The following is a 144,179-nucleotide window of genomic DNA, read 5'->3' as shown; positions in this document are numbered from 1 at the left end:
TGGCTTATGCACAGGGACACCTTGTGTGCCCCAGGCATGTCTCAATCTATTCAGCCCTGTCCTACCCAATACACAAAACCCTGTCTGGGGTGGTGCTCGCACCTCCCCAGGCAGGAAACCCTTTGTCCAGGCCCTCCTCGCTGGAAGGACTCCCAGCAGCAGGAGGTCAGACATGTGTCTGTGGTGGCAGCATCCATTTTGTGATGCTGAGGCTCTGTTTAACTTTAACCGGGGTTAAGGCTACACACATGTCGTGTCCCTCTAGAAGGGTGGAATGCTATCCCCGTCGCCAGAACTGGCGAGGGGATAGTATTCCAATTCGTATGACACCTTACTCGACATGTTTTGATAAAGCCAAACCAAAGATAGCATTTAACCGCGAGGATTATAATGCACTTAAGAGTATATGGTATGGCAATATCCCGGAACAGCTTAGGGAGTGGTTCCCGACAGCTGCAGACAGGCTCAGCTCATGCTAGAGCACCATCTCACATATTTCCAAGCACTCTGCCTCCAGGATTGATGAGGCCTTCCATAGGAGTGGCTGATAGGAACATATGTGTCCAGTTTAGGGTTAGGCACAGGCATACTGTACCTAAGTAAGAGGTGATTACACCAACTTACCCCAGCTGAGTGATCAGCCAGTTGTGTCAAATATGGAGGCCAGGCCAGGGGTGGCACAATACATGCTGCAGCCCCTGGTAGGCCTTGGCTACACCTATGCCCTGGGTACCTATGGTACACTGTTACAGGGGCCTATAAGGTGAACCAATTCCAATTGTGTTATGCACCTAAGGTACATGGAGTCCATTTTAAGGAGAGAGCAATCAGCCTGGGGCCCTGAATAGCAGGATCCCAGGCCAACTAAGTCAAAAACCAGCTAAACACCAGGCAAAAAGTTTGGGGGTAACCATAGTCAGATATCCACCTTCCTACATAACCCCCCCCCAAACGAAAGGAGATAAGGCTATCCTTGACCAGGTAAGCCTATATTGCCTAAGTGGCCATATAAGGAAGTACCAGCTCTGGCTTGGTAACCCCCTGTCTCATGGTCCACTAAGCAATCCCTCACCCTAAGGGTATCTGAGGGTCTCCACCATAGGGAATCTCTACCTGTGGTGTGTCTTTGCAAAGTCAAAGGCTGGTGTTGAGATGGAGTACTGAAGTGAGTTTCCTCTGTAGGGCTCAGCTTCCTCCAATCACTCTCCACCATGTGTGCCTTTCTTTCTCTGACTGAGTTGCACTGTGCTCTCAGGGTCAACCTCTGGCTACCTAAAGCTGGAGGCTGGGTCCCTCTGTTTGGCTTACTGGAGGGACAGTTCAGGTTTGGGCCCTTAGGGTCCCAGGTTTGGCTGTGCCCAACAATATCCATCTGGGGGAGGTCCCTAACTACTTTTAAGGGGGATCCCTCAGGAGTTTTTAAAGTTTGCACCTCACTAGGGCTACTAGTTTCGGTGCCCCTAATCTGTTGATGGGGGTGCTTTATTTGACAGGGGGCCCTTTGGGTCTCACTGTCCTTCTTGTCCTCTGCAGCCCTGGGCTGAGTAAGGCAAGGTAGAGAGGGGCAGGTTACCTGCTTCAGACTGGGTCCCACCTGAGAAGGGTCCACTGCCATCAGAGGCTCTGTTAGGCCAGGCCTAACAATCTCTGGGACAGTTCCTTCATCAGGGGTAAGATCAGTTCCCTGAGGAGGCTGATCCTTTCCTAAAGTCTGGTGGGAGGGAGATTTCTCTTCCTCCTCAATGCTCTCTGTTTGGGTGGAGTGATCCATCATTTCAGGCTTCACTACCCATGTATCAGTTTGAGTTTGGGCTGTGGCCATCACAGCCCCACCAACCTTTTCAGGAGGAGACTCAGTTTGGGTATGGGCTGTTACTAGTACAGCCCTGCTACTCTTTGCAGGAGGGAGGTTATCTAAAGATGGGGCTGAGGTTTGCTCAGCCCTCCCAACCTTTTCAGGAAGGACATCTTGGATTGGGGCTGTAGCCATCACAGCCCCACTAACCTTTCCATGGAGATTTACCATTCTAGAATGGGTTTGCTGTTCAACCTCAGCCCAGGCTGAGATTTCCAAATCATTACCCAGTAGGCAATCTACAGGCAAGTTTGCTGACACTGCCACTCTCTTTGGGCCAGTGACCCCTCCCCAGCTAAGATTGACTACTGCCATGGGATGATTGGATTCTATGCCATCAATGTTTGTCACCTGATATTTGGCATCAGGTAAAAGTTGCCTTGAGGGGACTAGACATTCAGCCACCATGGTGATGCTAGCCCCTGTGTCTCTGAAGGCCTCAACTTTCAAGCCATTGATGAGGGGCTCCTGTCTATACTTGCTCAAAGTGTTTGGGCAAGCTGTGAAATTGGCAAACCCCATGCCAGTCTCATAGACAAGAGTATCTGAGTTAGGGGACCTGGATAGGCCAGAGTCCACCTGTCCTCCAAAAGTAAACCCACCCAAATTCTTGGGGGTGCTCCCACCACCTGTGGGACCACTGCTAACAGTGACAGGAGGTGTTGGAGCCTTACCTGGAGGTATGTTCTCCTTATTGCCATTCTTGGGACAACAGCTATCTGTTTTGTAATGCCCCACCTGTTTACAGGTATGACAATACGGCTTTTTCTGGGATGTAGAAGTGTCTTGGGACCCACCCCCATTCTTGGAGTTTTGGGGCCCTGGGGAAGTCTTTTCCTTACTTTTATCCCCACCCTTCTCTTGAGGCTTGGTAGTCTCTTTCTTTTGGTCACCACCCTGGTTCTTAGGCCTGATCCTGGTTCTGACCCATTTGTCTGCCCTCCTACCCAATTCTTGTGGGGAGGTCAGATCAGAGTCAACCAGGTGCTGATGTAGAAGCTGATTTTGACAATTACTTAAGATTTGCTCTCTCATAATTAAATTATACAATCCTGTATAGTCAGTAACCTTACTTCCCAGCAACCAGCCCTCTAGAGCCTTAGTGGCACATTCAACAAATTCAGACCAGTCCTGAGTCTGTGTCTTCTGGGTATCTCTGAACATTAACCTGTACTGTTCAGTGGTTAAGCCTAACCCATCAATCAGAGCACTCTTCAGGACCATGTAGTTTCTAGAATCCCCATCACTAACTGTGAGGAGTCTGTCTCTGCCTCTACCTTCAAAGGAGAGCCACAGGATTGCTGCCCACTGCTCCTGAGGGATCTGCTGTACTCTGCAGGCTCTCTCCATTGCAGTAATCCATTTATGGATATCATCCCCAGCTTTGTAGGGGGGCACAATCTTACTCAGGTTTCTTGTATCAAAGGACCTGTCTTTATCCTTCTGGATATTGCTGCCACCAGTGGATCCTAATCCACTCTCTCTAGGCTGTCTTGCTCTAGCAAGTTTCTCCTTGGCCAGGGCAACCTCTAACTCTTGCCTCTGGATCCTAAGCTCAGCCTCTCTCATCTTGGCCTCATGTTCCCTTCTCTGAGGGCTAGTCATCTCCTTTCTGGAGTGACCATGAGAACCTCTAGAAGCATGGGAGTTGTCAGAGTCACCTGAGTGAGTCCTTCTCCTCCTAGGCTTCTGGTTAAGTCCACCTGGGGGTCTGAATGGGTTGTTACCTGATTCATTCCCAAGCAAGCTTAAGTTAGCCTGGTTCAGTCTACTGACCAGCACCTGACTATCTCTGTCATCATCTGACTCACTGCTTTCCACCTCCTCCTCCTCTTCTTCTTCCTCTACATCTACCTGAGGAGCTCCAGTGGTGGAGGCTTCCTCATCTACCAGGATGATAGGGGCAGGGGTGTCTACAGTGTCATCCTCTGAAGGATGGCCTCCTTCAGCATTCCCTGTGGGGTTTGCTTTAGAGGTCTTTAGAGCCTCAGACTGATCCAAGAGCTCTCTTAGGTGGTCTGTAGTAGGGGAAGGCCCTGTCTTCAGACCCCTTAAGACACAAAGCTGTCTTAGTTCCTTAAAAGGAAAAATAGCAAACTGGGATGGTGCCCTTGGAGGGTCACTCTCAACAGGAGTAAGTCCACTGGACCCCTCTGTTCCAGACATTGCTCTAGTGTGGGTGGATGTGTTGCAATCTACCTACACTGGTGTTTACCTACTAAACCTATCTAGTAGTTGTAGCTAGGGTGTGCTACTCCCTTTGCTCTACAACAACTAAGTTCAGTAGAACTTAAGTATACTAGTCTTGTTTTATATGTACCTAGCAGGTACCTGTGTGATCTTTCAGATGATAATCTCAAAGATTGTAATGGTAAAACAACAGCAAGCTCAGATCCCAATCCGCTGCTCACCAATGTGAGAAGTTGGCCTGGTATATAATGCTCACTAGTTCTAGTGATCACTTTGTACCATGCCAAGCAACCCTTATGATGATGGTTGTAATTCAACCTTGTAGACCAGTTATCCTAGTGGTAACGTGGACAAAGCAGTCTTAGGCTAAACTCTGAAAGGCATGTGAAGCCAGCTGTTATACCATACACAACCCCCTTGAATACCAAATGAAAGGGACACCACACAGATATATATTGAAAATATATATTGATTTATTAACTATTAAAATCCCCTGGACTCTTTATGAGCACAGAAGCACAAGCGTAAAATCACAAGACAGTTTAAAATACACAAAAGTTGCACAATATGGATGAGCCCTAGGGGCCACCTAAACCATATACTAAATAAGTGGTATAAGGGATACCAGGAGGAAAGTGAAGAGGCCTAGGGCCTGGGGAATCGCTGGAGCTATTCGAGACTGGAGTTAACTAAGTCGGGAAAGGCCCACGGGACTCGGGTGCGGTGTTCAAAGTGCACGCACTTCTCAATACAAAGTCTATGGTGCGTAAAAAGCACAAAGTTAGAAAGTTAGGAACCTTCCGAGTGACCTACGGAGCTGAAACTTAAAACACAGGCCCTTGGGATGTGTACCAGTGCAGGAGCACCGGCGGAGCTGAGTTACCTCACCCACAGGAAGCGGGTGCACAGGGTCGAAGATGTGTCGGGTTTCGTCACGCTGGTCGATGGTGCTTGGAGCAGGAGATGCTGCAGGCGGCTCGATGAGAAGAGTTCCGGTGGATCCAAGGGTGGATCTGTAGATGTGAAGACCTGAAAGCAGAGGGGACAGTGTTCAAAGTCACTAGCCAGTGACTGCCGTGGAACCAGAGTGGAACCAGGTGATGTCGGGTGCAAACAGGCGTTGTCGGGTAGCTTCTTTCTGCAGCCACGTGGATACCCGGGGTCGAGGACGTCCAGGAGTCGGACACGAGCTGTCCCACGTAGGCTTCTCGCTGTTGGCGGTGTCGGCGACCTGATCGGAGCAAACAGGCCTTGGCAAATGCAAGCCACGCAGAAGTTGAAAGATGCTGTTCACTCGGACCAGCAAGGTCAGAGCGGGTGCTCCTTTTCACAGGAGCTTGGGTAGGTCTGGAGCAACCAGACCTGCTGTTTAAATCTTCGGGTTCGTCGCCAAGATGGCCGCTGGCCGCGTGGCTAGTGGCCGGGATGGCGCGTCGAGTGGCACAATGCAAAAGGGCCCCACGCAGATCGTGGAGATGCTGGAGGGCTGATCTTCGGTGCAAGGGCTGCTCGATGGTGGGGGTTCTCAATCCCCAAAGCACAACGTCGAGGATGCCTCAGAAGCTGCGCAGTCAGCTTTTCGGGTGTCTTTCAAGAGGTCCGGTCCCACGTCACTCGGTGCCTCCACGGGTCCCTTCTTTGCAGGGACTGTGGATCGGGCTCTGAGAGGTCTGGGAATCTGGTTCTTGTCGGGCTCTGGGCTCGGGCTCCGGCGGGAGGCGGCGGCAAAGCAGACGTCGAGTTGCTGGTTGGTACCTGTGTTCACAGGGTGGTCACTCCTTGGCCACAAGGGAGATTCTTCTTCAGTCTTCTGTGCAGCAGAATGTCGAAGTCCAGTCTTCTTCTTAGTTTTAAGTTGATTTCGGGATGATCTCCTGTGCAATGGCACTGCTCCCCCTCTTATTCCCAATCTAGGGGGTGGATCACCTACTAGGTCCCTCCCCTATGGGTGGGACCAGGAAGGGGGGTGGTTACCCCCTCTCCTTTGTCCAGCTCCTTGCCAGGACTGGGGCTGGAAAGCCCCAGAACCGGTTTGGGCTGGCTTATGCACAGGGACACCTTGTGTGCCCCAGGCATGTCTCAATCTATTCAGCCCTGTCCTACCCAATACACAAAACCCTGTCTGGGGTGGTGCTCGCACCTCCCCAGGCAGGAAACCCTTTGTCCAGGCCCTCCTCGCTGGAAGGACTCCCAGCAGCAGGAGGTCAGACATGTGTCTGTGGTGGCAGCATCCATTTTGTGATGCTGAGGCTCTGTTTAACTTTAACCGGGGTTAAGGCTACACACATGTCGTGTCCCTCTAGAAGGGTGGAATGCTATCCCCGTCGCCAGAACTGGCGAGGGGATAGTATTCCAATTCGTATGACACCTTACTCGACATGTTTTGATAAAGCCAAACCAAAGATAGCATTTAACCGCGAGGATTATAATGCACTTAAGAGTATATGGTATGGCAATATCCCGGAACAGCTTAGGGAGTGGTTCCCGACAGCTGCAGACAGGCTCAGCTCATGCTAGAGCACCATCTCACATATTTCCAAGCACTCTGCCTCCAGGATTGATGAGGCCTTCCATAGGAGTGGCTGATAGGAACATATGTGTCCAGTTTAGGGTTAGGCACAGGCATACTGTACCTAAGTAAGAGGTGATTACACCAACTTACCCCAGCTGAGTGATCAGCCAGTTGTGTCAAATATGGAGGCCAGGCCAGGGGTGGCACAATACATGCTGCAGCCCCTGGTAGGCCTTGGCTACACCTATGCCCTGGGTACCTATGGTACACTGTTACAGGGGCCTATAAGGTGAACCAATTCCAATTGTGTTATGCACCTAAGGTACATGGAGTCCATTTTAAGGAGAGAGCAATCAGCCTGGGGCCCTGAATAGCAGGATCCCAGGCCAACTAAGTCAAAAACCAGCTAAACACCAGGCAAAAAGTTTGGGGGTAACCATAGTCAGATATCCACCTTCCTACATATATATATATATATATATATATATATATATATATATATATATATATATATATATATATATATATATATATATATATATATATATATATATATATATATATATATATATTACCTACTGGCGATAGCCAGTAGGTATATATAGTTAGGACCTAGTTACCATAGGAAATGCCGAACATTCTATTGGGAATAACTTTGGCGCCGATTGAGGGATCTGACCGTAATTTCCCTCAAACTTGCCTCGCTGCGCTCCGCTCCTTCCATGAAAGTTTTGGGGAGATTCGTCAAGCGGGGGCCGAGATAAAAGGGGGGTCCCAAAACGTGTTTTCCCCATGTTAATTTCCATAGGGCCATTCTGACAAGGCTACAGGTCGAACGGCTGAACGGAATTACACCAAACTTGGCAAAATGGTAGAGCCTGGTATGGAGTAGTGCCTTTTGTATGTTTGGTGTAAATCCGTCCAGTAATTTTTGAGAAAATTGAATGTGAAAATGAGTCCAATGCAATTTTGCATTGGACCTTTAGACACAGCTACAGCCCGAACGGCTGAATGGAATTACTGCAAACTTGGCAAAATTGTAAACACTGATATGCAATAATTTATTTTGTATATTTGGTAAAAATCCCTCCAGTAATTGTTGAGAAAATCGACTTTTTTCAAATTATATATCTATAGGCGGGACATGGTGCACGCTTGTGCGCGCTCCGTCTTTGCACGTGCGCGGACCTTAGTGTGCGCGTGCAGAATTCTGATTGGCTGTTGGACGTCTGTCAACATTCCAAAACAGAAATTGTTGGCAGCCATTTTGTACCTTGGTAGACTGAGGCACAGGAAAGCAGAAAAACAAACCTGTAGAACTCAAAAAGGGGGCAGGGTAGAAGTTTCCTGACCCCCTAGGCCTGCTCAGGGGGTCCCATAAGGCACCCCCAGGCCCCAAATGTTTTATTTTTTTTTTTCAAAAAATCGCGGGGTACGCGCACCGTGTGTGCACAGTAAGAGTACCGTACGAGTACCGTGCGCGCACCGTGCGAGCACCCCGTGATTTTTCGAAAAAGAAAAATTTGTTTTTGGGCCTGGGGGGGCCTTGTGGGACCCCCTGAGCAGGCCTAGGGGGTCAGGGTGCTTCTACCCTGCCCCCTTTGCGCGTTTTGCACCTTTGTTTCACTGCTTTCTTGTGCCTTGGTTCTACCGAGGCACAAGATGGCTGCCAACACTTCCTGGTTTGGAGTGTTGACAGACAGTGGCAGCCAATCAGCATGCATTTCACAGGAAAGCAGCATGCTCATTGGCTGTCAACACTTCTAACCAGGAAGTGTTGGCATTCATCTTGTGCTAGGTAGACCGAGGCACAAAAGAAGCAGAGCTCACAGCCCACACAGCTTTCACAGCCCACACAGCTCTCACAGCCCACACAGCTCTCACAGCTCTCACAGCTCAAACAGCCCACACAGCCCTCACAGCCCACACAGCCCACACAGCTCCCACAGCCAACACAGCTCTCACAGCCCACACAGCCCACACAGCTCTCACAGCCCACACAGCTCTCACAGCCCACACAGCTCTCACAGCCCACACAGCCCACACTCCCACAGCCCAAACAGCTCTCACAGCCCACACAGCTCCCACAGCCAACACAGCTCTCACAGCCCACACAGCCCACACAGCTCTCATAGCCCACACAGCCCACACAGCTCTCACAGCCCACACAGCTCTCACAGCCCACACAGCTCTCACGGGCCTCACAGCCCTCACAGCCCACACAGCCCTCACAGCCCTCACAGCCCACACAGCTATCACAGCCCACACAGCTCTCACAGCCCACACAGCCCACACAGCTCTCACAGCTCTCACAGCCCACACTCTCACAGCCCAGACAGCTCTCACAGCCCACACAGCCCACACAGCTCTCACAGCCCACACAGCTCTCACAGCCCACACAGCCCACACAGCTCTGGCAAAGATAATACCAGCAGCGAACAAGCACTGGCAAAGACAATAACGGCAGCAAAAAAACACTGACAAAGCCAATAACGGCAGAAAAAACACACTGGCAAAGACAATAACGGCAGCAAAGAAACACAGGCAAAGGCAATACCAGCAGCGAACAAACACTGGCAAAGATAATACAATCAGGGGGGCAGGGGCACGAAAAACGGCACAATCAGGGGAAAGAAGGCCCGACAAACGGCACAATCAGGGGGCAGAAGGCAAGAAAAAAGGGCACAATTAGTGGGCTGAAGGCAACAAATACGGCACAATCAGGGAGCAGAAGGCAAAATATACGGCACAATTAGGGTGCAGAAGGCAAGAAATATGGCACAATCAAGGTGCAGAAGGCAAGAAATACGGCACAATCAGGGGGGCAGAAGCCAAGAAATATGGCACAATCAGGGGGGCAGAAGCAAGAAATACGGCACAATCAGGGAGGCAGAAGGCAAGAAATACGGCACAATCAGAAAGCATCTTGCTCCGGTCCAAAAATCGGATCTCTAGGGCTGCTCAGGTTGTCCCACAAGGATATTAACATATTTAAACGTTATCCGCTAATAGAATTAGCATTTATGAAACCTTGCAAATTCACTGAAAAAAACATAGGTTTCAGGCCTTATTTAGTTAGGAATTAGCATTTAAAAAACCTTGCAAATTCACTGAAAAAAACATAGGTTTCAGGTCATATATAGTTAGGAATTAGCATTTAAAAAACCTTGCAAATTCACTTAAAAAACCATAGGTTTCAGGTCATATATAGTTAGGTATTAGTATTTAAAAAACGTGCAAATTCACTGAAGAAACCATAGGTTTCAGGCCTTATATAGTTAGGAATTAGCATTTAAAAAAACATTGAAATTGCTCCTATATTGTACTAACTATATGTTGCGCACCCGCAATCCACTGCTGATGATGTCACATATTACATCATTCATGACATGGTCTGTGACATCACTGATGACATCACTGATGACATCTCAAATGACATCCCTGATGACATCTCATTTGACATCACTGATCACATCACTGATGATATCATTCATGTGATAATACGATGCACGTCTTTACACTCTAATATAACCTTTGATACACCCAGTGTTAAATACAGACTACCATTCTTGAAACCATTGACACACCAATACCAGTTACTACATACGCACACACTGATTCCTAGGTCTATAGACACATCCACTCATTTACCCATAGAATCACTCATACATACAGTCACTCACCAATACAACACTATCATCTGCACTCAAACGCCTATACAGACACTCACAAACTGCCACTCATCCATGGAGTTACTCACACACCTAGTCAGTCATGCAAAGAATCAATCACACTTCCATTTCCTCAACTATACAGTTATACACACAACACCTTACTTATTCAAGCATATACTAACACTGATACAAGTACACAATGATCCATACAGCCACTCACACAATCAATGGCTCTCATGTATAGTCATTTATATATGGCAACTCTCACATGCACTGTGTTTTACATATGTATTTACTTGGACATGTAGCACTACGATATCCATTCACTCACCAACACACCCATGCACACAGTCAACCGCCCATACAGCTGTTTCCACATGCACTCTTGAACCCATACACCTAGTGAATCAACTGCTCACACATCTATGCACAGACTCACACACCTCCCAGCCACCCACACACACACTCACTCTCCCATACAAATACTTGGACAACCAATCAATAACCCATATAGCTACTCATATAGCTACTGATCAACACATGCATCAGCTTACACAACAACAGACATACTGATGCACACATTCAGACAGTTTAGTCACTAACCCATTCATTCAGTAAGACACATTTAATCACTCACTCATACAGTCAGTCACACACCTACTAAATCCTTCATCCAGACACTTATACATCCACTCATTCTTCATTATGTAAAACATATTTAAACTTTACAGAAACATATAGTCACTGGATGATGTCATCAGTGATCTCATCAGTGATGTCATTTGAGATGTCATCAGTGATGTCATCAGTGATGTCACTGACCATGTCATGAATTATGTAATATGTGACATCATTAGCAGTGGATTACGGGTGCGCGAAATATAGTTAGTACAACGATATATATATATATATATATCGTCTATGTTAATTGATTTTAGTGTTTCAATAGATCACCAATATGGTGCACTTCAGATTGAAAAAGGCAGTGTTACTGCTGAAACGCGTCTCTCTGGTGTTTCAGTGCCCGAGTTGGTCTGACTAAATACACAGGATGTAATCCTCTAACTTCGAGTGCTGGCTCCCTTTCTCGCAATAGAGTTTGGAGTTTGGGGAGAGTTTTTTAATATATTTCTAGCGCTGGTGGTGGTGCTGTTTTCTGTACACCACCAGCAATCTGGACAGTATGCCACAATATATATATATATATATATATATATATATATATATATATATATATATATATATATATATATATATATATAAAAAACTCTCCCCAAACTCTATTGTGAGAAAGGGAGCCAGCACTCGAAGTTAGAGGATTGCATCCTGTGTATTTAGTCAGACCAACTCGGCCACTGAAACACCAGAGAGACGCGTTTCAGCAGTAACGCTGCCTTTTTCAATCTGAAGTGCACCATATTGGTGATTAAAAACGGGACTTTTCACTCTGAGGCACACTGGAGGAATCTAAAATGAAGAAAAATTAAAATGATTTATTTGTCAGTGCACGACACCCACCAGCGGGGAGAAATTTGACTACAACTCCCAGCATGCATAAGGAATGGACAGATCAAGGAAACCCACTGAAGGGTATTTAAACAAAAAAGGGAAGAACGGGAAGTTGTGTGTGATTGTGACTGACAAACTTTTCCCTATGATTAAGGAGCAGCCAGCTCAAAAAACACGTCAAGGGATGTAATTAATAGGAATGAAAATGCCGGTTTTACATTAAAGATTCGGAAAAACATTCTGCCATGAAGTTCTGTCTTCAAAAGCAGTGGTGCCCATTGTGTATATATCTGGAAGCCTACTGTGTGCCTTTCCTGTGTCTGTGACTGCCCAGAGGAAAGGAGTTTCCGAAACGCGTCGGCAAGAAAAGTGGGGAAATGAATCGAGTGCTACCTCCCTGCTGAGGCTTCAACCCCCAGTGAATGCGACCCAACAAAGCGGCAACCTTCTTTTTCCAGATTTTTGTGGCCAAGTCCAGGTCACGGGCCGCATCACCGCGATACTTGAGCGGGACCGCCGCAAGTACACTGGTGAGACGCCTTTGGAACATTGTTGGTCCCATAAACTTTTTTACTTTTCACGGACATTGAGCAATGCACCACCCACTTGGGTTTGAATGTACTACCAGTCCCAGAATGCCAATTACTTACCTGTAAGGTACTGATATAAAAGAGGGAATAATCTGGCAGCCTAATGTGCCTTTCCTGTGTCTGTGGCTGCCCAGAGGAAGGGAGTTTCCCAAAACCCGTTGGCAGGAAAAGTGGGGAAATGAATCGAGTGCTGCCTCCCTGCTGTGGCTCAACCCCCAGTGAGTGCGACCCAACGAAGTGGCAACCTTCTTTTTCCAGATTTTCTTGGCCAACTCCAGGTCATGGGCCGCAACACAGCGATACTGAGCGGGACCGCCGCAAGTACACTAGTATAGCAGTTGCAGAACTGGGGGAGCCCTTGATCAGGTTGAGACGCCTTTGGAACATTGTTGGTCCCACAAACCTTTTTTATTTTTTACGGACATTGAGCAATGCACCACCCACTTGGGTTTGAATGTACTACCAGTCCCAGAATGCCAATTACTTACCTGTAGGGCACTGAAATAAAAGAGGGAATAATCTGGCAGCCTACCGTGCCTTTCCTGTGTCTGTGACTGCCCAGAGTAAGGGAGTTTCCCAAAACGTGTCGGCAGGAAAAGTGGGGAAATGAATCGAGTGCTGCCACCCTGCTGTGGCTTCAACCCCCAGTGAGTGAGACCCAACAAAGTGGCAACCTTCTTTTTCCAGATTTTCGTGGCCAAGTCCAGGTCATGGACCGCACAAACGCGATACCTGAGCAGGACTGACGCAAGTACACTGGTATAGCAGTTGTGGAACTGGGGGGACTTGATCAGGTTGAGACACCTTTGGAACATTGTTGGTCCCACAAACTGGAGATTTATACATTAAAAACTGGACTTTTTCACTCTGAGGCCCACTGGGGGGCTCTAAAATGAAGAAATATTAAAATGATTTGTTTTTCAGCGCACGACACCTACCAGCAGGGAGAAATTTGACTACAACTCCCAGCATTCATAAGGAATGGACAGATCGTGGAAACCCACCAGATGGTATTTAATCAAAGCATGTTAAAGGGAGGAATGGGGAGTAGTGTGTGATCGTGAATTACAAACTTTTCCCTATGATTAAGGAGCAGCCAGCTCTGAAACACGTAAGGGATGTAATTAATTGGAATGAAAGTGCCTGTTTTACATTAAATATTTGGATGAACCTTCTGCCGTGGAGTTGCATTTTCAAAAGCAGAGGCACCCTTTGTATATATATATATCCTGCACGGCAGGCCGGCCATGAAAGATTACTCCGCCTAAAAAGGATATGGGTCTGATGGTTTGTGAATCATCCTGAGCCGGAGCAGCATGGGAGATTTATTAATTAAAAACTGAACTTTTCACTCTGAGGCACACTGGAGGAATCTAAAATGAAGAAACATTCAAATGATTTCTTTGTCAGTGCACCACACCCACCAGCGGGGAGAAATTTGGCTACAACTTCCAGCATGCATAAGGAATGGACAGATCAAGGAAACCCACCGGAGGGTATTTAATCAAAAAAGGGAAGAACTGGGAGTTGTGTGTGATTGTGACTGACAAACTTTTCCCTATGATTAAGGAGCGGCCAGCTCAAAAAAGGCGAAAGGGATGTAATGAATTGGAACGAAAGTGCCGGTTTTACATTAAAGATTCGGAAAAACCTTCTGCCATGAAGTTGCATCTTCAAAAGCAGTGGCACCCATTGTGTATATATCTGGAAGCCTACTGTGTGCCTTTCCTGTGTCTGTGACTGCTCAGGGAAAGGGAATTTCCCGAAATGCGTCGGCAAGAAAAGTGGGGAAATGAATCGAGTGCTACCTCCCTGCTGTGGCTTCAACCCCCAGTGAGTGCGTCCCAACGAAGCAGCAACTTTCTTTTTCCAGATTTTCGAGGCCAAGTCCAGGTCACGGGCTGCACCACGGCGATACCTGAATGGGACCGCCGCAAGTACACTGGTATAGCAGTTGCTGAACAAGAGGAGCCCTTGATCAGGTTGAGACGCCTTTGGAACATTGTTGGTCCCACAAACCTTTTTACTTTTTCCGGGAATTAAGCAAGGCACTGCTCACTTGGGTTTGAATGCACTACCAGTCCCAGAATGCCAATTACTTACCTGTAAGGCACTGAAATAAAAGAGGGAATATTCTGGCAGCCTACTGTGTGCCTTTCATGTGTCTGTGACTGCCCAGAGGAAGGGAGATTCCCGAAACGCGTCGGCAGGAAAAGTGGGGAAATGAATTGAGTGCTGCCTCCCTGCTGTGGCTTCAACCCCCAGTGAGTGCGACCCAGCGAAGCGACAACCTTCTTTTTCCAGATTTTTGTGGCCAAGTCCAGGTCACGTGCCGCATCACCGTGATACCTGAGCGGGACCGCCGCAAGTACACTGGTGTAGCAGTTGCGGAACTGGAGGAGCCCTTGATCAGTTTGAGACCCCTTTGGAACATTGTTTGTCCCACAAACTTTTTAACTTTTCACGGACATTGAGCAAGGCACCACCCACTTGGGTTTGAATGTACTACCAGCCCCAGATGCCAATTACTTACCTGTAAGGCACTGAAATAAAAGAGGGAATAATCTGGCAGCCTAATGTGTGCCTTTCCTGTGTCTGTGACTGCCCAGGGGAAGGGAGTTTCCCAAAACGCGTCGGCAGGAAAAGTGGGAAAATGAATCGAGTGCTGCCTCCCTGCTGTGGCTTCAACCCCCAGTGAGTGCGACCCAACGAAGCGGCAACCTTCTTTTTCCAGATCTTCGTGGCCAAGTCCAGGTCACATGCTGCACAAACGCGATACTTGAGCGGGACTGATGCAAGTACACTGGTATAGCAGTTGCGGAACTGGGGGAGCCCTTGATCAGGTTGAGACGCCTTTGGAACAGTGCTGGTCCCAAAAACTTTTTTTACTTTTTACGGACATTGAGCAATGCACCACCCACTTGGGTTTGAATGTACTACCAGTCCCAGAATGCCAATTACTTACCTGTAAGGCACTGAAATAAAAGAGGGAATCATCTGGCAGCCTACTGTGCCTTTCCTGTGTCTGTGACTGCCCAGAGGAAAGGAGTTTCCCAAAACGTGTCAGCAGGAAAAGTGGGGAAATTAATCGAGTGATGCCTCCCTCCTGTGGCTCCAACCCCCAGTGAGTGCGACCCAACGAAGCGGCAACCTTCTTATTCCAGATTTTCGTGTCCAAGTCCAGGTCACGGGCCGCACCACCGCAAAACCTGAGCGGTACCGCCGCAATTGCACTGGTATAGCAGTTGCGGAACTGGGGGAGCCCTTGATCAGGTTGAGACTCCTTTGGAACATTGTTGGTCCCACAAAGTTTTTTACTTTTTACGGACATTGAGCAAGGCACCGCCCACTTGGATTTGAATGTACTACCAGACCCAGAATGCCAATTACTTACCTGTAAGGTGTACTGAAATAAAAGAGGGAATAATCTGGCAGCGTCCTGTGTGCCTTTCCTGTGTCTGTGACTGCCCAGAGGAAGGGAGTTTCCCGAAACGCGTTGGCAGGAAAAGTGGGGAAATGAATCGAGTGCTTCCGCCCTGCTGTGGCTTCAACCCCCAGTGAGTGCGACCCAACAAAGCGGCAATCTTCTTTATATATATATATATATATATATATATATATATACATATATATATATATATATATATATATATATCAGCGCTCCTGTTGTACCATGAATCACGGGTCACTCACGAGCGGGTGCTTCAGACGCGACGGTACACGTGTTTAAAAAATGTTTGGCTCATACTCCATTTCTTTCACTGTGAAACAAAGTTCAGCACTCCCGGGGTACAGGCAAATATTTCTTTATTTCGCCATTAGCCGTAGACAGACGCGTTTCGGACGTGAGTCCTTCATCAGTGTTTACTCAGAACGCCATCAAGCGGCTACTTAAATACATCATTGCGACATGCCTCTCAGCATTACAAAACCGGTATCGAAATCGCATGTGCGCCTATGCGAATGTGGCGGCCATCTTAGAAAGCATAAAATCATGCAATTCCACTGCAGTATATTACTACTGTAACCACTCTTGCCGTATATCGGCATGGTAGCCACTTAAGCTGGTGTAACCTCACTATAAAGCCGTGGATCGGCATATCACCAGCTCCATTCACTTGCGCCTTGCGATTTCGGCCCGAAATTTCAAATTAGTATGTTATATGTTTTTCTTAGGCATGTCCAAATAACATCAACAATATCCATAATCTTGCTTTGGCAACATCAATTCAAACAGAGTACAGAAGCCTCTGTCTCCATTAAATATCTCATGATGTTAAACAACGTGGCATACAGAAGAGAATCAAAATTGTGATTGTGAGCTAAGCTGAAGAGTTGTAGGTAGGTTCGTCAGCGCGGGGACGCACTGTTCTCTGTGCAACCAAGCGCTAAACAAATGTCATAAACTAAACTAAACTAAACTAAAAAGCAAAAAACAGTTAGAAATGATAAGAATTTAGAGTAATCATGATTCATTCATTTTCCTAAATGTACCAGCCCGAACTGCCAAGCCACACACAGGGTCAAGGCTGATTTGCATATGGCCATGTCTGAACTGGGGTGGTATGGAGTGCAAAAAAACGATGGATTTAGGCCCAGATCTCTGTACTGGGGTGAATGTATGACATTGTACTGCATTCTGTCCATCAACTGTTGTTTTTGCATTTGTCACCCCGAGTGGGATGGGTATGCTCAGACGTGAGTCCCATGCTCTCCACACCACTGGAGTCAAGCTATCCTGGCTGAAGACGGCTGATAGCCAGAAACCGGTCCTAGGATGCTTGATTCCGGTCCAGGAAAGACATGGCTTGGCAGTTCGGGCTGGACTGTTCCCATGAGGCACAGGATCAAGGCTGATTTGCATATGGCCATGTGTGAACTGGGGTGGTGTGGAGTGCAAAAAAACGATGGATTTAGGCCCAGATCTCTGTACTGGGGTGAATGTATGACATTATTCTGCATTCTGTCCATCAATTGTTGTTTTTGCATTTGACAACCTCACATAGGCACTGACATACCCACTCACAGAGCCATCCACACAGATATCCATGGACCCACTCACAGATCGACACAGGAACTCACAGACCCACACAGGCACTAACACATCCACTCACAGACCCACACAGTTACTCACAGGCTTACTCCGGCCCCCACTCAAACACCTATTCTCAGACCTACACAGGCACTCACACACCCACTCACAGAACCATAGTGCCACTCATGCACCTACTCACAGAACCACACAAGCACTCACACACCCACTCACAGACCCATAGCACAATTGGCACACTCACAGACCCACACAGGTACTCACACTCCTACTCACAGAACCACAAAGCCACTCACAGACCCACACAGACACTCACATGCCCACTTTCAGCCCCACATAGGCATTTACACACCCACTTACAGACCCACACAGGCACACACACCCACTCACAGACACTTATCACCACTCTCACACCCACTCACAGACCCACACAGACACTCCCACACCTACTCACAGAGCTACATAGACACTCACACATCCAGTTACCAACACATACAGCTACTTACACACCCACTCAAAGACCCACACAGCCACTCAGAGGCCCACACAGGCACTCACACACATACTCACAGACCAACAAAGCCACTCACACACCCACTCACAGACCCATGCATGCACACAAACACCCACTTACAGATTCACATAGCCACAAACAGACCCACACAAACAACCTGACTGGAAAGCTTCAGCCACCATTTTATATATTGAGGAACGGTCTCAATCTAAGTGCATAGTGATTTAAGGGGTCAGGGTAGAGGTACTCTGACCCCATGGATGTGTTACAGAGGTTTCAGAGGGACTCATGAAGGTCAAGAAATTGCCTTACAACTGTTGTTTTCCATGTACTGGGGTCCACAGATCTGCTGCAGGGCTCAGTATGGCTCTCCATGTGAAGTTGCAGCGGATGTGTGAAACCTGTCACAATGAAAAAACATACTCACACACACATACAACCCACACAAACACACAAATACCCACTCAGAGACCCACACAGACACACTCAAAGACCACACAGGTACTCATATACCTACTCACAGACCCACACAGCCAATCACAGACCTACTAACAGACCCACACAGGCACTCATGCACTCACTCACAGACCCACACAGGCACTCACACACCTATTCGCAGACCCATAGCACTACTCACACACCCATTCATGGACCCACACAGGCACTCACACATCCAAAGATGGACTAACACAGCCACTCACACATCCACTCAAAGGCCCACACATTCATTCACACACCTATTCATAGACCCATTGCACCACTCACACACTACTCGCAGACCTGCACAGGCATTCACATATCCACTCTCGGACTCACACAGGTACTCACACACCTAGACAGGCACTCACAAACCCACTCATAGACCCACCCACACAGACACTCACAGACCCACTCACAGACATACACAGGCACTCATAGACCCTCTCACAGAGACGCATGTACACTCACAGACCCACACAAGCAAGCACAGACCCACTCACAGATCCACATAGACCCTCACATACCCACTTAGGTACTCCCAGACCCACACAGGCACTAACATGCCCACTCACAGACCCATAGCACAATTGGCACACTCACAGACCGACACAGGTACTCACACTCCTACTCACAGAACCACAAAGCCACTCACAGACCCACACAGACACTCACACGCCCACTTTCAGCCCCACATAGGCATTTACACACCCACTTACAGACCCACACAGGCACACACACCCACTCACAGACACTTATCACCACTCTCACACCCACTCACAGACCCACACAGACACTCCCACACCTACTCACAGAGCTACATAGACACTCACACATCCAGTTACCAACACATACAGCTACTTACACGCCCACTCAAAGACCCACACAGCCACTCAGAGGCCCACACAGGCACTCACACACATACTCACAGACCAACAAAGCCACTCACACACCCATTCACAGACCCATGCATGCACACAAACACCCACTTACAGATTCACATAGCCACAAACAGACCCACACAAACAACCTGACTGGAAAGCTTCAGCCACCATTTTATATATTGAGGAACGGTCTCAATCTAAGTGCATAGTGATTTAAGGGGTCAGGGTAGAGGTACTCTGACCCCATGGATGTGTTACAGGGGTTTCAGAGGGACTCATGAAGGTCAGGAAATTGCCTTAAAACTGTTGTTTTCCATGTACTGGGGTCCACAGATCTGCTGCAGGGCTCAGTATGGCTCTCCATGTGAAGTTGCAGCGGATGTGTGAAACCTGTCACAATGAAAAAACATACTCACACACACATACAACCCACACAAACACGCAAATACCCACTCAGAGACCCACACAGACACACTCAAAGACCACACAGGTACTCATATACCTACTCACAGACCCACACAGCCAATCACAGACCTACTAACAGACCCACACAGGCACTCATGCACTCACTCACAGACCCACACAGGCACTCACACACCTATTCGCAGACCCATAGCGCTACTCACACACCCATTCATGGACCCACACAGGCACTCACACATCCAAAGATGGACTAACACAGCCACTCACACATCCACTCAAAGGCCCACACATTCATTCACACACCTATTCATAGACCCATTGCACCACTCACACACTACTCGCAGACCTACACAGGCATTCACATATCCACTCTCGGACTCACACAGGTACTCACACACCCACACAGGCACTCACAAACCCACTCATAGACCCACCCACACAGACACTCACAGACCCACTCACAGACATACACAGGCACTCACAGACCCTCTCACAGAGACACATGTACACTCACAGACCCACAAAAGCAAGCACAGACCCACTCACAGATCCACATAGACCCTCACATACCCACTTAGGTACTCCCAGACCCACACAGGCACTAACACGCCCACTCACAGACCCATAGGGCACTCACACACCCACTCACAGACCCACACAGATAGCCACAGACCCACTCACAGGTTTTTGTACACAGTGGAGGCCATCTCTGTATATCTATAGTTAGGTCAGACTTTCCATAGGAAGAGCATTTTTTATTTAGCAAATAACTTTCCATCCACCTCAGCTTCTCCCTGGAAAGTTTCAGGGTGAATCACTAAGCGGGAGAAAAGACAAAAGGGAGGCCCCAAATCGCTTTTGATCCTTGCAATTTCCATAGTGAAAATTAGGCATTACAGAAAAACAGCTGAAAAGAATTACATCAAGTCTGACAAAAAGTTAGATCTTTACTCAGCAGATCTAACTTTACTCAGCAACTGTGCTTTTAGTAATTTCTTGTAAATCTGGTCAGCCGTCAGATCTATGATGTCATCAATGATGTCATTTGAGATATCATCAGTAACGTCGTCAATGTCATCTTGTGACTGATGTAATATGTGAGGTCATAAGCAGTGCCTGGCGAGGGCGCATGTTATAGTTAGCTCAGCAACCTATAACTGGCAAATTTCTGTAGTTTTGGGGGTTTTACACACATTATGGCTGACATTTTGACCCATCAATAACGTCCCTTTAACCTTTGTTGTTTTCAGGGAACTTACAGTGGTTTATTTTAACATAAGTGAATGTCTTTTGTATACCTATCCTGCGTCTTTCACCTTTTTCGCCTTGAATATACACACACACACACACAATCACAAAATGTAAGAGTGCTTCACATTGGTGCTCTTCCCATTCACATGTCCCTCAGGTAGAGGATGAATGAAAGGAGCATCGGGGAGGACAGACACTGGATAGGATTTTTTAAAATTGTATTCCTGAAGAGAGAGGGGCTTGCTGTAATCCTTCATTAAAAGCTGTAGGTGGCTGGACCTGTTGTAGCAGTGGCCAATGTAATGTGTTTTTACATATTTGCTTATAGTACTTAAATCTGACTGTGTATGTGTTTGTGGCTATATCTATATAAGCACATGAATTGCCTCAAACAATTGCTGTTTTGTATTGAAAGGTGGTTGGACAAATGAATACATGGGGTAAGGTGCAGTGTCTGCTGCCAGAGACTACCAATGACAACAGCATGAGCATCACTGAAACCCATGCCAGGGCTTACATATTATTTATGTCCAGTAAGAACTGTGTCTTTAACCACTTACTCATCACCCTCTTGATGTATTTAACCCATCAAAGTTTCATAACATTGTATAGCGTTTCTTGTACGAATCCGTCTGCAATAAATTAACCCATAACTTCAGAAAACCTATAGAGTGCATGTAAACGACGACATGTCTACCAAGAACAACAAATGTAAATCAAGCAATGGCAATTCCAATGAACACCTTTATGAGTCATTGTACTAATTGTGCAGAGGGGGAAAAAGTGACAACGTTGTCCGCCTCACATCATTGGATATTTCTTTTAAACTGTACCAGCTTTGCAATCCCAAATCAAACAAGGTTTAAAATAGATACCCAGAGTTGAGGCTAAAAGGGGTCTCTGCGCTGCAGATCTAAATGTCACCCTATCAGGCAGGGCCGAAAACCAGGAGCCACTTACTTTTTTGCCTCATTTCCCGATGCCAGAAGTCTCCGTTTGGGACTTCCTGCAGTGGCAAAGGAAGTGGCAAGGCTGACCAAGGGCCACTGTGCCTATCTGCTTCAAATCTAGCGAGAGCTGAGGCACATAGGAGCCTATTTATGAGGCTGTTTGCATTGCTCTTGCACCACACAATGTGGTGAAACAGCAACACAAACTGCAAGGCGGATTTTTGAACTCACGCAAAGCCACTTCCCATTGCTCTGAGCGGCTCCAAAAATCTGGAGTAACACATTGCAGTGTTACTCTGCCCTGGGAAGAGGTTCTGTAGGCAATGTGTGGGTGCTCCCATGCAACTCCCATGGATTTTGACGAATCCCTAGATTTACAAGAACTTATAAACCTGGGCTTGCACCGCATTGCCTTAAGTATGACGTATTCCTGCCCTTTCCCTGTCACGCAGCGCAGCAAGGCGACTTGCTGCGCTGCACTGCGTGACTTTCCCATAAATGATTCCCATAGTACCTTGAAGCCCTATTCCCAGTCCACGTTTGGCGGGACATCCGGTGCCAAGGATTGTCAGGCAAGCACAAAAGAACTATGCCAGCATCAGGCAAATTTAGAAATGTTTGCATTTCTTTGTGAAGTTCGAAATCCCCCCTTTTCCTCCTGCTCTGCAAGCGTAAATGAAGTTCTGAATGGAAATGAAAGAGGTATGATCTTATAGTTCTGTTGTAAGGAGAGGTCACCATGAGGCTGCCTGTGAGGTTGGCTGCTCCTGATTTTTGTTATTAACCTTTAGTTTACCGGGGGGCCTATCCAACCCCTTTCTTATCTTTTCATGCCCTACCCCTCCTCCTTGCTTCCCTCAGCGCACTCCTCATTTTTTTCAGCTTTGTCTTTCTTCTTCTTCTGTTCTATTGCTCCCTGTTTATGTTCATGGTTAAATCTTATGCTGTCATCTTGTGCACCCTTATGTTATGTAATCATGCGTCCAGTTGTGAACTCAGGGGGAGATTTACAAACCCCTTGTGCCATTGCAGTTGCGTCACTTTTTGTGATGCAGCAGCAGCGTAAAAATGCAGCCCATTTACAACGTGACGCATCTAGGGAGATGCGTAACGTTGTAAAGCCCTGCGTCACATTATACCTGCGTCAGGTATAATGTATGCAGGGTGGGCGTTTCAACGCAAAACAGCCTCATAGAAGTGACGCAGTGATATCTACAAGATTTCACTGCTCAATTTCTTGGACACCACTGCGTCACATTCTTACGTCTGCTTGAAGCAGGCGTAAGGAGTGATGCAGTACAATGAGGATTGGCATCCCCCTGCATTGCTGGAGTTGCGTCATGCTTGCGACACGTCTACAGCAATGTGTGACTTTTACGTCAACAGTTGCCTCCGAATTTCTGACCCATCTGTCAATCGGCGCATCCATATTGGCGCAAGGGTTTCTCACAGTGGCTCAGGGAAAGTGACGCATCTTCACCGATGCGTCACTTTCTTATGAATCTTCCCCTTGGTATCCTATTCCTTGAAACAACAGCCTAATGTTTGGTTCAGATGGTGATTTCAAAAATCCAACTGGTCAGCTTTTAGGATGCATTACTGGACCCTCTCTGTTGTATGTCTACTTAAAGAAGAGGAGATACGATCAAAAAGAACAGAATGAGTAAACACATAGTAGATGGAAAGGAGAAAAACCCAAGTGTGCATGAGCAGCTTCTGTGGGAGGTGTATCACCCAAACATAGGGGGGACGTGAAATTTGTGTAATTTAGCTTCGTGTAATGACGCAAACTTTAGTAAAAATTACACAAAATGCAAATCCATCATTTATCACTATATTTTAGTGTGCAGTGTGTCCTCATGTCAGCCTTTGAAACAAAGATGTATTGCAATAAGAAAAAGTGTGAAATATACAAAAACTGCGAGAAACAGCTTCTTGTGTAGATACACCACTTGGCATAATTTCAGGAATTTTGTGTAACTAGCCTAAAACGAGATGTCGGGAGTTTTGCGCATTTGTCAGCTTAATTTAGATTTCGCCTTGGCCTACTAATAATGGAAAAAGTGGTTCTGCATGGCTAAGTTATCTTAAAAATTGTACTTTATCTTACTGAGCCTCCCCTAGCAAACTTGCAAGTAAGAGCGTATTAGATTAGTACAGTTTGCATCATCCTCATTGTCTTAATGTTTAAACTCACTGTCAAAAAATTAGAAATATATACCACCGTAAAAAATGTAAAAAAAAAAATGAGGTTCGCTTCTGGCTTCTCATTGGCTTACAAACTGAACAAAATTGCAATATCAAAGTCCATCACGATTTTTCAAGTCTTTACAGATGTTTATTCAATATAAATAGTAAATATTTACTGCAATTTTTACATGAAAAGACATTTTACAACACCAGAGTTGTTGGTAGAGCCTGTAACTCAAAAACAGTATTCAGCATCTTCCCTCACCCATTTAAGACCGACGCACGAGCTAGTCTCCATGCTGAACCTAGGGTCACTACACCACTACTTGCGGGTCCATACTGCTGAAAGGAATGTGTATTCATTACACCCTGCGCATTGGTTTCAGAATACAAAGAAATAAATAATACGGCCTTCCGTTGTTATGTCCCCCCTTACATTTCAGAACACAGAACTTTATTGACATTCCAGAATGTCACAGCACAAACAACTGCAACCCCTGGTCCCCAACCTTGTATCGCTACATAGTACGCAGATGTATAAGTTTACAAAAAAGGTGCACCCCGCAGAAAAAATACATCTGCTCCTGTTCAATGTGTGTTTAAAAAAATGTAAACTAAAGTCCTTTTTAATTCATTTTTTGTCCATCTTGGTCTAAGAGCGTGATCTGGGTCGGCAGCGGACATTATCACCCGCAATGATCAGAAATATGCAAAAATAAAAGTACCTGTAAAAATATAGTTCTGGCTCTATTTACATCGCTGTGGGTGCTTCCAAAGCTCTGTTGAGGTACGCAGTATTGCACATTGCAGTTTTGAAAATCAAATATCTATTTTTTGCTATCCTTGTTTGAGTAAAAAAATATGTCAAGGGCTCACCCCCTGGGGATCACTTTGTAATTGGCAGAGTGTCTTTAATACTTTCTAAACTTCCTAACGTGTACTTTTAATGGCAGCCACATGTAAAAAAGGATGGCTGACACTGCGAAAGGTACACATGTTGTATTGACCACTCTCTTGTACACGCACAGCGTGTAGACCGCATTCCACACCTGCCTGTTAAGATTGATATGTGAACTTCAGCCATCCTTTTTCTTTCCTCAGAAATGTGGGAAAAGGGCATGTAGAGAAAAAAATAGGTCAAAGTTGAAATATGTTCACATGATATATTGTCCATCGCAATGTGACCATGCCACAGTCCGGGTCAGCACTGCAAATCCCAGCAAGTGATTCAAAACTCTAATGTTTTGTAGGGTGTCCATTAATGTCTCATTCATTCAGTTCCCCTCTTTTCCAGTGTGTAGAAATACAAACGGTGAGCTCGGGTTCAAGCCTTCTAATTGGAGTAGTATTATAACGGGCTACGGTCAGGTGTCTGGTTTTGGGGAAGATTTATTTTTGACAATCCGAGTTTTGCCGATTTCTGTTTTTTCCTGCAGCAGTCCTTTCTCTACAAATATGGAATGTGTTGTTGAAACGTGTAACTTTTCCAAGCAGACTGTTTCCAAATCACAGTGCATGAGTCTATTATTGCTCTTGGTCCACTCCTTTTTCAACCAGACATACTATACATTGCAACATTTATACAGAAAGCGAGAGCAGTGGCGTGGCGCCTCATAGTCTTGCATCTTGTCTGGTGACCCGCTTAGACAGGGCGGTACTCTGCGAGGAGATCCATCCAAACCGCACGTACAAGTGGCAGCATACACCGAACCAGATTTAAATGTAAAATGACAGTTCACTTATGCAATATCTGGCTTCAGATAATGAAAGGCACCTGCAGAACGGAAAAAAGAGATGTTTAGGTTACGCTGTGATAATGAAAACTTCACCGCAAGGGTCAATGTCAAGTGCGGGTTGACACTGTCGCATTTAATACTATGGTATCAAAGCAAATGGATCCATACTTCTATTTAAGGGACAGATTTGACAACGCTCTATGTCTCTTGGATCACATCCTATAATGATTCTTGAGCTGACCTCATTATGAACATGTGTTTTTAATACTGGAATGCCAGTGGTTATTTCATTTTAGGAGACCCTAATGTTTTGCCTAATAGCAGTCAGATTCCATGTCTCGTAATTAATACACTCAAGATGTTACTTACATCACTTTACAAAATAATTATGCGAGAGAACTGCTTGCTTGAACAATTGGCTGGCTACTTTACCAGCGGAAAAAAGTTCTGTAGAGGAAGTAACTGAGTGATCAACCGGAAAGCAGTGCAGGCTAGTTGAAATGAGGAACAATCAAACTATCTAATTTAAGAGTGTTGGATCGAGACAGAGAAGAAAACTTAAAAGATGGTGCTATGATGAGAGCAAGAGACAGATAAAGGAACATGAGATACAGAGTGGGAGAGGGCAGGAGACAGAGTACATCAGTGAGGAAGAGCGAAAGAATGAAGAAAAGAAAGAAAGAATGAAACAAAGAAAGAAAAGAAACTAAAAACGAGCAAAGAAGAAAACAGTGTAAACATCAAAACACTTATAAATCATATAAACAACCCAGAGAATGATTCAATATGGCTGCGGTGAGATCTACTGTTTGAGAACAAACCACCATGGATGTGCCATCTTATTTAAACACACTCAAATTAAAAAAGCCAATAATTAAAGTTAGAATTAGAGCTAATTAGCAATATTATAAACTTCTCTATGTGACTGTAACTCTCTTCTCTAGTTATGGCTACATTTTTGGCTTGTCAATATTGCAGATGACCGAAGTAGTATCGCTAAAATAAATTAACATCACAATGAACTTCAGCACCCTTTTTAAAAGTAATTGTATTCAAAACCAAAATATTGTTTTGAAACCTAAGAGAATAAAAAACTAATCAATTCTGACATTCACAAAATAGTTGAAAACCTTTCTATTGCAATCTCTGACTGCCTAAGGCCTGATTCACATCTCGCTAGCACCATGAAGGAGTTCAACTATGCAATGCATCCAATAAAAATGAAAAAATAATAAATACAAATAAATAGGGATATAGCCTTGGCAGTACAACGTTGGTTCCTAAATTTCAGATCTATGACCTGTTTCCAGGATGATCTCTGGCAAAGCAAGTGATTCCTAATTAATTTTATTGTGCTTAAATATATCTAATATGTTGCAATCTTGAAATTCTGGCATGGGTCTAGCCGACATGGGTCTAGGTTGGTCAGCTCTGATAGTCAAAAGTCCTTCTGATACTCACTTTGTCCGTACTGGCCATACTGGTAGCCTGTGACTGGATCCATGCTGTAAGCTGTAGTGCTGTAAGTTGGCGGACAATAGGACTGGGACGACGCAAGGCTATCCAAGCTTTTCATGTGCTCTAGTCTCTGGCTGCAACTGGCTGACACTGCGGTGGCAGGTTCAAGGCCTCCAGTTAAAGGGGAAAGGGCATAATCGCTCTGTGGCTGGTGAGGAACACCACCGTGGTTGGTCAGCAGTCCCATTACCTAGAATACACAAAAACACACTTTTAGTAAGTACAACATAAATACTACAATATAATATAATTCAGCAATCCAATGTTTTTTTCATGTGCAGTTTAAAAACTATTTAAAACTAATCCTAAAAAAGACTGCTATTTTGGGGAATTAAAATATTTTCAAACATCTTTGGTTTCTCTCATATTTGGTTGGTCTCTAATTTTTTCCTGAAACCATCCTGCTCTGCTTAAAGATTGTTTTAAAAAATGCTATTAAGTAACAAGTTCACCTTTTGACAGACCGTTTCCAATGGTAAACACAACCCTCAACTGAGTGCAAACGTTATTACCACATAGCAGAAATTGCTCCTGACAATCGCTTCCTGCCTGTGCAAGGTTCCTGGTCTGGCATGTCAGTATCAGATTCAAAGACAACAGCAATTGAGCTGCAGCTACGCCATGTACAGTAGCAGGAAGTGGACTCTGTTCAAAGTACGACTCATAGACATGAGGTCATTCATTTACAAAGGGATGGAAGTCAAAACCAGAGTAAGCGAAGGAGGGTGTTGCCTACCACACAGCACCCCCACCCTTTTCCCCCACAGACTTGAAGAACCCTCATCGGTTTCTAGCCTGTAACGCTGTCACACAGACATTACGTGAAGTTCCTAATCTTCTCACTGCGCAAAAGCTGCAACGTTTTGTAAACTTCACAAAGCTTTGAACGTGTGGGAAAATTCAAGCAGAAAGTATTTTTCTTTAGAATTTTCCATCCAAAATCTTTTTTGGGGGAGAGAATTCTTCCTCGTTTGCAGACTTTTTGTAAACTTTACAAACTTAATGAAGTTTGTTAAGACAATATCGCTCCCCATCTTCGCAAGAAACCTCAAAACCTGGCTCTTCAACAGACTCCCTCCTTGATGGACTGGAACCTTCGAACCCCCCAAGCGCCTTGAGAGCCTTACGGGTGAGTTGTCCCGCTTAACAAACACCTTGATTGATTGATTGATTGATTGATTGATTGATTGATTGATTGATTGATTGAAGCTTTGAAAAATCGTTACAAACTGGATTGCTAATGGTTATTTTAAATCGTGTAGTCTACATGCAACAAAGGGTTTCTTAAGGGATTATACAGCCACTGTGAGAACATCACAGCCTGATGTATGAACCCGATATGTGGATGTATAGGCAATAAATGGTTATCTATGGTTACTACATAAGCCGCCATGGTTTCTGAACCCAGAATTAACAGAAATTATCTTCTATCTGACATTCTTTTTTTAATTGATAGGAATGGCCTAATTTTCCTGAATTATGGATCTTAATCAATGGGAAGCGTTGATATTCTTTTTTAACAATAATATGAAATGGCATACAAGATAACATATATTCATGGTCCAATAATAGCATGTTTGAGCCTTTGTGGTATTTACAAACCAGCAGCTATGTATTTTATCATCATGTCATGAGGCCTCCTTGATCGCATTTTAGAACCTTAATACACAGTTGCATATTATGTATAATGTCTGTCCTGGTAAAAGAATAATGAAATACATTCTTCCTTCATTATGTGATCACAGATACTAATCTGTTCTACCATCGAGTGCGGACAAAGGAGTAGGGCCAACTGTACGTTCTGCAATTGTGCTCTTTTCAAAGTGAGAAATTAGATGCACTGGTGTTTCCTCTATTGATTACAAAAAGTGAGTGAGTGAGTGAGTGAGCGAGCGAGTGAGTGAGTCACTAAGTCAGTCTCTCAGTTACCTAGTCAGCGGTCAGTGAACACTGAGACTTTTATAGCACAACTGGGTAATTTGATCATATCGGGGTGATTCAAAACTGTCCAGTAGAAGTCTGTTTTATATAGATAGATATGTGTAATAGATGTGTGTGTGAGTGGTTTTAAAAAATAAATAATATTATTCTCACGCAGTATTGTACCAGAATATTGCTCTCGGAGTATGCTGTCGCGTTAATACTGAATCCTAAATATATTTTGCAAACATATCGCCCCACTGGAGTTAATAAAAGAAAATCAATATCAAATGGCCCAAATTAGTCGTACACTATATTTATTCTAAAATTTTTGAAAACAATATACTGAAATACAGCCTTTGTCAGCCACTACTGGATACCAGTCTCCTGAACACACTGGAAATTTGTCTGTGAAAACCTTTAATTTAAAGAATCAGGTTTTTAAAAAATGTCTATTGATTTGTAATATGATTGAGTGTTCTAGCCAGGGCAGTAGCAGGGGATATTTCTAGGTACACCAGATTTTTTATATTGGTATCATGAACATCAGTGAAATTACTTACACATCTGGTTTAGTTTTTGCCATTCTAAGCCTAACAAAGACTTTAGCTTATCTTGTTTTATTTAGAAGTCCTCCAACAAACTCCCCTATTTCCTACTGAGAATCCTCATACAAAATCAAATATGTCTGAACAAGAAAGACATAGTTTGGCAAGTTCGTCAAAAACCTGTGGGCCCTCATGAGTTGGATACTAATGATGCAATAAATATTGCACCTGAAAAAAACTGATACCAAGCTGTATTGATCTGGCGTGAAAACGATTGCCTGTCCCAAGTTTTTTGAGGAATAACATGCAGGTTTTGGTTCTTATAGCATCAAAATCCGCAAGTTTCCTGTATGACAGGGTATTTTTTTCAGAGAAATGTCGGCAGATTTGACATGCTGTAATTGATCAGAAGATTCATTATTCCAATATTTGTGTTAACAGCCACTTATAATGAAGGTATTTTGTTTAATTCCAAATTCAGAAAATAAGACTATCTTTTGGAGCAAACCATGGAGCCACATGTTATGGAAAACATAAAAGCCATAGCCGCATTGATCTATCTCCGGCCTAATTTTCAGTAAGAATTCACACATTCTGCAAAATAATCGGCCCAGAAAAGGAAACTCTTTTAGTAAAACACATTTAAGAAACAGAAGTATTTGCTTTGCTATATGCGGTGCTTTTGTGGTATGGGCCCCAAAGAAAACAAAATTAACAAAAAAGTGACAGTCAAATTTCTGCTGGGTTATTAGCTGTAATGTAATGCATCTGCTGTACAGGTAGAATGTTTTATTTCCTATAAAGGGGATTTTTTGCTTCTGAATTTATTACCAAAATCTGCCATGGGACATTCTAAAATCTCTCTTAAATTTATTTTTTTCCCATGCGTCTGAACATGCAATCATTGTTTTGTTCAGAAGCAAGCAAAATCGAATGATGTTTACTTTGTGCCATATGCCTCATTAAAATAAAACTTCTACCATGTGGATTATCTTAAAATCTAAACAGAAAACAGGGTCTAAGGATGCATGCAGCTTGAAAAACAATGATTTGCCACTAAAATAAAACAAAAATCTTTAGAATTGCAATAGTGTGATTTATCCACAAATGAAGTAAATATCTCTTTTTCAAATAGTGCATAATTCTGGAACTGCTCTATTACTTAGCACTCCCAATATATTTTTTAATACAGATCACTTCGAAAAATTCTCAGTTAGGGAAATACAATAACAATGCCTTATGGTGTCAAAAGTCTGCAAACCCACGCTAGACGAGCCTGACTCCCTCAAAATGCTAGCCAATTCTAATTTAAGATGAAACACTGCAACTGGAAACGGTAAATGCTCTCCGTTAGAAGGCCCTCTTTGGATCCAATTGCCTTAGGAATCAGCCTGCAGTTGATTATCATCTAAATAATTAGATTTTTGCTTATGTCTGTTTGAACGCTGGAAGAGGGAAGGAGCCTGGAGGCATTGAGTTACTCTGAAGGTATGCTCCATGACCTTATCACCCATGCAGGGAGCGATAGGAAGGACATGGATGACTTTCCCCTAATCGGTTATAGAAAGCTATTAAGTATCTAAGGGCAAGCTAAATCTACATTTACGTCTGTTTCAGCCAAGTGCTAGATTTCCCACTGTTGTGAAAGACTAGTAATGCCAAAAATGTGTTCTTCATGATCGAAGGTACTGCGGTTCACCAGCACGGATTAGAGCCAAGAGGTACGCTTTCCGTCCTACCCTGCGGGATGCGTTTGGCAGATGTGGGCACACTCCCCGTGAACCAGGATCCTCCTCAGGCATTCGCAAACCCAGCATTCGGCAAGAGTTAAAAGGGGCATTGCTGGAACAAAGGCGGTCAGTCATTCATGGAGAGGGGAAGTTCAGGTTAAATCCATGTTATGCCCGATGTATGCATTATATAACAAGACGTAGCAAGGGTACTGGCTTCTTGGTGTTGAATGCGGGAGGGAATAGCTGTGAGCGCGAGCACAGTCATTTTCTGAATGAGAAACTTCAAATACTGTGCCCATACTTGAATATTTTGTAAATTGAATAATTTGCGCTATACTAGACTTCTGTTGAATTTGTTAAAAAACATGAATCACCTTTTCGAGTGAAACATTCGAGAATTATAGGTGAAAACTTTACTATTCTTAATCCACAATACAATGTTACTTCCTCTAATGGATGATTTGATAGGGAGGTGAACATTGTCACTGGGGACTGCTTATTTTTCTAGTGAAAATATTAGGATATTTTAGTCACAAATATTAAATTTAACATGATAACAGATTATGGCATAATGAAAAGCCATCGCCCTTTGTTCACTTAATCAGAAAAGGTGTTCCGCGCTCCTTTTCCTCACTTCATTGGCTCCAAAAAACTGAGGTAAGAGGTGTCAGGAAGTGAAGCACTGATGTGAATGATCCGGGTATGCTGTCCTTCTCAGTGAACGAAGGGCTCTGAAGGGTGGTCATATGTTTTCCCACACACTGAATTAAGGATGACTGAGTGTTTTCAATGTTACTACTGTGACTTGACCACAAATGAAGCAAGAACACCAGAATTGAGATGGCTTCATTATGAGCATGTCTTTACTTCATCCTCTTGCAATCCAGTTTATAGGTCTTCTTAAGTGCACTGACCATGCGCAGGAATCCGATTGGCTCATTGTAACGGGGGAGATGCGCTACATAGTTGTGTTGAAAAGTTTTATGTAATGCCCTTAACCATTCACACTGTGATGTCAAGGCAGCATCTTCCATGTGTTGAGTTCTATCAACTGGTTATGCCATTTTGCTGAAAGTCCTTACCATTCTATTTCAACTTTCACTTTTGCTACACAATTTAACCAGGCACTGCACCCTGAATTTAGACCCCAAAAAATACTATTTGTTAAAGAGGATTTGAGACAAACCACTGATGCCAAAACCTGCGGTTTCAGGATTCTAGCAAGTGCAAATGCAGAATCATAAGCTTTAGGTATGTCGCGCACAAGAGGTATAGAAAACAGAACTTCTAAACAAAATCAACCCATTATGGCCTACAGACTGTTGTCATTTTCACTCCATAATATGGAATGAAAACACTATTATCCATTAGATAATCAGCTAAGATATCTTGAAAAGTGAGAGCTGAGTCATAAACATACCAAAATGTAAAACAATTGGGTCCGCTCATTGATTTATATTCCTGTTTTGTACCTTCTACACATCTTTCCTTTGATTTTGGGGTATTTTCGGCCTTTGGACATATATTGTTTGCTGAAAATTAAATGCTGCCTGCTGTGGATTGATTGGGTAATTCTACATGAGTGTATAATGCTTGCTGCACATGTGGTAGGATGTTCTGATGTTATCGATGCAGATCTCGTCTGACGTATACAGTTTGAATTGTGATATTTCTTGTTCTATGCTGCCCATTTGAAAGGTTAAACTGATGTGTGACTGCTGATTATTCCTGCAAAAGTGATAAGATACTCCAGGTTTATGGCTGCAGCTCATTTCTGCAACTGTCGAAGGATTTTCCTGGTTGGATGCAGTACTTCTGGTAGGATTTTCAAAATCTCTGTTAGCTTCTCATTACCGCATACATGGTAAGTTTTCAGAATTTGCAACTACTGCTAATGTGCAGATTGTCTCAAAATTCTGATTGCTCCGATCTATTGTAGATATGTTAGGTTTTCCTGGTTTTGGCTGTTGGAGTGACCTTCACACACAGTAGGTTTGCTGATATTGCTGTACAAAAGCTGGGATTTCCTAGACTGTGGATCCTAAAGGCCGCCTCAGATGTTGTAGTCTTTTACTGATCTAGGTCTGCTGTAATCTGCTTGGTAACTGGTAAATTTTCCTGCATTGCTGCAACAATATGCTGCAAGTGTGAGTGGCTTTCCTGATTCGTAGTGCTTTGCGTCTCTGCATGTTTAGTCGGTGTTTACCGGGCTTGTGCTGCTGCTGTCTTCTGTTTGTATGACACTTTTTTCAATTTTTGTGGCTGCTGCTGCTGTCTGTTGCAGATTTAGGTTTCCTTGATTTGCTGCTGCTGTCTCCTGCTTGTGTGGTAGCATTTCCTCATTTGTGACTTCTATTGTCTGCTGCACCAATAGGTTTTTTTTCTGGTTTGCTGCTGCTATCTTTGGCAAGTATGTTGTGCTTTACTTATTTGTTATAGTTGGTGGTTGCTACAAATGATATTTTTCTTGTTCTATGTTTAATGCTGTGAGCTCCCATGTGGTAGGATTTCCTGGTTTGTGGCTGCCTCTGTCTGCAGCATGTGTAGTAAGTTTGTGTTGGTTCATTGTTCACGCTGTCTTCTGCACAAATGGTAGGTTTTCTTGATATGTGGTATTTGCTTATTGCTCGACATGCTGTAAGTAGGCTTTTCCTGGTTAGCACATACTCCCTGCTGCACATATAGCACAGTTTTCCATTCTGCTGTTTACTGCACATGCATTTGGTTTTCCCTGATCTGTGGCAGCAAAGTGCTTGTGTGCTCATGTCTGCCCAACCAGAAACACTGGGTTGGACAATTTAGTGACAGCATCAAACATCTGACTAAAAAACATGCTTAAAAAAAACTGGAATGGACCATTCAGATTTCAGAGGATTTACAGTGTGCGCAATGGTCACAGCAAACACGAAGGATCTCACATCTGGCAGCTCATCAGATGTCACACAAGGCTCATCTTTTATCATCTAAATAAAGGCGATGAAACTGAGACCCGGCTTATCCCCCAGAACTGAAACCCTAGGCGGGTAATACCCCTGGAATTTCAGCTCGCGAGACCCACCATGGGCATAATAAAACCCTCATGTGTTTTAATTCATTTACGCATGCTTGCCTGCCCTGTGCCTTCTAACCGTGTCTGCAATTTATATGATTTATGACGAAGGGGTATGTGCAATATTCGGGGTGCTGGTGGGGGAGGGGCATTGATACTCTGTTTTCTTCTCCGAGGAAAGATTTAAAGGGCTGGAGGCTGTCGGGAAACGGCTGGCAGTTAAGGTATTAAGTTTAACTGACAGAATCATGGGTAAACTTCGGCAAAGTTAATAACATGCTCTTATCTGACCCCGACACATTCGAAGCATGTAATTTACAGAAGCTCTGTCCGGGGAAGCTTGACAAACGCTCCTAAAGATGTCAGGGCAATGCTCCTGTGTAATCCAAAGCAGCTGAGGGCCCCAGCAGCCCCCATTCATCAATAAGACAGAGCATTTTAGAAGCCTTGGCTGACAAATTATTGTACAAACTGTTTCTGCTTCAAACAAACTGTGCAACGGCCCACGCCAGGCAAAGCTTCCCAGGGTGAGGAATCCTAGCTTGTGGTCAAGGTAAACTTTTTCTTGCTGATCTGCAATTACATGTAGGAAATTTCCCATATCTGTCTATTGATTTATTTATGTATTAACAGTTCTTTTTTTTTAGAAATGCCCTATTTTTTTTTATTCTTCTGTAATTTATGTATTCATGTAGGTGCTTTTACATCCAGTTTTTATATCACACCAACATTAATTTTTTTTAATTTTAGAACATCATTCACACAGTGGAAAGAAGTCTTTTTTGTTTAATGGCTGTGTACTGAAAATTGTAGCAGGCCACTAGTATTTTATTAGGGGTGTCAATGAGTGACTCGTCTGAGGCAATATTTTTTAGTAAAGTTTGTGCTTTTAATTTTGCGCTCCTCGTTTTCAGTTAGTCTGAGCAGGCCTGCAAGAGATGGTTAAAATTCATGGTGGAGGGTCCAAGATTTCTATGCACCCTATAAAAATATACCGGTGATCAGTTTGCACGTATTTGATCCTGTTGGGAGTTAGTTGAAGTTCCACCAGTTATCCAAAATGAGTAATGGTGACCTTCACGGCTGACTACGGTCAAAGGAAGAGTTTCGGCTTCTTGGTTGGCTAATGAGAAGAAACGTTTTAGAGTAAGGCCAGCCCCTGTCACGGTGAGTTGGCAACCTTCAGATTCCACAAGCCAATCCAAGCAGCACAGCCCTCCATGTCATTGTGTCAAAGAAGGATGGTGCAATGTGGGATTTCCATAGGGACGGGCAAGTTGGTTCAGACCCTGCACATCCAAAGAACACAATGTGCCTCAACTCGGTTTACAGAAAACAACCTGATCCTATGAGTCATAAGCTTAGCTCAATTTTTCCAATAACTTTAAATGTTTTTTTTACTCTCTCAAGTGTCTGGAACTTTGTGAGGTCTTATGAAACCTCTGCTATTGATCATCTAACAAGAATTTGACTTACTAGGATTTATATAAAATCGTTGTAAATCTGAATTATAATTTGAAAAAACTTTTTGGGATTGGCGAGATGGTCCACTGTCCTTTCAAGTAGTTTTTAGCTTCATTTTTCATATACAGTCACAGTGTTGGTGGGGGCACTCTACTACACTAGTCTGTGCTATCCAAGGTCTTAGTCTTACTCGCTCTGCGTCAGAAATGATACCCATTCCAACCATCTAAAACGTATTCAAACTTTGAGGAATAAGTACTCTATTGATGGGTGAGATCTGGAACTCAACACCCAGCACCTTCTAATCTTAGTATTGAAGTAACAACAACAAACAGCACTCACATAGGATGCAATGCCTCAATGGTTCTATTTGTGCTGATCTAATATACATTCATCTTTCTTTTGAAAAAAGATGTACGAATGGTGCAGCAGGATGTTAACTTCGTAAGCTCACTCAAAGCACACTAGAAGAGTCAAGAGTGCAAGTGGAGACAATTATTAGCATCCTTCAGAGCATGGTCTCCAACAGATGGACAACAACGTTTTATGTCTTTTCACAATTGTGGAAATTCCATGAGAAGCAATGGATCTGAATTAGTTCCTTCAAATAGGAGCTTGAGGTCTGTGTCGGAATGCAGCCTCGGTCTTCCTCTGAACATCTTCCAAGGCACTGACGGGGCCAGTGTTGTTTTTGTCTCTAGATATATTTATTGGGAAATTGCAGTGAATCATTCTTACAGTTAGAGCGGATTTACTAGGGGTAATTAAGGCGTTTTCTAGTTATAACCGAGTTGCAATTTACAAAACGACTGCCTGTCAACCAGGTCTGTCGGGCTGCAATGTCGAATGCTGTGCCAGGAAGTGTGCTTTCATAACAACAGGAGAAGCCCGGCTGGCACAGACGCGACCAGGGGGTGGTTATGGCAGATGGAGCCACACCACACAGCACCCCAGAAACTTCAGTGACTCTCATTATTGTCTCTCTCATGCCTGTCTTCCAGCACAAATCCAATTAATGTGTAGCCATCTCTAAGCAGGAATGTGGGAGCAATTATTTTTGCTTCAGCATGTGTTATCCAAGTCTAGACAGCCGAGATACACAAGGGAGGACTGAACATCAAGAGGAGGATTGGTTGACTCGTGATCAGTAGTACAAAAACACGGTGGAAACTTTGAAGCTACAAATAAGGGAAAAGGTCTCAAATTACATACATTTCGTCTATGACAAATTTGAGTGTGGTCACTCTTTGTTGGCCCTCATTGGACTACATGCACATGACAATGGGATCGTATGGATCTTGGTGCCCATTGGCGTAAACGAATGTCGCTCTAGAGGACTTTTCTGGTGGAGGAAACAGACTGTGCAACTGCCACACCCAAGACAAGTTGCTGTTGAGAATAATTTTGTGGAATACATTCCAATGTGATGACGTGCATTCAATGCTTGGCAATCCTTCCCACCCCTCCTTTACAACAGTCTATTTTGATGGGGTTTGAAAGCTACAATTTATTAAAAGAGGGCAAACTTTGAGAGCATGACTTTAAGTGCAGGCAGAGTATATGTAGAACTCTGCTACACTTTTTTTATTAACTGCAATAGGATCATTGTTATTATAATTGCCAATTAAATATAATTACATGATTAACATTTCAATATAAAATCACAAAAAGTCCTTGGACAAAAAAAAGTTGTGTTAAAGTCCTTTAAATTTTGATAAATATGTTATATTTTTCGCGTCAACACCTATGATAAGTTACAAAACACAACGGAAAAAATCTCCCAACCCTCCAGACATAGGTATACCTATAGGGTCAAAAGTGCAAGGTATTTGCAACAAACAATCAAGATAACTTTTTTGTATTTGCTTTTTACATGTATTTTAAATCATTAAATTGACATGAATCACTTTCAGCCCGAGAATCAAAGATGTGGTTTGACACCTTCGGCGGAAACATGTTGTGACAGCGCTCTCGTTCTGCGCTACATCAGAAGAATTTGAGATAATTGTTACCACTGCGGTTTAGCAATGGTATGCCAAGTGAGAGCTTGGATTTAGTTTTGTGTACAAGTATTAACACCTACTATGGCTCCTTATAGGCTTAAGTGTTAACAAATGACTAGTGGCAGTCAGATGAGATCAACACGTGATATGTCCCGGTCTGTGCCGTCTGGTCTGGTTCAGGCGTGACTGGCGGAGCCACTCCCAGTCTGTGCTGACTGTAGACAAAGGTCATCTCCAGGTGGTTGAAGGAACAAAATTACCAGTAAACATCAGAACAGTAGATGTTTGAAGTAATGAGTCTGTCAGAGGTCAGGTAGATATGCTATTGCTTTGCAACTGTATTCATATAGCCTCAAATCTACTAACAAGTGGTCATAGCAAATTTGTGGAAGAGTAACACGCTACTCCGTTGGAATGCTATAGGTGGAACAGCATGTGGCAGTCAGGTTGGCATACCTTGGTTGTGTATGATATTGGATATGAGGACCTGTGTTGTGCTCTTATCGTGTTTTTATTGTTGCGTTCATGTGGGAACTTGAAGCAATAAGAATCAAGGGATATGACCCGTAAGGGTTCAATTCTGGTATAAGGATAGATATGAGATACGATTGTGCATTGTTGCCTGTGGAAAAGCGTGAGCAGAGCTGCAGTCATGAATGAGGATACCGACCATCATTCGCGACGTGTGTGACATTCAGTTTATCCGCACTGAATACAACACCTAATAAGATATGCAGAGCACAAGGGTGCTGCTACCTTGGGAGAAGGAGTTTGGTTTTTAAAGCCGTTTTTAGATCGAGGCTGGGCAGCGCATGCTCTGGGAGGCATGTATTGGAGTATGGAATTGAAGCCCGCCCATTGTCCGCCCATATTTGTCATTGGCTTGTGTCATTGCCCTTTGTAAATCCTGGCTACTGATTTGTTAATAGACTTGTTAGTCCCTCCTTAGTATAGCCTTGTCTTCATTTGTAACCACCTACGAGGACAGGCCATTTTACTTTGATTTTTACAGGGTACATCTCTTTTTCGTCTGTATGCACTATTTTCTTTAATGCGTTTCTTCTATTGCAGGCACTATATGCTTTCCTGCAACATTCAGCGCATCATAGGCGCTTTCACAGGGCACTTTTACACCAAAAAAAAAGCATTTGTTTGTCAACTTGACAAACAAATGCTGTTTAGAGTAAAAGCACTCCATACCGTACTTTCACTTTATTAGCGGCTGCAGATCTTTCTTTAGACACGGCTCTTCTAAAGAAAGGGGAGTGGCAACTATTAATGTGAAAGCACAGCCATGGGGCGCTTGTAAACAACAAGCATTTGCAATGCAATAGGTCTTCCATTTTAGAAACTTTGACCTATTGTATTGTAAATGACAATGCCTTTTATTAATATGTTGTTTTTTAAACATAAATAAAATGCATTGTCATTTCCAATGCCAATGGCTGAAAATCTTGCAACTGTGAGACCTATTGCATTGCAAATGCCTGTTATAACATTGCAGATGTGCAACTTTATTTGCCACTAAGTTTTGGAAGGTTCCAGGCTTTCGCCTTTGGCAACGTTTTCAAAACTGCTCTGTTAAAAATAAGAACACAGAACATTTTACACAGATTGTAATTTGAGTACCATCACCTGGCCGTTTCAAAACGTCAAAACATGCACCAACGGCAGCAAATTTTTCTTGAGAAAAGTGGCAACCCTATAGGAACATGGGGACGTGACGCTCTCACAGGACAGATTGCATCGCCATCTCTCTTAGCCTGTAGCTTTGCACTTTCTGAATACACCCGCTCTCTCTCGCGCACACACAGGTCATCCCCATAAAAAAGCAAGGGTAGGAACACGCTCAGCCCTTAATCTCTTCCCCACTGCTCTGCAGGGCTGCCCCTGGTCCGGCTTCACACAGAGCCTCCCCCCTACAAGGTGCTGATGAATAAACCAGCCCTGACAGCCGAGCCGTCAATCACGCTGATGAGTTCTGCAGACCCGGGCGCGCGCTTCTGCGAGCACTAAGTACAAAGCAAACAAGCACTTATCTGATGCTTCCCACTTCCAAGACGGCTTAACTTTTGGCTCATGCTGCTGTGGAAGGTGTTTGTTTGCAATGATTGATGTTGCCGGCAACACACCGTGTGCTCTGACATTTGCTGGGGGAATCTTCGAGTTGTCGAAGTACAAAGGACTGTGGGACAGATTTATGGGCGTCCACTTAGCAATGGGCATAGCCTCGTATGCCAACTTTTCACCCGTGACATCACAAATATGTCGCATGGGCGGGTACCTGGACATCTTAGGTAGAGAGTTACCAACACACAATTATCACTCGCTTGGACCTGGCGCTACTTGTACCTTATGCTTGTACTAAGCTACTCTTATGCATAGAATGAAACTTCATCATACCCCGAGCACTGGGCTTCATATATTCATTTTTATTGAGGATTGGCTAGATAGATGCATGGATGTATGAGGAAAACAATGGACGTAAGGGTGTACAAGTGTAAGGGAGGCAGGATGCATGAAAGGGTGGATCGATGGAAGATGGGAGAAAGGATGGATGGATGAGTGAGTGAGTGAGTGAGTGAGTGAAAGGCTGGATGGATGGAGTGAAAGGTTGGATGGATGGATATTTGAAAGGATGAATGGATGAGTGAGGGAATAGTTATAAAGATGATGAGTGAATGGGAGGGTAACTGGATGGCTGGATTGATGAGTGGAAGTATTAATGGATGGATGGGTTGAAGGGTGGATGGGCGAGAAAAAGGGTGGATGAATGAAAGGGAGGATGGGTGATGGAGTGGAAGGGTGGATGGGTGGCTAGAGTGAAATGGTGGCTGGATGAGTGAAATGGTGGATGGATGAGCAAAAGGATGGATGCATCATTGAAAGGGTGAATGAATGGATGATGAAAGGGTGATGAATAGGTGAAAGGATGGATGGCTGTGACTGGGCAGATAGATAGGTTTGATGGATGGATAGGTTTTGATATGCATGGGTGGACAGATGGATAGACGAAATTGATGAAACATTGAAGGGATGACAGAAAGCAAAGGTGAAATGGTGAATATCAGCAGGTGAAGGAAGGAAGAAAAGGTGAATGGGTAGATCCTTCGATCGAAGAGATAAGCAAGCTCTTCTGGTGAGGGTCGTGATGACTTGCTTCACCTGCTTGGTTCCATAAGAGCTTTGGTAAAAAAGTGGGGGTTATTTTACTTTTCTGGCTCCCTTGAAATCTTTAGAAGCACTGTTCATGATGGCGCAAATCTGCTATCTTCCATTTAAGATTGGGACACTGATTTCTATATTACCTAATGCCTGCTACTGATCATAACTGGATATTTCTAAATGTTCCACACATGGAAAAACTATTTGACGGCTTTGCTTACATTATGTTTTACATATGTCATCAAACAGGACAAGTACATTGCTCTCATTGGCTACGCGAGACACCTTCTTTGGCAGGTTGCCCCTTAGGATCCTGCTCCCTGATACGAAAAAAAAATATATTGGTACTTAGGCCCTTGCTGACTCTCCCCATTTATTTTTAAGTTTAAAGAGATTCATTAAAATCATAAAGGGAAAACATTAATCGAAATACATGTGAGTACTCTCCCCATTTAAGCCACACAGGTTAACCCCTTAGAAGACTGATGTTTGAGGGGTTCTTTGTATTTTTGGTTGTATCAGCTTGGGTTCTCACTGTAAAAAACAAAATACCTTAATGCCCTACTCAGAAGTGGGATATGTATCAAATAGCTATGAACAACGCTGTGAGGCTAAAATGTAGCGGCTCGACGGTTGGTGTTATTACAAAATGAATGACAGGCAATTAAGGTCTCTTGCTATCCTAGTGAGGCTCAGATTGTTAAGCCACATAATACTACAATCCAGTCAAATTTTCATAAAGACCAACAAATATACAATTGATCTCCACTCAAGTTTCGCATAATCAAAATCTTCCTCCTACAAATTCATTATACAGATCCTAAAACACAGACTGGAATCTACTAAGTGATTAGCGAACACTGCCTATACACATACACACATACACAGTCTCATGGATTTGTTGTACGCACAATGCGAAGGGCAGCTTATGCAAAATTGTAGGCCCTACAAACCTCATCTCAATTGAAATTCTACTGTGCTCTCATGTGCAGTTTAGCCAGACCAAAAAGCACTCACCTTTTGCGTGCAATATGTGGTATCGCCCAAACTGTCCCCGAGAGCAGATTGGAATTTCAAAAGAGACAGGCAGTGGAGGCCCTATCAATATACAAAACAGAAAGTTCTGGTTACAACACTTCATACTCGCACGTATGTCATTTCGAATATATTTCATGCAAAATGGTTTGCTTCAAATTTCTCTAAAAATACAGGAGCGTTTATGATGTATTATGTATACAAATATGTTGTGACTTCTAACAATAAACACCGGGGTCATGTTATTATTTCTGTCTGACACTGGTTTCTCGGAATTCAAGTAAAAAAAAAAAGACCTGGCAGCATTGCCATGATCACTTCCTGCGTAAGCAGGCACTTCAAAACTGTACAAATGTTTACCCCTCCCAGCCTCTGTTTCCTGCTATCCTGCATTCGTTCATTTCTCATTCGCCCTCAATTAATATCCCCAGTGATACTGCAATCTGTTTACAGGGCTTTCTTACAGCCAGACATGCCCAACAAAATCGCTCTTGACATGCAGGCGAATGAACAAAAGATCAAATTTCTCTTGTTCCTATAACCGGCCCTCGGTGGAGGAATGACTGTCTGCTTGCTGTACAATAAAGACAATAAAATGCCAGAAAATGCTCTAAAAACATTGGTGTCAAGTTATTGGTAGCTTTTGCTGGTGTTCAGTTTTGGGTGAGGTAAATAAAATTGGGCTCAGCAATTGAAAATCTGCCCACGTGTACATGATGCAGATATTCCGGATCATAGGCGTTTTTAAAAACAAGCAAAATGCAATTATCTCGATTAAAGAACTACAAGACGGAATGGCGACATTCAGAATGTACACCAGAAGAGTTCTACTCCTGGTAATAGTACTCTGAGTTCTTAGCAGAGTCGAGCAAAAACTCAGGATTAGGATTAAAAAATACTTGGTAGGATGGAATCAGGGCAAAGTGTCGAAGTGGTGAAGATGGTGAACCAGTAGGGTGTGGGGTGGTTGGCATGGACTGACAAGATGAGAATTTGGTCTTTACCCCCTGCATTTCCCTAGATTTCAATGTTTATTAAAGCAAATATTACCTGCAGTGATAATAATTTGCATACTGAAAGAATAGTTGAAGGCAGCTTGGGAAACTGATCAAACTTGAGCGAATGACTTGTAGGGTGGCACTCTAGACCATCAGACCATGAGGCCTGGAAACACGACGGATTTCCAGTATAATATGCATAATATAATTATAATTTTAATTTCTTGGTTGATTTTGTAAGTAATAACTACTTTCTTACGTTTAAACATTTTTCCAACAGTATAGTTCGTTACAGCGGTGTTACAGCTTATGAAGGTTAACTTAAGTAAACAACGAACAAACTTAATGGTATAGGTTACATCCAATCAATCAATGGGACTCGCAAGATTGTGGTTTCCCTGAAAAACCTATAAGGCTCCGACCTTCAAAGACCATTGTTGAGCTCTTCAGTGTCAACCATATCTCACCTTAACAGGCCAACCTTCCTGATCTATTATGTATTCTTTCAGTCTATGAGCAATCACAACACTCACTGCTTGGGACTGGCCAACTGCTTCGGCTAATAAAATATTCACACAGTGGTTGACAACTCCTCGTGTTTTGACGCCAGCCTTGCTTTGTCCCAATATTGTCCCCCAGGTACTATTCTGTCAACTATGCGCCTTCTGCGATCTAATGCGATAAAGCACTCTCAAGCAATCATGCCACAAAGGAAACAAAACTAAATGGAATCTCCATTTTATCTTCAGTGGATGTGTGGGCTTTAAAAGGGTGGCTCCAAAGGACTAGAGATCTCTTATTCTGAAAGCGGTGAAGGGATCTAGTGTCCATTGTGCCTGTGGTCAATGCGTGTCTTGGTTCTTCTGCTTGCTTTCTTCATTTTTTTTATACATTTACTACTGTATTAATGAGTCTGCATTTAAAGAAGTTTCATTTATAAGGATGCATTTATAAAAATAATGCTTCCATTTTAAACATGTTGTTATAATGGTAATGATGCATACTCATTACTCATTGTCTTTCTTATTGCAGAACATGGTTGGGCTTTTCAATATCCAAACCCACGACAAGAAGACAATTTTATGGGATTTGGTAGGTCTGCGCCTTCCGTTTTAGAATGCCCTGGAAGCACAGTGCTGAACTTACTCATTCATTGTGTGGAATGCTATGCAGATTGATATGGCATTGATCACTCAATGTGCACTAAATACCTATTTTCCTAGAGATGGTAAAAAGAAAGTTAAATAATACTCCATTCATTGCTTGTGTTTTTACTATGTCTAGGAACTCATGTCTGGTTAGCTAAGCGATATCTTATAGCACTGTAATTTCTGTATCAAGTGTGCAAAGGATACACCGTTTGGAACGAAGTAGATAGCAGTCGCTAAATTTAGTGAAATGAAGATTGCTGCTTTTCGGGGAGTTTGTTACTCAACATGGAATAACCCAAGCCTGTAGGTACCAGGCCAACTATTTCACATTTTTGAGTTCTCTTTCCTCTATAAATTCACCCTGATTTCTAGGAAGAAATATGCATCTATCAAGAGGTAGGCCTCTTGGAATCAGGTATAACTGTAAAAGGAATGAATATTAATAGAGGTTGCACAAGCATTTTCAAAAAAAAAATCTTCTCCTATTCTGTCAGAGATAAGCTGGATGCCCGAAGAGCAACTACCGCAGTCAAAGGGAGAGTAACCATCAAACTCTTTTATAGGATCTGGCATTGCAGGAACCCCAGTTGGAAAATATACCTCTTCAAACCAGAATGCATTACAGTTTCCAAGAAACTCGATGAGATTATTCTGCACGATCTTAGGGTTTTTTCCCCCTACTGGGGTTTCTTTAAAAGCCATAAAGTTGTGCATCCCAAGCTGGTGCGATGGGCTTCTGTGGAACTTAATTACATTCACTGTTAAAGCGAAAAATACAGAAAATGGGTTTATGAACTTTTGCCTGAAGGCAGAAATGTTTATTCCATTGCTTTTGCTATTCATTCTTTTCAACTCCACTGCCTTTGAACTTTGCAGGCTTCTGCAGAGTTATCGCCGCGGTGCAGAGACCAGCCGGATGCAAACCACAAGTTGAGGAGCCGGAAAGGAGCACAGATATGTGAGCTGTTATTTTGACCACCCTTTGTGCCATTAAAATCTCATTTTCTGCCTATTAGGATGCCCTCTCGCTGCTGTGGCACTGGTGATAGTCAGTGATTAGTGTGTAATTGGCTATAATTGTCTTTTCACTTTTCATTTGTGTCACTCAGAGCTGCTCTGTGTTTTCTTCCACACTCAAAAGGAGCGAGTGGGGTGCAGGAAGATGAAGCTGTTGGCACCACCCTCCCTCTCAGCTCTGTAGAGACAGCTGATTGTAATTATAGATTGCATCCAGAAAGTGACATGGCTTTGAATTTGGCGGACAGCACGCTCCCGCTCGCACCTGAGCTAGGCGCGCACTCAGAGACACAGCCCGGAGTACTTAGGGCGCACTAATAATGTCAATTTCAGACAGATGCTGCCTGTAGGAAATTCAACCAACCTTTTGACACTCAATTATCTAAGCAATTTATTAACAAGATCTTGCAAGAAAAGCTCATACTCTAATGCAAATTAGAAAAACAATTATGCCATTCAATTATTTGCATATTCCCGAGCACTAATAGCCCTTTCCATTAATGCATTCCACTGGGCAATATCTCTAACTCATCCCTCTCCCGTGTAAGACCTATGTTTACCTTTCAGAAATGGTCTAAATACATTATGTTATTTTTCGACAACCCAGTACGCGGACACAAGAGACCCCAGGGGTAGTGTGCAGTACAAAAAAATGTGATTAGTCAGTCCAGTCAGCCAGTCACTCAAAGCTAATTGAGTTATGCGGTTTCAAGGGCAAACTTTTAGCTCAGTGTAGATTTCTAACACTCTCTCAACTGAGCTCTGGCAGCTCCCAGCCTGAAAACCTGTGCCTGAAACCAGACTCTAGAACAAGCCCTAATTTAACATCCATTCCCCACAGCAGTTCAGTAAACTTTGAAAAAACGAACTATTCAAACTTGCCTTTAAATGAATTCAACACAGAGCATGGGTCGTGATCAAACACTTTTGGACATGGTGTACTACCCATCCTTCGCGACTCTGACCGCAGGTCAATAACGCTGTGCCCCTTCAGGCCTCTATTTAGTGCTCTGAACTGATAGACACGCATAGCACTTTATAAAACCTCATAATGAATACATAAAATAATCAAATGAACAAGAAATTAACACAACTCCATGGAATCCGCAGCCACACAAGGTTAAAGGGCACAGAATGGTTTTAGCTGTTACCTCATAAAAGATGCATATGGTCAGATGCAATTGTAGACTGCCCTGCACTGAGCAGAGGAATACGTGTAAAAAAAACTTGGAAATAAAAAGTCTGCTTTTCAAATACACAACAAAGTTTTCAGAGTGAAAATCCCCAAATATTTGTTTAAAAAAGTCGTCAAACATTAATATTTCTACTTTTTTAAACACACGCACACACACACACAAAACAAAAGTGCGTGAGCCATGGATTTCAGTGTAGCCAGAGGGGGTGCAAAGGAAACTGGCCAAGTGAGATCATGTGGCTTGAATAAAGAATGCTTTATGGTTCGCATTTGGCAAAGTGTGACCCTGTTGCCTAAGGTAATGGACTATTCGCTACTGCTGCACAGAAAAACTTGTGTCTATAAAAGAAACTGACCTGAGGTGAAAGGCCATTGCCAATGGCGGGGTTCATGGGGTTTGAGGGCCCAGATGGAGGCACAAAACTGTCTGTGTAGCTCGAAAACCCGTGCCTGCTGCTGGGCAGGCAGTACGCAGAGCTGCTGTCTGGATTCGACGGGTGGCTGCTTTGGTGGACATTGCTTGGAGGCAGAGGCTGCGGCCTGTGGACTGTGTTGCTTGGGTCGGACATCGCTGCAAAGGAAAGCACAGACATTTTCAAAATGGCTTCTCAAAGCAAATAGATGTCACAAATTAGGCAACCAGGGGATCAAGGGAACATACTAAAAAGGAGTGCAGTACTGCTAACTGCTAAGATGCTTACGGCAGTTTGCAGTTCTTTGGAAATTTATTTTAGATCTTTTGGTCTCATCAGTCCGATGGATACTTCACCAAACCCACCTTCCATGAGTAGTACCCAGGCAATACTGTGAATACGTCAAACTTTCATAGTGTTTAACCACACACCACTATGCACTGCTTTTTAGCAGATAGAAATGTCTTCAGAGGAAACATGCATTATTCCATCTAAAGAGACACTCAAAATAATGGTTGATGGACAATTTGTGGGCATGAACACAATTCTACACTCAGCTCAAATGATCAATTTCGGTCTTAAGGTATACCTTGTGGGATGGACGTTGGCTGGTATGAGGACTCCGTCAGCTGGTATGTTGGCAGAGCTGGCATGGCAGAAGGGGGAAACCCTCCAGGGATCAGGTGGTTGAAAGCCATCAGTTGATTGGCCCCTGCTTGTTTCCTCCATCGGGCGCGGCGGTTACTAAACCACACCTAAAGATTCGAAACAAACAGACTTTATTATGAAATGCCACACTAAATTGTATTACACCACACATCTTTGAGGAAAACATTGAACACTGAACTGAATATTTTCCTACTTTCTTTCTTGAGTTACATGACTGACCCTGAAGTTTCACTATACACTTGCTGAGAAGTTTGCACAGCTCCACTGATGGGTTAAATGCATTTTCAAAAAACACATATTTACAAGAAACAATACTTTTAACATGCACCAGGCCCTACCCATTTTCACAATGAATTATGCTCCCTGCAGATCTGGTGAGAGAAGCCTTGGCCCCAGGTAGATTTCAATATTTAGAATTTTTAGTGATGAAAAGTGTTTGTAGGTTATGTTGAAAATATGAGTTGTATTTCATTGCTATATTTCCCTAACCCATATGTTTGAGGTCAAGAAAGAGGATTTCCCTTTCCCTTTGAGCTACATAGACCTTATCTGCCCTACACTTGGCCTCAACTTGTAAATTTGCTATGTGCTGCATGCAATATAGATGAAAGTAGAAATTGATGACGTCTTTGAGCTGTGGTTAGTAGACAACTATGTAAAGAAAACAATCATTTCCACAATACAAGATTTTTTTTTAAATGATAGCTTAGCAACTTTTCTATACAACCAAAATTTGAAGCCCTGTGTTGCTTATCTCGGATGATTCGTTTGATCGGATTCACTAATTTCTGCTGCAGTTTACTAACCGCTGACTGCAATAAGCAGCATGCTACCAAATGTGCAGGAGAAGTAAGGGAACATATTCTCATGATTATAGGGTGAATACAGTATTTTTGAAAATATCCTTTACTGAAAATCAAACAGGGAAAAAATCAGCAACGTTTGCTGGCAAGCATAGAATAGACATCCTCTGAAAGCGTAGTTTTCTTTCAAATTACGCATGAAACGTCCTCTTTTCCAAACCTGCTCTGGTATTTTAATCAATGATTGACTTGGATATGTTGCCCCATGCTGGGTTAAGTGGAAGATCCGTGTGTTAGATGTTCGAGGGAATTTGTGAGGCGATAGATCATAGCGCCTGTGTGAGACATGATGGGTCCCCAAGGAGCTGAGGAAGCCGTAAGGAATGCGAGCGAGTCACAGGGTTAAAGCCACATTAAGACAGCTGCTGTGTGTGTGGGGGGTGACTTCTGTTTTTCTGGCTAACGCTCGAGTCGCCGACTTGGGAAAAAGCACAAACAGCCTCTAAAGGATTTGATACCATTAACAACAGGAACGCCATGGCCCTTTGAGGGCCATATTTTTGTAGAGCTCAAGGCAAGTCAACCCTAACATCAACCTGCCCTAGATGGTTTGATCTGTCATGGTGCGTCGCCGGGCGTGCTGGAGGCGCTGTCCTGTCACAGTGTTCTGCTGAAGCACTAATCAGAAGTGAGGGGAACAGCTGTGCAACTGCAGTAAAAAAATATCATTCATGGGGGGGATGCTAGGAAATAAAGGGACTTTTAAGTGGAAATAGCCCAATATGTTTGACACTGATGTTTATTAGTCCCCGTCTCTTTGCCCCATACCTACAAAGCCGCAGCTAGAACCAGAATTTATGGTTTGGTGGAGGGGGGGCAGGCATGATCTATTATCTGCAGTTGTTTGCCTCTGTCTTCCAGCATCTGCCCTAAACTATCTATGGATGTGGCACAAAATCCATTGGAAAATCACAACTAACTGCTAAAGGAAATGTAACTAAGTTTTTAGGTTTAAGTCTAAAGAAAGATTTATTTGCGAGTTGCGCTTATATATTTTTGGAGTTTTGTGATGGTGGCACATCCATCTTCCAGAGGGATATTCATGCCAGATGATGTCAAAAAGTCTACTCATCTTGTTTTGGGGCATGCACTCATCTTTCTTAGGGCAAAGTGTTTTTCTTATATTTACCTGTTGTGCAATTTCTCAAATGTTTATTGTCCTACTGCAAGTCCATAAAAAGTGAAGAACCTTGTGTTCTGGGCAAAGAGAATACATATTAGGCAATAGGAATGCTACCTTGGAATTAATACCATATATAATGTACCGGTATTATTATATATTAATGGAAAGCAATACCCTGGAAATTATACCATCTATAATGATATTCAATACCATCTCAACTAAATTGGAAAAGGATAATGTCTGTATTTGCTGGCACAGTCATGTCTTTAACTTGCAAGATGCACCAGGCCTTAATAATGTATATGCAGATGATCATAATGTTATATGCTATTTATTAATGTGGGCGAAATTTAAATTGTGCTGGAATAATTTGCGTAATTTCTGAAATCTCACCATGCACTTGTTACCCAAAATTCATATAATGACACCAATGCACCAATAAATAACGTAATTATGTGCCATTGCTGGTAAAAATATACAGCGGTATGCGCCATTCGGGGTTAAAAATGATAACGCAGATGCGCACAAACTACAGAACGCGAGCAGCTGTTGTTCATGGTGCTCTGTTTCGATGCATCCTCTTGGCCAAAATTGATGTGAGGATGCACTTCATGCTAAAATATAGCGCAAAATGATGAAATACTTTTCATGTAATTACGCATAATTTGTTGAAATTTCGGATAATTACATGAATTTTGTACACCACTATTTACACCACTATTTATTGCCATTGTTGTGAGTGGGTAGAGGCCATGATGCCCCCCGCCTCCTTCAACAATGGTAATATATAGCATATTATATTCCGCACACCTGCATGTATGGATTATGCTCAGGTATTTCCTCATGTGTATTTATTTTAACAAACGGTATTTCATCAAAACTGTTATGAAAGGGGCTAAATCTAATGCAGCAACATAAAATCACTCTGCAGCAACATGACTATTAGAAAAGATGTTTCCATGTGAAAAGTAATTGTTAAATGCAGGTTGTGAGGCATTACAATTATTTTATCATGTCACTTTTGTTGTACTGTAGTAATAAATTCAAATTTGACCTTTGCACCCTAGTAATACATTTGTAAATATGAGTTTATTAGAACAATTACTCTAAAAATGTGCAATGGTCCACATTTAATTTCACTTTCATGGCCCAAAACAATGTCTGCGTTGAGAAGCAGTGTGGCATGAGGCATGGAAAATGGTGTGTTGCCGAAAAGGATGGGTGGTCCCTTTCAGAAGATGAAAGGGAAGCAAAGTGGAACATAGGGCTGATGATCTCTCTGTGGGAGATTCAAAGTTTTCAATAAAGTGAACAGAAGTGAAGGAGACACAGATGCAAGGCAGCTTGAGCATATGCACAAAACAATCACTTAAAACATCGTTATAGCCAATAAGAATGTGTGGTTTGTAAGCAGCATTTGCTGTCACATTTTCACTGACCTGTAAGTGAGAAGTTTTACAAATTTCCAGTTTAAAGGTACTCATTTAATTGACCTCATTATTCTGAAAGGCTGAGTCAGACCTACCAGGATTTCAGCATGCAGTGTCCTCTTTACAGACATCTCAGAAGCAGACCTATTTTTACCAGCTATGTAAGTGCTCCTTCATGCTGTAGTGGGCTCATTGCAAAGTCCATCAATTGGCTTGCTTTAAAAATCCTCTAAGCAATTGTTTTCCCCCAGCAAGCCCTGGTTGATTCAGCTGCACAGGTATCTAGGGCCAGCAAATATGGTGATAAGGACATCCGTGAAGCACTGCAAGAGGCATGAACACTGACATAGGACAGGGGAGTTGACAGGTCAGTATCAGAGCCTGGCACACAAGAGGAATGGAGCTTGTTTGTCTTGCTTCTTATCTCCCTTAGGGTTTGGGGAAATGTTGGCTTTGTCAGAGTGGAGTGTCAAGGTGATGCAGCACAAACAGAGAATGAATGGATCATTGTTGACCGCAGGGATGTGATCCCGAATGATAATGTTGGATTACAGTAGCTGGAAACCTCAAGTGCTAGTGTGAGTTTACAACCCATTGCCCTTTTTAATGGCTGGCTGAACCCAGCCCAGGTTGGAAGCTGCTGAAATGTAGGCCCCTATGTAGCGAGTTTAGATGCCCAAGCAAGAGCTTCTGATTATCTCAGCTTTGCTACCAGCAGGCACGAACCTACTCTGCTAAAATCACTCAGATTGGCCACCTCAGCAAGGAGAGATCAATGAATGAATCCTACAGAATTTTCACTAGCTAATCACAGCGCTGGTCTCTTTCAATTGGGAGCATGCTTTCCTACGTACATGGATATTTAAGGAAACGTTTGCATTGCTGCAGCTCACATTAAACTTAAGCCACAACCGTGTTGCGGCCTTCCGTTTTATAGGAAGCAAGGCTCGTACTCATCACAAACTCCCAAAAACGACATAAGTGAGAAATGGTGAAAATAACAGATAGTTTAAACACATCGAAACCTAAAGCCCTTCCCACTGATATTATTGTGGAGTTCAAGCCGTACCACAAATTTGCTAAAGTGTACTAAGTTTTGGATATTTGGATAAGCCATGCACTGGAATAAGCAACTATTTATCTGAGCAGGTATGATTAAACCTCCTGACTGCCAAGGTATCTGTTCGCTCCTGGGCAATACACCTTCTCCAGTGTTTGCAAAGACCTTGTACCAACTGTGGAGGGGTACCTCCCTTCACACTTGGGCCTCATGTATATATATATATATATATATATATATATATATATATATATATATATATATATATATATATATATATATATATATATATATATATATATATATATATATATATATATATATATATATATATATATATAGTAATAGGACTCATACTAGCTAAAAGGTAGATGCTTATCTGCATTTCTTGCATTCTAATGTATAACGGAAATGGTCATGCTAATTACAAAGGTTGGAATCTTGTGGATTTGTAGCCAAGAAGCTTGGCATTACCAAGGTTGGTTGTTTGCTAGTGTCCCAAATTATCATTATAAAGAACCTGCATATCATGAAAACATGTCTCAACTCTGACTTTAATCAATGTTATCTGCCATTCTAGGCCTACAATCTGGTTCAGATCGGACAACTGGCAAAGAGCTGGTTCTGCTAGGTTGGTTCCTACCTGAACACGAGCCTCAGTCAGCTTTGCTCTCTGTGCGAGCTCCTCCCGTGTGTAGATATCTGGGTAGTGTGTCCTCTCGAAAGCCCGCTCCAGCTCTTCCAGCTGCTCCGCCGTGAACGTCGTCCGGCTTCGGCGCTGCTTTCTCTTTAATGGCAAGTCGGGTTCAGAGTCAATGTCGGAGCCTTCATCAGACTGCGGTGCGGACGGTGCTAAAATAAATTCAAGGGCTTGAGTAGGATCTTGCAAATTAGCTCCCTCAACATTGTTGTTTTCTCCACATAGATAAGCTTTTAAAGAAAGCATTGATCCCCCTCTACAAGTAAGCAGGACTGGCCCAGCCTCGTTTTCATGTAAATAGCCTATTGTCAGCTTCTGACCTTTGCGTAAGCAGGGGATGGCAGCGCTTTGGATACCACATCTCTGATACCGCTGTCTTGCAAATGAGGTGACAAGGTCAAGCGCTGCTCTACCCACAAGGGAGCTTCTGATTAATTATGAGTTTAATAACTACCAGGACATTCAAAGGCACTACTGCACATGTGCATACATATGCATGCACGTGCAAATACACACAAGCTCAGACCGAGCTCTTCGCCCTCAGCTTCATTAGTGAGGTGCGGGTGCTACGCCAATACAAAGTTCAACTCTCCGGCAAAATCTCCTAATCTCCTGAACATATGCACCAAGGGGGCTAACTTTAGAAAATGTCCATTCCAACTTAACACATAAACCTAATAGACGCAATCAGTTGAAATATATATGAAACGGTTCAGGGAGCTCCTTAAGATGTACTTATATTTTGCGTTTACAACATGCTTCATAAGTAGACTTTACATATTACTCTATGTACAAATGTTATGTTAAGTATGATTATATTATGATGTATGGGGTGGTTTTCTTCCTAGATATGAGCACTGTGAATCACTTTAATGTTATGTGCACAATAATGCATAACGTTCTGTCATTTTGCCCATAATTGTAATGTGATATATAACAACTACTCTTCTCGGAACAATCTAAAATGCACACTTGGATATGAAAACCAATAATACAGTACAAGACACAAAATAATAAAATCCTGGGGGTTGGCTGGAGTCATTCAGGTGTTAAATGGAAAACAGTGATAGTACCAGAAATATGTACATTAAAGTAAACTTTGGACACAAAAAAATTACAGAAGGAGAATAAGATCTGAACAGATTCAGGGAAGATATTGCTAAAAGACATTTTCTAAGAAAAACATCTTCATGGTCAAGTTTTCACATGCAGCAAACATAAAGCACAAACCAGCAAATTGAAAAATATGGTTAAAAAACAAATGGGAAATGAGAAGATACTCCTGCTTTAGCATGTGTGCATCGAAGACCTCCTGTTTATGTTTTTTCAGCAATTTTCAGGTTGAAGTTCAAGGTAGCTGCTTAAAAAAAACAAATAATCATTTTGCAAGCAGCTTGACTTGAGGGGAGGTGATAAAGGGCATCTGCATCCCAGAAACACACCCACGGGCAAAGCACTGAGCTGTCTAGCTTGAACTTTGTAAGTATGGCTGAGTTCTGCATTTCTGCGCAAAAAATGACCCTTGCAGAATGTACTCCACTGAAAAATGCTCATGTTCTGCAGAAAAATACAAGGTTCACTGATTTTAACGGGCAATCAAAAAGCTAGCATTTAAGCAGAGACGGGGGGAGAAATAGTTGAATTTTCTAGTTCAAAGGCTTCAGATTTCACTATTTTGTAGATATGTGCTATATTTTTCAAAGAAACATTTTGCATCATCTCAGAGTTGCACACAATTATTAAATGATCTAAATATTCCTGCAAATTCCCCAGATTGTAATTCCAATATTATTAATAATGGGGATAATAATAGTAATTACAACGGCTAGAAGATGGGTTTTATAAGAAAGTATTATTCCTCCCCAAAAGCTGTTCAAATTTTAACATACACCAAGAACTAAAGGTCTAATATATTTCTGGCTTGATATCCCTTTCCCTGGTTTTACTATGGCATTCTGTTTGGCGGATGGATACAGTGGGATTAACCCAAAGCATCATTAGGTATTGTTTAAACCTTGAGCATGCCCTTAAGGGACCATGGCTTCAATATGTTAAAGAAACCTTGTCACTATTGGGCCTTGAATCCCTTTATAGTGATCCCCTGGCATGTCAGTGTATTTCCAAAGCTGAAATCAAATTACGCCACAGTTTACACTGGGAGAGTAAAAGATACACACAAAATTGTGTCAAAGCCACAGTTGCCATCTACCTGGGGCTTCCCACTATTCCTGATGGAGTAAATTCATATCTGTCCTTTGCAACAAATATACCCGGCATTGATGTGAATTGGTACGATTCAGGTTAAATCTTATCCCGTGCATGCTGGGTTTTCCGGCGGGAGTGTACTCAATTAATGAACTGCCAGTTAGTTCATGTGATGCTACCTCCCCTCAATCAAATTTGCATTTTATATTTTTTTGTAAATTTTATATGTATGAACGTAAAGAGCATATTCTTTCCCTTTTGCGGAAATATAACTTTGATCATTGTCACCCAGCTCTGACTTTTTTTACAAGTGTTCCCTGACCCTTATGTATGCTTTTCTCTTGCATTCCATCTATGTATGGCTTTAATAACTAGGAGTCCGATTGCCCTTTAATTCTATTTTTTGCACTTGGCATCTTTCCAGATTATATTTTGAACTGGATGAATTTAGTATGGGTTAACAGAGGGTATTTTAGCTTCAGTTTTTAAATCTATGGTTCTTATCAGTATTTTTTGTTTTTAAATCTATTGGGATTATAATGTATGACTGAAAATGTATTTTATAAGGTATTGTACTTTTATGATCTTATTGTTTGATATCGAAGAAAGTTAAGTTGTTGATGTTGTTGTTGATAGTAATAGTCATATTCATAAAAATAATACTTTGTATAGAATGGGCAGCATTTTCCATTCGGGCCAGAGCTTCGAGAAGGTCCAATAAGGCTGTGGTTTTAGGGTGCCACCAGTTGATGGCAGTTAGTGGATGGGGAGGGCTCCCGTGGGAAAATTGTAGTTTGCCTGAATGCCAAACAACCTTGTGCATTCCCCATCTTTCATGCTAACCACAGTTCTTCATGAAATAGATGAAACAGTAGGGCAAAATGGCATGCTGAGTTCATCTTTGTTTCTCCCGCAATCTTTTGGCAGGTAATTTTTATGGTTCCTGATAACTTTGGGATCTGAAAACTTTGGGTAGTTTCAGGGTGTAGTCTAGTAAAATATGATATTCTAGGATTACTTATTACACCACGTGTTTTTAACAGAAATATCACTGCATTGCTGGTAAAAGCGGCTGTCTTCCACAAGTGGGCATTTTTCTCCATCCAAAGGCACTGAAAATTGCTGCAACTGGTATATGGCTTCTGCTGCCGAGCATCTATACACCATCCCTGTGATGTGTTGTGGTTGAACTTTCCTTTGTATATATGTGTTTTTATGTATTCCTCACAGACACCTTATTGATGAATCAAGGTAGGCAACCCCACGGGGAACTCACTTGGGATGGTAAGTGATCTGAATGATAGAGCTATTCCTTTATGCACTTTATTAGTGTAGTAGTGTGTGTTAGTTTTATGCAGGTACCACATTTGTGTGGAGAGTTTCCTCTTCCCAAAATGACTCTTCTTGATTGGTGGGGTCCTCATTTGTTCATTGGCAATACCCACAAACTCAACTGTTTATTTAAACTTTTAAGAGAAGGGTTGTGTTCAAGGGTTTACATGTAACTCAGTACCACTGACAAAGGCAATAGCCGAAACGCGTCTGGTGCTCAGAGGGTCCAAAATAAGGTGGTAGCTTCGATATATATATATATATATATATATATATATATATATATATATATATATATATATATATATATATATATATATATATATATATTTACACATTTATATATTCATAGTTCAAGTTTACAGACTCTATTTTTGACATTGACTTTATGCAGTAAAAAGAACGTGAACGCTTTGCAAATTTACGACTGAATAAACAATTTACTCTGAAACCTACCCTAAATTGAAATTATCAATCTAAAATGTAAACATTAGGTCTGTTTCAAAGATAGATTTTATCATTTTAGTCTTTACTTGTCCTCAATAAACTTAAGTATGTGAAAGTGTTCATTTGGAATGCAGCCTGCTCCCCCTTCTTCCAGGAGTTAGGGACGCTCTTTAAAAGGGATATTGTAAGGACGATATCTTTGTGAGCAATAATTAGAATTGAAGGGATAAAAAAAGAGGCGCCACTGACCAAAGCGATTAAACACAAAACAGCAATCATAACCCCTACAGGATTACAAATTCCTTTTGCCGCAAATCTGCAAGGGAGAACATGCTGCGAGCAGTATCCCATCAGAGGACTTGCCATGAAGTTTATTACTGGGGTGGGGTAGTTACAGAATTAGAAGGCAACTCTTTGTCCCCTAACCCTTTGTGACCTCTTCTACGGCCCCAGGAAATATTTGATCCCGGTTAACATTATTGCGCAGGCGATCACCGCTCAATTTCAGAGGGATTTGGTCACGTGGAATTCTAAAATTACCACTGTCCGAGAAAGGCACATAAATAGACAAGTCCAGGCTAAAAATGAAAAACAGCGTAGCCTTTCACATGGCGGCCATCTTATGTGCTGCCTTATTGTCTTCCCACTCCACGAAACATCTCTTCAGAATAATTAACTCACCCAAAACAGAGAGGGCAGCCATTTCAGCACTATATTTAGTAGTAAGATAAATTCAATGCTCAATTATTGAGACACATCAAGGGATTCCCTCGTGCAACAAAACTATTTTGGGCCCTGGTTCACAAATGTAGAATTCATCTTTCTGCTTTAGTGCTCAAACCCTTATTCCATGCACCATGCAAATTCCGAGTAGGGCACAGATGGTGGTTTGTGGCCAATTGGGCTTATGATTTATGTGCAACTATGGCCCAGAACTGGTGTTTATCCTCACACAAATATCTTCATGCAAAACTTGTAGGAATAAAACACACTTTTTTGAGTGTTGCAGCTCGAAACGTGGAAAAACAAACAGTATTATCACACTAGCCCCCATTACAACTCACTTAGCTTGTAGTGAGAGATTAGTATTACTGTAGTAGTTGAAAAAGGAACACTGCGATATCCGTGTTTGTATCTATTTCTTATGGTTACGTCATTTTCCCAGAACACTTAGAATAAGCCCCTCGGTGATTTTCTTCTTCAGCAATTGTTGAAAAGCCCAGAAGCCATTTTAAAGTTATTTAAATCCTTTTTGGGGTACAGCACGAAGATTGGGTAGCTTTCGTTTTACCAGGACTTTAAATGTTATTTTGTGTTCAGATGTCAACAGCGTTCTTTCATACTGTATAGTTTATCAGTTGGCAATGTTTGGAAGCATCTGCCCCTCTCCCTCGGCACAAAAAAAAGTTGCATGCTCCCAGACTTTATCATTCGGCAAAGATGGCGGCAAGCTGTTTCTTGACCCCAGGTAGCAGTCGATGACGCTGCTGACCTCAATCGTGTTTACTCGGGTGCAGGCCGGGAGGAGTTTAGGAATGCTGATATACTCCCTCGCAGGCCCGGAGTAAATGACAAATGACACTTTCCCTTTGTGATCTTTGGGATTTTTGTTGACTTATTTGGCGGCTTTGTTGGGCTCCCAGAAATGGCCTGTGGCTGAGGCCCCATTCGAGCAATTTCCACGCTCCATCTGTGGTATCCGTCAGCGGGGCCTTCCCCCGCATTCAGGGCTCTGACACCTGCCTGGCAGGGTGCAGAGACACAAAGAGGGTCGGGGTGGAAAAGAAGGGGGCGCAGAGGGGCTGCTTTTAGAAAGGGAGGGGGCTCGAAACAGAGGCACAGTAGGGGTCTCACCGAGCCCCGAGTTCCTAGCATCTGCAGGATTTCCCTTTAGGATAATTTGTAATTTTGCAAAAGGAGGGCAAGTTGAGATTTTATTAGGAAGGCTCAAACACTTTTAAATCTAAAAACCTACCAGCCCATTTATCACATACTTCTCTGTTGCAGAATTCTAGGAATGGGCTAGTTTATTTAAACGTCTTCCAAAATGGTTTGGAGATGAGAAGTTGTTTGGCCAAAAAATAAAGAGGGGTGGTTTGGGCTTGCATGCACAAGGATAAAACTTATATGTACATTCGTTTTCTCCTCTATTTCAATTTCCCTCCTCCAAGAGGATGTGTGCTGAGACCCCTTCGGGTTGAACCACTTGTAGCCGAACGGGGTTCTTTCTCTGCTGCTCGAAGCCATGCACAGCCGCACCGCCTCCCACCACAGGCCTTCATTCTGGAACCATGGCTCCCCAGCATGGGATCTCTGAAAGGCGAATAAGCCCCCGCCAGGGCAGTGCTAATCAAAATGGCACTGGACAACTCACCAACTGCCCACAGACCCACACCCATGAGCAGAGAGTGTGCATGTGGTGTGGAGAAGGGTGGCTGAGGGTGGAGCCATTGGAGAACTATCTTCCTCAGTCAAGCTGTGTACACTGCTTGGTAATGACAAGATGAATGGTTGCTATTTGACACATAATGGTTCTGCTTCATTTGTAGGAATACAAAATAATAAATGTGGGGGCTCAAAGTTTATCTGCCAAATAGTAAGGCTTCCTAGTATTGTTTTCACCCCAAGCTTTTCCTCCCCTTATCCTACACTCACTGCCTCTGAATCTCACATTTTGCAGGTTCTTTTACATTTCAACTTTCCCTCTTTGTCACTGTTTTTTATATCTTTCTTTTCCTTCCTGTTTCCCTCTTCTTCTGCTCTTCTCTCATTTGCACTGAAGCCAAGGCTGATGATCAAAAATGTGTCCCAGTCTCCAAGAATAAGTGTCAGTTCCCACTACCTGCAACCACCGGTACAAACTATGTACTACAGAATAGAAAGCCAGGGGCAAAAAAGTAAAACACATAACAGAGAAAAACAAATCAGTCAAGACAGTCTCCACTGTATTTCGAATTTCTACGTATAGTGGTCATTAGACCAAAGAGTGGGGGTTTCCTAACAGATAACTGGTGTTGTTAAAAAGAACCAAGGTTTCTAATCTACCCAGGAAGGGGAGCCTTCATTCTCAAGTGGGAAGTTCTACGCAATACACTTTTTGGTTATTGACATATCATTTTTTCCAACTTATTTTTTGTAACCATTGTCCAACATTAACAGCCCAAATTTAACAAATGTCATGTGGAGCACTCATGCCAATGTAAACCTTCAAAGTAATAAAGTAACTCCCGATCTTTGAAATCTTCTGAACTTTTGTAAAGTTCACAAAGTTTGGGAAATTTAGCAAAAACTTCACAATATTTGAGAGGAAAACTTTGTTATGCTGAACACCCCTAAACAGAATGGATTTGGTTATGACATTATGTTTGCTGGATTATATTTCGATTTGATGCAGAGCGAAACATAACCCCCCCCCCCCCCCCCCCGCCATCACCAATTTGTAAAACTTGCAGATTGAGATAATCATGGGATGCATTTTTTTTAATGTTGAAAATGCTGTGTCACCCTGAATCGGATCAGTCTCCATTTTGCTCAATTCTAGACCACTGGTAGCACTACATGTCTATAGAGGATAGTGGAAGCCCCAATGTCGCAAAATCCCTCCTCACTGACAATAATTAAATTTGGAAGTCAGTGATACTTGCTAATTACAGCGCTGAAATACAACAAATACTGTGGCAGCAAGCGCTACTTAAACAAAGTTTTTTATTATTTTTACTATTATTAATACTTTTATGAATATTACTTTCAGTATATATTCTGTGTCAAGATGGCTTAGTGAATGTAACACTTGCCACTGACATCTGCGGTGACTTTTAGATTGTTTTTTCCAATCCGGGCAAGTCCACCTCAGACTTCCATCTTTCTGAGGTCAGTACATTCTGGACATTTTATATAACAGTAACACCTGGCCTATACAGCGCCAGGCTCTGCCAAAACGGGGTTCAAAAGTATTAGGTCAAAATGATTTAATATAATCTAGAAAACAGTTTTTTTGTTTTTTTGTAGAGAGCTTGATTTTCTAACAGTACTTTATTATATGTTACTTCGGGGTGCATTACACCGTCCTCTGATTCTAAGGTGTAATACATTATTTTGTACTATGTTGTTATTTTACGCTACCTGAGGTTAGGTTGAGTTTTACACGGTGCTTATATAGCGCCAACCCAAAACTATAGCGCCGGTTAAAACTTCATGATTTTCATACCGTGCTACATGACACATTTAGGTTGAGTAAATGTTTTCCAGCGAGTAGGGGAAAGAAGCTGAAAAATGTCTGTTAATGTAAAAGAAGGAGCATTAGTGGAACGAGAACTAAGTATTACAAATCGTTGGTTTATTACACTATCACATGATATGTAAACTGTAAAATTAAGTCGCCTTGAAGTGCTACTGTCTAGGCACAGTGCTCCTAAAGCGATTGCTACGCGTGCTCCGAAGAACAAACATTCCAGACCAGACAACACCGCATCACCCGAACCCTGAGGCACGGAGAACTTCCGGGGGCACGAGCGCCCGGCCCCGGAACCAGGAAGAGCGCCAGAGACTGGCGTCTACTTCCAAGTGTCAGGAGAGAGCCTATTATGAAGCATATGCGCCCATTCCTCCCCCTATCAGGGGCTGCCCATCCTGTCCGCTGGGAGCTGTTAATGAACTGGGTAATTGAGACGCTGACATGTGTTCCCAAAACAAAACAATAGCAAGAAGAGACAAACGAACACTTTATTTGCCAATCAGGGGAGGTTGGTCTTTTCAGGGTGCCGCGGCTAAGTAACTGGCTGAATACATAAAACAGTACATCGAGGGCCGGCAGATGCCAGGACAATGATGCCGGACTGACAGCTTACGGCCCATCTGTGCCCAACATTTTGTTAAGGAAATGACTTGACTCGCCAAGCGGAGAGAGCCCGTACAGCTGCCCCCAGCGCTGCCTCCGCCAGATAAATCACGGGCTAAACGGTTCCATGCTTAAAATGACAATGCATATTAACAGTCGGAGGGGGACATTTTGTCAGCACAGCTTGACACAGTTATTAATGACAGAAAAATGGGGCGGCGCGCGGCTCATGTCGCGGCCGCGCGCGACGCGCGAAAGGTAGTGCAGCAACAGTGCAGCAGGTGCAGTGGTACCGGGGCCCATGGACGCGAAGGGCCCGCTGCACCCCTGGTATAGCATTTTTTTGTTGCTTCGAAAGCCGTATGGGGGGCATTTATTTGCTTGTGTTAGGGCCCACGGTCCCCTTGCTCTGCCACTGAACGAAATACCCAGCCATGCAAATGTCATGCGTCTGTCTTTAAAAAATTTTTGTTCTCGAAATGTGGACATAGTAACCGTTAAATTCTGCAACATATACTTTTACTGTGATGCAACCAAAACTATTTGTCTGCTGAGTTACACTATACTAATAAACGATGCAAGTTATAGATATGTTCCACCTTGGAAGGTAATAATATCAAGAGCCTGGTGCTACACAATACTTCACAAACCTCTCCGCCTTTATTTTTATGATAAAAAGTGATGCAGCAACAAATACATATTTGAGATTATTTTTGTATGGTATACAAACAGGGCCTCTGTTACAGCCACTGTAAAAGAAAAGACTTAAACGAGCGGTGGACCTGGATACACGTGTATGCCAAGTGATTGCTAATTACACTAAAATGTTGTTAATCAATATAGGTATCTAGATGTAGAACAGCTGGTAATTATTAATTGGGAGTCTGTGTGATTATGAATTGGGAGTATGTGCCGACCTTTTCACCCCTCTATCTGCCACGAGCATAGTCCCTTTTCCAAGTTGCATGCTCCCAGCTTTCAAATTTCTGAGATTGCTGTTATTCTGCAATTCTTCCGTCCTACAGTTGTTCTAACCAAGGGGTTTACAACGTTGGTCCAAGAGGGTCGGATCTATTTGCAAATATTCAGATATCCACAGAAGAAACATTTGCATGCAGATGACCAATATAGACCCCATTTACATAATCAGTGCCTACCATGATAATTTGGCAGGGATCTGGCCCCGTGGACCTACGTTGGACACTCCTAATACAAAGTCGTCTATGCCATTCTAAGGAAGAAAAAAAGATCACCAGTAGTGTGAAAATCCTCAAAGCCCTAACTGGCAACCAGTGGTGAATCAGAAGCCTTTGGGCACTCTTTGAGTATCATGGAAGGTTGTAATATGGTTTTTTTAGACCCCAAATCCTCTGTAACTCCTTCCTTCAGACACAAATGCTCCCAAGGTGCTTTGGTGTCTGCTCCCATTAAACCAGATACCTTTGTATACTACAGAGTGGAGAACATGTCTTTAGTCTTTAATGAAGTAGTGGACAGATGTCTATCAAGCTCTAGGTCAAAATGACTAAATAGTGGGCTAGCCCATGCATGTGATAGACACATCCACACATGCACACATACATGAAAACACACTTGTACAGAGAAATAGATGCATCTGCTCTGCTTCACACATGCTCTCACACACCAATAGTAATAGAGGCCCGCACTCAGATTCAACTCACTCCATCCTCCACAAACAGGAGCCGTAAGGATGAGTTCAGGAAATCAAATAACGTCACACTAACTTTTATAAGTCATAGTTGACGAAAACTAAAGAACTGTGGAAAATCTAAAAATGGCAAGACCTCAATAAACAAAATTGCTAATGTTTTATTGCCATTACAGTGATCAGCAGCACCAAGTTACACAGTTGACTAACCTTAAAAACATGAACAGATCTACCCTCTTTTCCCAGAAATATTGAAGACCTGGTCATTTCCTAATTTTGCCTCTTCCGGCTAACTATTCAGATGTGTCATGATGTGTCTTCATCACCTTGAGATAAAACAATAAAAACCATCAAAATACTTGAGCTGGTGTCTCTGGGATGGTAGTTGTTTGGGTTACAGAGGTTACAGATGTAAAGACAGCTGTGATCTACTTTTGACCATGGATACCGATAGCCTGCAGTAACTATTGCCGGCACCTGGTTCCTATGAACTAGCCCGCTAAACAGTTGCTTCTTGTTAAAATGGCGGATCTGAAGTCTATGCTTGTCAGGCCAGCTTTATTCAGAGAAGGGTCTCCAGGCTCCAGATGGGCTGGGGATCTGATAGGATTGGTTCTCAGGCGAGTCACTCTCCCAGTACCTCTAAAAAGCTTACAATGGCCTTTGCCACGAACCCCAAGATGTTGTGATAAAGGTTCTGCTGCCTTCTGTCAGTGAACGCAACTGTGCACCCTTATCAACCTCTAAGCAAACTAAAGAGTTTTCTTGTCATATGCTGCGAGTGACCATGGAGAAAAATTCACTGTTTAGTAATAACCACTCATTAAACCATGTAAATCAAATGTACCAAGAATCTCTCGCTTCGGTATATCTCACACTGAAGTTTTCTGCACCATAGTTCTCTGTAAACTGTCCACATAAAATGCTCCAGATATATTTTGATACAACTTTAGTAACACTTAATATTCAAAGTGTTAAGAAAACAGAGCAGATGCATTCTTCAAAATATTTTTTGGGGAGAAACAGTGAATAAAAGAATAAAGATTTGTAAATATTTACTCCAAAGTATCTCACTAAGAGCAGAGAGGACTGTACCATTTTCTAGACAATTCACACAACTTTCCAAAATATTTAGTAATACAGAGCAAAAGTAAAAACGTTGAAGTCAAAATAGCCTAAACCTCAGGTGGGTTTCCATGTAAGTTATCTATAGTGAAAATATTTTAAACGTTTCCTAAAGACCTGAAAATTTTGAAGTTGTACTAAGACAAGTGTTTGCACCTTCAGATATTTCAACTCCCTAGACTTACCAATACAATAAACAAGGATTCCTGATTAGGGACTTATAAATCTTTTCAAAGATGCAAGTATTGTTGCTACTGCTGTATATAATTATAATAATGTATAAATGTTGCACATCATTCATCTACTTAAAGTGCATCGATGCAAAAATGAAGATAAACATGATAAAAGGTTTGGAATTTTGCTCGTTCATATGATGTCAATAAACCATGTGTGCAAAACTGTAAAAATTGGAACAGCCAAACACATAAGAAATAATAAAGTGGAAGACTAACAATACATGCACTATTGACTCCCATATTACATCACTGTGTTGTGGCAGGGCCATAAAACCACATTATATCACATATGATCCAATAGATGACTTAACTCCTCTTTACATTTCAAGATCTCCTCTACCAATTTGTGAAACAAAATCATATTTTGTGAAAGCATCCTCACGGAACGACTTCAGTTCAGAGATAGACACTTCTGTAGATTAATTAGTTGCCGACTGGGAACATTGGTGGGCATGGTTGCACCCATTTTTAGTTTGTTGTGTTTTTGCTGTTGGTTAGAAAACCTGAATGTGATCTTTAGAAAAAGTCAAACATTGTTTTATGGCACAGTTTTTAGAATGTGAACAAATAACCCAAGCATTTCCAACCATAACTTTCACAAAAGGAAAGGATTAAACCCCCAATAAGTCCATGAAAAATGATAGTTTACAAGGAAAGTGTGATATTACATTAACTTTCTAACTTACAGTGACTACTAAATATCTATATGCCTTTCTATCTCTCCACCTATAGTTCCATTGTCTGTCTGTCTGTCTATCTATCTATCTATCTCTTTCTATCTAATTAGCTAGCTATCCATATGTAATTTCATATCAGTCTATCTACATTTCTATTACTAATCTATGATTTAATATATCTATCAAACTGTGCACATACATAGTATTTGACATATCTTGCACAGGGCACATTTCAGAGGAATAACAAACTGTATGGTTATATATTTGTTTGTATATGTTTTTATGTATCCCGAGTTAAAACCCCAGCTGTAAATGTTAGCCCTACCCTTTTCCTTATGGAGGGAATACTGAAGGCCACAGTGGCCATATTCCTTCGTAGGCCCATTGCTCTTTTCAACATGTCACAGCTCTCAGCCCCCAGGCCTTGCTGTAGTGAGGACTAGATTTCACCGAGCGGCTTCTTGCTGCTAAATTGTTGTAACAAGGTTGTTATAGCATCACTGATTTGTTAATAAGATCCCTGTCAGATTTATATGCGCTCACGTTTCCAGTTTAGTGAACAGAAAATCCACCATTGAATTGGGCCATTTCTTCACAGCTTTTCACTTCGGCCGCCTCTAATTGTTTCTGCTATTTTTACATTGTGCCCCTCTTTGCTTCAATAAGTTGCAGCCCAGCGTGTGACTGAAACGAGCCAGTGTCCGGGGGCACTCAGGACTGCCTCGGCTGCCGGGCTGCGGGCTGCTAGAGCGGGCCCAGGCGGACGGAAGGCCTTTGTGCGACGGCGAACCCAGCAGGACACAATTGTCTCGTGGGCCGCGGCTTTGAGCACCAGTGACTCTAGTAACCCTGGCTGAGGGGACATTTGGAGAGGGGGAGGGGGTCAGATAAACCACGCCATGGAGAGGTCGGATATGTGCAAAACCAGAAGCAATCGGATGAGGCTATAGACAGTTTTCCAAAAGTGGAACATGCCGTGGACGTCTTACACACACTTGAGGTACACTTGTGAGCAGAAAACTCAAAGTGCCTCCTCTGACGTTATTTAAATGTATATTTTTGGAATAAATAGTTATTGGGTTACACAAATCTCCTTATCTTTACATTTTATGTACTGATGACGCTTCCATGTTTCGACCATGACAATAATTAAATGGCTTGGTCATGTGATAATTCTAACTCTAACTGGAGGTCGATTTGAATGATAGGGTTTAAAATGGCAGACTTTTCAAATTTTTGAAATCACCTAGAAACAAGCAGCAGTGGGATGTGGTTGGATGTCTACTTAGCTTTCTCATTTCCTTTATTATGATTTTAAGGGAGAGTCTTACAAGCTAGGCCACGTTACGCCATGTTAACAGCATTTGAATAGCGTTCTTCTTGTGACACATACATATAAAAAATCTACTCTGTCTGAGAAATTAACAATTGATCCCCCTAAATGAGAAAAAACCCAGAAAAAGTCCTCTGGCAAGTGGATACATAAAAGATATGCCTGTATCAATGTCTTTTTTGTTATTATACTGAATCACACAAACCATTTTGAAATTTAAAGCGTCTGCTAACCCCGCACAATCAATCACCAACTTCCGAACAGCACTGTCAACTGATGGTTGCCCCAGTCCAATTTTTGGCCATCCCACACCCGCATGAAACAGTGCCAAGTGATAGAATCCACTGCATGCAAAGAAATGGTCATTGGCGCAATAAGATTGTGAATAAAGTAACCTAACTTCTACCATTTGTATGGTCCAGTAAGGCTTTCAGAGCTCAGCCCCCCTTTACGTTTCTCAGATTCTTTTTTGCAAAGCTGGTGGTTCAGAGGCGTAATCTAGGAATCTGGCAAATCAAATAATGCCCGCCACTTGTCTAGACGTTGCTAATTTTAATAATTGGAAGATCTGCTGTTGTCACTCACATGTAACGGAATGTTTCCCACAAATAACTTGTTACTAATAGTTCAATAAGCCACTATTGACAGACTAGAAAGCAACATTTTCAAAATATAAACACGAGCATTCTCTTTACACTGTTATCAACCCATCAACTTGGAAGAGAATATCAGCTGTTCAGAAATATAAAATCTTATATAAATGTATGTTCTAACTCAATTTCCTCAATGTATATTGAAAAATCCCCAAATGTTTCTGAAATTGGCTTCCAGCATTCAAAAACGTTGACAAAACCCCATAAAATTGTGCAACATAGTGAAGTGTGATGTGGCTTTTCCGAGTTTTCACTTTGTTCATTATGTCCAAATTTAAACCATAGTACTCCACAAATTCCTGACAGATTTTAAAACGTTGCCATTTTGTAAAAGTCAAGAGGTCACACATTTAACCCCTTCACTGCGGCGGCTATTCCGCCGCAGTGCTAAGGGGGCGGGGGACCACGCGGCGCGCCCATGCTGGTGACGGAACCGCTCCGTCACCTGCCGCGGTTGTGCTGTGCTCATGACGGAGCGGTTCCGTCACGGCCCGCCCGCTCAATAGAATGCTCAGAGCAGGCGCGTGCCGAGCGGGCCGTGACGGAACCGCTCCATCATCAGCACAGCGCGACTGCGGCTGATGACGGAGTGGTTCCGTCACCAGCAGGGAAGGGGTTAAAACAAGCATTGGCAAAGCAATATGTAATGTCTGTGAGGCCAAATGATTTCCGAATGCTTTTTTATTGTGTTTGATAGCTGATGTGAATGTGCCCACATCTGCAGCAGCCATCTTGAAACAAATGCGTAAAATATAATAAAATCACTCCAAGATGGCTTGTGCCTGTGCGCCCTTCCAAGGCAGCCATCTTTGAATATATTTTGTTTTATTTTAATGAATGTTGTTCAAATACGGCTGTTCTGTATGCACATGTATTTGTAGTGGCAATCGCTGAAAGGCATTTCTTTAAATGATGCAAAGCCCATTCAGATATTGTCTATTTGGAGGGCGGCCATTTTGGAATGTTTAAAAATGTATTTAAAAGATGGCTATTCATCAATAAATAGCATGGCAGGAGTCAAAAAGTAAACATTAAAAAAAGCAAAACATAGATGCAGTGGGGCAAATGGAGACTGAGTGAGGGGTGGGAAAAGTAAGGACGAGATGGGATTGGCGAGGAGGGGAGAGAAAGGAAAAGGAATAACCACTTCCATACATAGCAAAAGCGCATGGTCCAACGTCAGCAGCTGACGAACACATCATCAATTCAAAACAATGTGACAGTGGAATGCAATGCATAAATTAACCCACGAATAGGGAGAAAAGCCAACAAATCAGGAGCAGAGAACTGAGGCACACAACAAAGCTGTCCAATAATAAGCAAAGGGCTTGCCGGCAGCCCATTTTTATGTATGTGATATGTAGTGGAAATAATAGATCTTGCCTGTCAAATACCACTAACTGTCTGTAGTCAAGGCCTAAAAGAGGAATTGAGAGAAAATATCCTTTAAAAGAAGAATTACTGGAGAAAAACTACTTTACAAAAAGTATGTTTCACAGTGAACTCCCACGCACAAAGGTTTTTCAAGAACATTCACTCATTAAAAGTTTTTTTCTGCAGGAAACTTCCCCCATGCTCTAAGATGGGCATAGGCGGGATACTTGACAAATTTGGCAAAATGAGATAAGCCAAGGGTTTGCAACCTTGAAAGTCTTTAAAAATGAAGTAAAATGTTGGCCGTACCATAATTAAATGAGGTGATACTAATCTGATTGGAAAAATTAAAGAAATTGATGAAGACTTCCAATGTGGGCACAAGACTGTTGATCAGTCGCCCCCTTTTCTGTCACAACTGAAAGGCAGGAGGTGCAGACACATTTCACAGAGTCAGATGAAAGTGTGGTGTCCCATGCTGCACTCCAGGTACCAATACAATCTATTGGCATCATTGGTTTCATTTATTTTATTTGCTTTTAACCTCTTTAATTCATAACTGAAAGCACCATACACCTTTTTACTTTGCATAAAACTCTTCAACTCGAGATATATTCACTACATGTTATCAATGTGTTGAACAACACAGCAGAATGTGCACCAACATTAGGGTGACCCGAATTTTAAAGCAAAAAACTGGGACATTTCACTAAAACAGAAGAAGGACTATAATTTTACGTCAAGGGAGCGCACTGAATGGCAGCGCTCCTCAGCAGAGAATTACAAAACAGGCAGTAAGCACAGTCATAAGATGTAGTTTTTAAACCCAGTAGTTTGCCTGTGAATTAAATTGCTTTCTTGGAACAACTGCTAACTATCCCCGCTTTGTAACAAAAACACCTCCCCCAGTTTTTAGTCGACCCTCTCCAAAAACCGGGACATGAGCTAAATTTCTCGAAATCTGCCCAGACAGCTGGTGAAAAACGGGGACCGTCATGCCGAATCCGGGACACCTTGCCACCCTAACCAACATGCATCTACCAGTTGATGCACACACAGCGATACAGAGCCTTCCGCAAATTGCAGAACTGAGATAGGTAATTCAAAAAGTTGTGCTGGCTGCTCCTATGCACACTAGACCATTTTCGCCCTCACACATCAAGGGGACTATGCATTTTGGTGGTCGGATAGGTCTAGCATAGCCCAACTGAAGTCTGTTTCACCCAAACTATCAGTTAGAAGGAAAATACTTACAGATGTATACAATGTTATTTCAATAACTGGCATTTTATCGCCACTACCACCACACTCATCTGCCCCCACAGGAAATGTTACACCTTATTGGTCAGCCAGTCATTAAATTAAATCCAAATGAAGATAGGCAACTCCCCTCATTGAAGAGTTGAACGCATCTTCTTTTCACTGGCCTCAAAGATTTTTAAGAAAAACACCCTGTAATCCCAGAGTCACCCTGCCCCCCTTTCATCGGAGCACCTTGCACTGAATCAGTTGCAAGGGGAATGTCTGCATTGCTAGGGATGAATGGGTAACTCTGCAGCACACACTGACCCAGAGATAAACTCTGACCTGCTGTTGGCTAATAACACTTCTTCTTAAGATGCCTTGTTTCTTTTATGAACTCCCGTTTGACCCCAGATGCGAGAAAGTGACATGCATTAATATACATCTCTGGGTGACCTTTGACTTGGCCATCGGGAACCTTTGACCCCTGACTTCATTCTTTGGGCTTCCAAGCCATTTGCTACTGGAAAACAATTTAGTTGGGAGCCACTTGGTGGAAGTCGTCGCATTTTTCTTCAGCATGCCCAGTCACACATCCTTTGATTTAAGCGAAGACAGCCAGGGCTATCTTGTTGCAGCACATACATTTTCGTAAGCCAGATGCCGAACTTTTAAATCTGATTTTCTTTCCGAACGTTTTTGTCTCATTTCCAAAAAGGCATTTTCTGCTCACTGTCTGAGCAGGAGCACTCATGTCCACTTACTAGACTTGAAGTTTAGCTCTTTTGCTATGGCAGATAACAAAAAAACAAAAAAAAAACATGCAACCTTAGGTCACCCATACTCGGAGACCTCATCAGGTACTTTTAACACTTTTCTGTTTTACCACACTATTTAGGGTAACCTCAATACAGTCATAATACAAATTCAGTGTTAGGAGCCATCCAACAAAGTAAACACAAAATAGACAAGAGATGTATCTCAAAAGAAAAGTGTCAGACAAAGAATAAAATGGAGAGAAATGGAATGGAATGGAGCCAGGCCATCCAACAGCAAAATTCTGGGGAAAAACATTTAAAATACATATATATGTGAATCAGTTGTTCTTGTTTATCCACCAAACAGTATTTTTGTCACACCATCAGTAATGAATATGATGAAATAGTTTTACCTAAATTGAGTGTCAGTAGAAATTATTTAAATATGTTGCTATAATTGATATTTAATGTTTTCTGACATAATACAGCCACTACATACTTACATAGACATAGACATTACAAGACCAGACAGGGAGGTCGTGCCCTTTCCATTATGGGCCCGCGCCTATGGAACAATCTTCCCCTTTCCCTCTGAGAGTGCCCGAGCCACCTAGCTTTTAGGAAACGCCTAAAGACTACTCTATTCTAGTTGGAGCGCTGCCCGACCTGTTCTTCACAGCACCGCGCGGAGATACACCTTCGGGTGTGATGCCGGCGCGTTACAAGCCCATAAATAAAAATAAATAAATAAATAAATAGACAGACTGCAATTGGCAGGAGAATATGCCTCCAATAAATAAATATGGATTTCAAAGCCAATATACTGTGCTAGGGTTAGAGCTATTTTTGGTCTGACATACTTATGGTAAAGTTGACCAAAAAGCAACACCTTGTACTGATTAATGCACATATGGAACAGAACAAAAGACCAAAGACCACGCCATATCATCTTTGCCTAAAACTTCTTAAGTGGCCGTGAAATCTTTCAAAAGGAAACCCAGAATAAACTTTGGCCGACTAATGAATGCTTTCTTGTTTCTGTTAGTGCCCTGTGATGCCTCTGGGGCCATTGACCAAATTTCATCCACAGAGTCAGTTGTGCTTGCTCTTGCCTTCTTCCTCTTGGTCGTCCGTCTCAACACCGGAAAGTTCAAATGAGGGACACTTTCTAACACTATGCTGAAAAGAATTTGGCCTGGTGGTGTTCAGGAGAACAAAACCGAGGGAAAATTCACAGAAGTATTTTTTCTACTTCTCAAAAGATGGATATGTTGGTGCTCTACCATACGGTGACATATTTTCAAGTCTTGTTAAGTAGTGTTGACCCTCGTTAGTCTCCAGTTCTGTCTTCTAGATTTCTGACTTTTGCGCCTGACCCATACATTGTTCAGTGTTAGTTTTGCCTTAGCTTCAGGAAACCTTCTGGAAGCCAGCACTAGTATTTATCAGCCCTAAAGTGTAAAAGCATTTCCATGAGTTACTTCTTAGCATTCACAGTACATTTTATATCATCGCTGTGCTTTAAGAGCCATATCAATACTAGAATAAGATTACATCCTCCACTGCATGAGAACTATAACTCTTTCCCTTGCCCCTCTTTTACCATTCTCTCCTCCAAACTATTGACATGTAAGTCAAAGCAAGAATCACAAGAACACTTGTGATGAGACAGTATCCTGCGCTAGCCAAGTACCTTTCTCCATAAAGGTATCACGTTTGTCTTCAACAGCCTAACCCTGTATGGATCACTGCAAAAATGATTGCAGATGTGGCTTTAATGTATGTGACACCTCTTTCCTTTATACATGTTTGGGTTCATTTCACATCTAATCACTCTGAGCTTCTCTGGCTGGACTACATTACCCACAAGACCTTCTACGGCGCAGGCCAGTGACGCGTCGTACGCGACCCGGACCTGACGTCCATGCAGGAAATGAGTTTTAAATGCCAGATAGTTCACCACGTCGGTACCTCCCCAAGACAGCCCAGAAGGACGTCTGGAGTACCGACGGGAAGGTGAGTACGGGCGAGAGCATAGTATTAGCCTCGTGTACACTTTTTAATACTGTTTGCATGCGTGTTGAGTAAATGATATGCTCGCAGGAATGCTATTATACCCCTAGAGAACGCTCAGTGTGTTGTTTGTAATCTAAGGAACGGGCAAGAAGCATATATATGGATCACGTCATTAAAAGCGTACCGAATGAAAACGAGCACATGAGGGAATTGGTAACCAGTGTGCTGGCACTGATCAAGACTACCCTCTGACTGTCTAGGGTCAGAAGGATTTATAAATATGAGTACTGATGGAAAACTGTTACCAACAATAAGATTTATTGAGACTAGTTCACAGCACTACTTGTTGCCATGGGCGGTTGTGTGCAATTGACAATCTTTACGTCCCATACTAAAACCCGTTCTTTTCTATATTTGTCTATCAGAGCGGTGCTCCCATTACCTGCGCTGTAGCCAGGTGAGGTGGAGCTGTTCTCTCCTGCCACATAGGTGAGTGAGACTGTACACTTGGTGTATATGTTTGAGTATATGTGTGTCTATTGATTGAAGGTATACATATAACCTGCTCTAAATAGGAGCATTGATCCGAAAGGGCTTGGACACAGTAATCAAACCATGACTAATTGTTGTGTGTTTTCTTTCTATGTATCTGTTCGTGTGTTCCTTGGGCAATTTGGCGCACTTTTTGGACCATGAAGTCAGGAGAAGGATGATCAAAATCACATTCAGGTGATAAAAAACCTTTTTACACTCATTATATAGCAGTAGCGCTAATGGTCCTGATGAAGCAGCAGGATACCTCTTGGCTCGTTTAGTCTGCAGAAACATGTTGACCTAACACACTCACTAGTAGTCATTTGTTTACACTACTATTTTCGCACTCTTTTAATGATTTGGGAGTGAAGCGGTGCACATTAAAGCTCCTTACCCCTTCACTATCAAATTTTATCTGCTGAAACACACTTTCTCACTTATTGATTTTTCCACATTCTTTGCACTGCTATTCAGTTATCACCTGACACCCTCATATACCATATAGTTCACTGGGACTCACAGGGTAGATTTGGCTTATACATCTGCCAATCTGCTGTGGGTATACAATTTTACCTTCACGGTGTGAAGGATCCCAGATGATGAAGGGCGGTCTCGGTCGATGACTGATGGGAATTTTTTCACAAAGAAGTAATAGCCTAGGCGTGATTTCACTGGTTCACTTGATTAGTTGAGATTACTTTGTTTTCTCCTATGCAGATACTTAGGAGCCCATTAGGATCGCGGACGGACTTGCGTCCGTCCGCGACCCCAGAGTAGGAGGGAACCTCCGCATGGCCTGCGGAGTTCCCTCCTGTGCAATTAGGATGTGACCGCCACCATGGCGGTCACATCCTCTATTTTTAACATTGCGGCGGGTGCGGCTTCAAGCTGCACCCGCTGCAATATTGAAAATGCATCCATTGCATTTATATGCAGAAAGCGGCAGGCACCGTGCGGTGCCTGCCGATTACTGCATACAAATGCAGGGGGGTACCATAGGTACCCCCCATGTGCACCCCCCACCCCCCCTTCACCCAGGGGCCCCTGCATTGAAGTTCCACATGCTTTTCCACGGCGGAAAACGCGCCGCGGGAAAGCATGTTTTGTAACCCATCCTAATATGGCTGGCGGTGTCTGAGAGACACCGCCACCATATTAGAGCTTTTCCGCCACGGTTGTAAGCCAACCTCGGCAGAAAAGCAGCGGACTGAAACCAGGACCCACCAGCCAACCTAATGTGGCGGTGGGTCTTTGGTGGGTCCGCAGCGGATTTTCCGCATCCTCCGGGCCGGTGGTGGCTTCCGCCGGCCCAGAGGATGCGGAAAATCCGCTATCCTAATAAGCCCCGTAGTTTGTTGTTTCCTTTTTATTGACCCACTGCTACTTTTCGTTGGTGTAAGTGTTCTCTGGCTAGACTCCTTAATTATGTAGTTTGACAATAGTACACCCTTCCCATCCAGTCTCCCAGACCTGCACCTTACGACATCTTTCTCATTGCCTTAACACTTTAGGAGTACTTTTCTGGTCCTAATACATTATCAGCTTTTTTTAATACATGTTCCAGGACTTTCCTCATTAGGTGACCCTTTGTCCACCTCCCTTTCTTAAACGTGCAATGGGCCTCTCCAACCATTGTGTTCACTATGGACATATGAAAAGGGGTTTCCAGCCACAAACGTTCATCTTATTTTCTTTATTCAGAAGCCTCTCTTTTTCTCTCTTGTGTGAGCAATGTAAAGTCTACATTTGTGCCCTCAATAATATTTTATCTTTGCCTGAGTCTTTACTCTCCCCCTGACTTCCTACCAGAACCATAATCTGTTGTTCAGGATAGATTTCCCTGCCTTCCTTGATATTTGTTCCTAAAAAACAAAAATGACATCTCTTGATCTTACAAATTCTATCATTTCTGTTGAAAATGATAATTATTTTTTCTTCAAATACATATATAATATATTACCAAATGGAAGTCCCCCATCCTAGCAAAGGGACTTTCCCAAACTCTTCATATGGAGATTCTCAATCCCGCACCCTAAGACAATCATTGCGCCCGAAGTGTGCTGCCATGTCGACATTTGTTACATTCCGAAATGATGATTACATGGTCTAATATTGTCATGTCACAATTTCAAACTCAGCTTCTTGGAGAGTGTTTCCTAAAAACTGTTTGGGTTAGGAAGTGTATGTCCCTATCTGTCTGTTTTCTAGATGCCTCTGAGATGTTCTATGTCTATGTCAGGCCGATTAAACCTATCCACCAGCAGTCGCTTGGCTTTAGTTGCTCTTAAGGGTGAATTTCACTGACTCTTCCTTTAGTTGTTCTTGCTGTGATTGACGGTAGTCTTCATGTATCAATAATATTTCATGTGTCTAGAATAGAAAGGTTTACTATGCATGTCCTTTTGTCCCATCTTTCTTTGGAATCCTACCTGTATTAAGGCCGGTTTAGTTAGCATATGCTTTGTGTCTGTTCCGAACCAAAATAGTATGCAGGACATCCTGTTCCACTGCGGCATACAGCGGTATTCAATTGCGTTTACAATATTTCAAGTAAAGTTCTTTTCTTTCCCTTCTTTTCATCCTCCCATCCATACTTTACTTTGTTTTAGTTGCTTATGATATTGAAACTTTTTTAATGAGTTATGCCACTTGACATGTCACTTGATATGTTGCATGATTCTTATTGGTGTTAAAAATGTATTGCCACAGCCGGACTGGGAACAGCAACCAGTCCTGGCTGATTGCTGCTCGACTTTCCCGGGAAGCTAGGGGTGCTTGGGGAGGTTGGTTGAGGTGCTTTCCCGCTTTTGTTACAGGGGGCCGATATTGAAGCACTGCTGCAAAACCGGCCCCCATGGTCAGAAAACTGGCCCCCACCCCTCCGGCCCACCGGGGAAACGGCCGGTGCCCGCTACGGCCAGTCCAGCCCTGTGTATTGCCACCCGGCAGTTGTTATAGTATTCAGCGTCTACACAGAGGCACAGCTATCAAAGATGCACCAAGTGCATAGGCACTAGGGGCCCCTTTGCTGAGAGGCTCACTGTCAGCGACCCTAAGTTATCCTTGCTACGCTACTACATCTACATCTAGTGAGTGGGAGAATATGGCTAAAGCTGAGAAATTCTACCAAAATGCAAATAATATATTTGGAAAGGACTTTAGAAGTTAAGTTTACTTTGTTTTGCCAGCGCAATGTCAGTGACTACTAAAAGTTATACATATGATTCACATATCAAACTATTCTTGCGTGGGAGAAAAAATAATACGAATCAAGAGGAAGGGAGTGGATCCCAGAAGAAACAGATTACACACATGGAAGGGGACACATATTTTGTTTAGATGCGTGAGGCACTCAGTTGCATTTCACGGATCAAAAACTATTGTGTTATATGGCAGGTCCTAAGACAAATATGGGCCTAACTGGTAACAATAGAAACTCATGAGAATAAGTGAACTGAGTAGCTGTTGCGGTATTCAGTATTTAGTCCTTCTTTGAGTGACAGCAGTGAGAACCTTATATAAATGTGATTTATATTGCCTACTGCCCAATTAGAAGAAGGAAAGATGATATTAACTGTCGTCAATTGCTTTGCATCCTTAATAAGCTTTGTTCAATTTACGATTATTGTTCTTTCCATTCTTCAGAATTCAATTTTATTCAGTCTTAGATTGTTAATTGCTTTCATAAATACAAAATAAAGATGATTCAACTGCTTTCCCATGGAAGGTGTAAGGGTGGAATCGTTCAGTTACCCTACTATTATGGTGGGACTCCTTGTTTTCTTGAAGACAGGAAGCCGCCTCGCTCCAGCGAGTTGTGCAAATGTGGGATTTAAAGCCGCCAAACTACAGGTGGGACCGTTTGGGTATTTCAGTGGATCAAAAAGAGGCACAAATCCTTCCAGTTTTAGAGAAACTGGGAAACAGTGTATGAGGCATTTCCCTGCTTTTCTTGGTAGAAATGACCACGCCTTCGATCTTTTGCAAAGAAGTTTGTGAAATAAATCATTTAAAAGGGTAATGCTGTAGAGTACAGTGAACAAAGGCTTTCTATTTTAAGAATGCTTTTTTATTTACAATTAAGAAGCATCTACCATTTCTCTTTGCGTGCCTTGTAGGGGATTAAAAATGTTGCCCAGACGGCCTATTCTGTATGTCTGACAACAGAAAATATTGTATTTCAGCAATTTCAAGGGGGAATCCTTCAGCAAAACATCAACAGGTGTGCAGCCACAAACTGTGAAAACGGTGACATTTTTTTTTCCACCTTTGCAACTTTTTTGAAGTAGTCTTTGTTTGTTGTTAACCCTGGTGCTCGGCTTTGTTAAAGTCCTGGCTATGTTCGGTATTTACACTGAATGAAAAACTGTCCAGCTTGAGCTTTGGAAATCCACTAAATAGGCGGTCTAGGGTTACGCCTGTGTCAGCAGTGATTTCGTCTGTGAAATGAGATCAGTCGCAACATCCTGCAAAACCGGAACCCTCTAAAGCAAACACTGGCTGAAGAGGGGACAGATACAAAAATGATATTGCATGTGCGTGAGAGCGATCGCCGCTCTAAGGGGCTGGGATATTCTTCCCAATATCTGTCTTTCCTTCATGGAATGCTCTGGTGTTACCTTGGCAAATAAAATAAAGGGTTCGAGGAAAATGACTTAGTAATATTTCTCAGATTTAGACTCTTGGTATGCTCAAATGCTGCATTCGCCAATATGCTTTCTCAAATAATATCACAATCAAAAAAATTTAAATATAAAAAGTTTTTTAAAAATGTGTCTCTCCATTGTATCTCAAACTTGGACATTTTGTTTGTTGTAAACCTGCTGCTTGTTACCTATGGAATTATGCGGAAATCGAAGACCAAATTATGTGGCAGGTAGACTAAATTATACAGCGAGAAAGGCACATTCTGTGGCCGCATTATTTTGTAGTTTTGTCATGATAACGCGGAATAATACTGCCTGTGCAAAAACGTAACTTCATTAGTACCAGTTTAACATGAGAAGATAAAAATAGGCAACTGATAGATCTTCTACAAATTTGTTGATGAAATATGAAAAGCATGCAACAGATGGTAAATCTATATTGAAGCAAAAAAAATTGGAGCCCCAGAATCAAATAATTCCAATGAACCTGCCTATACCAAACAATAATGCATACTTGTATTTAATAGCAAGCACTTATATATTTAGATATAAGCAGCAGTGAAATAGAATTTTGGCTTTGGACCAATGATGGGGAAAGGATTGGTGCCTCAGTAGACAATGTGACAATCTGACGTTATCTTACTCTAGTTATGGACATGGGTACTCTAACACCACCTCTGGGGGCACTGTAGGTAATACATTTCCATATAGCTTGTTCAGGCTGACTCCTTAGAAGCATTTAGCTCAAAACTTAACCTGCTATAAAATATTGATAAAAGACAATTATTTTCATGACCCCATGGAACTGCTTCTTCATAGTATGGCGTAGATCAGAGTACAAAATCTCTATTTATGTGCCAACGGGGAGTTGTGGGAGATATCTGATGTGAAACCCCTTTAGACTTAAATTGCTGTTGGCACATAATCAAACTTTTCACCAGAGGCGGAGTCAGTGAGCTGTCTGTTTGTGAGCAAAGGATGCAGAATACATTCAGACATGCGCAATGGGCAGTTTTCTGTGAAGGATCTCACACCACCTTATGAATTCTTCAACATTCTTAGAGCTTGGCGTGGTTCTTTTAGGAGCTTCTTCATGCTGCATATCAGCAAGTAAAGATGCCTAAGTCACCGCAGCTAGGTGCCACTGCAACCATCACCCATCACAGACATACATGCATATCCAACTGTCTTTGATTTGAAGCCCATTATTATCTTAACATAATGAATTGACTGCTGTACAGGAGCAATCAATTCATTTATTGATCCAAATGCCACAGCATAAAAAACATTGCCAAACCAATTTTACTGACTTTTCTGTCATGAAAATATCTTCACATGTGCCACTAACTGCATAAAACAGGTACAGTAGAGGCAGTGGCGGTACCTCATCTGGAGTTCTGTGGCCAGTTCCGGGGGCCACATCTGTAGGCTATGTTCAGTTCTGGAGTTAATCCTCTTTCAAAGTGTAAGGCAGCATCAAGTGACATCTTGTGTGTGGAGTGTTGCTGGCGGATTAAATTCACACACAGGAAGTGCTGATCCACATTTAGTCAGTGGGATTTGGGGTGCACAACCCAACATGCTGCAAAATCCATCTTCTTAAAGGAGGGATTCTAAAAATACCACTTCCCCGAAACCCAACATTCATTCTCTTCTCTATAGGACTTTGATTCGCTATCCGGCAGTGGAATGTGGCTGCCATCGGAACATGGCTGCCAGCCGGGCCAACAAAAGAAGTGCATTGCAATTGTGGTATACTGTTTCATACATACTATTGAAGGGAACCAGTCTCCCACATGCTTAAGTGGACCCAGTCGAATCTGTTTCTACATCGCTGTTTGCATATTCCAGGCTTCAAGACGGCAATGCTTCAAAATTGCATAAGGAAAATCATTGTGCCTCGCTTACAGCATGTAGTATTGCACTCTGATGTAACACAATAGGTACTATTTTTTTCCCTCTGTATTTCAATTTATTCAAGGACCGATATCACAAAAGGCCTTGTCCCTTCTGTGTCTCTTGTACCTTTACATGAAGACCATGACTTTAACACACCACCCTGAGCGCCTGATACACTAGAAGCTAAAATGTAGAAAAAGACACCAACTTAAGCCATGCTATGGTATTTTATGGTGTACACCCTGAATACCGACATCAGAATATCAATGGGTCACAATCTTAAGGACAACTTATTGCAAGAAATGTATTGACAAGTAAGTCTAGATTTTGTATACCTCACTCCACGTGCATGTGCCTACGTGGTACGTAGATCTTCAAAGGTGCGTAGAAGTGGAGTTAGGAATGGTACATCTATATTTCCCTACATACCTTTCGATATTTCCTCCCTTGATATTCTGTCCTAGATATTCTTGTACCACGATATTCTGAGGGTCGATGCTTTGTAGTGGAATCGTAACTTATTAACATACAACCAAACATGTCCGGCTTCCTATGCCTTTTAGGCCTCTTCCACTGGAGACGATGAAGTGTACTAGAGCCGCTCCAAACCAGCCATATATCGCTTTCCCCCTCAACGACTTGCCAACAAAGTCCCCCCCCCCCCCCTTCTCATGTAGCCATGTTGCATAATTATAAAGCCCTGAGTATTTATCACCTTTTTCTGGGGCAGTAAGGAGTCGGGGGTACAATACAATTACTTCCAGCTTCTGGCTTTCCCAAGATAATTAGATAACACAGCCAACCGCGGGCCTGGAGAGCCGAATGCGTCTCGAGTTAAGTGATTGACAAGCCTCTGTCTGGCTGCTCTATTAACTGTTTCATTTTGTTACTATTTGCAGTTTGCTCGGCTAATACTTCGGAACAAATAGAGACTGTTTCTTTAGCCCCTGTGTTTTTTTCTCCTTGACCTTCTGCATCCCATTCTCTTTGAGTCACCCGGAGCTGTCTTGAAAAGGCCTGTTGAATGCGCGCAGTCCATCAGCGTCCCAGGTTCATCCCTTCCCCGGCCCTGAATGCGCCACTTCAAAGCTAGGCCGCATTCTTTAATTGCCCTTTGAATTAATATCAAAGGGTCACAATGCGAGTGCCAGCAGAGAAAGGGGCTTTAATGAAGCAAAGAGCGCCCATTCACTTGCAGATAAGCACGTTTTTATGCTTGAATGGGCAGCAGGCCTGGGGGCTCCGAGGAGAGGGCGCGGGGCTGGCCGAGGGACGCTCACTGAAGTGGTGATTAGTTCAAACAAACATGAGTACACAAATAAAAACACAAACATCCCAGCGGCCGGCCCAGACTGGTGAGGATGACTGTACCGCATGCTAGACATGGAGTCAGCAAAACAGATATACAGGCTCACTGTTAAAGTGACAGCTAAACAAACAGAGGGCGGAGCTAACTGCTAGGAAGAGTGTTTAGGGAGGAGGGAACTGACGAAAAGTCGAAAGGAAGGAGGTAAAGAAGAAGGGTAGGCAGATGAGAAGAAGCAAGGGAAAGGGAAGGAAAGAAAAAAGAGAGAAGAAAGGAAAAGGAGAGAAGAAAGAAAGGACATTTGACAAAAGAGCAGTGTATAAAAAATAAAGCTCTCTTGTGATAGCCATAAATCATGTGAAATCAAGAAAAGTCATCAAAAACTTGTTTGTTTTGATAACGTACCTCTATTTCCCTATACGGTAATAGAAACCGCAATTTTCTTCTGAGATGCAATTAAAACGCATGATGAAAATGGTGTTAAATAAACAATCACTTGCAAAACTGAACACTCCAATTGTACTTTACATTTATTACTGTAAGGCATTTAAATACCCGTATACGTATTTTGATACTTTTATAATAAGATGATCTGAAAAGAAAGGGGGGGGGGGAGGTTCGTCAATAGAGGAAGAAATAACGAACGTATAAAGAAAGTCCAGCAAAACAAAACACATTGCACTAATTAGCTATTCGTTTTAATTGGTTATTTTTATGCTGTGCCACATTATCAAAGTCAACTTGTAAATCATGAGAGAGGGACAAAAAACTACAAGGGGAACAAAAGAATTGTGGGATCAGATGAGTGCAATAGGAAAGGTAAATTATAGAGAGAGAATAGAAAGAAAGAAAACAAGAATAAACACTTAAACCAATGAATGGGTTATTTGTCAAACATTATTTGTTCATAAACTGCTGGATCCTATACCGGGGTTGCTGAATCTTATCTAGTTGACTTAATGAAATACTTATTGATTGATTTCAGTGATTATGCAACTATACACTACCACATGTAGTAAGATCAGATTAACTCTACTCTCTTACTTCATCTGTTTCCAGGAAATGAACGGAGTTCTCATGCTAACTCAGTCTCAGTCTCTGTGTCCCAGTTTCTTTTCAGACTGCCAGGATGTGCTGTTTTTTTCTGTTAATAGTAATTGTTGAGTGTTTTTCCTGCTTAGGATTGCCATAACATCCTATGTTAGGTTACCATGTACTCAGTTCCGGGCTTTTCTTTTACAAATTATACTCATCAACTATCCTATTCCCTTTGGTTCAAATGAAGCAACGTCTAGAAGTCTCAAGATGCAACGATTTGTAAATGGAAAGCCCAGGCCTGCATACTTGAAGTTCCTCAAGTCATCGTAATGTGTACCAGTTCTACAACACTGCTCATACGACCTTGCTGGAGTTCACTGTTAAGTGCACTCTTGGCATGGGAATCCCATGTTTATCCCAAAAGTGATCTCCAAAGTCAAAATAATTCACCTTTCGTTCCACAAATGGGCACCTTTTGTTACAAAATGTCAATCCTACCAAGTTTCTCAGGTTCATGCATGACTAGCTTCTTCAGTCCAGGATTTTTCTTTGAATTCTGAGACTTATAGTCTTGTTTATGCAAATATAAAATCAAGACTACAAGTCCCAGAATTCAAACGTGTCTGGACAAATTCATCTTCAAAACTTGCCAGTTATGCATCTATCGGGAGTCCCAGTTGTGGGTTTTGTAATCTCCAACACTGCTCCAAATACCCCTAGAGAAACATATTTAAGTTGTAGCAGAGGGAGCATGTGCATACACATATCGATGAACCTTTATGTACAAGTTTTTATGGTGAGAGCATTGTGTTAGCATGTAATATGGCTATAAGAGTCTGTAGCTGACGGATAGGTTGAAGTTGTGAGTTACTTCTAAATATTAATTCATTTTGATGAGGTTCAAGAGGGCTTTTTGGGACTGACCCGCCTGCCCAGATCTTAATGAATGTGAGAGTCAGAGTAAATCCCTAACTCTCTGTTCAGGAACACATTCTCAAATCTCCTTGATTTTATAGTCGTTATTCTTGTTTTTTTGTTCACATCCTCCAAATATATCCCCTGATTCAAAACATAAGAACACATCAGCCGACCCATGTTTTGCTTGGGCTAAAACTTTTCCAGGAGCCTTCTCAACACTTTGTTATGATAATATTGCATCTTTACTCACTTCTTAGACGCTATCAACTAAATTCAGAGAATTATGATACCACCATATTCTTAAAACCAAGAGCAGTTGTAAATTTATTCCTGGATTACAAAGACGAAAGTGCAAGGAACTTAATCTGCATGTCATGTGATGTAAACAATGTCTCTTACGTGACTAGAGTAAATTAACTATCAGGCAATGACATCTAAGGGATCATGCTTGGTCATGTGCATTTGTATAGTGCATGCTCGCGATTTTTATTATCCCGAAGTGCTTTCAGAGTCTCTGGCCTTTAACAGGACAGGGATGCTTATTGATTGGAGTCGGAGATGTCTGTAGGTTGGGTCTCATACTGAATGGCAATTTGTTTCCATCTGCTAGGGAGTATGGCTGTCCATTGCTCAGTTTTGAGGGTTATGTTTCGAGGCATATTTTTTCTTTACTTGGCATTCACACTATTCAATTTTAACCATATTTAGAGGTTCCTGGTGTATGGCTTTATGAATGATGCAAGCAAACTTGAAAACATTTCTTGTTTTGACGAGGAAGCCTTTAGAAACCTAAGAATGGGGATAAATGTTCTAACTTTCTATATCCAGAGTCCAGTCTGGCGGTGGCATGTTGGCTTTGTTTGCCTTACGTCATGTGGATTACGAAAATTGTAACAAGGAGGGAGTTGCCATAATCCACTCCTGACAGAAAAATGGCCTGGGAAACTTCTTGAAAATCAGAGAATGGAAGAAGATGTTTAATCCTTCATAGTTATCTCAGTTGGAATTGTGCTCCCTTGGAGATTTTGTTAATGATGTGTTATTGATTCAGAAGCCAGTTTGAAGCCTGCTGTTTCACAGAATCTACAATGTTTGGGGTGCTGTTAAGAATTGGCCCCTCTTTGAGCCACATTTGAATTAGTGTGGTGCAGTTAGGTGGTAATATAGGCCTGAACTCTATTTTTACAGAGTTAAAATTCAGGTGGTAGTAAGACATCTACGACTAAATCTTGTTGAGATCTTGAGATGTAGTTTCCAGGTCATTAGAAGAGGCAATTTTCAATTATAGCTGTGTCGTCAGTGTACAAATGGTAACAGAACTTAGATTGCTGTACAGCCTCTTTAATCAGCCCTTGTAAATGATGAAGAGGCAGGGAGAAAATATTGAGCCCTGAGGTACACCTTGCTTTAACACTGCTGTGCTGCAGATAGAGTTTTCCCAATTTAATGTGTTCTCCTCGGTTTTCTAAGAATGAAGAGAAGCATCTCATCACTGTGCCATCAAGAGCCTTTCTTTCAATGAGAGTTCTTTGAGCAATCAGTGATTTACCATGTCGAAGACTCTGATAGGTACAAGAGGTCTAGAAATAAAATTCACTTTTTAAATAGGTTACCTGCATCAGAGACATCTTATAGAGTTGTGGTGTCTGTGCTGCGACCTGCCCTCTATCAAGATTGTGCTTCATCTACTGGATACTTTTCTTTTTGGATGAGTTTGAGTTGGATTTCCGGAGAACTTTCTAAAACGTTGGCCAAGAATTGTAGACACTAGTCAGAAGTTGTTCAGATCATCAGGATCAGCTCCTTGTTTTTTTAGGAGAGATGAAACCTGTCCTAATTTTACGTATTCTTGGACCAATCCTAGACATAAGGAGGCGTTGGTGAGATTAGTTCAGAGAGAAATGATAGATTTACTGATTTCCCAGTAGGCAGGCTGCATGGTGCACTGTGAAATGCGATGAGGAAATGGTCCTGGTGATGATCATTGCCGGATCACTTTCAGTAATCACTTTCAGTGATTTTTTTAAATGGTTCCAGAGGCTAGATTGTTGTCTTTAGCAAATGATGATACCTAGTTTATGCAAAAACAACAATTGATGGACGGAATGTTGCACAATGGCAAAACATTTGCCCCCAGTCACAGATCTGGGTTTAATCCATCGTTATTTTGCTCACCACGCCACCCCAGTTCAGACATGGCCATATGCAAATAAGTCTTGACCCTGTGCCTCATGGGAACAGTCCAGCCCGAACTGCCAAGCCATGTCTTTCTTGGACCGGAATCAAGCATCCTAGGACTGGTTTCTGGCTATCAGCCGTCAAGAGCCAGGATAGCTTGATTAAAGTGGCATGGAGAGCACGGAACTCACGTCTGAGCATACCCGTCCCACTCAGGGTGACAAATACAAAAACAACAATTGATGGACGGAATGGGGCACAGGGTCAAGACTGATTTGCATATGGCTGCGTTCAAACTGGAACGGCATGGTGAGCAAAAAAACAATGGATTTAGGCCCAGATCTCTGTACTGGGGTGAATGAATGACATTGTTATGCATTCTGTCCATCACCTGTTGTTTTTGCATTTAATACCTAGTTTACGGTCAGTGATTTTTGTAAGTGGTCTAGATTCTAATTTGCTGTCCCTGGTATCGGATTCTGGGATCTGAACCTTGTTGTTTGCATCTGGGCAAATCGCGTAGTATTTTTGTATCCTGCAGTAAAAATATGTTCAGTTCACTTCTGTCTGTAATGAGTTGTCCTAGTCAGCCATCACCAATATTCTATGCAGCCATCTCACTGCAAGCGGTGTAAGGCACTGTCATGTTCCTATGTTTAACACTTTTTATAGAAGTGCTAGGTAAGAATGAAATTACATCATTGCCGTACAGCTACCAAACATCTGCTCAATTTTAAGAGCAGACAGGAAGCAGGTAAGCAGCAGTACTTTATAGCAGAAACTTCGCTTGGAAGCAATGTAGCCCTGAACAAGAATGAGAGCCCAAGAAAAGACTATACCTCTGTGGTTCCTCAGCAGTATAATGTGTGACAAACTTTTGCAACAGTTGCCAAAGTGTTCACTTAACCCATTCAAAAAATATAATTAATGACTGTGTTTTTATTTGGGTATTGAACTTTACTGATTAACACCAAAAAAATCTTGAAGCAGCTCTAAAGCTAGTGAAATGGGATGTTAGGTGTATTCCATCCCCTGTTAACCACATACCATTTGGCACATCTGTCCCCTGGCATGTGCTGCCATTGGACCTGGCTCATGCTACCTACATATACATCTGCAACAATTCCCCTCCCCGAGGCCCCTCCCCCCGCTCCCAGGGCCGGTCTAGCAGCAAGCCGCCTCTGGCCCTGAAGGTATTCTCAGACATGACTCCTTTACATGCCGGTATCATGCGATATGCACCATTCACGGTGGAGTTGTACCTACCAACTGGATCTAAGGCTGACCAGTAGCATTTTTACATCAGTCATTGGCTACAAGGTATATAACAATGCACCTGTGATTTAAACAAGCATCCAGGCACTTAGGTCAGGTGGCTGATCCAAGAACCGCGGGCAACCTACAAGTAACAGATTCGAGTCTCATCACAACTAACTCAGTCTCCTTAACTGTTGGCGTAATGCAAAAGGATGAGGCCCCTGCAGAATGTGAAGTGGGGCCCCTTAGTCTCCAATATCTCACTGATATTCATTTGCTGTGGGTCGAATGGGAGCCCCCTGAAGCTTTTGGGGGGCCCAGCAGGGTTGGCGGCCCCGTGCATTGCAGGGACATTACGCTCCTGCTCCTTAACCTATCGAATTTGCTAAGGTGGGCCTAGCTGAGCTGTTGAAAGGCTGGGTTTTAAGGGATGTCCTACATAATTGATTTCAACCCCATTTCAAATAATTTGGGCTTTAATAATATTTTCTCTGTTTCACGGAAATGCTCCAGCAAGTATATTCCAGCTATCCATCTCTTGTCCAAAACACAACATTCATGTCTGAAACTGCCTTTCCTGCTCCCAAACTGGATTAGAAATTGTGCCTAGATCTAAACAGTCAAGGATTTGTGAGTGCTTGTAGCATCTTTTTTTGAACCAGTTCACGATTTTCAAGATGTTTCGGAGGTAACTTTGTAGATGCAAATCATCTTACTAGAATAACGCAAAGCAGTTGTTAAAAATGTGCAGAATGTAGTAGTTGTGAAAATGTAAAAATGTAATGTTGGATGCAAATGCTTGTCGCCAGGGTATCAAAAACCCTTAGCATCCGAGGAAGGTTTGCACTATAGTCAGTGCTTAATTTGAGCATGTGGGTTCCGGTGCTCGGCACTGGCACTTAAATTACAACACCGGCACTTGTTACAGTCCACCACATGGTGGCACTGTTTGACTAATTTCGAAATGAGCACAACAAAAGTTGTTTACTGTTTTAATATACATTAAAAATGAGTAATACCTGCCACCCACTCTATTCTTGTAGCTTTGGGTAGCATCTAATAGTCTGAATTGTCACACTTGTGGGGGGGGTGATAGTTAGTAGTTGTGTAGGCCATATCACTGGCAGCGCTGGCAGAAGCAATGACTGGTGCAAGCTGCAGTGGCCCCCTGATTGTGGCCCTGGCACTTATGTTTTTCACAAATTAAGTACTGTCTATAGTCTACCATTAAATAAGGAAATCAAAAGAAAACACAAGCCACATATATTGCTTAGAAACTGAAGGAGCATGTCAGGATGCAATATGTGAAATCTAGCTATTACTATCAGTAGTGTAATAATATTAATATGGTACTACTATTAACCCCTTCGGCGCTGCGCAAATTCTCCGGCTGTGTGGGAGAATTAATAAGTGGGCGGGATTCGGATGGACCCCGGCTGTCCTTAGCACATGCCCACTGTGACATCGGATGGCCAGGGGCCGTCCTGAGCACCGATGAGGTTAATAATAGCTATTATTATTATTGGTATTTTGTTGTCATCATGATCATATTTATTACTATTATTAGGTGAAGTAGTAGTAGCAATAATAATACTACAAATTCTTAGGTGATCCACCCACATTGACGGAATGGGAAAAAGACACGGATTGGTCAATGATAGCGGAAAATACATTTTTTGAGAATAGAGGCTGCCCTAAAAAATTGACACAAATTTGGAGCAATTGGAACACACACAGGGGTGAGATCTGTCTACCGACAATATCTAGAAACAAGACAATTGGTGGGAGGGACACGAGAGAGGTGGGTTGGGGTAGTGTGGGAGAACATGCTTTCAAACACACTTTATAATATAGGGGCTGTGACTGTAAACGTAAACTAGCATTCTGTAATGCTATGATGTTTCCACTGTATCACTTGAGTGTGCACAAAAGTATACCCATAAAAAGAGTTACAAAAAAAATACTAAAAATACTACTAATCACAAATAATAATATAAGTGTTATAATTTCAATTATTGTGATCATTTCCTAAGAATAGTAGAGTTTGAGGTAGTAGAAGCAGCAGCACTAGTCACATCAATATTATTAATATTAGTATTATTGTTGTTTTTTAGTTCCAATGCTTACACACTGGGACATAGACCCACATAAGAGACTCCCTAGTATTTTGAATTTAACCAAAGATTTCGAATTGTCAAAGAAAGTCAGTCAAATTGATACAAAAATATGATTGTTTAATTAAGTCCTGATGGATGCATAGGCCATGGAAGATCTGAGATGAGTGGTTCTGCTGCTGGCGGAGACACTGCCTCTACACAGCGTGAGGCGCCACGGTACAATCTGAAATGGTTAAATATTTCCGCGCTCCTCCTTCGCGCCCAGGCGGTGGGATCCTCGACCAGCAAAATTACTTTTTCCATGATGTTTTTGAACAGACACTTGAGCTAAGTCACTCCAAAGACACATTTTCCAGTGACGACACCATGCGAACAAGCTGCCAAGTCCACATCTTGTGGTTTTCAAACAATTCCTCTTCATAAACAATGAGATTTTTTTTCTTTTCTCCTCTAGACTATACTGCTTTCCAGAAGTTCAATTTATATCTTTAAAAAAAATTACTATTGACATTTGTAGTCGCGATTCCGATGTAGTGGTATTAGAATTTAGGTAGTCAATCAACTGCATAAAGCTGGAGAAAAACAAGGTAGTGCACCAGTGTCAAAAAGATGAAGTACTTGCTCTCATAAAAGGGGTTATGATCCTGAAAAACACCCACAACAAACAACGAATGGCAGATGGCAATCCTAGAGGTTCACCTCAAGGCACTCTGATTGAAAATAGCTATGATGCCACAATCATGCTAGCTAGTGCTTTATAAATGTTAGTACTATTCCATGTAAAACACAAAAGGCTGGTGGTTCTTAAACCCAGATGATGAAATTCCGCCAATGGGTGGGCTGATGGGTTCACTGTTGCTCTCCTCTCTCACTTTTACAGTCTATACCTCTATGCTTTAAGTACATGTTAGACAGTAGAGGCCACTAATGACCTTAGCACCCCTTTTGTGTTTTACATTAGTCTATTAGGGGTAGGGTGTTGTCAGGTCTTTAATCTCTTACCCCCCTTTAGACCCTGTCCACTTTTTGTTTAACCCAGTACTATTCCATACCATATTACACCACTCATGAAATAACAAGAAACGTATGCCATAACATAAAGATATGTGTACTTTTACATACGCACAAATTCAACAATGACTTGCTTTGAATCTCACATTACAGACTCTAATCTACTTTTAAGCCACAGATGGTGGGTTCTAAACTTGATGGAAAAATTCAGCATTTCATCCTTCCAAGGACAGTAGCGCACTGCACTGAGAGAGACGCTTTGTTTTTAGAGCCCTTGAAGCAGAAAGGGCGTGAAATCAAGCTCTATGTATAAAAATGTATTCATGTTTTTGCAATAAGTGGATGCTGTAGATGCCAGATGCAAACAGAAAACACTTCCTTGTGATAATTGTGCCTTATTGTTTTCATCATTAATAATGTTATGGCGTATAATCTTAAAATACACTAAGAGCATTAGCAACAAATACTCCCTTCTAGTTAATTACTGCACAAATAATTCAGGCAGGAACTGCCTGTCTCATTTAAACACAATAACAACAGGTTTTGGGGATTTTTTTGAGGCATCTGCGGGAGTGCTGAAGGTATACAACGCTATATTCATCTCTTAAACATTAAATATTTACCTTATTTTGTGGGGGTTTCTTAGGGAAAAATATTAGGTGGGGTGATGTTAGAGGAACCTTCCAAGAACTGAGTTATGGTGCAACGTGCATAAGGACAAAATTTATGATCTCGAGCTACAAATTCCCCAGTATGTAGAATTGTATAGGAATCTACTGGAGATATTATAACTTTGACCAAATTACTCAATATATTTGCCTGCATTGAGAACATGACTTCTAGGCAATGTAGCTACCTCCTGGCAATGCATTGTTAGATAGGGGATATTTTGAAATGGAGCTTCTGACCGGTTATCGTATAAACCATACAAATATTATTTTCTTTAATATTCTGATGTATTTTAATTGCAGATTGAAATGCATCGCGTTTTCAGGACTTTTTATCACACCCGTTTGGTGTGTTGCTCGTGATACCCAATTCTCTATCAAAAGTCACCAAACACTTCATTTATGTATGTAAATAAGTCTACAAAAAATATACAGGAGAAAAAATAGCATTCAAATCATTGAATATTAGCCCGAAAAGAATGGTGTGATGATTGACATTTTTTCCTAAAATCAGCACAGAAATGCACGTCTAACCCGAGAAATCTGCTTTCCAAAACATTTTGAGCAAATAAAAGGGCACAACACAAGACCAAATTATAGCCCTACAATTGCCCCCCCCCCCAAAAAAAAAGAAATAAAAAAAGTCACAGCGCTGTTTGAAATGCAATTATACACCCAAATACCAATTTGGCAAAAGCCTGACTGACAGCATAATGTCCTTTAATGAGAGGGCATTGTATAATAATCTAGTGCTCTGAAAGTCGTTGTCTTCAATGTGCCCTGCGTGATAAGTTATATATTACACTGTTGAAACAAATTAATAGCGGGTCGTTTTGTGACCTCACAAGGATATCATTCTGAGAAGACTTTGTTGGAACAGAACCCGAGGCCACAAATTCTACAGCGCAGCGGATCAATTTACCGTAAAACAGGCAGTCTGCAGTAGGACTCAATGGATCCCTGCAAAGCAGAGCAGGCCCAGGCCTGCTTAAAAGGCCAATCGTTGCAATAGGCAAGTTTCTCTTGCTGAAAACCAACAAATATTCAGGGGCTTATTTACAAGCTCCTTGCGCCTATGGTACATCACTTTTTCCCATATTAAACGGGGAATGGCGGGGAAAACCGCAACTTGTTGCAGTCCTATTCTGGCTTTGGTTCTACATATGCTGCTAAAAACTTTGCACTTTATCTAGGCCTTAGAGCTGGACCTCCCACCAGAGGCCACGCTAGCACTTAAGGCACCAAGAGAAGGTCTTTTAAAATAATGTTTTTTGTCTTTTCCACCCTAAATTGTTTTCTTTTTAACTGTTTTGCTGAATCAATTAACACTGAAGCTAATATATTACTTGCTGAAGATTCTGTGACACTATTCTCATAATTTTAATTAATTCTTCACTAAAGAACCTAGTCATCTCATCTCTTATGTCTGCCCCTTGAGGCATTCACAACTTTTTCAATGTTTGCAACTGTACTGTTTCTTCCACCTTACACCGCTGTCTCATCCAGCATAACTTATGGCCATGTTTATGCTGTGTTACTACACTCACACAAGAGCATTTACACAGGCAGAGAGCATTTATGCAAGAACTGTGGAATGAGAAATGAAGCGAAGTTGGTAATTCGAGAAAAGATGCAATTTAAGATCCAATGATCAAAAATACTCTTTATTCAAATTAGGTTTTAAACATGTACTGTGGGTTAGAACTAACTGTGTTTATAGTCAGATGCATAAAATTCAGAGTAACTAAATCTGGTGGTTACTCATTTGTTCCTAAAGTTTCTAATTTACTTACCTACTACCACTTAGCACCTCAAATACCACCAAGTGGTGAAATCCAGTCAGTTTTCAGAATGGCCAACTAATATAGAAAGTAACCTCCACTGTCATTCATTCCACACAAATGTTTCTCATCCATATACATTGTTTATACCCTGAAAGCATGTCTGTTTTTAAATAGCCTAGGGGTCCACTTGTCCAACATAACCTCAAAGTCTCAAAGTTGCCCTGTTGTGAGTTACGAGCAAGTCCTACAAGTGTGGATTTCCAAAATTTGTAAATACACATATTTTCAAAACAACAAAATAGGATATGAGGCATAGTGAGGTAGAAGCTTCATTCTGATTATAAGATGAAATAGGAAAGTAAACTGGCCCCAGTGGAAAAGAATGAGCAGTTGGCACTAAATACATAACACCGCAAAATTTGGCACCCACCAGGAGGATTTTAAGAGCATGTGACTTATTATATTCCCTCTCCAAAGAAATTATAAAGTCAGGATCTCCGATCCCTCTTCCAGCTTGGTGTTGTGACCATTAAAGGCTCGTGCTATAAGCTTTCACTTGTCAAATTTTTACTGGATGTTGGAAATACAACATTTCTGCAGTATAGTCACCAATCAAAACCATTTCCAAGTGCCAGGAGGTAATGTTATGCGACTAAACTCATTATATTGACCACTGAAGGATGAAAAGCCGAGTGGAATCCCTGCAGCTTACACAGAAATCCATACCATAAATGTATTACACCACTGTGCTATATTCAATGCCCTTAGAACTATGCAGTAATGTTGGATCAACTATGCAGCAGGATTGGCTAAATAAAAGGCAAATTACGTGGCATAATGTGGCACTATCTGCAGCTGTAATATTTGGCTATTTTGTCATTTTAAGACATATTAATAATACATAACAAAAGTTTCACCGCATTAGTACGAGTTTAACACATTCATCCATTGAAAGGTAACTGGTTAACCTATACAAAGCCGCTGCATGGCAAGATATGTGGTGCTTTTTTTTAGTAACTTTTGATCCTTTAAAGCTAGAAACAATGTTTTTTTTTTTGTTCAAACCAGAAAACTATGCGCAAGAAATGGAGGATTATATGGCAAGTGCGAAAACTCCATAATTATTCAAAAATAACCATAGCTGCAGAACCACATATTTTGTGCGGTCCTGCTTGTATCATAAGTTTCATAACAAAGGTAGTTTTGTACGCTCATGATAATTTTGGAAGCAGTGCAACTGGTAGGCACCACGCCACTGTACTCCATCAATGCAGCCTCTATAATGTTACTGAATGGGCCATAATCACTCAGGCGGAATAACTTGCTCTGTTTAATCCACAGATGTATTCCAGCAGACTCACTGTGCCATGCCTAACCACTAATAGAATTAACAGAGCTTGGGCCTGACTGTTAATATAGATGATTTTGAGGGAGAAACATCTAAAACAAATGTTTACCCGCCAAGGCCCTGGTCCATGTTTCCATGGAAAATGTACTCAGTGAAGTCATCCGTAGATGTATGGATTGGAGGGAACACTTCCTTTCCAGGCCACTACTGCCACTCACCTGCTCGCGACACTGTCCGGGTATGACTTGGGTTAAGGTCTGTTGATGCAGGCTGATGTTTAAGCAACTGCTTTTAATTTACAAATTAAAGTTGTCAGAAGTAGAAATCCTTCCCTTGGAACGCACCCAACATGTCAAGAATTAATTCTAATGAAAACAGCATTGCCTAAACGCAGGCTGGCCAGTTACTTGCTTTATTTACACAAACAAAGTCCTTCTCAGTTTCTTTGATAAAGGCAGCTAAATCTTTTTGCCCTTTCATGTTTTGTCAGCACTTGATTCCTTTTGTCCCCTGGCTATTTGCCTAGCTGTGGACAATGAGGCAGGAAGAATGGAAGCAGATTGTTCGAGTGGCCTTCAATAAACCTAATTATGACATGTTGACTGCACTCACCATGACATATTCAGGGGATCCAGGCTTATTCAATTACCCATGCCAGGTTTCCCTTTCAGGCCTCAATTTATCCTTTGACTGTTTGTATTTCTGAACAGTATTCATGTTCATTGTAAAAAGAAAATCCCCTGGACTTTGAAGGGTTTTCAAGTTGGTGCTGTTATTGTAGCTAATTTTTATTAACTGAATGATAACATGAGAAAGAAATGGACTTTTGTTGTGTAATAAGGACAAATCATCATGAGTGTGGAATGTCCACCCCCCCTTTCACAGAAGGGGGAGCGTGCAGCATAAAAGGCGGTTATCAACTAAACATCAGATTCTCATTCTGTTAATATTATGCCTGCGAAAATGTCAAAGGTCATGTTCTAGCTGATCAGGCCATTTTTGAGACTTTGGATGTATTTAATGCCACCCTGAGGAGTTTGGTCTTCAAAGAGCTATTGTATGATATTTATTTTAATTGTTACCTTTGAGGCTTTTTTCTGATACAAATTGTTGCTGAGTAGAGCAACATGTTGCCCCTTTCAGAAAAGACAATAAACCATATGTTCTTGAATACAGTATCTGCCACATTGCTCGAGAGCCGGCTAATCGGTAACCCTAGGCCAAACATTATCTGCGTAAAATATGCAGGATAGTCACTTTTTAATTAAAACCCAATGCTTTCTGGTTGAGTGAGCAGTGGGCTCCTCTCACAGGTCTCACAGATCATGCAGAGCTCCCGTAAAGCCTGTGTATTGAAGCGCTGTGGCAAGTTAACAGAAAGAATAGAGCGATGAGAGTATAGTCTGCAACCTTGCGTCTGATCTGTCTGAGCCATGTCGGCAAATTGATCTGATATAAATTAATATTGATGTCTTTTTTGCATTCCACTGGAGTGGAGAATCATCAGAAGAATGCTACTATTGAGTATCGCTAGTCATGTTAACCAGACTTTTGGGCTGAAATTGGCCGACAAACGATTCAGATTCCATTTAAAGCTACATTTTGATCAAGATTTTGAATTTAAGACCAAGTCGGATGGGCACCCTTACAAAGCACAAGATTAACAGAGTCACAAGATTGCCACATTTTTGCAATTTAAGGAAGAGAAACAGCTCACATGCATTGTGGTTGGCATCACCACAAAACTTTACGTCATGAAATCAAATAGAACAACCAGAAAGTTTCATGGCAACGCGTTTATCTCTGCTTTAATTAAAGGGAAAACATGCAAATTCTTCAAGAATAAAAAACTTTTTTTCTTCAGTTTTTTACTGTAGGTCTTATATCAAGTGACTCACATAAGTAAATTGATACAGTCTAAATTGTGATTATGAAAGCCCATAATGAAAACCTTGCATTGTTGTTCAGGGACTGGAGGACAGAAAAAGACAACTCGAAAGACCGTTTTATACAAAAAGGCATTTTCCCTACGTGGTTCTATACGTACACAGACGCACTACTCCTCACAGCCCACCAAGGAGTGGAAAGGTACATGGGTCCATAAATTACTCACTGGGAAATCTTACATATAACTTTGCTTGAGGCAATGTCTTGTGTTAATTATATTAACCGCATTTATCTACAAAAACGGAAAAATCACATTACCGGAATAATTTCAACGATAAAGATAAGTGTTTTCTTTTCCATTGTTCAATAAAAAACAAAGGGTAGAAAACAAAATACCTAGCATTCAAATGAAATTTAAAATGTTGATAAGTTGCAATTTGTTTTTCTAAACACACAATGCTTTTTTGTAATTATACATTAGCCTGACTAGCTCTGTGTTTCTGCCTCGTTGGTCCTTACATAACAATGTTCCAGCTTCAATTGGGACATCCAGTATCAGCTGGAAACTGGTGATAACTGAAGCAAATTATGATTCTGTTAGGCAGTAGGAGGTAATTAACCTTGCACTCTGTGTGATTGAGGAATGCTCATTTTCAATGATTTAGACAGCATGTGGTTCCAATGTACATTACACTATAGAATTCACACATGGATAAGGCAGTACAAGCCTTCAGAATTTTGCTCAGCATCACAGGCCTTCAGAATTTTGCTCAGCAGCATTCAGCGGGGTAAAAACATAGCATAAGAAATAAAAGTCATCTGTGTGCTGCTCAATATGAAGAAATACTAAACATAGCCAGAAATGTGTCAGATCAAAAATAAATGTTATCAAAACTCTTGAGGCAGCTTCATGATTATTTGGTTATTTGACTCCCGACATGCCTACTCAACAGATATAAAATTGCTGAAAGTCCCCCGATTCAATCCAAAACCCATGGTGATGTTTAGGGTGAGGTTATAATTTCACTTTTTCAATAGCAGTTCTAAGAGGGGCCTATGGCTGTGCGACGGGGCGTTCTTCCCAGTCAAGATGGACATCTGCTGTGGCTGAGCAGGTTGCCTTATTCAATGGAAGGGTCTGGTGTGCGAAATCTCAATTTCACTCTTTCCTCTGACGTACACAATGGATTAACTTTGCCTCACTAAATGTTTAAACACCCGCTCTTCTGAACCTTATACTTCAGGGTTCCACTTATAATGTTTATACAATCAAAATGTATGTACCCAAAAATAGATCATTTCAGGCTTTTTGCCACATATGTGGTGCCACCTTTGTTAAGGGTAAAGTGGTTCTGTTGCCACAGTTGGGGACTTGACCAATGCTCCGTACAAGGTCTACGGCTAAGACGAAGGTTGAGCATGTGTCCTTTATTCTATCGTAGAGCTATTAACGTGCATAACACACTCACTTGCTCACAACGCAAGTGATAATAACAAAACTCTTGCCATAAGGCCTCTCTTCTATCCGTGATGTGCTGAATTTAACATATAACAGAATAGTTCTCAAACGAAAACAATAAAACTACTCAACAAAATTCCAAATCCCTAAACAGAGAACATACATCACCATCATATGATGGAACAAAACAATCCGCTTTCTTACAGATTCTCATTTAATGAGAGCATGGTGCTTTTGGCTCATTCAAAGCTACATATAGCAGTGGGAAAGCTATGCTGTAAATATACATAGGCTTTTAACAACTATTATTATTATTATTATTATTATTATTATTATTATTAAATTACACTTGTATAGCGCTATCTACCCGGAGGCCTCGTAGCGCTCATGACTTACTCTTTATTAACGCATACGCAGGGCAGATCAGTAAGCTTTTGCATACAGGTGTGTTTTAAGAATTTTCCTAAAAGCAAGATGGTTAGTGATTTCCCGAAGAGCTGGGGGGAGGGCGTTCCAGAGCCTGGCCGCGTTATGTGAAAAAGAGCGACCACCCCATCGAGCCTTCTTGACTCTGACGGAGGTGGCCAGCTGAAGGGAGCCAGAACGGAGAGAACGCCCAGGCACGTAGGGGGTGGCCACAGACTGCAAGATTGCGGGACCAGTATGATGAAAGGCCTTGTGTAAAATACACATAGATTTAAATTGCACTCTAGCCGCAATAGGGAGCCAATGCAGTTCTCTTAAGGCGTCCCTGGCTGACTGTCGGCGAGGCAGATTGTAAAGGAGGCGGGCCGCACTGTTTTGGGTGACTTGGAGCTTTTGGATGACAAAGGAGGGGGCTCCCAAAAAAAGAGAGTTCCCATAATCCAGGCGCGACAATATAAGGGCCTGGACAAGAATCCTCCTGGCCTGAAAAGGAAGCAGGGGGAGCACCTTCCGCAGCATCCTCATCAACCCAAAACAGGTGGCTGCGATCTTAGTGGCTTGAACTGAAAAATTCAAGGCTGGGTCAAGCCAGATCCCTAGGCTCTTTATCTGGGGCTTGGGAGTCGGGGGCTCGCCCAGACATGTTGGCCAGATGGATGTGAAAACAGAGGGGGAAGAATTCCCCAACAGAATGACATCTGTTTTCTCTCCATTGAGTTTTAAACAGGAGGAGTGCATCCAGCTGGCGACCGCCTCTAGACAGGGACCTAAGGTGTGGGACGAACCCTCCGGGTGGTCTAAAGAGACCACCAGTTGGGTATCGTCCGCGTAGGTGACAATACGCACACCGAAGGGTTGGACTATCCTGTCTAGTGGCTCCATATAAACATTAAACAGGGTGGGGCTCAGGGAGGAGCCCTGAGGAACCCCACACCTGAGAGAATGTTTAGATGACACTGCCTCACCCTCAAAGACCTGGAAGAACCGGTCAGTCAAGAAAGACGTCAGCCATTCCAGGGCCGCGCCCGACACGCCCATGTCCGCTAGTCGCTGCAACAGCGTGACATGGTTCACCGTGTCGAACGCGGCACTCAGATCCAATAAAATGATGGCGACCTTCCCACCCCGGTCCAGCACAGCTCTCGCTTCTTCCGTAACCGCTAGGAGCGCAGTTTCCGTCCCGTGTCGCGGACGGAACCCTGTCTGGGAGGCACGCAGGAGATTGTTTGATTCCAGATAGTTGGTTAGGATGTTGTTTACGTGCCTTTCAAGCAATTTGCTCAACCATGGGAGCAAAGAGATGGGACGGTAATTTGCTAAATTACTTTGGTCGAGATTAGGCTTTTTTAGCAACGCTCTAACCATTGCGCACTTCCATGGCGGGGGAACGGAGTTGGAGGAGATGGAGGTGTTAAGGACATCCAGTATAATAGGGCGGATCGTATCCATCGCCAGTTTGAGAGTATTTGGAGGTGCTGGATCATTGGGGGAGCCGGAGGTGACTTTAACAATCAGTTTCTCCAGTGCTAGGGCGTCCAAGGGAGGAATAGTATCTAGCCTACAAGAAGCCAAGGCATCAGGGGTTGAGGGAGTGGAGGGTTCCAGCTCGTTATTAGGGTCTTCAAATGAGGAGTAGATTGTGAGAATCTTTTGAGAAAAGAAGTTGGCCAGATCATTGCAGCGGTTTTCAGCGCCTTCGATATCGGGGCATTCAGCTGGGGGGGAGACAAGGGATTTCACGATTTTAAAAATTTCCCTAGGGGCATTGGCTGCTGCTTGAATTCTACTGTCGTAGAAGGAGGTTTGAGCTTCTTTTAGCTCCTGTTTGTATAGCCTAATATTGGCTCTGTATTCCTCCTTCTTAATTTGGGAATAGTCCTGTCTCCAGATTCTCTCCAGCTTACGACAGACTAATTTCATAGTCCTAAGTGCGGGGGTGTACCATGGGGCTGATTTTGATTTTATTGTGAGAATATTATTTTGAGCAGGAAGGACCGAATCAAGTGTAGAGGTGATCCAGCCATCGAAATTATTAACTGCTATGTTGGCATACTTCACCTTCCCCGGAGGGTCTCTAGCCAAGGCAGCTTCCCACGCAGGGAGGGAGAGAGAAGACCATTTCCTAGCTTGGTGTTTGGCAGGACAGTAGGCGAAGGGGAGGGTGTTAGTGCTCCAGGTGAAAGGTATCACAAAATGATCCGTCCAAGGTAGAGGGATAGGGGGCTCCACTGTGAGGTCGTTGACATTGCTGAAGACCGTGTCGAGAAGATGGCCTCTGTTGTGCGTGACATGAAAACCCTTTTGATGGAGGTCCAATGCTTGAAGATTGGTGCGGAGCGAGTTAGCGGCATTGTCGAGAGGGTCATCAAAGTGCAGGTTGAGATCCCCCAACAGGGTAAGATTAGATGAAGATAGAATGACACTGGCAGCCAACTCGGTGATCTTAGAAATAAAATCAGTGAGGGCGCCGGGGGGACGATAGATGAAAATGCCAGAGAAGGTGGTAGTGGGGGAGAGTTCTAGCGAAAATTGAAGGCTTTCGCAGGTCGATGACATGAAAGGGGTGGTGCGGCACTTGTAGTTGTTCCGATAAACAATAGCCAATCCACCACCTCTCCCGATTTGGCGGTCCAGTCTCTTAAGAGTGAATCCTGGAGGGATGGCTGCAACAATGGCCGGATCGTTGTCTGCCTGGAGCCAGGTTTCTGTTAGGAAAAGGGCGTGGGGATTGAGCTCCTCAATCAGTAAACGTAATTCAATTTGGTGTTTATTAAAAGATCTGCAATTTAGTAGGAACATTCTCCACTCCTGAACGGGGGATGGGCGTCGGTTGACGCAAATTGAGGGAGTCCAGTTACAGTATTTACAGATAAAATCGGAGAGAGTAGGAAGCACCAGGTGATCACAGGCTGGGCTAGTAGCATGCCGTAGGGCATAAAGTGTGGAGCTATCATACACTAACATGGGTGCAGCCCCAGCCATGATGAGCAGGACTTAACGCGGGTTGCGGGAAGCGTCTGGACGCGGACTGGCGCAGACTGGCTTCTCTCTGGCGCCTCTCCGGCGCGTCTACGGCGCTACCGCTGCGCGTCACCGCTGCGCGAATAGGTGAGCGACTAAGTAGGTTAGGCGGAGTGGGAGACTAGCGCGTCAACCCACCAAGTATGGCCGCCTCCAATGGAGCAACCAGGAAGTAGTGTTGCTTGCCTCCCTCCACATCAAACAGCGCTAGGAGCTGCGGTGGACCGGGGAGTAAGCGAGCACAGCACACAACAAGTAAATCTTTACTCTATACAAGAATTAAAAACGTTCTAAAAGCAGTTTTAATGCACAAATGCAGGAACACGCTTGTAGCAGCCTTCCTTGCTGCCAGGCGCCAGCGCGATGGTAAATTCTAAAGTCAACTAGAGCAGACTACAATATTTTACTAGGCACCGTATCAACAAAGGCAGCTGCAAATCGTTGTTTCAAAGAATGAAAAGGGATGGGGTATCGGGACGTGATGGTATATTTTAGAATATATCTTTATATGTGCCAAATAAATTAAAACATATACTTTTGCACTAACATAGTAAAATTTTCAGTTTTTTTCTAGAATCAATGCACTGATAAAATATATCTCTGTCATATTGAAGTTCACCTCCCGGATTAAAAGAATGCCTTGTGAATTGAACAAGATGATAAAACCACATCAAGGCCAGTAAACTGCTTCAGTACAATTGTGTAACTGGTTTCCCCTTTGTAACTGGTGATTGTTGAATCTACAAAAGTACTGTACATCACCTATCTAAAACAAACATACAATTTTGGCCATTTTTGGTATATAGTTAAGGTCACTTGTAAAGTGATCTATTGATGACAATAAGTCTCTTAGCTATATGGATTCTCCCCGCAAGCTAAACTATTACATTCACATGTCTAACACAATGCATTTGCCATACATATAAACAAGACATCCAAGGAATACAAGAAATTGGAGATTCACTACTCTTTTAATATACACTTAGCCTGATATAGAAATGAAAAAATCTCTAATATAAATCAAGTTTTGCCTGGCTCATGTGCTTCAGACCATTAAAAAGCCCCAATAGAGGATTTTTTTAAAAGACTGAGCAATCAAGAATGAAATTCTGGTGTGAAATCAACGCTAATTGTTAAACGTCCACCCTCAAGAATTGCGAATGAACATTGTGAAGCTCTTTGTATCCAGACTCTGCACAACAGTTGTGAAGTGAGGGCACTTGTGAGACCAACCTCAACTATAAGGGGCAGGTTGTGCATACCCCATTGTCTATCCCTCTTTATAATATACAGTGAAGAGCACAGTGTTTGCACAGTCAATTAAAACAACATGCTTACAACCACATGCTACTGTCCAACTATCTTTTCGATGGTAACACAGAGTCATCCGGTAAGAAATCTTTGATAATATCTTTTCACGTCCACCCATACCCACTCTGGGACTCTGGTATAACTTTCCAAGGCCTTTCTTGTGTAATTTTCATACGCAAATTATAGAAAATTTGAAGGAGCATAGCAAAATCAGGTGTAGTGGGTGTGAAATCCTGATTAACGGTGGGTTTTAGTTGTTGGGATTTTTTGTCCTTGGTTGCTTGTTAAGTTATTCTAATTATCTCTTCCATTGACCCCATAAATGTATGATCCTTAATGCTGGCATTACTTCTAAAGTTCATGATCTGCAATACACCTGCATTGCCTGGGGAAGAGCGTCCTACTTTACTTGGCACTTTATCTTAAAGGTACCGTGGCAGCATTGTTTGTAAAGAGGTGTAAGATGTATATTCAAGTTTACAAAAATGCACAAAATGAAAGGATTGCGTGTAATGTGTAGAAAGTTCATGCACGCTATACCATTCCCAGTTGAGGGTATGCCATTGTTCTCGAAAAAAATGAGGAAGTTCCATGTGATCTTATTTGGATTAAGTAAAGGGTGCGGGCAATAAAAGTTCTGCATAAATTAGATTTCCGAAAGAGATCTATTTTTACAGTAACTATTGTTCTCAATTTAGGATACTTGTCTGAAGATTATAAAGGCATGCCATTTCTCTTGGATTTTCATGAATGCTTTCTGTCAAGTCGAGAGTGCTTAAACTCCCTTCATATGAACAGTGCTCACATGACATGCAGACCAAACGCCCTTGCTGAATCACAGAACAGGAAGTCTTAGTCGTGTCTCTTTTGGAGATGGGAGGTACGGGATTGGTCAAATCTGACCACTTCAATTGCGTAATGGCGTCCTCTGTCCTCAGGTGCAAACTAAATTCTGTTTTTCCACTATGTGGTGAAAATTTCCTTTGAAAGGTGCAGAGGTACAGACATGATCAACTTTATTCCCACAGCATATTTGTTTTAAGAATTCTGTCACATTTTCTTTTGAATGGAGAATATTAGCCCCACTCAAATCTCACCCAGACCTTTCCTGAGAAAACATAGGAAAAATAAAATCTACTAATAGAACACGGATTGCTCCGAGGTAAGGTTGACAAAATCCACTCAGAACAGTCTGGTGGAAGTCTTGTAAAGTTCTTTTTTCACTTTTTCTTCATTTTTCTTGTCAAAGTCTGCACAACATTTACATGGTACATATCACAAGTTATTTTCATAAATGCTTCGTATAGTCACAAGTTCAACTGAAAGGAGACGGGAGTAGCTACACATGGGTGTTTGAAACCAAATATAACAAATGAAACTGCTTGAGTGTGCGGTTCTGTATTTTAGGAAACGTTTGAGAAATGTATTTAAAGAACTAATACAGCACTATATTTGACTTTTTTGGGATTGGTAACGCTTAAATAATGAACAGTTGTATCAACTTCCATAGCATAACTCTTTCGCGTTTTTAGTGGGTTTTTTCAATTTCAAATTTTTTATATTCTTGTGTACTCTTTTTTCGAAAATGAACCCTCAATAGTCCACCACGCCCATACACAGCATTTACTCTTGTTGCGACTATAAATAGTCTGAGAAGATGCAAAGACTCGCATCTCCAACACAAGATAAGGAAATATGTTTCCACGTAGTAGATATGGGTTTAACACGCAAATGCAGAATGAAAGAAAGAAAAACAACTCAATTTCACATGTGCAAGTGAGCCATAAAAATTAGGTATTTCCTGACTCATCAAAGACGAACATCAAACATATAAAATCCGAAACCTATAATTAGTTTACTTTATAACACATCACTTCTTTATGTTAACATTCATATCCATTGCTATACTGTGGTGCAATCACTAAAAGGTCTTCAAATATTACTAACTTGCCTACAGATAGAAAGCATGTGGTCCACCCACTACATTATCTTCTAGGTTAGTGCGTTTTCTTGTGTGTGTGTGTGTGTCTGTGTGTGTGTCTGTGTGTGCGGGTGTGTGTGTGTGTGTGTGCAAACCACTGCCTTTGCAATACTGATAGCCACATCAAGCTGGTGTTAACTATATTCATGCGGATTCTGGTAAGGAAGAGGAAATCTATAAGGTTACGTATTTGAAAAAAGGTATAGAATTTGAAGACGGTAGCATGGCGGCGAGAACTTTCTGTTGTAAACAGGAGAAGGAAGTAGTGTGGAAATAAAACAAAAGCCTGGATGTACAGAGTACTTCTTAAGTATCGGGAGTGAGCAGGAGAAAATCTGAGAAGTTAAATGGAATCCAGAGGTTAAATGGAATCCAGAGGAATACAGTTGGGAAAAGAGAAAGTAGAACCGGTGGCAATGAGGCAACCATAAGAAGAGTAAAAATTAGCACCTTTTTAGTAAGGTCCTGGAACTGAAATCCAGAAGTAAAATAGGAAAGATGTGTGGAATAAGGATGAAGGATGAGTGGTAATAGAAAATAGTAGCAAATGGAGGTTAGGACAGCATGTTCTCTCAAATGTCTGCTTCTGCTTTCATTAGCAATTCTATTACCATCTTTCTGCCACATTCAGTCATGAAAAGGACAACCAAAATGGTGCATCCTGTAATCTGAAACTCCTTAGAAGAGACAATCCAGACATTCAAATGTATAAGTAATGATGGAAAAGATGAATGGGGCATGATGAGGATTACAATCTCCACAAGTGGCAAAATCCTAGCACAAGATGCTTTAAAATGAATGCAGAGACACAGACAAAGAAATATCATATGATGCTGAAGCAACGGGGTGAAGTCAGAAATGTGGCTCCACAGAAACTGTGATGAAGGAAAGAATCAATCTTCCAGCAGAAATGAAAAACAAACAAGCAAATGAATGCAGATCAATAGCCCTACAAAATCTGTGGCTCATCAACAGGCAATGTAGTGTCTGTACGTTTTTCATGCCAAGGCTGGACAAGACTTTCCAAATATCATCAAAACTTCACCGAGCCCCACCAGCACCTTCAATAATTAAAGACAGAGCCACCTACCCTGCTTGAAAAAACTGCATTACTATAGGATATGAGTGTGTAGGCATGAGACTTAGCAGATGTGAAAATAGAGCATATATCAAACATCATAATCTAGTCCTCGAGGGTCATTGCACTCATGAACTACAAAAACCTAGAGACAGATAAAAGACATATAGACTGAGAACTAACTCTGACAATACATGTGATGCACTTGCAATAATAATGATATTGTTGATACTGTTGCAACTTATTTGAGTGTATCATAAGTGTCCTTTCAAATGGATCAATATCATGGCCTACTCAATTCACTTGAATTATTAGTGAGGGTCTCCTAATATCATCATCAAAGCTTTGATATAACCTTGTCATCTTACGTGGCTTTATATGCGCCCAAGATCAGCTTCCTACAACTTTCCAACTATCTATCCAACCAAGTACAAAAGATTTGAAGGGCAAACCCTCTGGTCACATCTTTTTTCTCTTCAACATTGGCTACTATGACCTAGTCAAAACTTAAACCTTGATCTCATTGGCTTGCTCCTTATTAATACCTGAATCTGCCACCACCCCCTCATTCAAACATGCAGGAGAACTGTAAAATTGTACGGGCACCGCCTAAAAGACTCTGATTCAATAGATAAGTGTTCAACATCCAAACTAAATGTCATTATAACACCTGTGACCTTTAGGCCTTGTGTGTATTCTCTTCTTGCAAATCAATACTAAGGGCCCGATTACAAGTCTGGCAGTCCAAGGACCACCAGACTGTTGTGGGCACGGCGGTGGCAGTCTCCCAACCGCCTGATTATGACTTGAGCGGTGGGACCACCGCCGCTAGGAAACCACTGTTCCCTGGAGGTGGTGCGGCAGTCCTGAGGCTGCACAATGCTTGTCGGGATTGCCGTGGTCCCGCCAAGAATATTATGGGTTACCACTCCACCGTTGGTTTACATGCCGGTTCCTCTTCCATGTAAACCCTGGCGGAGGGGAAACAAAGGGGGCCCTACGAGGCCCCCTTGTGCCTCATGCCAATGTGGATGCACACAGGGGGCACAACATGTGCCCCCCTGTGTGCATGCACATCGTTTCCTGTACGGCTTAGACCAGGGGTCTCCATACCGGTCCTGGAGGGCCGGATCCATGCCAGATTTTTAAAATTACTACATGTATCTCAATGGGGATATCCCAAAAATCTGGCATGGATCCGGCCCTCCAGGACCAGTTTGGAGACCCCTGGCTTAGACTTTCGAGTCCATGCCATAAAGTAACTGTTTTTGACGTTCTCATTGAGGTGCCTGTTTTTAAAGGCACTGCTGTGGGAATCTCAGAAATAGCCCACCAGACAAAAGAAAACTCATAATCTGCTGGGTGGCTTCACCACAGGTTTGGGGGTACGGCAGTACTCGGGCGGACCCCTCACCCAGCGACGGCTCGTGGAGGGAGTTACGGTGGGGCAGGAGGGTGGGGAGGGGGAGGGGCAGGGCGGAGGTTGCTAAAAACCGGCATATGGATAATTGCAGGTAAGTAAACAATTTAATTAATAAAACGAATTTCGTAGCTCGCACTGCATTGCATTTTGCGATGCAAGGCGCACTACGAAATTCGTTTTATTAATTAAATTGTTTACTTACCTGCAATTATCCATATGCCGGTTTTTAGCAACCTCCGCCCTGCCCCTCCCCCTCCCCACCCTCCTGCCCCACCGTAACTCCCTCCACGAGCCGTCGCTGCCCTCACCGCACCTCCAAACTCATATTCTGGCCCTAAGGGTTTTTGCTATTTTATCACTGAAAAGTATCGGGAAAGACTGTAGAAATTGAGTTGTTATCCACTCATAATAACCACATGTAGATGTTGCATTACCAAATGTTTCTATCACTGTTGAAGCCATAAATCTGTAGAGAATAGTGGTACTTTCAGACAATCGTGATGCTGCAGTTCCCTTTGCGAGTTATACTATGCTGGACCACTTTTTCTAAAAATACATGTGAGCCGACCTCCAAAACATTCACAGATAAAATTGAAGTCCTTGTTGACATTGTTTTTTTGCGGAAAATTATAACGTTTTGTCTTTTTGATTATATCGGCTCAAAAAGAGAGAACGTAAACATCCTAAATGAATCCAACATACTCCTCATAACCCGACTGAAAACACCTGAACCCAACTATTTACTAGAGAATAGATTTCTTAGCGCTCCACCCCCCCCCCCCCCCCCCTACACACACACACACACCGAAGCTACACCCGTGGTGTGTATATTGAGTGTTAGCTCAGTAGTTTGACCACCTGTTGCATAGAATCGTTCACACAGGCCAAGGGATAAATCATTTTTCATTTTGGGGGCCAATAAAATGAATACCAGAGTCAACTACCGCAAGGCGCGTGCGTTACTTAAATGGTGATAAGGAATACGCACAGATGGCATGAGCACTATTAATAGCCCCGCCCATTTATATACACTCGGATGATACAGATCTTTATGAATCATCCTGTGAAAGTGAAATTCATTCTTTTAATTCCAATTGGGTTTATTGAACTTAAAAGCCCTCTGAAAAAAGCCCTTTGGGTGATAAGCGCTATACGATTGTTGCAATTATTTTTATTATTATAAGAAAAATAGGACTGAGTGTAGCAATGCACATACCACACTGAGTCAGCTACACACACTTGGCATGGGTAAATTGTGTGTGTGGGCTGGGGGTGGGGGGGTATTTCATTCGTAGTCCAGTATGGGGGAGGGATAACAAAATTACGTGACAGCTCGGTTTCAGTTTTCTTTAAACCCCTCCCCCGCTGGGGTGCATAGCCATTAGGAGTTTAACCTGACCAGAGTCCACGGAAATGTGTGGGTAAACTCGCCCCAAACCTCACTGGGCGGGGGAACGGGAGGGGAATTGGGGGGTAGTGTGAAGAACCAGCCCAGCAGGCATGCTAAAACAGCCTCGGGGGCTTCATAAACACCCCAGGGTCTCCGCGTGAATACTGAAGCTCTTCCCGGCAGGGAGCACCCTCGGGCTGTTCCATTTGTGTGTCCCAGTGGTGATTGCAAAGGATGCGTTAGTTGCAGAAATGTCCTGCAGAGTAACACTCACAAGGCTGTGAAGCACCACATATACCAGTTAGAGGTGTCTGGTGAGATGCGAGGCGCTGGATGCAGTATCGCCATGTACTGTGACGCAATTGTAATAGGCTAACAGGGTGGCTGTCTATATTTATTTACATAGCGCCTTACTATTCCTGTCGAGGTGTTGACTTGTGCTGTAACGCACAAGCGGCTAAAAAAGCACCAAATATGCCTCTCGGGTGACTGAGATGCGAAGCGCTTGATGGAGGAGTGTCCCGTGGAGTGATTATGTTACACAGTTGTAAGACTGTGAGGCATGGGACGGCACTGCTGTGACACAAGGGTAAGAGACTGTTGGTGCGAGGGGTGAGACACAAGAATGAGAAGCGGCTTTTAATATGGCCTTTGCGGAAGGCTTAGGGGGCGAGAGGTGAGCTGTGATGCAGCTAGCACTGCTATGGGGATGCGGTGCTTTAATGCCCCGTAATGGGATGCTCTAGTCTAGAAGGAAACTGAGGGAGCGGGCACCATTAAATACACTGTTGGTCTAAGGAGTTACGGCGCTTGGGCACAGTTACCAGAGGCCGTGGTGTTGGGAGAACTATATATACTGCTGGCGTTTGTTATATCTTAACTACATTAAAAAGTACAAGTATGCCTATTTGACAAAGAGAGAAATCAATTTAAATTTCGGGGGAGCGAACAACTTTGTAAGAATTAAGTTATAATTTCAAAGTGTATTTTGGGGCGCGGTTTTCTGACCACTAGGAAGAACGAATCCAAAAATTGGCCGTCCTGGTCCAAAATATGCCCCCAATGACGAGTTAACCTAATAGGGTTGTGACCTTGTCAATGCCGAGTCCTACTGTAAACTTGTTTATAAAACAATTCAATACATTTGTGTGCTTGGTGATCCAGGTGGGATGAGATGAATGGGGTTCGGGGAGAGCAATGCGTTTAAAGAAGGTAGTAAACGAACACCACCGTACCTGTCATAATACTGACCATTTAAACATTTACAGCGAATACACCTGCAAACGGATTTGAGTAACTCTTGTACTCATTTTACAAAATCTCATTGAGAAGAAAGCAAAAAGTGTGTATCTCAATGGCAATCTTGCCAGCAGGGGGCAGATTGAACAGACATTCGTGGCATTGTGACATTTCACCATTGCTTTCAATATAATTGGACTTGTACAATTTAATTAACAGAAAAAATGTGATGAACAAAACCAATAACAACAAACTGAGGTTATCATTATAATGCTGCAATCAAATAGCATTTGTACAGGTCTAATGAAAAAACAGAACATATGTAGACCACTGAGATTAACAAAACTGAAAGAAAAATAGATGTTTCCATCAAGGGTGCAAGGGAAGTTGTTCCTAACAAAATTCTGTTAAGTGAATTGAGCTGTACACCCCGCAATAAAAGGTGCGGCTGATAACACAAGTCTGGTAGCGCGCACCTTCATATTTTCAGACATTATCGTTCGTTTTGCTGTGCATCGTTTTAAGCGAGAGAAACACGTGTCAGGGCTTTCGCTTACATGCAAGATGAGTACATAATTATGAATGGCAAATGGGAAATCAGCACCCAAATATGACAGGGCGAGTTAATACACTTGTAGTTATGATACTAGGTAATTTACGAACCCGTAGTCATGTTTAAGGCCACTACAGGACACCGATAATTTCTCTTTTCTGATTGAATCGACGTTTTCCTGCGTTTAAGCCCTTCGGCGGGGCTCAGCACTAGTTTGGGGAAACTGCTTTGGCCGGACACCCCCTTAGGGGCTCGGGAGGTTAAGAATCAAGAGGATTTCTTCCACGTCAGATAAACTCAAACGGCCCCCGCTTTGATCTCGGCGCTTAAGGAGCAGCAACAATGAAAGGCAACAACAGGGGTAAGAGGCAGCGGCCCCTTTAAGGGCGACAATAGTACCAACAAACAACTCCTTAATCAATGTTGGGCCCGGGACACTCGAAGCGGCCCTTTCAGATTGTAATTCGTGATTGTAAAACAACTGGAGGGGCGAGCGAGCGCTCGAGAGCAGCTATTAAACGCGCAGCTTCATTGCCTTTTTGGTGTCATGTGTAAACTTTGGGGTACGTGAGCGCGAGACCTGGGAGAGCTGTAATCCGAGCAGTGCTTGGGAAGAGCCGCTGCTCATCACAGGGAATACTGGAGAGACAATTAACGGCCAATGATGGATGAAATACAGAAGGGAGCCCTGCTTACTAAAACACACCCATTACAAGTGTAGCCCATAGCTTTCCCTTCTGTTTTGAGCACCTGCTTTTTTTATTGTCAAATTCTTGTTCTGCATTTTTTTCTCTGTGTTACTGGTTTGCTGTAACTGTAATTCTTCAAATAAAGCTTTTAAACTTTTTTTAAAACAGTGTAGCGCCTAGTGCAAACGGTAGTGGTGGCGCTGCCAATATCGCCAACAGCAGCCACCGCAACATAATTGTTATTACTAGCAGTAATAGTAGTGGTATTAGTATCAATATTAGAAGTATTAGTTGTAGCAGTATGACTAATAGTATTGGTATTAGCACTAGAATTATTAATATTACCAGTAGTATTATAATTATTAATATAATTGCCTGTCTGTTATTAATATTATCAGCATTTCTTGTTTTGATATTGTTATCAATAGCGCTACAAATATAGTAAACGCCTTTATTGGAGTTGCTATTAGCGATAGTAGTTGTGGGATAATAATTACCTGTTTTATCAGTATATTAGCTGCAGTTCCTGGTGTTGCTGTTATATAGTATTTTCTGATTTTTTGGTTGCTATTATTGTCGCATACTTGATGTGGTAGTTTTTTTCATTTTGTTGTTTTGTTTTGTGGTGGTAGTTTTCTTGTTATATTTAACTTGTCGTGGTAGGGTTTTAGCGTTCCGCTGGTTGTCGTGCACTTGTTAATATTATTACGATGGTGGTGTTGTAGTTTATTGTTCATTAGGCCACCGACAAAGATAGTAAAAATAATTGTAAACATCTCACAGATGTCTGGTGTGTCGTTCATCTTTGGATTAAACAGAACCAGCTGCTTTCTTTTAGTGAAATATGCGCTGGGGAGCATTTTAATGGCATTTTGCAGCCCCTCGCAGGAGGATGAAAGGCGCTGACCGCGAATTGAGGAGTTTTATGCTCGGTTCCCACCTCCACAGGTTTGCTGGTAGCACGTCCTGGGCTGGAGCGAAATATTGAGCGCGCTTAAACTTGTGCCCTGCCGGGCTCCGTAGGTATCCCAGAGCGACAGCTCCGTCAAATGGAAAGTGACGTTTACAAGGGAGGCTCGCGCTGAACGCAGCGGCCTGAGTTATTGCTCGGTGTTTCACTCCATTTCTCCTTAAATGAACCAGAGAGCACTTTGTAGTTCTGCTCCGTTCCCGCTGCTGTTTTATTGCTCAGCCCGGGGGAGGCGGGCTGCTCTGTCGGCATGAGCTGCCCCACAGCCCCCTCTCCTGCAGATGGATACGCACTGCACTCAGTGCACGCGACGCAACAGTGCAAAGCACTGCGCGCGCGACGCAACGGTCTACGTACTGCGCGCGACGCAACGGTCAAACGCACAGCGCGCGACTGCGGCGACAAACCAACCTACGCGCCACATCAACCTTGAATTCAAAATAGACTGCATCAATGTACGTGGTTACTTTTCATACGCAGCAACTGGCAAATGCTCTTCACCCAAGCCAAGCTGGATACATATAGCTTTAAAAATACATATATTCTACTTTGGAAGTTCCCCCATTTGTACTTCTGAATCCCGTCATTCATTAAGGTTAGAAATGTTTCCCACACTTTGCTGTTGTTTTTATTAGAAGTAATATTAAAGTAGTTGTATAATTGTGGTAGTTTTGATAGTAGTTGAAACAATAGCAGTGGTAGGTGTAGTGATAATCGTAGAAAACGTATACTACTTGTGAGATTGTTGTAGTTGCAGAAGTGATAGTTTTAGCAATAACCTAAACATAGTGGCGCAACAGGCGTCGGTTGGACTAACTAGTCTTGCAAGTTGTATTTGTATTAGTAGCCATAACATTGGTAATAGTTGAAGCAGAATATTTGTTGTCGAAACAGTGATATTATTGACTATAGGGCCTGTAGTAGGAATAGTGAATATAATCAGAATTTTGGTCAAACTAAGGGTAGTAAATGTAGTAGCAATAGTAGGTTTAGTAATAGTGGCAATCCTATATGCAGTGGCAATCACAGTGGTTGCAGTTCACAATACCAGGGCTCTCTGCAGATGGCAATAGCAGCGCTTACATGTGTTGAACAGTTTGATGGGGGAAGTACAACAGTGTGAAGAGTTGAGTGTATATATTCTTAAACATACTATAGCATTTTCCACTGTGATCTGTGGATGGTTATTTTGTTTAGCGCTTTAAAAAAAAGGTCACTACCTCACTGAAAGCATTGCTTGCCTAAATACAACACCACGTATCAAGTGCTTTAAAAACAGCAGTGAATTCTTCCACAAAGAGCATCAAAGGAATGACAGAGAACAGGAAACAACCACTCTAGGGTTAGCTGTTAAGAATCTGCTTTTTAAAAAAGGAAAGAAAACAGTGATGAATGCCATGTATAATTCAATCACAAATGGCTTTCCTTTGGATCACTGATTAAATCAGTATTTAACCAGCGAGTTCCTGATTTAGTTTCCTCAACGTATATCGGTAACCACAAACAAAATATCAAGTTGCCCATCTTCCAGGCTCAAACTATCCTTCAGATCAAACCAAACCACTTCAAAGACAGATCCACAGATCCTTAATTGTGACGTTGTGTCTAAATATTTGAGCAAGGGGCCTGGATCGTGTGCCCAGGGTACAATCATCATTTGCCCACTGCTCTTCGGGATGCATTAAAGGACGCCCAAATATTCCACAATGTGTCTGGGCTGGTTTGTGTGAAGCCCTCTTGGGACCAGATGACATATAATACCTGAAAATGTCCATGAAATGGACGATTAAAAACGTTAAAAAAGAGATATTCCCATCATTGTGTGGTTAAACTGTAATAATTACTACAAAAAACGAAACTGCTGTTTTGAAGCCTTTTTTTAGCTATTATGCAGAAAATCATTGCCAGTGTCAGGTCTGGTATTCTCTCTTTAATTGTATTTTCTGGTGTATCAGCAAGATCAGAACATTTAAAAAGAAGTGGACTCCTATCACCCTTACAAGATTTGATGCGTGTTATTTGATATAAAATAGTTACTGGGCTTGGACATTCCCCTCATATGCGTTTGATTGCATGTATGTTTTAGAAACTGAGTGAAAAAAAAGGATAATTTTGTGTATGAATAACAGGCTACTTTAGGAATGAGTCCCCCAAAAGAATTTCAGTTTAGCGTGGGAATAAAATTTAGAAAACATTAAAAGTTTTGTTTTTGGCATTTAAGAGCTGTAAAGCAGGAGAGGTTGATGTTGTTTTATGGATTCGCCATGGGTCTCATGATGTCTTAATTCAGGCGTATAGGTCATCCGTTATTTTATTTTGTGGTACTTGCATTCCTTCATTTCCTGTGTGGCTACATACCAGTGTGCTAAATTTAGGCTATTCTTGTTCAATCTTTTGCCTTTATTTTAGCTTTCTGCCAACTAAAACTCCCTTCTCTTCAGTAAAAGTTAATGAGGGAACTACATTTCTAATTTGTTTTTAAATGTCTTCTATTTGTTCCCAAATGTAGCACGTATATGAGGGAATGGCACAACTGTTGTCCTTATTTAATGACTACTCTGCTGTTGTATGTGATTTTAAGGTGTACTTATTTTATATATTATGAAAATGTTTTATAATGTTTATTCATGTAATTGTTAAAACAACAAAGATGGGATAACTTTTTTGTTGAGAATAAATTATGAAATAGAAAAACTGTCCAGGCTGTACGTCATAATACAAAGAACAGGACTAAGTAACTATTTACAACTGCCAAGAGGCTACTTGATCTCACTGTTTGACTCTGTCTGGCAACTGGTATGTGTGGGTTCACAGGCAGTTGTTTCATTTCGTTTATACAATATACAAGAGTGGGAAACCGTGCACCCTAAACATGGTAAATATGTGCACTCCTGAAGCAGCCGTTTTTTTGTTTTTTTTGGTAGATCTGATCGTGTAATGCGCCCCACCACCCTCACAACGCAGTCACAAGCAGCAGCGAGTCACCAGCGGTCGAACACGCTTTCTATTACTTTCGTGGCTTTTGTCCGGGGCCTGGAGTGTTTTTCGCCCCTTTTGGTACCGTTAAAAAAATGGGGGCGGTTCCAGAAATTTCTCAAATGTCTGCCCGGGGCTAGAGAGGGCGGTCCTGCTCGGAGATGAAAGTGGAGGGGAATAAAGGATCCCGTTTAATCTGCCTGAGCAGCTTTGAGAGGGGACAGCCTGGGCCTGGCCGCCATCTTAACAGCGCGCATGACTGCGGATGCGTCCATTGTGACGACGGCGGCGCCCGAGGGCCAATTCCACGCTCTGGCCCGGCGGAGGCAGCGCGAACACAGGCGCCCATTGAGCCGGCCGGGCTGCGCGGCAGCCCCTGTGCAGCACTACATGTCACCCGGCGAAGCAACAGAAACATTTAGAAGGGCCGATTCATGTTCAAAGAGCACCAGGGGGAGGGTATTTTGGGAATTAATGGTGCTAATCCCGAATTCTTCAGGGAAGCAGGGGGCTGGCTCCTGCTCACCGTTAAACCCATAGACACCAAGGTTAGCGGGAAGCCCAGTCTGCCACTGATCTGTGAGAGAAAGACTTAACAGTGGGGAAGACATTCTTCAATACAAGCCTCGATTGTGTGGCATTTAAAAGACTGCAACAACACAGAGTCCTCCAAACTCACAGTACCTCTTGACACTCACACCCCTTTAACCAGATGTGTGTTTTGTGTCGTGCAACATCTTATATGTATTTGAGCACTAATTATTTAGGAGTGAGAACATAAATGTCACTGTCACTCAGTGGCCCGTTCGGACCCCTATTAATATTACTATTCAAATAGTGACAAGTTACCTACAAACAGGTCTGTGTGCTAGTAGACGTGGAGATACACGTACCTCTACATACATGCATGGACAAACACCAGCCTACATTTATGTTTTCCTATTGTTGTCACACGTATTTTAACATGTTGTGCAAAGGTCCAATTTTGGCAAAACAAATCCATCCTGCGTACACGTGTTCTAACTAGCAAGAGATATGGTCTGCCGGTCAACATTAGAAAGTTCAGAGGGATGTTTTAAGAATTTGCAACTGACATTTGATTCTTCATTTTTCAGAGTCATGTGCACCAACATTTGGTTCATTGAATGGTGTTTTTTTAATTAATCGCTCACTTGGAAAAGCATATATTTATTCAGTTTAGCTCTAAAAATCCTACCAATTTTCACCTCACTTTTGGGTTGCTGGTCAGTTGTTTCAACTTTGAAATCTATACGTATTTCAACATCTTGCACCTTGCATGAATGCTAGCCAGGGTTAAATGGGCACAGACAACATTGAAACCCATGCCTCAAACAGAATTCCGCATAGCCCCTAAACAGATGCTACAATACTGACCAACCACACTTTCTGATATACCCAGTGAACAGCACTACACCGACCTGCAAAGCAAGGAACCTCAGAGTTGTGCTCGACTCAACCATGAACTTTGACAAGCTCATTAAAGGCAAATGACACTTGCCTCAGTACCAGTTCAATTTGCTGAATCAATTAACCATCCTCCATCCTACTTTGGGATAGTTGAGTAAGCACAGTGCTTTCTAGAGTTGACTACAGAAATGGCTTTCTGTGCCTTGGGATTGCTCAATACTAAATAAGTCTCACACCATACTGCAACAAAATTGTTGTGTACCATATTACCCTTTATAATTTCACGTGCTTGGATCCCTAACCACTCAAGGCCCAAACTCTAGTTATTAATGGCTTTCGTGTACCAAAATAAAACCCTCCTCAAACAGCAAATGCCAGGGAGTCCACTGTAGGTCCAGCAGTGCCCAAATGCATTATACAGTGTTAGGATGTCCAAATAGAACACATTTTACAAAGAATACCATCACAAATCTATTACATAGGGTGTTCTCAAAATATGCCCTGGCGCTGCCCCTCGAGGAACTCTGTTATACATGCCTCAGTCAGTTGCTTGGGGTGAATTTCTTGTTATGCTCTCTATTCTTAGGCCTAGTTTAAAAGATATGCGCAGCTGTGTGTTTTTTCTTTTCAGGAATTGTTACTACTGTGGAACAAAAAGCCACAGGAAAGTGACAAATGAATGTGCATGTATTTTCTTTAAAAAGGAACCACATTTTAGAAGAGATGTTTGTGTGGTGGGAAATTGTCTGCTGCTGTTTTAAAAGTTTAATTCAGACACTTGAAAAGAGTTAACATATGTTGAAGTTAACAAAGTCCAGCTAAAGTAGGAATCAGCTGAGCTATTGAGTAAATGGATAAACTATATGCAACTACATATTAGGCATGTGATACGTCTATTTTATTTAGTTCTGATCCCCAGCAATCCATTTGAAACAACCTAGCTCAGAGCAGGACAGAAATGCAAACATTTGAAATAATCTTTGCTTGATGAAACATGAGTGAGGCTAATTTCAATATAAGACACAGACAATGGAAGCAGCACGTTCTAAGTAACACGCTCCAAGGAAAAAACAACAAAGAAGGCCTCATGATTCTATCAATTACAGCCTTTTGTCTTTAAATAGCCAGCCACATTATTTAGGGTTCAGCTGGCTTCTGTAGAAGCCCAGCACACAAAGGTTTGACAGAGAACTTATTTGTGGCATTTTTTCATCTACTTATAAAGTTACAAAAATGTATCTATTTACTCTTGGATTTAATTTTGCTTTTTGTTGCTTTGTGTTCTCTTTTTTTATTTTATTTTTTGTGTTTTTTGTTGTTGCTGCTGGGGTTCCCTATTGTGTGAAAGGCACAGTAAACAGAGATGACTTTAAGTTGTTTAATCCAGCAGTGTGCTTTCTCCCAGACAGATGATGCTACAGTTTAAACTAATGGGGTTGTCTGGCTCTCTGAAAGGCTCTCAGCATCAGCAGGCTGAAAAAAAAACCGCCAGATACATTCTGTAGGTGAAAACTGCAACTTTTCCACGGTGGAGAGTCCATAAAAGTGTGGAGAAGCGCGCCTTTTGGGGCTCATTGAATAATTCATCCCTCATTGCAGGCCCATAATGTCCTCCCAGGGCCCTTTGTGCAGCTGTTTTCTCTTCTTTTCTCCTTGAATTATAAAAAGCTTGCCTCCTTTTGTTCACATCAAGCTGCTGCTAGCTGAAGCTTTGTCCAGGCAAAGCTAAAGTGTGAGTCTCAATGGACTCCAGCCTCTTTGTTCGCCAAGTTCATCTCCAAGTGTGGATTGTGTAGAGAAGGCCTTCTTTGTAAAAGCTGGAGAAGTTGTACAAATGTTTGACCAGCCCATTTGGGACTTTGTTGAGCCACTGCCTTCCTCTGCAGGCCACTGCTGAGTCTCAGCATTTACCAGCACACTTGGGCCCTCTGGGCGCTGTGGCATTAACACTCGTACACACACCATCCTTCAGGGTTCTAAAAGCTTCAAGGAAATTGTTGGGAGCACTGTTTATCTTTCATGCTAAATGAGCCCTTCTGCTCGTTCCATTTATTTTAATGCAGTTAAGGCCTAAAGTGGAAACTCAAATAAACAACAGCGTTGGGCCACAAATTTACCAGCCTGATGCAAACACATCGAGACATCAGGGTTTGTTTAAACAAGTGTGTGTTTAAGAAAAAGGCAGGCAAGCAATTAAAACCTCTTGCTTCATTTAAGAGCTTACATCTGGCATCTGTGTGTAACCTGTATGCAACTAGTTTTATTCAGCGCTCAGCATTTCATCCTTCCAAGGTCGATAAAGAAAGCACATTCAAGTTGACTAACAGCAATGACTGCTCTTCACACCTCGTAGAAAATTCAACCTGTTGCGACACTAAGCACTATATAAGACAGGTAGCTTTTATTTTGTTTTTCAAAGGGTGGCGAATTAACGGTGGGAAAGTATTTCATGGAGGTTGGGCGTTTATTTGTATTAAATGCAAAGTAAATTCACTGGAGTGTATTCAACAGGTAAGCATGTCTGTCGTGGTTTTATTCCTTTTGCAACACACTGAGTAAGTTAAAGTGTTAATGAACGTAGGTGTATGCAGTTATATGGCAATTACTGGTTCATAAAGATTGAAATGCCATGTTTTAGTCGGTATTTTTGTAGCTGTTTTGGCAAATGGTTAAAATGCACTATATATATATATATATATATATATATATATATATATATATATATATATATATATATATATATATATATATATATATATATACACACACACATATAGTATGTGAAACACTTGCAAAATGTAAATGTATTTAGTATGTTGTTGTCAACTATCATTTGAATTTGTCCAAATCAATGAACTACCACAGTAGATCAAGCAAGCATTTACAATTATCGTAACTGTTAGATCAAAATGTGCGCCACATGAAAACTATTACGTCATTCAATTCGTTTTTGGCGACGAGAGTGTTTTCCATGTTACTCGAACGTGTTTCAAACAAACATTGCAAGAATAAAACGATTGCTGAATCACACAATTGAAAACCAAAACAGAGAATTGTTAGGTAACAAACCTCCCCTGCAGTATGAGTGTCACTGTGATTTTTATGACGGTAGTAGTGAGCAACAGCCTGCACTAAGCACGCAATCAGAACTCCCACCTCTCAATCTCCTCCCCCCACCTCAATGAGGAAGCAGCGGTGCGTTTAACGGGTCTCGAGGAGGGACAGATTTCAATCGGAAGCCCCTTTGATCTTATCTGCTGCGGTTTCACTGCCCTCACACCTCTCTCGGATAGTTTACTGCCCCATAGTAAACACCTAGGGAGGGCAGGACACTTCCGGCACACTTTCTCCAAAAAGGAAGTGGCTGAGAGCGCACGGCCAAGGCTTGGGGAGGGTGGGAAAATCACGTTGGTGTCACAAAGAACTAGTCCCCTCTGGGGTGTCTGTCTAGATTCTGCCCCTGGTCCCTTATCATCTGTGTACACTAAGGGATTTGAGGGCCCTCCTGTAAATAGGGGGCGTTTCCTGACATGCTTTAGCCTATGAATGGTCTGTACATTGTAAACACCGTATACCAGGGTTTACCAATCTAGCTCCTGGAAGGCAGGACCCAATGTACGTTTTTCGATAACCACTTAAAATATATGTACATGCATTGGATCTGCATAGAAACTCATCCACATAGACAAAGGATATCTTGGAAATAAGGACCAGCTCCGCCCATGCTGGACCTATGCTGAACATCCCTGCTCTGTACAACCCAGCTTTTATAGTAATTTGAAATGTCAGTGTTGCCAATTGAACTTGTTTTGTTTTGTTCTGTATTAGCACTGGTTGTGGCAGAGTCTGGCCCTTGATGCGTTTTTCAGGGATATCTGCCTGCAGGGGCCCTCTTCTGACACACATCGCCCCCAACTCCTTGGCACAGAGATGGACGGGCCAGCTTTGACTAGGACATATACAAGTCACCAGATCAGGGTTGGGAGGTGAGGGGAGGGGCCTTACAGTACCTCTTTCTCTAAGGATGCCATCGATGCTGTGCTTGGTCTTCTTCTCGCTCTCTTCCATTTCCTTCCTTTCATTCTCTGCCTCCTCGTCCTCCTCCTCATCATCATCATCATCTTCCCCTCTCCCAAACTTACTTCTCAATATACGACTGATAGAGCTCACTTCAAACAGAGAGAAAGGAGAGGCCGTTATAACACTGACTGGAAACAGGGGAGGGTGGAGGCAGTGTCTCAGGGGTGCCCTAGCAGGGGCTCTGCCCTTCTGTGGCTCCCTCAGCGCAGACACCGCATGCAGAGGCTCCTCCCCCAACTCAACGTCACACAGAGCACACATTACTGTGGATGTACACATCCCCACCTGCACTATAGACAACAGTTAGGAGGAATGCCAGGCCACATTTAATAAGATTGTATAATCCAGGTACAAATTCAGGCTCACTATTGTGTGTGTGTGTGTGTGTGTGCACGCATGCTTATGTGCTGCAAGTGTTCCTCTACATACATACTTATGTCTATCTACTACATATTATATATATGTGTGTGTGTGTGTGTGTATATATATATATATGTGTGTGTGTATAAATAAATATATATATCATGCGATCAAGGCCGTGAACCAGCCGATACGCGTCATGGCGGACTAGCTGGGTGGCAATAAATGACACTTTGCATTAAAATTGGGCTCTCACTCGTTTTTCAGTTGGAAAAGATAAAGTTAGTAACGAGAAAGTGAATATATATATATATATATTTCACACCCAAAAGTGTACAGATGCCGTTCCTTTGAAATAAAGACAGAAGCCAAAGGTACTCTCTGATGCAAAAAGTGCATTTACTTATATGAGTGGCACACATCAAAATTGAAAACCCCTGAAATGAGCCATGTTCAGTGAGAACACACTACCACCATGCACATAAATAAATGTCCTTTTTGCCCCTGATGGCACGTCTTTCCCAATCTTTTGATGCAAAGGCATGGTCAAATAAATTACTATTTAAAATATATATTATATATATTGGGGTGACCAAGACTCAGCAGAGGTAAAGCCTGGAGGCAGTCATGATGTCCACCCTTCGTTCACCAATGATAACAATTAGAATATTACACACTGCACATTAGCTTATATGGTTTATGACCTGACATGTTTTCATGTTCACTTGTTTTAAGAAAATATATTTAAGGGAACCGAGGGTGCAAAGTTTTAACTTAGTGTAGGGAGATAAAATCAAATTGAAGAGACCATGTGACTTAGGAAAATTGTTTCCCCTGTTTAAAGTATTTGTTACATGCAATCTGCGAGGCAGAAATCGTGTTTTTCTCAGAGCAGCATTGCTGTACTGTGGCAGTAAACTGGAATGATACATTTGCCTACAGTAATAAATGTTTGAATGCGTGTTTATTAGTTTAGTTGATTGAAATAACATGTGAGATGAAGCCACTTTATTTTCACTGCCATGGCATAAATATATGTGTCTGTGTATGGTGTAAATGGAATAAATGTGTTCCAATAACACGTTATTTAAGAGAATGTAGTTATAAATGCACACTCTAGGTAAAAATGCACACTCATATAATTATTACCGCAATGCATAGGTCAACGTCCATGTTATTACCACAGTTCAGTGTAACCGACCTGTGAAAACACTGGTGAGTGTCTCATAATATGTATGTTATGATGACTTTATAGTAGGAAACTGGTGATGGTCGGGGGGCCTATTCAGAGTGGTTTTCTCCCAGTGAATGATTTTGGAAGCTTGTGTTTTGGTGCTGGTGGAATAACTTTGTTTGTAACTACTTCATAAGACAAACCTACATTGCATAAACAATATATACAGATTCTGGGAGAGTAATTCACTATTTATTACGATTGTTAGGGGAGAGAAGAGGCCTCATGACAACACTCAATGCTTTGCTTCTTGTGCGTCATGCACCCTCCCCCAGCCCCAAAACCCCACACACGCTTAACAATGGCAAGAAATAGCATATTACATGCTGGCAATTGCATATTTCTCTCTCTCTCTCTCTCTCTCTCTCTATATATATATATATATATATATATATATATATATATATATATATATATATATATGTGTGTGTGTATATATATATATAGTGTGTGTGTGCACACGTGCATCTGCTTGTTGGAGAGCAAGTATACACGCACACATATATTTGATGTGTAGGTTAAATACATCAATACATACATTTGTATTGATTGTGAAATGGACTACCTCTGGGCCTGATTCACTAAAAGTTCTCTGTAACTGTAAAGTAATGATTCTTATTCCTGAGTTCCCAGAAGATTATTCATTTTAGAAAGTTTTGTGAATCTAGTAATATGTATCTGCATATCACTTCATGCAAATGTTACATTATTTTTAACACAGAATATTCAGTCCTGAGTTATTATGGGTGTGATATAATGTGACCCCCATTTAACCAACCCCCCCCCCCCCCCCCGTCGCCCCCCAAAAAATGAGAAAGACTTTGGTGATTTTTAAGGAGTGGGTGAGATTGAGGACTGTATGCCAAGTTGTGTGGGATGCAAAGAGGTAAGCAAACTCAGAAAATATATGTGGATTGTTGGCTGTACAGATGAATGGATGGATGGATGGATGGATGGATGGAAAAAGAACTTAGACCTAAAATGGTAGCCCAGAAGAAATCTGCAGATCAAGAATGTATTTCAACATCAGAAAACTACATATACCACACTCTGTCACGATACAATCTATACTATGGGTGCTCCCCCGGCTGTAAAGACATCTTTAAAATCTGTGGCTGTGGATGATCTGTGTTGGTGACTAACTTCCTGCTAAACATCGACCATCACTACATTGGAATATCAACTGACAGATTTCCAAACTAAAGCTCATTTGGATTTAAACTAACAATAGGCGACAAAGAGACTGTCCCACACCAGGACAGCGGGGGTCCGGTGTGGGTCAGAGATGCACTTCACGTGATAATGGTGAAAAGAGTGCGTTCCACAGATCACTTCGAGGGGTGAGAGCAGACGCTCTCTCGGGCCTGCACACACAGGCGCTGGACCCACCAGCGGTGCCCTCCTCCCGCGCGCCCCTAAGCGGTTCCATACCCTGGAATGTCTCCGCTCAGTCGGGAAACAGCGCTCCGCTGCCTTTTTGTGATTAAAGGCGCACTACAGTCCCCGAAAGCAGAAATTAGGAGGCAAATGCAAGCCACATTTATGAATCTGCAGCGGCCAGTGTTCCAAGAAAATATGCTCTAGCGAAGCCACCACAGCCCCTCGAAGCGCACTGAAAGGAGCTCTGAACGCGCAGACAAAATACGCAAAACTCCAGGCTCGCCTGGTTGCCTGACCCCCTACATAACGCGCCAGAAAAGGAAGAGGGCCTGTAGGTTAGTGGTGTGATGCATTAATGGGTTGTTATCGCATGGCCCGGGGAGCTGTGGAAGAGCATCCTCTCGTGTATTCATGGGTAATGTGTGATTGGAAGTCGCAATGAGGAAGGTACCTGAGGGGACGCTGTTCCGGTCGCAGACTCCGTCTTTCAGCAGCTTGTCTCGGATCTCCCAGCTGAACATGCCCGGGTTCTCTCGCTTGTACTCCTCAATTTTTTTCTCCACATCCGGCGTGGTCACCTGCTTCAGTTTAGGGAGACGAGAAAAGTGTGGTTGGTTTCAGGAGAAGAATATAGCGCTTGACTAAGCAATGCTTGGCGCTTAAAATCAAAGCTAAGTTAACCATCATTATTAGTAGAACATACCTAAGTATGAATCTTGGAAAGTGTGCACGTTAACACGTGTATATAATAAACATATAAGCCCACATCACAATTAACTGCCGTGTGTATTTTTTCAGTATTATGCGGCTAAATGGCGAATCCAAACTTCTGAGATTCCACTCTGCCCAAATAGTGCACTTGAGCAAATTATAGTATCTTCTAGAGCCCCAAAGTTGTTCTTCCATTCATGACAAAATGTCAGTCTTAACACCCTTGTTAAATTATATTACAACGGCATATTCCATACGCTAGAAAACTATACTTTTCTTACAACGTCCTATATCCAAGCAGCACTGAGGGAGCGAGGGTTGTAGAAAAAGGGAATTACACATTGTGGTAAAATCATACATGTTGAATTCAAATGCTAAAATCATCCTACAGAATTTAGAATCTCGTGAGAAAAATAAAGCAACCTTAAATTTAACACAATTAAATGTGTTCGGGTGTAAATCAGAATCAATGTAAATAGAACTTTAGTTCAAACCAAAAGAAACAAGTGATATAATCTCCGAAAAATACTAAAGTTCTAGACAAACGATTGCTCGGTTAATAACACGCCCCCAAAACTCGCTGACAGAATGAGAAAAATACAATTCAGTGTAATCGGGATCTAGCAGGCAGCTCTTCTTAAACTTTTCGCATGATTCCCAAAAGGGAAAAGGCCTCGCCATGGAGTTGGTGAATCATATAAAACACCCTCGAAGTATGCACTCCCTAAAACATGTGTTTCTAAAAGTGCCTTTTCAAATTTGAAATACATTCACATCATGCAGATATTACAAGAAACAAATGATAGATAGATAAGTAGGTAGGTAGTTAGTTGGATAGAAAGGTAGGTAGTTAGAGAGGTAGGTAGATAGAGAGAGAGCGAGGTAGATAGATCCTGTCGTCATTAATGCTCCTTTTTACACATACAAATGAATGATGTAGATAACCATCATTAATCACATGGGATAACTTTGCGTATGTTAATACAGTGCAGGCATGCCATAAGAGCTCTTGTTAGATCTGCTCCCAGAGTAAGTACAGACCCACCACCACACTCAGGCTGGATAGTACCCCGATTCAGGTACGGCGCTGACCATCCCCCAGAGCCCACCTGCCCATCAACCACAGTCCACCTGCCGCCTCAGTGATACTCCAATAGTGCTAGCCCACCCTAGCCCCATCAGAGTGGAAGGGTGGAGGTGTTATTCGTCCTCCCTGTTGCCTGCAGCCCCCACAGTGCCAGCTGGGTGCACATTCACGGGTGCAGGGGCTAGGGCCTTCCCTCCGCACTGTGCTCGACACTGTGTGCCAGAGGTGCTCCTACAACTTCTCAGAGGCGAGGGCTGTACCCTTGGCCTACTCTCGGTGTGTCCGCAGGGCGCACGCCATGCGCAGGTGGATCAGGGGTCATCCCGGGCCTGCTCTCCCTTCTCCACTAAATCAATAGTCACTAGAATTATGCGGAAGGGTTGGGACAACTTACGCAGAAAGGATGAGTACATTCTGCAGCCAGAAAAGGCACATTCTGGAGCCTAATGTGGCACATTTTATGATAGTAATATTTTGCCATGTCTACACATCTTACCACTGTCTATGCATTGGTTGCACCTGATTTTAACACCCACATATAGCAATAAGCAACAGAAAGGTGACCAGTGAACTTTTTCCATGGGCCTTACTCTATGCAGCAACATCTGTTGCTGCGTTTATAGTTAATAACTTTTGAACCATTTGTGCTATAAAGATTATGGTTGTTAAAATATGCAATTATGCAGCAAATAATTTATTTTGTGACTAATGTGGCAAATATATAAATACTCGTAAAAACGCAGTGCCACACAATCACATAATTCCAGAGGCCCTGACTAAAAGTACGGCTGCAGCCCTCATTCTAGGTCCCAGCGAGGAGGGATCCACCGTGTGCCCGCTGCCCTGTCTCCTCACATGGGAGGAGGTGGTCACCTTGGAATTGCTGCCCCTTGTGCTCTCCATCCCCCTCAAGAGTGCCGGTGGCACAGCCTCAGTGCCGCAGCTGGAGGCCCGCTGTGCCATCCCTGGTGTGCCAGTGCTGGAGGTGAAGGTATCCCCCCTTGGGCCTCCCGTCCCTCTCTTTGGCAGCACCGGGCCCCAGGGGTGGAGGTGCGAGGTTTGGACACACTGCCTCTCTCTCCACCAGCCCCCCTAGTGGGCCAGCGTTGTGCGCAAGATTGTCGTGCTCAACTTGTGCCCTCTGCCCCTCTCCACCAGTCCCATCAGTGTGCCAGCACCAAGCCTCGGGTGGACGTCCCCTCCTAGAGTCTCCTGCCCCCAGGGAGTGCCCGCTCTGTGCCTCGAAGTTGAAGTTCCCTCCCAGGGTCACCTGCCCCGGAGTGGACGAGTCCACCTAGGGTCTCCTGCCCCCTCAGTGTGCCTCAAAGTGGACACGTCCACCTAGGGTCTCCTGCCCCCTCAGTGTGCCTCAAAGTGGACACGTCCACCTAGGGTCTCCTGTCCCCTCAGTGTGCCTCAAAGTGGACACGTCCACCTAGGGTCTCCTGCCCCCTCAGTGTGCCTCGGAGTGGACGAGTCCGCCTAGGGTCTCCTGCCCCCTCAGTGTGCCTCAAAGTGGACACGTCCACCTAGGATCTCCTGTCCCCTCAGTGTGCCTCAAAGTGGACATGTCCGCCTAGGGTCTCCTGCCCCCTCAGTGTGCTCTGAGTTTGACGTGCCCCTCTCCCCACCCGCCCCTCAGCTTGCCCGCCCCGGGGCGGAGGTGCTCACCTTGGGCTTGCTGCCGCCGATGGCCCCGGGCCGGATGGAGCCGGTCTCCTGGTAGCGGCACAGGATCTTGGAGACGCAGCCGTGAGAGACCCGCAGCTGGCGTGAGATGACGCAGGGCCGGATGCCGTGGTGGGCCATCTCCACAATCTTGTGCCTGATGTGGTTGGGCAGCGGCCGGCCATTGATGAACACTCCTCCCAGCTGGTTGACGCGGCCCTGGCCCAGAGGTGTGGACACTGCAGAGAACGCCAAACACGCGTTAGACGTTTACACAAACTTCAAACTTTTACTTAAATCAGCCAGCAATGACAAGTGGCACAAATAAACAGCCCGCGTGCTTGAAAAGCTGCATAAAAACGAGTTTAAAAGGGTTGTCTTTCAGTCAGATATTAAGTTTATGTACATCAGTAATGTAAGTAGCCGTGCGCCAGAGGTCAAAAGAGCTTTACTCAGTACGCGCGCACTGTAAACAAAGTGAAACTTCCTACACGAGGCGCGCCGTATTTATTTTCGGGTCGAGATGTGTCGCTTTTACCTGCAACAGAATATTGAAAATTACTCGAGAGAGATATTTCGTAGATATGTGTTTTTAAAGTACACCGCGGATAGGAATTCAGAAATAAAAAGGCCGGGGCTTATGAGGATAGATATGAAGAAAACACGCGCAAAATATAAACAAAACTTTTTTAGTATAAGTAAAGCAGCTTCGAATGTTCAAGATTATAAAACCAGGTCACAGCGGCTGGATGGTTTGAAAACCACCTGTAGTTTAACCGGTGTAAATTGTCTATAAATGTATATATAATAGAACAATATGAACAAAAAGTGAAACGTACTTGGAGCCAGAAAAAAAAGACGAACTTCGGAAAATATATCACCCGTGGGTGAGTGTAAATTGAGAGCTGTTGGTAAACAATGTCAGTCACGTGCATTATATTTACCGCGTCACCGTCTGGTCACCCATCTGACCACCTGTGTGTACATGATTAACATATTTGAAGGTGTTTGTTTTACGGATACTTTTATTGTGTTTTAGATAGACGCGGAATTCTAAAATTCAACTTTACGCTGCTCCAGAGTTTTAACAACTGAGCTGAACTAACTTCCCGCAAGCATGTGTTGTTACCTTAAACCCTCCTGTGCCCGCCCCTCCCCTGTGGGGTTGTGTATCAAAAACAATTAATTAGATGTGGCAAACGGCACTGCGATTAGGTCAAGTGGTGATTTGTTTACAAAACACGCTGATCTGTTTGTGAAAACGAAACAGTTCAATTCTGAGGCGTAGTAGAAAGAGAACGGTCAGTGCCAGGTGTCCGAATCCATGAATTATACACAGGTGGTGTCCGCTGTGCTGTGTGTGAGGGACCTCTCTACAAAAAAAAAGTTTGTGTGTAAGCAGGTAAGCTCGATATCAAATCCGTGGCACGACACGGGCCGCATTTACGCGAGCAGATTTTCTGTGGCCACAAAGCTGATGCGCATTCTTATTTTTTTCTTTTTCTAAAATCTTTAACCTATTTTTTTTTTTCTGTCTCAACTTTTTTTCCCCTAATCTGTCCGGTGGGCAGTTGCGTGCATTTGTGTCCGCTGCAGAGTGTCCGAGCTGCGGGCCTCCTTACCTTCCAGGGGGAATCCGCTGCGGGGGTAGCTCTGTCCGGGGGCCGGGCGCATCATTCTCGGGACAGCACCAGAGAGGCAGCTCATCGCTCGCTACACTGACCCCAGAGGTGAAGTCCAGGTGCGCCCCCCACTTTTTACCACAAAAAAGTTCCTGGTACCAATCCCAGGGGTACCCACGGGCGCGGGATCTCCTCCTGTGAGCGCGATGCCCCTGTCCCAGCGCGAGAGGAACCGGAGGCGCTTCCAGGCGGGTAGATGCTGCTCCCAGGACGGCTCTAGGCGCTGTGAGTGTCCCTGCTCGGTCCGAGGGGGGGTTGGAGCGGCGGGGGCGCGGGGCGGACGTCCTGACGTGGTTGGTGCAGAGTGAGCGGGGGCTCCGCTCCGGAGTATTTATTAGTCCTTCCACTCAGAGCTTCCTCGGGGTTGCCGGCTCCTGATTGGTCGGCCGGGAGACTGTCCCGTCTGCAGAGGGCGGGCGCTGATTGGCTGAGGGCTCACACTTTGCCTCCTCATCCTGACAATTGTGGCTTCAGTGCAGAAGTGTGACCCAGACCCCTTGCTCTTCAGAGGGGCTGGGGAGACGGCGACGGAGAGCCACTTGAGAGGGGTCCCCCTAGAATGAAAGATGCTCCCGCCGCTCTCTGATTTTTTTTTCACTTGCTTAATACAGCTTCCGGGGCACCAGGGCACCTAGAAGTCTGAAACATACTTATTTGAGGACATGCCTTATTTATTTCCTCTGGATAATATTTTTTTAAGTGATGCTGCGGACAGGAGACATTTCTCATAATACTTCCCGCCCACTGGGGAGTCACTTTCCTACTTTCCTGATGTTGTCTCTGCTACTTTCACTCTTGCTCTTAGAGCAGCGGCGCGTGGGAGATGCGCGGGGCGCTGTCCCCCCAGCTCGGCGACTTCCCTGCCCTCTGATCTGGAGGAGGACAGAGCAAACTATGTATATTTCCCCCTCTGTCTTTCAGAGCGCGGTGTTGTTATTCAGCGCCCGTCTTCAGGAATTTATTGTTGCTTTCAAAGTAAACTGCTGGGGGAGGAAAAGAAAAGCGGCCGAGGGGCTGACGAGGAGAGGGCAGGCTCCCCCCAGCAGGATACGACGCCAGGAGTGCTGTAAAGGCTGTCTGTCCCCCCAGAGAAGGTGCTATTGTGCCGGCCGCCTTTATCTAGGCGCTTGGTGAGTGCCAGCGAGCCCGTCTCCTTCACACTCCCCAGTGCCTTCCACGGGCCTCTTTATTTGCAAGGGGACCATTCAGGGACTGTCACTCCGCGCTCCCCACTTATTCACCAGCGTCATCAATCAAAAGGACGAGCAGCGGGCAGGTTCCCCCTTTGAAATGGGGGGACAATGGGGTTCTGAGCTCAAAGCACCCCTCTCCACTTCTGCCGGCCCCCTCCCCCCAAACGAGGTTTGAATTTTTTAAAGCCGCTGCCCCCGTCCCGGCTCCGTAATATTAGGAGGAAAGAAGGTGCATTAGAGGAGAGAGAACGCAGTAAGTGGCCGGACCTTTAAACCCCAATATATCAAAAAGAGCCAGTCGAAAAATAAGGAGCATCGGCCTAACGCCGCAAAATCGTCATGGTCTTTTTTTTTTAGTATTAGAGGTATATTTTCTGCTATGCCGGGGCATGACTAGATACTGGTGTGGCAATTTTACAAAAAATTAAATTCTCTGTTCTTGTCCGCCATCTTTCGCGCTATGCTCAACCATCAGTCATATAGGCGCTAGTTCGCGAACCGCGAGGTTTTCACAAGGTCGCGCCCATCGCTGGCGAACTTTTAACCCATTCGGGGCCTGGGGTGGAAATATAGGTGAGCTGGATTGGAAGCTGGCGAGCCCTTGCGGTCCCTTCAACTGACTGTGTGCACAGAGAACCTGTGGCTTGTAGCGGAGGGGGTTGAGAGGCGCTATGGGGAGACCCGCGTAGACGTGAGCTGCGGTTCGCGGACGTTCCTCTGCCAGATTCGTCCGACAGGATCTCGGACCGGTAGAAAATTCGCATCCTAGGTCTAGGTCCTAGGTCTGAATCCACCCACCAGCCTCCCTGCTGTCAACTTTGTCTCATTACAAGGACCTCCGTCCTTACTTTTACCATTATGTCGCTTCTCGACTTCTCTGCGTCGTTTGCCTCATGCAAAAACCCTTCACTTCAGTGTGAATTTGGGCACGCACCGCCCACTTTTCCTGACGCAAGCTCCCTCCCGCGGTGCTCCCGAAAGCCGGCGTTTTTAAACTGAGCCAGCGTTAAATTGGTTTAGAATATAGCACGTGAAGGTGAGAAATATTCGGACAGCAGGTCGCCCCAGTCTAACCCGGTTTATTTATATTTCGAATCGCAGCGGAGATGGGCTTACTACTGTCTTCTAACTGAATGTGTCAATAGTTTTTGTAAGTAATTGTTCGCCCGTGCACTTTTTTAAATAGCGCTAAATGCGTTTGTGCTGTCACGCCGTGAGAGGCGCTATGGAAAGCTTCTCAATCTAAGTTACAATATAAAGTAAACAATCATTGTAATGTCCCAGTCATCCAGATAAAAATGCTAAAACTAGTGAGTGAGGTGGATAAATGAATGAATCGGTGGATGGATGGACGGGTTGCGTGGGTTGATGGCTAGGCATGGGTAGATGGATGCAAGGCGTACTCCCACAGGCTTCATGTGAAAAAAACACAGAATTCAAGCTGTCGAAACCTACTGTGCGATTCAAATTCAAAATCCACTTTCTAAATCCACTTCGGAAGGTTTCGGGTCGGGTTCCCCAATTTACATGTCAACCAGAACCAGGTTGTAAATAAAAATAATCGAAAGTTAGACGCAAAACCTGGAATGACACTTGGTGAACGCAACCGGTGGCGGATGTTTGCAAACACCCTGCCCGCCTTGACATCCCCCCTCGCCCCTGGCAGGTGCTGTCCGACTCCGGCGAACTCACTGCGAGCGACCCGGATTCATGTTTAGACTTTAACGACCCGAACTGAAGTCACAGACATAGAGGGGTCTTCGTCGCATCCGTTCGTTTATCTATTTATGTGGCTTTTGCATATTATTTTTACGTGTATGAGTAGGCATGCATTTAATTATGTATCCATTATGTGTTTATGTGCGCATGCGGGGGCATATCCCCTAATGCATGCTTTATCTGTGTGCACGTGTGTTGATGTATGTATTCATTCCTCCTATACCCAGCTCTATATATATAATGTCATTGCGTGTTTGTGTGCTTCGCTAGGGATTGGCCCACGCGTTAGTATTGACGTGCTGAGCATGTAAGCATTTTCTGTATTTAACGCTGATTTATCCAGGTGTACATGAACATACCCACGTGTTTATGTACCAGGTACGTATTTGTCTGGATACGTAGGCGGCTCTTCCATTAATTATTAGGTTTGTATGTGTATTGATTATGTTTTCAATTAAGTGTCTACATTTACTTAACGTTCCATTCTTTGCGTTGATATGCGTGTACTCACGTTCCGGTATATGTACGTATTTTTGGCTGTGCATATTGTTATTTATTGCAATGTTACGATCTATTTCCAAATATATGTACTCCCGTGTGTATTATGGATTTACGTTCATACGTTGGTGAGTATGTCTTTAAATATATAGAACACTTGTAGTTATATGCATGAATTTACTTTTAAATCTGTGTATATGTTTAACTGTGCGTGACTTTATTATGTATGTGCTGTTTATTTACCTTTCTATCTTGGAATCACTTTATGTAATGCATGGCTTGCTTGTCAGTTTTTAGGTACGGATTTGCGTATATATATATATATGTGTGTGTGTGTTTGTATGTATGTATGTATACATTTCCCTCAGTACTGTCTTTCTGTATGAGTGGTGCGCGTGCATTTGTGCACGCCTTTATTCATTATGTGTTACTTGTCTTCTTGCCCTTGTATAGGTCCAGCTTGTCACCATTTCCCCGCATCTTATAGTCCACCCTGTATCGCGCCACCCCACAAACTCAATCTTCCGGAAACTCAAAATTGTGGTGTGTACTGTTTTCTTGGTGACTCCTGAGTCCCAGCCACAGCTGAATAAACTGGCCCGAAGACTAGACATCCCTGAGAGGAGGACTCTCCTCCGTTTGAAGTGCGTGGCCTGTTACCGCCATCTTCCAAACACCGCCGGCGGTAATCACCGCACACCCCATGGCGGGCCAGCGGCGGTGCTCCCTGCGCAGCCCTTGGCGGTGGGCTGCAGACCCGGTCCACGGATCGGACCCTGAAGAGAGCGCTGGAACAGAGCAAAGACACTTTGGAAAGATGAGGGTCCTACCTTAAGAGGGGTGCTATGAATAATGCACAGTGAAATACATATATATGTACGAACTGTGCTACCACGTCTATATATATATATATATTTTTTTTGGGGGGGGGGGGGGGGGGTTCATTTATGTGACCCAAACATGGTCCTCCGAATGCGCCACATCGTCCAAACGAGTGGCTTCACCGAATTAAGCGACTTTTATTATAGCTACTTGGAATTCTGATAGCATGCCCTCCGCCTCTAAGCGCTACAAATAGCCGGTGCTGGTATTCCCCCTCTTATGGTAGGTACTGAACCCACGGACCTCGGAAGGATGGACAGCGAAGGCGTCCTTGCCGCGACGCGAACCCTTACGCGCAGATCACACTGGGTGTCAGCCGTTCGCATTGGAGTCCCCGAGGTGCCTTGCCAGCGTGACGCGCTTGTAAAGTTCCCAAGAGGACTTCAGGGAGCAGTGTCCTCACAGACACGGTTGTTATCTCCTGGGCCGCTTCAGAAAAATCGTTACCTGTGGCTCTGGGAACTGGTTCATTGAGTTGACAATTGGGAAATTGAAATATTGCAACTTTTAGCCCCAATTGTATGGATGAATAGTTAGTGTAGGGTTGGACATCTCAGTAAGGACAGCTGTATGCACAAGGATGGGAGAGTAAGCTGCCACCCGGGATGCCCACGGCTCGTGGCAGCCTCTGTGCCCAGGTGCAGTGTGAGATCTGTATGCTGTGGCCCTTTACATTGTGCACGCGCACCAAACACAACCCAATACACGCCGTGCACTGGGTACAACTCCCACGCCTTTATTGTGCTGTTTGAGGTGTTGGGCGTATTTCGTCATTAATTCAGATTATAAAGATTCAGATTATAAAAACATGGCATCAATAAGACATCACGATTAATATTGTGTTTGGAGCTAATGACCTCCCCCACACACATATCCAGCTGATAATGAACAGATATTCGAAACTGCGTAAAGATGAATTGATTAGTGTCAACCATATTATACTTTTCCATTCAAAGGAGATATAGTGACTGTATTTGGGGACTGCTTTCTCAATCTCAGTTTAATATTACAGTAATACGAGGGTAAGGGAAAGGGTGTAAAAGAAAGGCGGGAAAGGTGTGAAGAAACAGACCTGCTTTGGGTGGGTTCGGAGGTCTGGGTAATGATGTCATGCCTACCACAGTATGGGGCTGTGTGTGTGGGAGGGGGGGGAGGGTAGAGCAGGTGAGAAGGGGCCTGTGTAAACGATTGGGCGCTGGTGGTGCACTCGCTACGGGATGGTGTGCATAGGTGCCGCTAAGCTCTCTGCGCATGTGTGTACGTGTGTGCATGTTTATGGGGGTGCCTGGTCTCCAGAGGGGCCCGGGTCTCACAACCTGGCTTGCTGCCCTCCTGGACTCGGTGTCGAGCCTCGGCGACTATTGTTACCCCGCACCTGCACAGATGGGCTCTTCTGGGTCTATGTGAAGGCGCGTGCGTACGCGTGTCTCCGTGGGGTCTGCACAAGCGTGCTCGTTTGCTTCCACAACTGTCTGGCCTACATAAGCCCAGGCCTCAGTAGCTGTCCCAGCCGCCACGCGTGCAGCAGGATATGTTTGTGTGCACGCCTCCACATGTATGCACAGGAGTGCGCGCGCCTGGCCTACCTAACCCCCAGGCCTCATTAACTGTCCTAGCCCTCGCACCTGCAGCCGGATGTGGCTGTGTCACTTGTGCGCACACGCCCACACGAGTGCACATTAGTGCGCGCGCCTGGCCTACCTAAACCCCAGGCCTCATTAACTGTCCTAGCCCTCGCACCTGCAGCCGGATGTGGCTGTGTCACTTGTGCGCACACGCCCACACGAGTGCACATTAGTGCGTGCGCCTGGCCTACCTAAACCCCAGGCCTCATTAACTGTCCTAGCCTGGCACCTGCAGCCGGATGCGGTTGTGGGCACAACAGTGTGTGGTTGTGTCACTTGTGTGCACAAGTCCACATGTGTGCACATGAGTGCGCGTGTCTGGCCCCTGGAAGCCCCTGGCATCGGTATCTTTCTCTTCTACATTACAGTTTCGTCGAGAGCGTGTCTGTCTCCATCCATGTAAAGTGTGCGTGTGTGCGCACGCGTGTGTATGTGGGAGACACCGAGTGGCAGGGCTCCTGAAAGAGAGGATGAGGATCTCGGTAGCTACATGTGTGGCAGGTCATGTGCATGTATGTGATGCTGCCGGACGGCTTATTGATTGCCCATGGTTTGCTGCCCTTCACGTGCCCCCTCGCAGAGACCCTTTGCGGTGTTGACAGTTTGGGTCTAGTCCTCGAAAGTGCGTGTGCCTGCGTACACGCGTGTGCGCGCCCGTGGGCGCGCGTTTGAATGAGTGCCCAAAGTCGTGAGCTCCACAACTGTCTTTGCTGCCATCCACCTTCATTCCAGGACTAGGCTTTGCCAGTTGGCAACTTGTTGCCGCTGCCCCCTGTGCCCGCACAAACCTGCACTGAAACTGGCATATTTCTTTCTTTTTTTTGCAAATTAATATAGCGCGAACTCGACCCGAAGGTATTGGAGCGCTATACATGAGCACCAGTTACATTACACAAGGACCCATTCATTTTTTTTGGTAGGTACAGAGAGATTAAGTTCTATTGAGTGTGTACTGCAGGGCACCTGAGAAGGGCCCACAGCCCTGGCACAGGGATCTGGGCCCCCGGAACCGCCACACAGAAAAGAACCACAACCAGGTCGGGGTGAAGACCTCCAGGGACAGGCCGGGTCCCCTCTGGCTTGGATAGTGCCAGGGCAGGCCCCTTGGCACACTCCATGGAACCCTGAAGCCGGCAGCCTATCACAAGCCAGGACACTTCGGGAACCGAGGGCGTCGAGCAGACACTCTGCTGCCTCTTCCTCAGCCAACCAATCCCCCTGCAGCAAATGGATGGACGGGAAGAAGACGAAATAAGGGGGCGCCATTACACACTAGAGGTAGAAAGGTCGACCATACTGGCGGTGTCTGTCTTAGGATGGCTCTTTCAAGGCCCTGCCCCACTATGGGGATCCTCAGGAGATGGCGAAACCCCCAAATTAAACCTCCCTGTCTTCACCCGCCATATCACTCTCTCTGACTCCACCCTCTGAAAACCCCTGCCCTCTGTTCATCCGGCCCCATCTGTACTCACACCATGTTCACTAGCCTGGCCTCTCACTTTCCACATGTTCTTTTCTTTCTCCCGTCACCCCAGACCCTCACACTGTCAAGTGCCCCTCACGCCCTTTCTCTCTCACCTTGCATTGCAACGCCCGCCCTGTTCCAGGACGACCATCTTTTTGGGGATATCAAAGCGCCCCGACCTGATAAAACAGTGACAATGGGCACTATATATGTAACTAAAACAGTTTAATGAAATCATACGATATTTGTTCACTTTATGTCCACTGGGTATGTTTGTGTGTAAAAGATGAACAGAACATGTATGAGACACCTCTGCCCCTCCCCCCTCTACAGATAGCGCTTAGAGGGAGGATAATTCTCATAGGAGATCCGAATCTTCATTAAACCGAGGGACGATGAAGCCTCTGGTCACACAGAGATAAGGTGTGTGTATGTGTGTGTGTGGGGGGGGGGGGGGGGGGGGTGGGGGGGGGGCTGTGTCATCCACACTCGGCCTCTCCGCTTACACGGACTAATGCGGCGCCTATGCCTGGCTTCTGTTCACTCGGAAGAACGTAGGTGCAAAGTACCCGGCCTCACTGCTCAGATGCCCTGGGCTGATGTTGCCCAAAGACAGCGGGCACTGATACGCATGCGCGCTCTCTGAGCCCGCATGTGTAGTGAGGGCCGCTGGTGCCCATGTATGACCTTCCAGCACAGTGGAAGGCATGCGTGGGGGAAGGATCAATCCGACTTCTCTATTAAGACGTGGAGGGTTGGTGCCCATACCTGGCCTCTCAGCTGAGACAGATTGGATTGCAGGGTGGGGAAGGGAGACGCTGCTGCCCTTCCCCGACCAGATCCATTTTAAGGATCTTGACGGACAGTGCATCACACATTTTGTTGGTCCCATGTTCGGAATCCCTTTGAAATGTATTCCCTATTCTTTGCTATATCAGCCCCTATGTTGTTTAATGTTGAATTGCACGTTCAAAATTGAGATTCAAAAATACACAGAATGAGCTAGAGTCACGTGGCGTGTATTAAAAGATAGGGGTCCTGGGTAATTCCCCATTTTGCCAAAGCATGAAAACGTCTGTGGGACCCCGACCAGTTAGATTAGAAGGGCGTGTTGAATGCTGGTGCACATACCGAGCTCAGAGCTTAGGCGGAGGAAAGGGGGTGGTGGGTACTGCTGGTAAGCGTACCCGGCCTCTCAGTCCACACAGAAGGTGGAGGGGGCGGGGTGCCCATACACGGCCTCTTAGTCCAGACAGAAGGGAATGGGGCAGGGTGCCCGGCCTCTCTGTCAAGACAAAATGTGGAGGGGCGGCGTGCCCATAACCGGCCTCTCAGAATGTTGAGGGGGCAGAGTGCCCACACCTGGCCTCTCAGTGCAGACAGAATATGAAGGGGCGGGGGCCCATACCCGGCATCTCTGATAGAATGTGGTGGGGACATGGTACCCATACCCGGCCTCTCGGTCCAGACAACATGTGGGGGGAGCGGGAGCCCATTCCTGGCATCTCATTCCAGACAGAGTGTGGAGGGGACCCATTCACACACGAGTGCTGGCTGGGCGACGATACACGGGATCTGTGACAGGATGGGTGGGGACTGAGTAGGGGACCCACACCCGGCCTCTCAGCACTGGCAGGATGGGTGAGGGATGAGTGGGCGCCCAAACGTGCGCACACCCGGCCTCTCAGCACTGGCAGGACGGGTGGGGGCTGAGTGGGCGCCCATACGTTTGCACACCCGGCCTCTCAGCACTGGCAGGACGGGTGGGGGCTGAGTGGGCGCCCAAACCTGCGCACACCCGGCCTCTCAGCACTGGCAGGACGGGTGGGGGCTGAGTGGGCGCCCATAAGTGCGCACACGCAGCCTCTCAGCACTGGCAGGACGGGTGGGGGCTGAGTGGGCGCCCATACGTTCGCACACCCGGCCTCTCAGCACTGGCAGGATGGGGGGGGGGGCTGAGTGGGCGCCCATACGTTCGTACACCCGGCCTCTCAGCACTGGCAGCACGGGTGGGGGCTGAGTGGGTGCCCATACGTTCGCACACCCGGCCTCTCAGCGCTGGCAGGATGGGGGGGGCTGAGTGGGCGCCCATAAGTGCGCACACGCAGCCTCTCAGCACTGGCAGGACGGGTGGGGGCTGAGTGGGCGCCCATACGTTCGCACACCCGGCCTCCAGCGACGGCTCGTGGAGGGAGTTACAATGGGGCAGGAGGGCGGGGAGGGGGAGGGGCAGGGCGGAGGTTGCTAAAAACCGGCATATGGATAATTGCAGGTAAGTAAACAATTTAATTAATAAAACGAATTTCGTAGTGCGCCTTGCATCGCAAAATGCAATGCAGTGCGAGCTACGAAATTCGTTTTATTAATTAAATTGTTTAGTTACCTGCAATTATCCATATGCCGGTTTTTAGCAACCTCCGCCCTGCCCCTCCCCCTCCCCGCCCTCCTGCCCCACCGTAACTCCCTCCACGAGCCGTCGCTGCCGGCCTCACAGCACTGGCAGGACGGGTGGGGGCTGAGTGGGCGCCCATACGTTCGCACACCCGGCCTCTCAGCACTGGCAGCACGGGTGGGGGCTGAGTGGGTGCCCATACGTTTGCACACCCGGCCTCTCAGCACTGGCAGGACGGGTGGGGGCTGAGTGGGCGCCCAAACGTGCGCACACCCGGCCTCTCAGCACTGGCAGGACGGGTGGGGGCTGAGTGGGCGCCCATACGTTTGCACACCTGGCCTCTCAGCACTGGCAGGACGGGTGGGGGCTGAGTGGGCGCCCAAACGTGCGCACACCCGGCCTCTCAGCACTGGCAGGACGGGTGGGGGCTGAGTGGGCGCCCAAACGTGCGCACACCCGGCCTCTCAGCACTGGCAGGACGGGTGGGGGCTGAGTGGGCGCCCATACGTTCGTACACCCGGCCTCTCAGCACTGGCAGCACGGGTGGGGGCTGAGTGGGTGCCCATACGTTCGCACACCCGGCCTCTCAGCTCTCGCAGTGGCTTCACACCGCTGCTGAAGCCGGGGCCAAAGGCTTCTGCTAATTACAGGCCTCTCCCAGGCCAGGTGCGCTTTTAATTGGATTAGGCAGCACTTGAGCGGATCAGATGGGAACGGAGAGGGGTCTGTGAGCGCGGGAATTATTGATAAGCCATTAGAAAAGACTGCACTCCTGCTCTGTGGGAAATTCAATTATCCTCTTCCGGGGTTACGTGCCACCAGCAAACTGTCATTTATGAAACATCGAATCACGGCTCTTTTCAAACAAGCAGCCCCCCCCCCCCCCTCCCCCAACCCCAACACGTAATAACGTCTGTACGGCCCCTTCACGCAATCTAACTGCAACTGCCTGCCAGGGATTAACACACAACACACTCCCCTTTACGGATGGGACGCTGCTGGATTTTGGGCCTTTCCCAGCCGCGGGGCTAATAAACATGACTTTTAAGATACCAGTGTTCGAGTGTGAGAATACTTATTATTATTACTGCTATCGTGAACGTTATCGCTACTGCGGTTGTGTGTGTTGCTTTTGGTGCCAGCAGTGCTGCTGGGGTTAGCGATCCAGGCGCCGGCGCGGGTACAGATGCACAGAGCAGATGCCACTGCTCTTATATTTATACTTTAATCGCGCATAGAAATGTGCACTGAAATGTGCGTTCTGCTCTCCCTGCGAATTAAAAATGAAGAAAACCCGAAATCAGCGATTGCTATTTCAATTGACATGGAGTCTGTCTATCTATCTATCTATCTATCTATCTATCTATCTATCTATCTATCTATCTATCTATCTATCTATCTATCTATCTATCTATCTATCTATCTATCTATCTATCTATCTATCTGTCTGCCTGCCTGCCTGCCTGCCTGCCTACCTACCTGTGTAAAGCATTAACAATGAGAAACAGAACACGGCATAAGTCGAGAAGAGTGAATCTTAACAGGAAGAGCGCCTGTGGGACTGGACGGCTCTGACCCTACCCAGGGATGTCCGCAGGGGCTACGGGTGCCGCAAAGCTCCGCTTAAAGTACATCGTGGTGGGCTCTTCCGCATGCGATTGTCCAAAAGTTGCAGCTAAAGCGACTGTAAAAGAGCCACCCATTCTTTCCACTGCCTGCATGGGGGAGGGGAAGTTAGCCGCTTCTTCCCTCCAACCTGCATGTCAGGTAAGGAGGATCCACCCGTCCGTCGGTCCGTCCCTCCCTCCCCAGACTAGCCATGGAGGCACACTTGGATTATCCCCGGCTGCATGGTCGGGAGCAACTTTCAGGGCCTGTTAGGTTTCCTTGAACCACCCTGGAAGTGCATATCAAACGTCTTTGAAAAACTGTTGTTTAATTTACACCGCTCGGACTTATTTTTTCTATAAATTCTGGGGGGGGGGGGGGGGGGTTGTCCTGAGACAGGGTCACCGCGCTCCCCCTCACTGGTGGCTGCTTTGAACATGTTTTTACTAGAGTTGACTTCAGTTCGCAGAATGGAAAGCGCCTCCTCGTTGTTTTTCGGCGCTATTAAGGGATTGGGGATACATGAATCGCAAGCAGTGTATAACTCACAACTGTTGCTCGACAGGGCTAGATGCAAATTGTTGTTTTTTTTAATATCTCTCCCCTGGCCCACTTTTCCGAGATGTCCACCTCAAGGGCTGTGTCACTCCGAGTCCAGAAGTGCCTGATGTGGACTGCACGCGCCACACTCACTGATGGTTAAACAGTGCAACACCCTCTGCCCCGCTGAGGCTTCTGGGATGTTGTGTATACGTGTCTTTATCTGCAGTAGTGCAGCAAGGATGCCCTGGTGCAATCAAGGAACATGCCCCCCCCCCCCACTGCTGTTGGGGTAGCAAACTACAGCAATTATGAGGGCTCAGTGGACACTGATGCCACTGCACCTGCTGCACCAATGTATCTATCTATCTAAACGCACCCTCCTCCCCCTCCGCGAAAGGCGTGCTACCTGGTGTCCCTTCGTCAGTCTGCACATTTCGTGGCAGAATGATACAAACATTAAATAAATCTGTCATATCAATGTACACATTGTATTGCAATAGATTGTAGCGTAGACACGTTTTTTTGGTTGGGGGCGGGGTCATGAATATATTGTTCCCATCTTTAGACATTATGCTTGTACACGATTCCTAATAGTTGAACAGGCCTTTGTGTTTTTGTGTCATTTAGGAATAAGTCATTATAGTGGAAAACAGGCCTGTTTAGGTTATCATTAAACGCACTAATAATGCCCCCAGCCACCTTCTTCCAAGGTGCTTGCTCCAAAAAGAAGCCCAATCCGACACACTGTCCCAGTCAGACATTTGTAATGTGGAAACACATATTTTTGGAAGTTTTTACTCTTTAAATTCGAGGATTAGTGCACCAGATTTTCCATTTATGCCAAGCTCTTTTAAGATCAAATTATATGTTTTCTCTAGTGCTAAGAAGTGGGTACTGAGAGCCAGCCAGCTATAAAAACAATTACAATATATACATTAAAGCATTTGGGAGCAGCATAAGGAATTGTAAATCATGTCATTGGTATTACCGGACGACCCGCGTTTTGGAGGCTTTATAGAACTTGACCATATGAAAATTATGAACACGTATTTCAAAATAACATCACAATTTCATGTATATTATTCTTGGCGAAGCGTTCAAACACGGTGTTATGGTTTCAGCTCAACACGTATTTAATGGTATCTATGGCAGCTGGCAGGTCCATCTGTCCCGGTGCCTCTCCACATACCATCATGGCGAGGAGGCCCACAGATTTCCTCGGGGACTTCCGGGTCTTTGTGAGGAAACATTGTAAAAGCGCTTAGAAATGTTTTCGAAATTCATTCAGACGAATCTCAATTTCCCGAAACACGGAATCCGCAAATGCGAAGTTCATATTGTGCTGTTTATCACCACCTGTTGTGGAGTCGCTTGTGAGATGTATGTAAAATGTCAGGTTATCCATCCACCCAATGGGCCTCCACATGGAAGCCTCACACGTAGCTGACAACTGTCGCTTCTGCAGCGGACTGTGTGTGCGTGTGAGTACACCCCACATCAGGAACTGTGGAGGAGGTAAGAGACGGAGACAGGAGGGGAACAAACGAGAAAGGGGAAATGGAAGGAAGGGCTGGGGGAAGGGGTGATTGGCAGGTAGGTTCAGGATGGAAGAATGGGGAAAAGAGAGGAACATGGGATGGAGGGAGAAGTAAGTGTGGGATTGAATGGGGGGGGGGTGGAAAAGGAAGACATGGAGAGATGGAGTAGTAAGAGAAAATAAGTAATGAAAGAAGGGGAGCGAGGAAGGGAACAAGGAAGGATGCATGAATGAATGGAAGAAAAGAAGGACGAGTGGGTGGACAGTGGAGAGAAAGGAAGGAATGGAGGCAAGGAAGGGAGGAAGGGAGGGAGGGAAGGGAGGGAGGGAGAAAGGGAGGGAGAAAGGGAGGGAGGGAAGGAGGGAAGGAGGGAAGGAGGGAAGGAAGGAAGGAAGGAAGGAAGGAAGGAAGGAAGGAAGGAAGGAAGGAAGGAAGGAAGGAAGGAAGGAAGGAAGGAAGGAAGGAAGGAAGGAAGGAAGGAAGGAAGGAAGGAACGAACTTGGTTTGCTGAACCGAGTAGGGCAGAAGGAAGGAAGTGAGCAGTTGCCCGTGTAATGGTTAACAGATGCAGCCGTCCGAGAGAGAAATAAAACGGTACTGGAATCATTAAATGCCCAGAACACTGTATTATATGTCAGGGCGCTTTGAAGCGTTGAAAGTTGTAACAGTGGGGCCCCTCTGAGGCCGCGGGAGCAGCGCCGTCTCAGCCCCGCTACACGAACCCGACAAATCTCTGCCATCCCGCGCTCCCCTCGAGCACCCGCAGCATCTCATAAACTTTACAGGGAAGCAGTAAACACATGGAGTACCAGCAGGCCGTGCTGAGGCGGGGGGCAGCGCAGGTGCTAATGCGAGAGCGCCCCGCCCCTGGGACACTACCCGAACCCTCTACAATCACAGGGCGCTCGGAGCGCACTGCACAAGCAAACACATCTCAGAAGAGCAATATTTAAAAGATCGCTGCATAAGCAACATCCATTCACAAGCATGTTCTAAGAAAAATAAATGCAAACATAAAAACTCCTCACATAAAGCCTTAGAGAATGACTTCGATCATATATGCCTATGGCATGCCAAGCGATGTACAATTAATGCAATATGGCTCTGATTAAAACATACGAAGTCATATAAAATATTTGTTGAATACCAGCGACGGCTCGTGGAGGGAGTTACGGTGGGGCAGGAGGGTGGGGAGGGGGAGGGGCAGGGCGGAGGTTGCTAAAAACCGGCATATGGATAATTGCAGGTAAGTAAACAATTTAATTAATAAAACGAATTTCGTAGCTCGCACTGCATTGCATTTTGCGATGCAAGGCGCACTACGAAATTCGTTTTATTAATTAAATTGTTTACTTACCTGCAATTATCCATATGCCGGTTTTTAGCAACCTCCGCCCTGCCCCTCCCCCTCCCCACCCTCCTGCCCCACCGTAACTCCCTCCACGAGCCGTCGCTGTTGAATACCACATGCGTCAATTATTTAAAAAAAAGTGTATACAATAAACGCGTATATGAAATGCCCATAGAAGCGGTAGCGCTTTAAAAGCATTGGCATTTTATAAAAATGCCACAAGCATAACTTAACCCTATAAATACATATGGTGGTGAAACGATACTGTGTTACAAAAGTAAAGATTATGAAATATGAAAAAACGTCAACTTTCTCGCGCAGGTAAACTGTGTATATACATAATATATTATTGGGGTTTGAGAGATGGGTATTTTAAAATGAAAAAAAATACGTTATGTAGGTACAAACAGGCACTCTCTAGCCATCCACGCACATCAACATTATACGTGCATTCGAAGGGTAAAACATTTGAATATGCATTGAGCGATGGAGGAAACCAGGTCTCTTAAATGCAAAGTACTAATGTATATACATGCTTGCAATGGCCCCTGTGAGCTAGAAACGAGGGGTGCAGAAGAGCAGGTACTTTCTCTCACCATTGAAGAGCATGGTCCGTCGGCTGTCTGTCTGTGCGCCGCCAATAAAAGGATGCACCCTTTAATGCTCCCGGGGCTGAGCCGGTGCTGACAGACTGGCGGCTCCCGCTTCCGGCCTGCCCTGGCCCCAGACGTGACACCCTCCGAGCCCGAGGTCTCCCAGGGCCCCGTCCCCTCAGCCCGGCCGCCCTCCGAGCCCGGGAGGCCGAGATTGATGGATTTAAAGGGCTCCCTAGCCTCCCTCCAGAAACACTAGCCCGGCCCGGGGTGGGGGCAGCAGAGAGGGGCAGAGAGAGCGAGATTAACGCGCGGATCCCTATGAAATGTAATCTGCAGATCTAATTGATTCGCAGGAATATCAGTTTAAAAGGGACGCGGGGGGAGCCGTGACTCAGGCAGAGACTCGGCGCAGACACGCAGGGGTTAAAAAGTCACCCCGGCCGTCTGGGGTGACTGGCCGGTGTTTACAAAATAAAACTGTCCTCGGAGCACGGCGTGTCCATAAACAGGGGGCCGCCCGGCGTCTTTGATAAAGCTCTGCACAGCATCCCAGAGCAGGTGCTCGACAAATAAATAACAACAAACACGCTCAGGAAAAAGTGTTTATGGGAAAGTGCTCAGCCACTGGCCGGAAGAGTGTGTCTGTGGTTCAACGCCTGACGCTAGACCTCGTCATTTTAAATCACATGTAGGTTTTAGAAAGTTTTAGCTGATTGACGTGGTAAAAGTTTCCGATGTTCTTTTGGGGCAGTTTCCCGCCATTTTGTGTCAACTGTACAAATAACGCTAAGAAGTGCGCCAAGCGTGCTGATGTCTCCTCGTGTGTGCCCTCCAATAGATTCCACGTCACTTTAAGCAGGTCTAACACCAACCCCTTCGACCTTGAGCCGCCCCCCCACCCTGGACCGGGGTCAGTGACAGGTAGCCCGGGGTCCCACCTGCAGTTGGATCACTAAAGTGAGACACGTAACGTTTCTGAGGGTCGGGGAAGCCTGAATGGCGCGATTAACTTATGGAGATAGCACGAGCCCATAGATGACAACGCAAAGTTATTATTACTTCTCTGTTTTCAGTCTCTGGCAGCAGGTGTTTAATTTGTGCCGGTGCTTACAGTTGATGGAACCCGGGGTGCATTTCTAGGGACCAGAACATAGCTTTTGCTCCTCAGTCGTGTGCTTAGAGCAAGAGAAAGGCAGCAGAGGCGGGAACGGGGGAGGAAAAAGAGAAGCGTAGAAATATAGAGACAAAGCGAGAGAGAGAAATAGATGG

The 144,179-nt window shown here is 43.6% G+C and overlaps 1 protein-coding gene across 6 annotated transcripts; it reads right to left on the bottom strand.

Moving 5' to 3' along the window:
- Positions 1 to 24,223: 24,223 nt before the first annotated feature.
- On the bottom strand, positions 24,224 to 143,042 carry PAX3 (paired box 3). Of its 6 annotated transcripts, none has more exons than XM_086944849.1 (10): positions 142,911 to 143,042; positions 125,822 to 126,057; positions 122,804 to 122,933; positions 119,309 to 119,467; positions 52,803 to 53,011; positions 47,604 to 47,769; positions 46,958 to 47,172; positions 42,223 to 42,303; positions 27,267 to 27,513; positions 24,224 to 25,843 (listed from the first exon to the last, which is right to left on the bottom strand). In XM_086944849.1, the coding sequence occupies exons 1-10, from the start codon at positions 142,921 to 142,923 to the stop codon at positions 25,809 to 25,811; spliced, it is 1,491 nt and encodes a 496-aa protein (XP_086800975.1). In that variant the 5' UTR covers positions 142,924 to 143,042; the 3' UTR covers positions 24,224 to 25,808. The 6 variants fall into 6 exon arrangements, with proteins under 6 accessions (XP_086800975.1, XP_086800974.1, XP_086800973.1 ...); XM_086944848.1 differs by lacking the exon at positions 142,911 to 143,042 and adding an exon at positions 127,441 to 127,779 and having other exon boundaries at positions 122,804 to 122,930; XM_086944847.1 differs by lacking the exon at positions 142,911 to 143,042 and adding an exon at positions 127,441 to 127,779 and having other exon boundaries at positions 24,225 to 25,843.
- Between the last annotated feature and the right edge of the window lie 1,137 nt (positions 143,043 to 144,179).

This window comes from Lissotriton vulgaris, chromosome 11 (assembly GCF_964263255.1).
Source record: "Lissotriton vulgaris chromosome 11, aLisVul1.2, whole genome shotgun sequence".
Taxonomy (NCBI): Eukaryota; Metazoa; Chordata; class Amphibia; order Caudata; family Salamandridae; genus Lissotriton; species Lissotriton vulgaris.
This window is presented reverse-complemented; position numbering and strand designations above follow the sequence as displayed.

Bases quoted from the DNA above. Each gene is read 5' to 3' on its own strand.
- PAX3 (XM_086944847.1), bottom strand. From the start codon at position 127,525: ATGAGCTGCCTCTCTGGTGCTGTCCCGAGAATGATGCGCCCGGCCCCC. The intron at 122,934-125,821 runs GTGAGCACCTCC...CCTAAACTGAAG, and splicing joins TCGGCGGCAGCAAGCCCAAG to CAGGTGACCACGCCGGATGT. The intron at 42,304-46,957 runs GTCAGTTTCTTT...GTATATTGATAG, and splicing joins GCAATGGCCTTTCACCTCAG to GGCCTCCACTGCCTGTCTCT.